The 140,151-nt window shown below is 46.0% G+C and overlaps 4 protein-coding genes across 6 annotated transcripts; 3 read left to right on the top strand and 1 right to left on the bottom strand.

Moving 5' to 3' along the window:
- Positions 1–32,412: 32,412 nt before the first annotated feature.
- Positions 32,413–90,836, top strand: slc1a6 (solute carrier family 1 member 6). Of its 2 annotated transcripts, none has more exons than XM_055658334.1 (10): positions 32,413–32,628; positions 65,321–65,583; positions 69,762–69,899; positions 78,603–78,807; positions 80,202–80,244; positions 80,651–80,955; positions 82,141–82,374; positions 83,279–83,473; positions 84,396–84,530; positions 87,251–90,836. In XM_055658334.1, the coding sequence occupies exons 2-10, from the start codon at positions 65,367–65,369 to the stop codon at positions 87,447–87,449; spliced, it is 1,671 nt and encodes a 556-aa protein (XP_055514309.1). In that variant the 5' UTR covers positions 32,413–32,628; positions 65,321–65,366; the 3' UTR covers positions 87,450–90,836. The 2 variants fall into 2 exon arrangements, with proteins under 2 accessions (XP_055514309.1, XP_055514308.1); XM_055658333.1 differs by lacking the exon at positions 32,413–32,628 and adding an exon at positions 51,050–51,573.
- Positions 90,837–92,730: 1,894 nt separating this feature from the next.
- Positions 92,731–93,857, bottom strand: LOC129710923 (uncharacterized). Its single transcript, XM_055658229.1, has 2 exons — positions 93,675–93,857; positions 92,731–93,624 (listed from the first exon to the last, which is right to left on the bottom strand). Exons 1-2 carry the CDS (start codon positions 93,855–93,857, stop codon positions 92,731–92,733), a joined length of 1,077 nt encoding a protein of 358 aa, XP_055514204.1.
- Positions 93,727–112,008, top strand: LOC129710996 (acidic leucine-rich nuclear phosphoprotein 32 family member A-like). The gene is made up of 7 exons (XM_055658332.1): positions 93,727–93,909; positions 101,777–101,926; positions 104,442–104,564; positions 105,783–105,999; positions 107,669–107,784; positions 108,667–108,709; positions 110,720–112,008. Exons 1-7 carry the CDS (start codon positions 93,856–93,858, stop codon positions 110,791–110,793), a joined length of 777 nt encoding a protein of 258 aa, XP_055514307.1. The 5' UTR covers positions 93,727–93,855; the 3' UTR covers positions 110,794–112,008.
- A 3,402-nt stretch (positions 112,009–115,410) lies between these two features.
- On the top strand, positions 115,411–138,817 carry acer1 (alkaline ceramidase 1). Of its 2 annotated transcripts, XM_055658330.1 has the most exons (7): positions 115,693–115,836; positions 115,958–116,075; positions 118,701–118,815; positions 122,550–122,688; positions 129,644–129,781; positions 131,163–131,300; positions 134,053–138,817. In XM_055658330.1, the coding sequence occupies exons 2-7, from the start codon at positions 115,983–115,985 to the stop codon at positions 134,228–134,230; spliced, it is 801 nt and encodes a 266-aa protein (XP_055514305.1). In that variant the 5' UTR covers positions 115,693–115,836; positions 115,958–115,982; the 3' UTR covers positions 134,231–138,817. The 2 variants fall into 2 exon arrangements, with proteins under 2 accessions (XP_055514306.1, XP_055514305.1); XM_055658331.1 differs by lacking the exon at positions 131,163–131,300 and having other exon boundaries at positions 115,411–115,836.
- Positions 138,818–140,151: the final 1,334 nt, after the last annotated feature.

Below are 140,151 nucleotides of genomic sequence, written 5' to 3'. Positions count from 1 at the left end.
CTCTTCAAAGGAGATGCTAAATGCATTTCGTTGTCTCTGTACTGTACACTGACAATGACAATTAAAATTGAATCTGAATCTGAATCTGAATCTATGCTGTCTACCCTATGCCTCTCATAAATGTTATGTACTTTATCGGCTCTCCAGCGTCACAAATCTGTCCAACCTCTCCAGTGTTCACCGTACCCCCACCCCCCCCCCCCTTAATCCCAGCATAATTCTGCTTCAAACCTCATCTACACCCTTTCCAACGCCTCCACATCCATCCTGTAGTGAAGTGAATGAGATGGCCAGTAACATAGACAATAGGTGCAGGAGTAAGGCCATTCGGCCCTTCCAGCCACCACCGCCATTCAATATGATCATGGCTGATCATCTAAACTCAACACCCCGTTCCTGCTTTCTCCCCATATCCCTTGCCTTACGTTAGCCCTAAGAGTTAAATGCTCAAAACAATACTCCAAATGCAACCTAACCAAAGTCCTGTGAAGTTCCATCATGACTTTTTAGTTCAGAGATTCAGCGTGGAAACAGGCCTTTTGGCCGACTGAACCCGCACTGGCCAGCGATCCCCGCACATTAACTATCCCACACACACTAGGGACAATTTACACTTGTACTAAGCCAATTAACCTACATGCCTGTACGTCTTTGGAATATGGGAGCAAACCAAAGATCTCGTAGAAAACCCAGGGAGTCACGGGGAGAATGTGCAAACTCCATACAACAGCACCCGTAGTCAGGATCGAACCCGGGTCTGCTGGGGCTGTGAGGCTGTAAGGCCTCTACCGCTGCGCCACCGTTTCTGACTCTTATTCTCAATGCCTAACCTATGAAAGCAAGTATACCATATACCTTCTTTACCACTGCTGTTTGGCATGTTCAGTATTATTATTTTTTTTAACTGGGATTCTGGAAATCTGAAATAAAAAGAAAAAATCAGCAGGTCAGCAAACACCTCAGGAACAGCTTGTTCCCCACAACCATCAGGCTATTAAACACTACAATCTCCAATAAGCTCTGAACTGCATAGACCATTATTGTTAATGCATTATTATTGTTTGTTTTATGTGTGTATTTGTGTGTGAGTATGTTTATATACACACATTGAACCTTTTTCTTGTTTATTATATTGTTTACAGTGCACTATGTTTACATATTGTGTTGTGCTGCTGCAAGTAAGAATTTATCGAAGTCGCTGCCTCAAAAAGGCTGGCAGTATCATCAAAGACCCACACCATCCTGGCCACACACTCATCTCCCTGCTACCTTCAGGTAGAAGGTACAGGAGCCTGAAGACTGCAACAACCAGGTTCAGGAATAGCTACTTCCCCACAGCCATCAGTCTATTAAACCTGGCTCGGCTAAAAAAACATTAATAACCCATTATTTGTTATTTGCACTTTATCAGTTTATTTATTCATGTGTTTTGTAGTCAATGCCTATTATGTTCTGTGTGCTGAAGCAAAGCAAGAATTTCATTGTCCTATCAGGGACACATGACAATAAACTTGAACTTGAACTTGAATTTCATTGTTCTATCTGGGACATGACAATAAAACACTCTTGATTCTCTTGACCTGCAGGAAGTGAAACAGTTAACATTTCTAGACATTGACCATTAATTAGATTCGAGAAAAAGATTACAGTAACTGCTTTTAGCATCTCTGAATTAGAGCAAATGTTTCGAGTATTGCCCATTGTGTGATCTGCTCGGACGCTGGGTCACCCGTCAGAATGGTTATTGGGTTTCAGCTTCCAATGTTTCAAAGCAAACAGTACTAGCTTATCCAATCTTTCCAAATAGCGAAAAGCTTCCACTCCTGACAACATCTTTGTAAATTTTCGCTCTAGAACATTCACATCTTTCATGTACTGTGGTCACATTAACTGCAGACAGAATTCAATCTATTGTCTAACAAATGCTCGTACAGTTAGAATATAACCTTCCTGTTCTTGTATTCTGTGCCTCAGCTATTAAGAAGAACAAAAACCTATGTGTTTTCTAATCACTATATTTACTTGAACTTTCTTCCTTTACACCACTCAATATCATGTAATTCATTATACACTACCTTGTGGCACTGGAATTAATGTCAGAGAGACAAAATCTTGAATTTTATCTGGAATATATGTTGCAGTTCAAAGATCCATTTAATTATTGTAAATATGTTTTGAATGAGTTGAGGACCAATATTATACACTGTCACCCTTTGTATTTGATGTTATCACCTTATTAATTTGTTTATAATGCAGAATATTGTATTTACATGTTTGGTCAAATTAAATTACTGTACATAGGACTGTACATACCCTTTGTATTCTTTCTCTGATGTTGCCTGTCCCACCTTATTAATTTTGTGTCTACCTTATACTATAGCAGAAATTGTATTTTACATTCGGCCCTTCGAGCCTCAATTCAATATGATCATGGCTGATCATTACTCAGTACATCCCGTACTGCCTTCTCTCCATACAGTCTGATCCCCTTGGCCAAGGCCACATCTAACTCCCTCTTAAACTAGCCAAAAACTGGCCTCAACCCCTCTGTGGCTCTCCAGAGATGTTGTTCTCCTCATCTCGGTTCTAAAGGTCCCCCTTATCCTTAAGCTGACCCCTTGTCCTGGACTTACTCCAGCATTTTGTGTCCTACCTTAAGAATTTTGTACTATAAGACATCTCTGATTCTTTGTGCACTTGAAGCACTTGAAGCACCAGAAGTAAACTGGCAAATTCTTCGGCTGGTCATGCGCCCTTAATGACAAAGCATGGACATTTTGGAGATCCTCCGTTTCTCTCTGCACGAAGACCCCGTTGATTTTGCGTAGATGCACAAAGTCTCTTGTACAGAGATCAGCCATGATCATATTGAATAGCGGTGCTGGCTCGAAGGGCCGAATGGCCTACTCCTGCAACTATATTTCTATGTTTCTAGTAAGGGAATCGAAGACCAAAGAGGACATTGGTTTAAGTTGAAGGGGAAAAGATTTAAGAGGGATCTGAGGGGTAACTCTTTCACGCAAAGGGTGGTGGGTGTATGGAACAAAGCTGCCAGTGGAGGTAGTTGAGGCAGCGATTATCCCAGCGTTTAAGAAATAGTTAGACAGGTACATGGACAGTGCAGGTTTGGAGGGATATGGACCAAACATAGGCAGGTGGGACTAGTGTAGATGGGTTGGTGTGGGCAAGTAGGGCCAAAGGGCCTGTTTCCACATTGTATCATTCTATGATTCTGTGCCTGAGGGGTTGTGGTATAAGAGAAGCAATGATGAACATGGAATCCACTATCATGGACAAATATTGTTTCCACACAGCAGTCAGCTGTAAAAAGATCATTTACTCCAAGGGTTAGTCGCCTTTTCCTTCTCTCCATAGATGCTGCCTCACCCGCTGAGTTTCTCCACCATTTTCTGTCTACCTTCGATTTTTCCAGCATCTGCAGTTCTTAATCATTTACTCCAAGCGAGTGCTTCACAATGTTTTGCTGCCTCCTAATTCAAAAATTTAAATCTTTTTGCCACTCCCATTATCCTAATCTCCATGCTTATTAAATTTACAACTTATAGACAGTCCTACATGTGAGTGAGCTCCTATATTATTATTGATTCAAAAGTATGAAGTAGTATAAACATTTGTTTCTTTGAATGATGGAACTAGTTTCCTCTCTCTTTCCACTTTTAGTGATTGTTCTTTCATATCGCCCTTACATGGGCGCAGAGTGGTGGCACAGTAGCGCAGCTGTAAAGTTGCTGCTTTACTGTGCCAGAGACCCGGGTTGGATCCTGACTACGGTCGCTATCTGTACAGAGTTGGTACTTTTCCCCTGTGAACGTGTGGGTTTTCTCCGAATGCTTCGGTTTCCTCCCATATTCCATAGACGTGCAGGGTTGTAGGTTAAATGGGGTTCCGTAAATTGCCCCTAGTATGTAGGACGTGAAACTGGAGAAACATGGAACTAGTGTACGGGTGATTGATGGTCGGCGCGGACTCGATGGGCTGAAGGGCCTGTTTCCAAGCAAAATCTCTAAACTAAACTAAATTCTGCATTTTTTATGCCATTTGTTACAACTCTGGAGGTATGCTAACCACATCAAGTAAATGTTTGTACATGGACAAAATCAACTTATGGACATCAGTAAAGATGGAGCCTGTTCAATACCCAGGGACAGCCTGTATTTGTTCATTTTATCCAGTATTTCCTTCTAATGTATTAACATTTGCATGGGGGCTCGTGCTGCAGTTTGCGAACCAGTGCTCTGGTGAAAAAAAATATTTTAAGAAAGAACCCATGCTTATGAAAGCAAGGTAGACACAAAATGCTGGAGTATCTCAGCGGGACAGGCAGCATCTTTGGAGAGAAGGAATGTGTGACATTTCAGGTCGAGACACTTCTTCAGATCCGAAATGTCACCCATTCCTTCTCTCCAGAGATGCTGCCTGGCCCGCTAACTTACTCCAGCATTTTGTGTCTACCTTCGATTTGAACCAGCATCTGCAGTCCTTTCCTTCACAAATAGGAAAGCAAGCCCATCGTCACTTTCTGCTATCTTAGTCCGAAGCAGCAGTCTTTCCCCAATGGGTGATATAACTTTGCTTGTGCATTTTATTGATGTTATCTTACCCAAAGCACCAGTTATGTTATTGGTAAGGTGTGAAAAAGCTATCCTGTAACATTGTTCAGATTACATTTTTTCAGCTACGAAAATTTACTCTAATCTCTACTTCACCCTACATATATCGCGACAATTTAGTGCTAAAGCATAATTATAAATCCACCATTCAAATGTGAAATTGTTAAATTATACTAAACAACATGTGAGTCTTCTAAAACATTATTAAACTAGCAGGTATGGATTAGTACAACAGCATCTATGGAGCGAAGGATTTGCTCCATAGATGCTGCCTCACCCGCTGAGTTTCTCCAGCATTTTTGTCTACCTTCGATTTTCCAGCATCTGCAGTTCCTTGTTGGAATGGCTGTCATTTGAGTGAGTCAATAAACTATGGTCTGTTTGCCTTGTCACTTAATGTGAATGATGCTGTGACCTTATTGTGTAGGAGAGTTCTTCCCCAGTGCCCTGGGTAATATCCTTCAGGCACCATCACTAAAAGCAGATTAGTTGGTCTACTGGTTTGCTGCTGTGAGAGCTTGCTACAGAGATGTTGGCTGCTATAACAGTGACCACTGCTTTAAAAGAGATTCATTGACCATTGAACACAATGAGAGGGTCCTGAGGTTGAAAATTTACCTTGTCCACGCAAGGTATCTTATTTTTGAAGTCTCGTTTTGAACCCATTTCTGGATCTTCTTCCAAAAGGAAAAGAGTTGAGGGAACTATCCTTTCCTCTACCAAAATAGCTGTACTTGTTTATTTAATTCCTCCCCCCCCCCCCCCCAACCATTTTTGTTGTGTCACAGATAGATGTTCAGTAGACCACATAGATCTTTATTAATCTTTCCAACAGGACAGATGGTGGTGAATGTGTGAATTCATTGCCACAGAGGGCGGTGAAGGCCAAATCATTAGGTATTTTTGAGGGGGAGATTGACTGATTCTTGGTTAGGATCTCATGGGTTATGGGGAGAAGGCAGGAGACTGAGATTGAGAGGGAATGATAGATCAGCCATCATTGAATGGCAGAGTAGGCTCAGTGGGCTGAAATGCCTACAGCTGCTCCTGTGACTCATTAACATATGTCACATACTTTCTCTGTCAGATGAGATATTCAAACTCTAGATATAAGATATTTAAACCTTTGTTTCAGATACTTCCATTGGATCATAGCAAAAGGATTTGAGTATAGGAGCAGGGAGGTTCTACTGCAGTTGTACAGGGTCTTGGTGAGACCACAAGTCTTGCGTACAGTTTTGGTCTCCAAATCTGATGAAGGACATTATTGCCATAGAGGGAGTGCAGAGAAGGTTTACCAGACTGATTCCTGGGATGTCAGGACTGACTTATGAAGAAAGACTGGATAGTCTTGGTTTATACTCTCTAGAATTTAGGAGATCGAGAGGGGATCTTATAGAAACTTACAAAATTCTTAAGGGGTTGGACAGGCTAGATGCAGGAAGATTGCTCCCGATGTTGGGGAAGTCCAGGACAAGGGGTCACAGCTTAAGGATAAGGGGGAAATCCTTTAAAACCGAGATGAGAAGAACTTTTTTCACACAGAGAGTGGTGAATCTCTGGAATCTGTGCCGCAGAGGGTAGTCGAGGCCAGTTCATTGGCTAAATTTAAGAGGGAGTTAGATGTGGCCCTTGTGGCTAAGGGGATCAGAGGGTATGGAGAGAAGGCAGGTACGGGATACTGAGTTGGATGATCAGCCATGATCATATTGTATGGCGGTGCAGGCTCGAAGGGCCGAATGGCCTACTCCTGCACCTAATTTCTATGTTTCTATGTTTCTATCATTTCATGATTAAAATAATCAGTCTGAACTTTGGAAACTATGTACGAGCAGATTATCACTATAAAAACCATCAAGGAATTTTAACATGCGGAGCAATACATTTTATTTTCCAGCAGGGAGTGCCAAAGCATAGAGCATTTTTTCTCCAATGTCCAAAAGCAGTGGGGGAACAATAGGATTATTTCAAATAAAATGCAATAGTAATTTTGAAAAAAAGCTATGTTTGCAAACTTGTAGACATTGTTTATTATCACTTTGACCAACTGCAAGATGTATGCCCAAAGAGAAATTCTATGTTGGCAAAATGGAAAGAATCTTTTTAAGTGCATGGAGAGCTTTTGAAGTGTAATTAGCGTTGCTGCATAAGTGAAGAGAATTATTTGTTTTTAGCTGGGAAACTGTGTGCAAGTGTGGGACAACCAGAGAACTCATGGCAGAGTTTCAACAAAGCATGACTAATGAGGAAGGGCTATGATTTTTGGATCTTATTGCCAAAGCCGTCTCTTTTTTTCCCCCACTCACAAATAGATCATTTATTATTTGAAGACCCCCTACAGCGTCTGCTTCCTAATCCTGAGTCCCTGTATCAAAGCCTGCATTGCAAGCTTTGAAGATTTAAGCACTTAGTGTATTGAATCTACTTTCTCTGATATTCTGTGGCTGCTTTTTCTCTCTGGAATTAAAACAATTCACAAGGAGGCTTTAAGTTGCAACAGGCGTTTCCCACACTCTTCTCTGAAAAATCCACAATCAAAAGCAACCACATTTCCGGGAGATTGCTTCAAACGTTTAAATGAAACTGACCCTGGAAAATTAATCAGGGTCAGCATTATGTCAATCAGGTGGATGGAAGCCTAGCATAGCCATTCCTCCACTGGTAGCCATTTGTGCATAGTACAAATTTAGCACAGTAAATGTGCCAGAAGCAGAATGTATATAGTCAGAGTTGTACATCGTGGAAACAAACCCTTTGGCCCAACGTGTCCACACCGACCAACATGTCCCACCAACACTGGTCCCACCTTCCCGCATTTGGCCCATATCCCTCTAAACCTGCCTTATCCATGTATCTGTCTAATTGTTTCTTAAAGGTTGCAAAAGTCCCAGCCTCAACTACCCCCTCTGGCAGCTCATTCTATACACCCACCACCCTCTGTGTGAAAAAGTTACCCATCAGATTCCTATTAAATCTTTCCCCCTTCAAACCTTAAACCTATGTCCTCTGGTCCTCGATTCCCTTACTCTAGGCAAGAGCCTCTGTACATCTACTTGATTTATTCCTCTCACGATTCTATATACCTCAATAAGATCATCCCTCATCCTCCTGTGCCCCAAGGAATAAAATCCCAGCCTGCTCAACCTCTCCCTATAGCTCGAGTCCTAGCAACATCCTCGTAAATCTTCTCTGTACCCTTTCCAACTTGACAACATCTTTCCTATAACATTATGCCCAGAACTGAACACACACTCTAAATGCGGCCTCACCAACGTCTTATACAACTGCAACATGTATTCTAGTCTAAGAAAGAAAAGTGGCCTCCAGATATTTCATATTTCCAATGATGTTATGTGCAAACTTCAGCAACCTACAAATAGTTCCTGAAAATGTTGGGGGGGTGATATTAGACACTCTGATATTAGACCATGTATTTTCTCTTGCTTGATATTCTTTCAGTAGTAAACTTGTTAGTGGTTTCGCAGCATCTCTGGCGAAAAAGGTTTGGTGACATTTTGGGTCAGGACCCTTCTTCAGAATCTTCTCACCCCGAAATGTCACCTAGCCCTTTTCTCCAGAGATGCTGCCTGACCCGCTGAGCACATTGTGTCTATCTTTGGTGTGAACCAGCATCTGGAGTTCCTTGTTACTACATTTTGTTCGAGGTTTGGTTGTTTGTCCTTTGACAAATATGCAGCGTTGTCACTAAGTAGGTACCAACTCTTTAGCACCTGTAAGTCTGCAAAATGGATGAAGAAGGGAGAGCCTTTGCATTTATCACTTTGCTGGGACAATGCATTCCCAACTGTGAACCAAAGCTGCTGGCAATAAAACTTCATACCTACCCGCTCACTCTGCTTCCACTGCATCAACCTGACTGAATCCACGGTGGAAGTACTGCATACACATCATAGGATCAGTGAATTAGCTTGGAAAGATCTTTCATGTATGCTACAACCGTGAGCAGCTCACACTTGGCTTTTGAATTGCTGCTGTAGAATTGCCCCAATAAAATTGTTTCTTCAGACTTTGAAATGATTGTTTGTTTTCATCCTCAGACACCCGAGGTAATACTAACATTATATTTATTAGATCTCTTGCCCAAAGAAAATAAATGAAGAACGAGACTCCAAGAACCAATGCATCCTGTTTCCACGCGGTATCTCTAAAGTTTAAAGTCTAAAAGGCTCTCATCAACTCCCCATGATACAACAATCTTATGCTCTGCATTTGCTTCAATGCTTTAACCTCACTCTCCCTCCCCAACCCCAGCACTGCTACGCCATTCATTTTTTCTCAATGTTGTGCTCCCCAACTCAGCTGCACCTACGCTATTCCCTTCCCCATCTTTATTTCTTCCCCAAGTTATAACTTCCCCAAATTAGCACTGACCACCCACTGCTTAACAGAGCAGGAGAACTTGAAAGACTTGGTGCTAAACTGGGAGGTTAATTAAACATCCTTGTTCCTTTCCCTGAAGCAGTTGTTCACTCTGGCCAACCTTAAAATCCCAATTATAATCGTGTTTTTTTGCAGATCGGTTTTTAATGCACTTCCACATGAGCAGAGGAAGGCAGAGATAGATCGATTCTTCATTAGTACGGGTGTCAAGGGTTATGGGGAGACGGCAGGAGACTGGGGTTAGGAAGGAGAGATAGGTTACGTTCACAAGTTGTAGTAGAATTAAGCCATTTGGCCCATCAAGTATACTCCCCCATTCAACCTGCTGATTTCTGCCTCCTAATCCCATTTTCCTGCCTTACCCCCATAACCCTTAACACCCGTTTTAATCAAGTATTTGTCTATCTCTGCCTTAAAAATATCCACTGAATTGGCCTCTACAGGTTTCTGTGGCAATGTGTTCTGCAGATTAACTACCCTCTGACAAAATAATTTCCTCCTCACCTCCTTTCTAAAAGAGCGCCTTTTAATTTTGAGGCTGTGACCTCTCATCCTAGACTCTCCCACCAGTGGAAACATCCTTTCCACATCCACTCTATCTGCCCTTCATTGTCCTGTAATAATCATTATCGGCCATGATTGAATGGTGGAATGGACTCAGAAACATAGACATTGAAACATAGACAATAGGTGCAGGAGTAGGCCATTCGGCCCTTCGAGCCAGCACCGCCATTCAACATGATCATGGCTGATCATCCAAAATCAGTACCCCGATCCTGCTTTCTCCCCATATCCCTTGATTCCGTTAGCGCTAAGAGCTAAATCTAACTCTCTCTTGAAAACATGTAGTGAATTGGCCTCCACTGCCTTCTGTGGCAGATTATTCCACAGATTCACAACTCTCTGGGTGAAAAGGTTTTCCTCATCTCAGTCCTAAATGGCCTACTACCCCTTATTCTTAAACTGATGGGCCGAATGGCCTAATTCTGCTCCTATCACATGATCATGTGCAATTTGTGTGATTAAATTACAATGCACGTTTCAAATTGCTTCAAGTTGGTAACTCATTTTTACAGCTGCTTAAATAGCAGGCACTATGTTTCTGCAAATCACACATACGCTTCTCCTGATCATAGCTCCAGCACTTCCACTTAACACTTTAGCCGAGATGCGGATTCTTTAATTGGTGTTGACACACAATTATTTAAAACTAAAGTCTTCATTGAGAATTGGCATGTTTGAGGGATACATTTTTCATCGCATGACCAAATCAAAGGCAAGTCACCAAACTGTGCAGGGAAAACTCTGAATAGAAAAACAATGAGGCCATTTCCACTCAGAATCTGTGTTTGGAATGATTGACTGCACATTCAGATTATGTAACCCTCTATGAATGGAGGGAATTGAGAGTGAATTCAAATTAAAACCACATGATCTTTCTGCTGGATTCAATTCAATTTCAGCTTGGAATAAATTAACATTAAGTTTCTGAATTTGCTTTTTCCTTGTATATTTTTGAGAAGTGCTCTGAACAAAATGTATGTGTTGTGATAAGATGCGGAGCCTTAGTCAGATAGCTCTCTCAAAGGTCTAGGTATTTCCTGTGATGGTCCATGTTGTGTAAGCATTAGCAGAAGTCGAATGATGGATAATTAGGCATTTAGGCACAATCGAGTAGCGCAGTACCAAACTCTGGGGGATTTCGTGATGGGTGGCAGTGTCCCAAATGGAGAGCCAGGATCAGAACGACTTGGCCACTTAAGCAATGATGCCATAGAGATAGTTTGTGTTGCTTTGGTTATCTGTACGGATAGTAGAGGAATAATTGGTGCTTTTCTCACACTTGTTTTCATTGCCAGGCAGAAACCATATGCCACTTGTTTAGACTGGCGTGCATCCCAGGGATGTCTTTGATGCACGATCGTACTGCAAAGCTTCAAAGTTCTGTAACACTTGGAAAATGTACCTTCTTGCTGGGATTGGATACAATGAAGATATTCTGTTCATCAGATAAATGTGAATCCAGGAGTTAAAGAGATGTGATGACTGTGACTTCTTTGATGGTCGGCAAGTCCATCCTCTCCAGGGCTGCAGAGATAATGGTGAGAAGTTTCAGGATTATCATAAGGTACATGATGATTAGGTGATGACCATACCTCCATTATCAAGGCATAGATGTTATTGCCTTGATCCTGTATCAGTACACTGTGGACGGCTTAATTGTAATCATATATAGTCATTCCATTGACTGGATAACATTCAATAAAAAAGCTTTTCACTGTACCTCGGTACACATTACAGTAAACTAAACCCTTGATGGCCCCATTGAAATGTCTTCTAACAGTGCTTACCTAGATTTACAAAAATATATATTTTTGGAACAAAAGGAACTGATTATTTCTTTATCCCTACCTCTTGATTCCTTTAGCATTCAGAAATGTATCTAGTTCCATTTGGAATTAACTCTGTGACAGAGTATCGTTGGCCACCATGGTAAAGAGTTCCAAAGGTTCACCATCCTGTGCATGAAACGTCCCCCCATCTCAATGCTAAATGGTGTTTTCTTTACTATGAGACTGTGACTACAGGCCTCTGGTGCAAAGTTGTGCTCTTATTTCTCGCCTGTCCTTTACATTTCGGGCAGATGGATCGGTACTCCAACCATTGGACATGCCTCAATGCTGGCTGTCTGATCCAAATTCTCATGCTGGTGCAGATGACCTCAGTGACCTGTGACACCATGCTGGCCAACACTGTATTAAGGAAGTGTCAAAGATTGTGTATTCAAAGTGAGGTGGATTCTTCTCGCTCAGTCCGCCTGAACCTACCAGATCTCCGGTTGCCAAACACTTTAATTCTCCTTCCCATTCCCACACTGACCTCTCTGTCCTAGGTCTCCTCCATTGTCAGAGTGAAGCTAAACGCAAATTGGAGGAACAGCCTCTGTGTATTCTGTGTATGACTGCAGGCAACATAGTTTCGTTCAGACCGTAAGGTCTGAATGACAATAAAGGATCTATCTATCTATCTATCTATCTAGCCTCCCATATTTCACTTGGGCAGCTTACAGCCCAGTGGAATGAATATTGATTTCTCTAACTTCAAGTAACCCCGGCATTCCCTCTCTCTCCATCCCTCCCCCACCCAAGTCATGCCAAGTTCCTGTTCTCACCTGGCAAACAGGTAACAACAAAGCAAACAGAGATAAAATGTACCATGCCCCCTGACCTCCCCCTTTCTGATTAACCTCCGACCCCAACCCTCACCCTATTCAAGTCTTCACCATCCCCCCTGACCTCCCCCTTTCAGATTAAACCACATTCATTATATCTCTCTACATCATCGTCTATATCTCTCGCTTCCCTTTTCCCTAACTAGTCTGAAGAAAGGTCTTGACCCGAAACGTCACCCATTCCTTCTCTCCAGAGATGCTGCCTGTCCCACAGAGTTACTCCAGCGTTTTGTGTCTATCATTCAATTCGTGTTTACCTGTTTCAACCCACAAAAAGAGAACGCAAATGGGCGTGGGAGAATTCCCCAACGCTGTAAACTTTGTCTGGCTGATGTCGGGAATGTTAGATTGGGTCCACAATGTTCTGAGGTCTTCCCCCTTGGAAATGCAATGGAACAATTGCCTCTTTTCTACACATATAAGCTACACTTCAGTTGACCTTCCACAAGGCATTAATGCCAACCACGGGCATGAGAAAGAAGGCAGTAATTTGAAAAGCAAAGTTACCCAGATACACAGTGGCAGACTCTTCAACTGCCCCTGTGTTCTTCCAAAATTAACATGAATTCCAGCCAACATCTTATCTGACCTTGGCTATAATTTATCAAATGATTAAAAGTTTTGGGTATGAGAAACTCCTTCTGAACTTCAATTTTTTTCTAATTTTTCCTCCTTTACAGATGTTGGGATTCACACTACAGCTCACGCCTGTCATACTTCATTGCACATCCAGAAGGAGCGTATTTTTATTAGCTGCTGTGTCAGAGGAAAGTTCGCAAGTTGCTATTAATGGAAGTTTGAATTTAATATCTGCGATATGACCAATCCTCTCGAATTTAACAGTTGCTGAAGTGTTGATGGAAGATGCTACGTAAGATTGTTTCTGCTTCATATTTATTTAATAAAAAACAATGTGTGTTAATTTATGTTAAATGTAATAGATCTGGACAAAATGAATACTGATAATTATTCTATCTAGGTTACCACACCGTCTCTGAGGTAGACAAAAATGCTGGAGAAACTCAGCGGGTGAAGCAGCATCTATGGAGCGAAGGAATAGGTGGCGTTTCGGGTCGAGACCCTTCCGGAAACTCAGCGGGAACATGTTTTTGCCTCTAGCGTGTCCAAGCCCTTAACAATCTTATATGTTTCAATGAGATTCCTTCTCATCCTTCTAAACTCCAGAGTGTACAAGCCCAGCTGCTCCATTCTCTCAGCATATGAAAAGCAATTTTGCAGGTAGACAAAAATGCTGGAGAAACTCAGCGGGTGAGGCAGCATTTATGGAGCGAAGGAATAGGCGACGTTTCGGGTCGAGACCCGGAAGGGTCTCGACACGAAACGTCGCCTATTTCCTTCACTCCATAAATGTTGCCTCACCCGCTGAGTTTCTCCAGCATTTTTGTTTACCTTCAATTTTTCCAGCATCTGCAGTTCTTTCTTAAACACACCATCTGTGACGTGCTTTTAAACTTTTCAGATTCAGATTCAGATTCAATTTTAATTGTCATTGTCAGTGTACAGTACAGAGACAACAAAATGCATTTAGCATCTCCCTGGAAGAGCGACATAGCAAACGATTTGAATAAATAATAATAAGTGTCCGTGGGGGGGGGGTGGTGATTGGCAGTCACCGAGGTACGTTGTTGAGTAGAGTGACAGCCGCCGGAAATAAGCTGTTCCTCGACCTGCTGGTTCGGCAACGGAGAGACCTGTAGCGCCTCCCGGATGGTAGGAGGGTAAACAGTCCATGGTTGGGGTGAGAGCGATGCTGAGCGCCCTCCGCCGACAGCGCTTGCTTTGGTTTTTCATCAATCTTGTCTATTAATTAGCAATCTTGTCTATTAATTAGCCTTCTTTCCATAAAACTATGAATATGAGTGGTCATAATCCTAGTCATACAGTGTGGAAACAGGCCTTTTCGCACAAAGTCCGCACACCGACCAACATTCCCCATCTATACCAGTCCCACCTGCCAGCGGTTGGCTCATATTCCCGCTAAATCTATCCCATCCATGTACCTGTCTAAAGGTTTCGTAAAAGTTGTGTTAGTACCTGCCACAACAACCCCCTCCGGCAGTTCGTTCCACACACCCACCACACTTTGTGTGTAAAAAAAGTTGCCCCTCAGGTTCCTATTAAATCTTTCCCCCCTCACCCTAAACCTATGCCCTCTGGTTCTCGATTCCCTTACTCCAGGTAAAAGGTTCCCTGCATCTACCCAATCTATTCCATTCTTGATCTTGTACACCTCTATGAGATCACCCCTCATCCTCATGTGCTCCAACGAATAAAGTCCTAGCCTGCTCAACCTCTCCATATAGCTCAGGCCCGCCAGTCCTGGCAACATCCTGGTAAATCTTCTTTCCATAGAAACATGGAACATAGAAAAAGATGCCATTCCAGGAGTAGGCCATTCGGCCCTTCAAGCCAGCAACACCATTCAATATGATCATGGCTGATCATCTAAAGTCAGTACCCCGTTCTTGCTTTTCCCTCATATCCCTTGATTCTTTTAACCCCAAGAGCTAAATCTAACTCTCTCTTGAAAACATCCAGTGAATTGACCTCCACTGCCTTCTGTGGCAGAGAATTCCACATATTCACAGCTCTCTGGGTGAAAACGTTTTTCCTCACCTCCTAAATGGCCGACCCCTTATTATTAAACTGTGACCCCCTGGTTCCTGCATCTAGCCTGTCCAATCCTTTAAGAATTTTAGCTTAATTAGCTTAATTCCAGCTTAACAATGTCTTTCCAATAACAAGGTGAACAAAACATAACAGAGTGACCAAACGTTCAGCCATGCAAATGAATGACTCTTGAGTTTGATATGTTGTCACTTAGAGTCTTCATTGTGACACCTATCACTCTCCTTGTAACAACATTGAGAGGGGAGTAGACAAAAATGCTGGAGAAACTCAGCGGGTGTAGACTTCAGGAAGTCCAGGGGCGGCACGCACACCCCCATCCACATTAACGGGACGGAGGTGGAACATGTTTCTAGCTTCAGGTTCCTGGGTGTTAACATCTCCGATGACCTCTCTTGGACCCACAATACCTCAACTCTGATCAAGAAGCCTCACCAGCGTCTCTTCTTCCTGAGGAAACTGAAGAAGGTCCATCTGTCTCCTCAGATCCTGGTGAACTTCTACCGCTGCACCATCGAGAGCATCCTTACCAACTGCATCACAGTATGGTATGGCAACTGCTCTGTCTCCGACCGGAAGGCATTGCAGAGGGTGGTGAAAATTGCCCAACGCATCACCGGTTCCTCGCTCCCCTCCATTGAGTCTGTCCAAAGCAAGCGCTATCTGCGGAGGGCGCTCAGCATCGCCAAGGGCTGCTCTCACCCCAACCATGGACTGTTTACCCTCCTACCATCCGGGAGGCGCTACAGGTCTCTCTGCTGCCAGACCAGCAGGTCGAGGAACAGCTTCTTCCCGGCGGCTGTCACTCTACTCAACAACGTACCTCGGTGACTGCCAATCACCCCCCCCCCCCCCGGACACTCCTCCCACAGGAAAAACACTATGTCTGTATACATGCTAATGTAAATATTTATTCAAATCATATGCTATGTCACTCTTCCAGGGAGATGCTAAATGCATTTTATTGTCTCTGTACTGTACACTGACAATGATAATTAAAGTTGAATCTGAATATGAATCAATGGGTGGAAGGAATAGGTGACGTTTCCAGCATCTGCAGTTCTTTAATAAACATTGGAAGGACGCGTAGTTCTTCAATGTAAACGATAGTTGCATTTCGTAGAAACCTCACATATAGAAAATCATGTTACAAAAACCATTGTGTTAATAAAGTAAAGGGTGTTAGGGACACGAGAGGTTCAGCAATAAGGGAGTGATTTTTCCCTCAGGATTTTCGGAAAATAGATGTCTCATTAATAGCTATAAGATTAATTCTGTTACCTCAAGCTAAAAATACTAAGGGCTGCTTATTTAATAGGAGATTAACACACCAATGTTAATGGAAGCAACTGCTTGTCTATTTCTGTCTGTCTGTCTGTCTGTCTGTCTGTCTGTCTGTCTGATCATCAGTCTGAAGAAGGGTTTTGACCCAAAACGCCGCCCATTCCTTCTCTCCAGAGATGCTGCCTGACCCGCTGAGTTACTCCAGCATTTTGTGTCTATTTCAATGGTCACTTGCCATCAAAGTGGCAGCTGTGTTCTTAAGAGACAATTTGTTACAAGAAGACACAAGTACATGCAGCTGCTGGTTTACAAAAATGGACACATAGAGTTACTCAGTGGGCCATGCAACATCTCCGGAGAACATGGATAGGTAACGTTTCGGGTCACTATCTTTCAACAGTCTTCCGTCATTCATCGATTGCATTATATCCAATTAGCTTTGGGGAAGCATGTAATAGTAAAAACCTTTAGTGTTGTATATGGTGTTGTATATCTACCTATTGACCTGCATTCTGGTTCAGGCACAGTTAAAGTATTCTGTGTCCGTGTGGTCGCAAGGGGTAAAGATGATTAAACGCGGGGACCAAGATTTATGAATATCTGCCAAGAGGAAACTTGGGGAAATAATGTAAGATCCTCAGTGCTCTGCATGGCACTGCAATTACAGTCATAGAGTGATACAGCGTGGAAACAGGCTCTTCGGCCCAACTTGCCCACACCGACCAACATGCCCCATCTACGCTAGTGCCAACTGCCTGCATTTGGTCCATATCCCTCCAAACCTGTGCTATCCATGTACCTGCTGTAGTCAAAGGGATGGTGAATCTATGGAATTCATTGCCACAAGTGGCTGTGGAGGCCGTCATTGGGAATTTTTAAGACGGAGATTCACAGACACTAGATTAGTACAGGTGCCATGGGTTATGGGGAGAAGGCAGGAGAATGGGGTTGAGAGGAAAAGATAGATCAACCATGATCTAATGACAGAGTAGACCAGATGGCCTGAATGGCTTGATTCTGCTCCTGTGATTATTTAAAGACCTGCACATTGGCCTTTGTAAATTGTCCCTAATGTGTAGGATAGAACTAGTGTTCAGGTGATCACTGGTCAGTGCAGACTCGGTGGATGGAAGGGCCTGTTTCTACTTTGTATCTCTAAAGTAAACTAAACTAAATCAATTTGCAAAATCCCAGTTCTGGAAGGATGATACTTGGCACATATGAGGGTTATTTGGGATACAATGGGCATATATTAACATTTAATTTACTGCATTGTGTTTATAGGTGAGAACTAAATATGAACTGCAGAGTTAGAGAGATCATGCTGTGGTCAACCTTCCATAAACACCTCCACCAATATGAGTCTGCAACATCTCCTGTGTCCAGCGAAGAATTTGTCAGAGAAATTGGGGACAGTTTCTTCCCGGCTGTAATCAGGCAAGTGAATCATCCTATCACTACTAGAGAGCAGTGCTGAACTACTATCGACCTTTGATCAAACTTCTGGCTTTACCTTGCACTAAACATGATTCCCTTATCATGTATCTGTACACTGTAAATGGCTCGATTGTAATCATGTATTGTCTTTCCGCTGACTGGTTAGCACGCAACAAAAGCTATTCACTGTATCTTGGTATGTAAGTGACAATAAACTAAGCTAAACTAAACTTCTTATTCCTTATTAAGGTGCCAAAATGTAATATGATGATCTCAGTTTGCTTCTCGAATTATAATGGGAAACCATTGGAAAACTGAGAGAAATTGCATTAAGCAACCCATTTTCACATGCTTCTATAATTTATATGCGGCCTTGATAACTGAAGAAAGTAAGGAATGTGCTTTATGAGTCTCTGACAATCCTGATTCCTTGTCCATATCAGTAGGTTGGAAAGACACTTTAAGGGGCTGTCCCACTTGCCCGTTTTTTTTTCGGCGACTGCCGGCATCATTGATTGACCGTATCAGGTAACCGAAAAATACGCGGCGAGACGCGGCTTGATGGCGTATGACGCGCGGTGTTTTTTGAAGCGTCGCAACATTTTTTTAGTCGCCGCTGGATTTTGAAATGTTCAACATCTTTTGGCAATGTTGATATGACGCCGGCAGTCGCCGAAAAAGATCGCCAGGTGGGACAGGCCCTTCTGACTTTACTTTGGACTTTAGAGATACAGCGGGGAAATAAAACCTTCGGCCGAACAAGTCCGTGCCGACCAGCGATCACCCCGTACACTGGCACTACACTACACATGGGAAATATTTACAATCTTACCGAAGCCAATTAACCTGCAAATCTGTCTGTCGTTGGAGTGTGGGAGGAAACTAGAGCACCTGGAGAAAACCCACGTGGTCACAGGGAGAACGTGCAAACTCCGTGCAGACAGTAGCCGTAGTCAGGATCGAACCGGGGTCTCTGGCGCCAGACTTGGAGAACTAATTGATTCCTTGTCCATATCAATAGGTTGGAAACACAGTGGTGTGTAAAAAAAACGAAAAGCTCTTTGATTTAGCCATGTTGGGGTGCTTCTAATTTCTAATTATAAGCTGTTATAAATTGAAAATGAGCAAAGTGAGAATCCTACCCTCAATGTGAATTATGCAAGTTTTACAAGATCACAAATTCATTAACAATAAGGAAAACCATTCAACCAAATTTTGTTCACCCATTAATAATCGCCCCACAGACTTTCCTTTGTAGCACCCAATTATTTATTAAATCCATCCAATTTGTTGCCGTTACCACATCTTTTGCATGTGTTGATTATGCTCCATGTTTCTGATTATTAATCTTAAAAAGCAGCACGGTGGGGTAGCGGTAGAGCCATCTACTGCCTTACATCGCCATCGTGTTCACTAATGTCTCCGGGATCTTCGATTGGCTCCCACACTCCAAAGACAGTTAATTGGCTTGGTATATATGTAACATGTTCCCTAGTGTGTGTAGGGCAGTGTTAATGTGCGGAGATCGCTGGTCGGCACGGACTCAGTGGGCCGAAGGGCCTGTTTCCGCACTGTATCTCTAAACTAAAGTTAACTATCTTATAAGGTACACAAAAATGCTGGAGAAACTCAGCGGGTGCAGCAGCATCTATGGAGCGAAGGAAATAGGTAACGTTTCGGGCCAAAACCCTTCTTCAGACTGATAAGGGGTGGGGGGGATAACTATCTTATACTTGTTGGAACAACCACCAACTTTTCTACTTTCACAATGCAATTAAAAAATTGTTTTTTTTAAACAATTATAGCTTATCGCACTTCTGTACAACACTTTTTTTAAATAGAAGGGTCTTGACCCGAAACATCACCCATTCCTTCTATCCAGAGATGCTGCCTGTCACGTTGAGTTACTCCAGCATTTTGTGTCTATATTTAGTGTAAACCAGCATCTGCAGTTCCTATCAAGACTTTTTTTTAAATGCCAGTAGTCTAGTCAAGGATTATAGTCATAATGTGGAATTAGTGTACGTGAACTAAAAAGATCAGAAAGATCTTGGTGGGTTGAGGGGATAGTTTCTGTGGTCGATAGATCCTTTAGGCTAAGTTTTAAAAGAAGCCGAATCTTACCAAAGAAGGACACAAAATACTAGAGTAAATCAGCGGGTCAGGTAGCATCCCTGGAGAATATAGATAGGCGATGTTTCGGGTCAGAACCCTTCTTCAGACTCACCAAATCTCACCATCCTTTTCTTCATAACTCAGAATTTAGAGGCTCCTCTCTGGTTCCAGTGACTGGAGATATTCCTTATGGTTGATGTCAATGACGATCTGATCAATTTAAACATCAATCACATGTTTACTTTAGACATTAGAGATAACAGCGCGGAAACAGGCCCTTCGGCCCACCGAATCCGTGCCAACCAGCAATCACCCTGCACACTAACACTATCCTACACACTAGAGACTATTTAGAATTTACAGAGGCCAATTAACCTACAATCTTGCACGTCTTTGGGATGTGGGAGGAAACCGGAGCACCCGGAGAAAATCCACGCGGTCACGGGGAGATCGTACAAACTCCGTACAGACAGCACCCGTAGTTTGGATGGAACCCGGGTCTCTGGCGTTGTGAAGCAGCAACTCTACCGCTGCCCCACTCTGCCGCCCCTAATTTTACTTTCCCTCATTCTACATTTTCTGAGCTGTTTCCAGTGATTCCATTGCTCTTCACTGCTTAGTGTAATCAGTAGTGTTTGGTAAAGGGCCTGTGCCTCTTGCCGATTTTTATCGGCGACTGCCGGCGTCATATCAGTGTTGCCAAAAGAATTTGAACATTTCAAAATCCAGCGGCGACAAAAAAAATGTTGCGACACTTGAAAAAACACCGCGCGTCAATACGTCATCACGCTGCAAATTGTTCGGTGACCTGATACTTTAGTCAATGACACCGGCAGTTGCCGAAAAAATCCTCGTGGGTCAGGCCCTTAAAGGTGGTGGTTTTGATGGTGTTTCTGGATCCTAATCATCGTGTAAATGAGAAACAGCAGGAATATTTATAGTGAGCCACAGTGCACCTCATGCAGTACACTCCAACATAATGGTTTCTATCCTTTGGCCTGTTTCTTATCCACTCTGTGAGTTCACATTTAACCATCCACATTCCAGGACCAGAGGACATTGGTTTAAGGCGAAGGGAAAAGATGTAATCGGGATCTGAGGGGTAACATTTTCACACAAAGATTGGTTGGTGTTAGGAACGAGCTGCCAGTGGAGGTAGTTGAGGCCGGGACTATCCCAACGTTTAAGAAGCAGTTAGACGGGTACATGGATAGGACAGGTTTGGAGGGATATGGTCCAAGCGCAGGCAAGTGGGACTAATGTAGCTGGGACTTGTTGGCCGGTGTGGGCAAGTTGGGGCAAAGAGCCTGTTTCTGCGCTCTAAACTCTATGACAGAGATTAACAAATTTGCCACTAGTTTTGCTTCTTTTTGAAAAACAATTTACCCTCATCGGAATTAGTGCAAGTAGAGAAAGGGCAGAGTGCCAATTGTTTTTCATTAATTGATGACAAATAATGTTGTAGAATTTTCCATAGTGCCCTGGGCTTTCACTAAATACATTAGCAGACTATTCAGGTACATGCTTGCTGTACAGTTATTTATTTCATTTACCCAATTTACCAGTATAAAGATGAATTGGTATGGAATTGTCTGTATATCATTAAAACCCTGATTTAAATCTGGGCTCCACATTGACCAGTTTCCAGTCTATTCCGAAGCACAAATCTCTGAATCATCGAAGAAATTAAATACAATTTTGACTAATTTCTTATTTATATATATATATATACGATGAAGAAAAGCAGCTGGTTCTAATAATTTTACTCAATCCTGGGGTAATATAGTGCGACAGGATTAGTGCCTCACATCCCCAGCGACCCGGGTTTGATCCTGACTACGGGTGCTATCTGTGAGGAGTTTGCACGTTCTCCCTGTGACTGCCTGGGTTTTCTCTGGGTGCTCCGGTTTCCTCCCACACTCAATAAACGTGCAGTTTGTAGATTAATTGGCTTGGTATAATTGTAAATTGTCCCTAGTGTGTGTCGGATAGTGTTCATTTGCGGGGGTCGCTGGTCGGCACGGACTCGGTGGGCCGAAGCGCCTGTTTCCGCGCTGTATCTCTAAACTAAACTAACCTATCAATTAATTTGCAAACTCCTCGTTGTGGAAGGACGATATTTGGAGCACATGGAGGTTATTTGGAATACATGGACATCTATTTTAATGCATTGTATTCATAGGTGAGAGCTAAAGCACAGTGAGAGGTCTACCCATGTGGTCAACCCATCCTTAAACACCTCAACCAAATGTTCTTTTATAACCATTTATTAGGGACTGGGTTAGGAACTGCATTTAAAAGCTGCCAACGTTTTATAGTCATAAGTGATAGGAGCAGAATTAGGACATTCGGCCCATCAAGTTTACTGGTGGTGCTGGCTCGAAGGGCCGAATGGCCTACTCCTGCACCTATTGTCTACTTTCTATTGTCTACTCTGCCATTCAATCATAGCTGATCTATCTCTCCCTCCTAACCCCATTCTCCTGCCTTCTCCCCATAACCCCTGACACCCGTACTAATATTGGTTCCCATATCTCTCTCTTAGTTCCATGTGGCGTTTGGAGTAGAAGGTGGACACAAAAAGCTGGAGTAACTCAGCGGGTCAGACAGCATCTCTGAGGAAAAGGAACATTTTGGGTCGAGACCCTTCTTCAGTCTGAGAGTCAGGGCAAAGGGGAAAATATAGACGGTGATGTGGAGAGATATAGAACAAAGGAATGAAAGATATGCAAAAAAGTAACGATGATAAAGACCATTGCCAGCTGCCTGCTAGATGAAAATTAGTTACTGACAATGAGACTCAACAAGACAAATTATTCATAGCTTTAACTGGTGCCCCTTCCTGCAGTGTCCACACGGAGACACAACATTCTCTTAGACTTTAGAGATACAGCGCGGAAACAGGCCCTTCAGCCCACCGAGTCCGTGCCGACCAGCGATCACCCCGTACACCAGCACTATCCTACACACTAGGGACAATTTACAATTTGACCAAAGCCGATTAACCTACAAACCCGTGTAGGGAGGAACTGCAGACGCTGGTTTAAACCGAAGCCAGCCACAAAATGCTGGAGTAACTCAGCGGGACAGGCAGCATCTCTGGAGAAAAGGAACAGGTAACGTTTTGGGTTGAGACCCCTCATCAGACTTGTTTAAATAAAAGTGCTGCAGCTTCCCGAACAGGAGTTGCCTATTTCCTTCGCTCCATAAATGCTGCCTCACCCGCTGAGTTTCTCCAGCATTTTTGTCCACCTAGGAGTTTAGGTATCATCGGCTGGAACAGGCAGCCATTGTTAAGAGAGATAATTAATTTTGTCCTTTTGAATTAAAAACTGGCTATCTACCTTAAAGGTATTCAATGCAGAGCGATGAAAGCGCTTCTGTGTGGGGCCCCACCTGCTTTTGTTCTGTGTTTTATTCGGAGGCCAAGGAAATTGATGCCTTTCTCCAGAATCATTGAAAGATTCAACTCTCCAAGGCTTTCCAGCAACTCCATAACTTCAAAGAAAAAGAGAAGAATCGAGGCCACTTGCCCCCCCCCCCCCCCCCCCCCCATCATTCCCAAACTTTACTTTAGACATTAGAGACATAGGTCGTAAACAGGCCCTTCGGCCCACTGAGTCTATGCTGACCAGCGATCACCTCATACACTTGCACCATCCCTACACACACTAGGGACAATTCACAATTTTACCGAAGCCAATTAACCTGCAAACTTGCACATCTTTGGAGTGTGGGGCGACCAGGGGGAAACCTGCGCATGTCACGGGGAGAACGTGCAAACTCCATACGGACAGCACCCGTAGTCAGGATCGAACCCGGGTCTCTGGCGCTGTGAGGCAGCGACTCTACCGCTGCGCCACCGTGCCGCCACTTATTTCCTCCGTTTCTCTACCCTGTTATTTGAAGCAATGTTGCTCGCTTCTGTTGCATTCTTGCTTCGAACGTATAACCTGGAACATCTAGTACAGCACAGGCTTCCTGCTTGGAATACTTCCAACCACGGCGCACCAGGCAAAATCCATTCAAAGGAAATGATGCTTATGGAGAAATGTAAAGCTCATTTTTTTAAAAAGTATACATTAAATCAAACTGTCGTCATTGTGCACGTGAGGAGGTGCTGGCGACCTTGGGCTTATCCTCGCAGCTCACTTTTGCTGCATGAGCGAATACTGGTGGTCTCAGGTGTGGCCTGGCAGCTCAGTCGTGGCCTCAGGAGACTCTGGATGATCTCGGACAGTCCCGTCGTCCCAGTTTTTGTCTCAAAGAGGAGGCCTTGAAACATAGAAAATAGGTGCATGAGTAGGCCATTCTGCCCCTCGAGCCAGTACCGGCATTCAATGTGATCATGGCTGATCATCCAAAATCAATACCCCATTCCTGCTTTCTCTCCATATCCCTTGAATCCGTTAGCCGTAAGAGCTAAATCTAACTCTCTCTTGAAACCATCCAGTGAATTGTCCTCCAGTGCCTTCTGTGGCAGAGAATTCCACAGATTCACAACTCTCTGGGTGAAAACGTTTTTCCTCATCTCGGTCCTAAATGGCCGACCCCTTATTCTTAAACTGTTTGACCTCTGTTCCCAACATCGGGAACGTTTTTCCTGCAGGCAGAGAAGGTGCTGGTGATATTGGGCTGTCCCTGCAGTTCATTCTTGCCTTGAGAGGAGATGCTGACAATCGGTCTCAGGCTTGTCCCAGCGGCTCAGTCTTGAAGGAGAAGGCGCTGATGATATTGAGTTGTCCCCACAGTTCAGTATTGGCCTCAAAGGTGGAGGCATTGGTGGTCCCGGACTTGTCTGACGGCTCACGTTTTATGCTCCAGGTAGGGCCACAGCCCCTCGTTGTCTGTGGGCAGGTGAGGAGGGTGAAGGAAGAAGGTTGTTTTCTCACATTGGAGACTTGAACCAAGTGGTGTGCCTCAGGGATCGGTGCTGGGCCCATTACTGTGTGGGTTTTATCAATGATTTGGATGAGAATGTACAAAGGATGATTAGTAAGTTTGTGGATGACATTAATGTGAGTGTGTCATGGATAGTGAAGATGGTTATCAAAAATTACAGCAGGAATGTGATCATTTTGCATTTTGGGAAGTCAATAGACAACAGACAATATGTGCAGGAGTAGGCCATTCGGCCCTTCAAACCAGCATTGCCATTCAATGTGATCATGGCTGATCATCTCCAATCAGTACCCCGTTCCTGCCTTCTCCCCATACCCCCTGACTCCGCTATCTTCAAGAGCCCTATCTAGCTCTCTTGAAAGTATCCAGAGAACCAGCCTCCACCGCCCTCTGAGGCAAAGAATTCACAACTCTCTGTGTGAAAAAGTGTTTCCTCATCTCTGTTGTAAATGGCTTACCCCTTATTCTTAAACAGTGGACCCATTGTTCTGGACTCCCCCAACATCGGGAACATGTCAAACTGGGGCAAGACTTTCACAGTGAATGGCAGGAACCTGGGGAATGTTGTAGAGCAGAGGGATCTAGGAGTACATCATTGAAAGTGGCATCACAGGTAGGGTGATTAAGTACGTTGCCCTTCATCAGTTAGGGAAAGGATTAAAGAAGCTGGGATAGATAATATGTTACAGTTATACAAGACATTGGTGAGGCCGTATTTGTAGTATTGTGGATGCATTGGTGATAATTTTCCAAAACTCCCTGGAGGCAGGAACGGTCCCAGTGGATTGGAAAATGGCCAATGTAACACCTATATTTAAAAAAGGAAGTAAACAGAAGGCGGGTAACTATAGACCGGTTAGTCTAACATCGGTGGTGGGTAAAATGTTAGAGACAATTATTAAAGAAACACTAACGGGGCACTTGGATAAACATGACTTCATCGGACAGAACCAGCATGGTTTTGTGAAGGGGAAGTCCTGTTTAACGAATCTGCTCGAATTCTTTGAGGAAGTAACAACCCGGGTGGATAAAGGGGAACCGGTGGATGTGGTATACTTGGACTTCCAAAAGGCTTTTGACAAGGTGCCACATAAGAGACTATTGCTAAAAATAAAAAATTATGGGATTGGGGGTAATATATTAGCATGGGTAGAGGATTGGCTAACAAATAGGAAGCAGAGAGTGGGGATAAATGGTTCATACTCGGGATGGCAACCGGTAACTAGCGGGGTTCCGCAAGGGTCGGTGCTGGGACCCCAGTTGTTCACAATTTATATAAATGATTTGGAGGAGGGAACCAAGTGTAATATATCAAAATTTGCGGACGATACAAAAATGGGAGGAAAAGTAGGGGATGAGGAGGATAGGAAGAGTCTGCAAAAGGATATAGATAAGCTAGGTGAGTGGGCAACAACTTGGCAGATTAAATTTAATACTAATAAATGTGAAGTCATTCACTTTGGGAAAAAAAATGATAGGGCAAGTTATTTTCTAAATGAGGAGGAGCTGCGTTGTAATGCAACGCAAAGGGATCTAGGGGTATTAGTACATGAATCACTGAAAGTTAGTATGCAGGTGCAGCAAGCAATCAGGAAGGCCAATGGAGTTTTGGCCTTTATTGCTAGGGGGATTGAGTATAAAAACACGGAGGTCTTGCTGCAGCTGTACACAGTATTAGTGAGACCACATTTGGAATACTGTGTACAGTTCTGGGGTCCATACTTAAGAAAGGATGTACTAGCCCTGGAGGCAGTGCAGCGAAGGTTTACAAGATTAATTCCTGCAATGAGGGGATTGACATATGAGGAAAGGTTAAGTAGGCTGGAACTCTACTCTTTGGAGTTTAGAAGAATGAGAGGCGATCTCATTGAAACATATAAGATCGTGAGGGGCCTTGATCGGGTGGATGCCCCGAGGATGTTCCCAATGATGGGGGAAACTAGAACTAGGGGACATAGTTGCAGAATAAGGGGGGGCTCTTTTAAAACTGAGATGAGGAAGAACTTCTTCACCCAGAGGGTGGTTAATTTATGGAATTCACTGCCCCAGGGAGCAGTGGAAGCAGAAACTTTAAATATATTTAAGACTAAAATAGATGGTTTTTTAGCTGCCAAGGGGATAAGGGGCTACGGGGAGAGGGCAGGGATATGGACCTAGGTATGGTTAGTATAGTAAGACCTGAGTGATCTCCTGGACAAGTGTCGATCGCCTAGATTGGGGTCGGAGAGGAATTTCCCGGATTTTTTTCCCGAATTGGACCTGGGTTTTTATCCGGTTTTTTGCCTCCCCCAGGAGATCACGAGGTTCTTGGGGTGGAGAGGGGTGATAGCGGTATAAAGGGGAGGGTAGTGTCTTGTGTTCTGTGTCTTGTGTCTACTGTTTGTGGGGTGTGTCTGTTTAGTGTTCAGCCATGAGCGGGTGGCGGTGCGGGCTCGATGGACCTGGTGGTCTGCTCTCGCACCTACTTTCTATGTTTCTATGTTTCTATGTGTTCAGGTTTGTTCACCCTACCATAGGAATGATGTGGTTAAGCTGGAAAGAATGCTGTACAGATGTATGTTGTCGGCATTTGAGGACCCAAGCTACAGGGCGAGGTTGAGTGGACTAGGACATTATTCCTTGGAGCACAGGAGGATGAGGGGTGTTCTTCGAATAGTGTCTAAAGTCACTAAGGGGAGCTACAGGGTAAATGCACAGAATGTTTGTACCCAGAGTAGGGGAATCAAGAGGACATAAGTTTAAGGTGAGAGGGGAAAGATTTGATAAGAACCTGAGGGGCAATTTGTTCACACACAGAGCGGTGGATATATGGAAGGAGGTGGTTGTTGGAGGAACTACGCCGACATTTAGAAGACATTTGGAGAGGTACATGGATAGGAAAGGTTTAGAGGGATATGGGCCAAATGCTGACAGGTGGGACTAGCGTAGATGGGGCATTTTGGTTGGCGTGGGCAAGTTGGCTGCAAGGACCTTTTCCCATGTTGTATCAAGTCAAGTCAAGTTTATTCGTCACATACACATACGAGATGTGCAGGGAAATGAAAAGTGGCAAATGCTCGCGAACTTTGTGCAAAAAGACAAACAAACAAACAATCAAACAGAATCACACATTCTTTTACATATTAAATATTGTGGGCGGAAGGAAAAAGGTTCAGTAGAGTTAGTCCCTGGTGAGATAGGAGTTCACAGTCCGAATGGCCTCTGGGAAGAAACTCCTTCTCAACCTCTCCGTTCTCACAGCATGGCCACGGAGGCGTTTGCCTGACCGTAGCAGCTGGAACAGTCCGTTGCAGGGGTGGAAGGGGTCTCCCATGATTTTATTGGCTCTAGAGTTGCACCTCCTGATGTATAGTTCCTGCAGGGGGGCGAGTGAAGTTCCCGTAGTGCGTTCGGCCGAACGCACTACTCTCTGCAGAGCCTTCTTGTCCTGGGCTGAGCAATTCCAAAACCAGATGGTAATATTTCCGGACAAGATGCTTTCCACAGCCGCTGCGTAGAAGCGCTGGAGGATCCTCGGAGACACTCTGAATTTCCTCAATTGCCTGAGGTGGTAAAGGCGCTGCCTTGCCTTACTCACGAGTGCTGCGGTGCGTGATGCCCATGTCATATCCTCAGCTCGCCCTATCCACAGGTATGACTATGACTCTGAGGGCTCTGACCCAAAGCATCACCTATTCCTTTTCTCTAGGGATGCTGCCTGAACTGCTGAGTTACTCCAGCACTTTGTGTCTGCTTTTAGTATAAACCAGCATCTGAATTCTGAGGGTTAACAGAAGGTCACTTGAGCACATGTGGAGGAAGGAACTGCAGATGCTGGTTTAAATTAAGGTAGACCCAAAATGCTGGAGCAACTGAACAGGACAGGCAGCATCTCTGGAGAGAAGGAATTGGCGACGTTTCGGGCCGAAGAAGGGTCTGAAGAAGGGCCTCGACTTCGACCCGAAACGTCACCCATTCCTTCTCTCCAGAGATGTTGCCTGACGTGCTGAGTTATGCCCCTGTCCCACTTAGGAAACCCGAACGGAAACCTCTGGAGAGTTTGCGCCCCACCCAAGGTTTCCGTGCGGTTCCCGGGGTTTTTTTGTCAGTCTCCCAACCTGCTTCCACTACCTGCAACCTCCGGCAACCACCTGCAACCTCCGGGAACCGCACGGAAACCTTGGGTGGGGCGCAAAGTCTCCAGAGGTTTCCTAAGTGGGACAAGGGGCATAATGCCAGCATTTTGTGTCCACCCACTCGGGTGCATGTTTGGCACATGGCTTTCGGCATTTTTCTGAAGGGAGGTGTTATTGCTCGGGTTAAGTCGAAGGGACTTGACGCACATGATGCTGCAAATTTCTCACTGGTGATAGAATATATAACGTAATTAGAAAATGTGCTGCTGAGGAGAATAAAAGGCAGGTAGACAAAAGTGCTGGAGAAACTCAGCGGGTGCAGCAGCATCTACGGAGCGATGGAAATAGGCAACGTGATAGACTCGACTTGGCTTGACTTGACTTTGTGGGTTGGCGGCCTCTTGATGGGTGGTCAAAAAGTGAAGTTAGAAAAATGTATCATTAGGAATGGAGAATTCAATGATACGGTAATAGTGTTTCATCTTGCAGGCCCCTTTGTATTCAACCTCGTAACTTCCTCTTCAAACTGCCCTGTCGCCCCTTCTTCTTTTGTCTGGGCTGTCTATTTTTTCCTATATGCAGCAATAGATATGTTTTCAGTTGTTTTTTCACTGTTGGACAATAGACAATAGACGGTAGTCAAAAGTGCTGGAGAAACTCAGCGGGTGCAGCAGCATCTATGGAGCGAAGGAAATAGGAAACGTTGCCTATTTCCTTCAGGGTTTCGGGACGAAACGTTGCCTATTTCGTTGTCTAATGCATTTCGTTGTCTCTGTACTGTACACTGACAATGACAATTAAAATTGAATCTGAATCTGAATCTGAATCTATTTCCTTCAGGATTTCGGACGAAACGTTGCCTATTTCCTTCGCTCCATAGATGCTGCTGCACCCGCTGAGTTTCGGGCCGAAACATTGCCTATTTCCTTTGCTCTAACCCTAAATCTAACCCTAACCCTAACCTAACCCTAACCCTAACCCTAACCCTAACCCTAACCCTAACCCTAACTCGCTGAATTTCTCCAGCACTTTTGTCTACCTTCGATTTTCCAGCATCTGCAGTTCCTTCTTAAACAGAATAAAAGGCAGAGTTGGTGAACTTGCTAAAGGTGTGATTGTTCTTTTTCTTTCACAAACCACAGAAGGTAATTTTAACAAATGAGACTTTGAATAGCTGTTTTTATTTTTCTCTTCCCCACCCCCCCTGTTATGTACTGTTTACATATTCACATATTCTGTTGTGCTGCAGCGAGTAAGAATGTCATTGTCCCGTCCGTGCCATATGACAATAAAACACTCTTGACCCGAAACATCCCAGCGATCATTTGAACTGGGGGGGGGGCAGTGGAGAGATAAGTTTTTTTGGCCTTCCATCACAGCGATGTGATGGATGTTTATGTAAATTATGTTGTGTCTTGGGTCTATTTGTTTGTTTGTAATGTATGGCTGCAGAAACGGCATTTCGTTTGGACCTCAAGGGGTCCAAATGACAATTCAATTGAATCTTGAATCTTGAATCTTGAATCTTGAACTCCACTTGTGAGATCCCCTCTCCAATAAAATCTGCCCTGAGGCAAAACTTTTTCTCTTGCTGGATGCCGCGTGGAGTCTGCTTTTGGAAATATTCCCTGGATTCTAGGAAATGTTTTCCAAACTACCTTGGGGAGTCTATTCCGATCTTCTGAGTCACTCATGATGGAGTTATCCAGAGAAGCAAAAACCCAGCACTGCGGCTTCATTCGAGTTGTGCAGGATGGAGCTGCAGGTGCTGGTGCCAAAGTTAGACACAAAATGTGGGTGTAAGGTCATAAGCCATAAGGTCATTATCTCATTGAAACGTATAAGATCGTTAAGGGTTTGGACACGCTAGAGGCAGGAAACATGTTCCCGATGTTGGGGGAGTCCAGAACCAGGGGCCACACACAGTTTAAGAATAAGGGGTAAGCCATTTAGAACGGAGACGAGGAAACACTTTTTCTCTCAGAGAGTGGTGAGTCTAGGGAATTCTCTGCCTCAGAGGGCAGTGGAGGCCGGTTCTCTAGATGCTTTCAAGAGAGAGCTAGATAGGGCTCTTAAAATTAGTGGAGTCAGGGGATATGGGGAGAAGGCCTGATTGGGGATGATCAGCCATGATCACATTGAATGGCAGTGCCGGCTCGAAGGGCCGAATGGCCTACTCCTGCACCTATTGTCTATTGTCGATTGTCTATTGTTATAAGTGATAGGAGTAGCATTAGGCCATTCAGCCCATCAAGTCTACTCCACCATTCAATCACGGCTGATCTATCTCTCCCTCTTAACCCCATTCTCCTGCCTTATCCCTATAACCCCTGACACCCGTGCTAAGCAAGAATCTATCCATCTCTGCCTTAAAAATATCCACTGATTTGGCCTCCACAGCCTTTTGCTGCACTGAATTCCACAGATTCACCACCCTCTGACTAAAGACTAGTCCCACTGTACTCAGCGGGACAGGCAGCATCGCTGGAGAGGAGGAATGGGTGATGTTTCTGGTCGAGACCCTTCAGACTGAGAGTCAGAACTACCCTCTCTCCTGACTCTCGGTCCGCAGAAGGGTCTCGATCTGAAACATCACCCCAGTCCCTCCCCATTAGGTTTGTGCAAGGTTCTGGGATATGTGCAGATCAGTGCAAGCAGACATGGCGATCCTTGCCACAAACCGTCACTGCCTGGGAAATATCCTCATCATTTCGTTTGAGGATAGTTTCATAAGATCATTTTCCCTTCTGGGATAAATAAAGTTCTATGGTATCATATCGTAACTGAACGCTCACCCACATTTTTCCCAAATATTTCCCAAATGGATCGGGTAGATGTTACTTGGCAGAAAGCCAAGTTTGAGGAAGGGTCTCAACCCGAAACATCACCCATTCCTTCTCTCCAGAGATGCTGCCTGTCCCGCTGAGTTATTCCAACCTTTTGTATCTATCTTCGGGAAGATGCACAGAGTCTCTTGCCCAGACTAGGGGAATCGAGGACCAGAGGACACAGGTTCAAGGTGAAGGGGCAAAGATTAAAATAAGAATCTGAGGGGTGACTTTTTCACACAAAGGGTGGTGGGTGTATGGAACAAGCTGCCAGATGAGGTACAGTAGTTGATGCTGGGACTATCCCAACGTTTATTAAACAGTTAGACAGGTACGTGGATAGGACAGGTTTGGAGGGATATGGACCAAGCGCAGGCTGCTGGGTCTAGTGTAGCTGGGACATGTTGGCCGGTGTGGCCAAGTTGGGCCAAAGGGCCTGTTTCCACACTGTATTGATCTGTGACTATGAGTCTATTTATATTTTACCCAGCCCTCCGTTGAGCAGCTTAAATAATTAAATAATTACTAAGGCAGTTTGAATTAAAGGTTTAAAGTAGACAAAAATGCTGGAGAAACTCAGCGGGTGAGGCAGCATCTATGGAGCAAAGGTTTTGTGACTGACTGGATCTTCTGACGGGCTTCTGACTTGTAGCTGGGGTCTTCATTTCCGTACTTTCCTTCTCAGTTTAGGAGCGTGTGATGTTATTGTTGGCACAGCTCCATTCAGTACAGAACTGTGTGAGACGTGGCAGAGTGTGTGTGTAAAATAACCACATGGGATGGTTTTTTCAGTTAGGTTGGGGTCCGTTCCAAGAAGCTGACCTCTCTCTCTATCATCTGATCAAATTTGGTGCTTTACCTTACCGTTTTGCTTTGAATAGCCTGATAGAACCGGGAATGCTAAAGGACTAGTGTTCCACCCGTTCTCCCAGCCGACCCATCCGCTGATGTTGTGTGTTGCCTGTGCAGCCCGGCGCAGTGTCATATTTCCCAGTCGTTTTGGAAAGTGAGGCTGAGGGGCAGGTCCCAGATCCGTAAGTGTAACTTTATCAACTCAGTGTGTGTGTGTGTCGTGACTGTGAGTGAGCCGGCTGAAGGAATGAATCGTTTTGTGCTTGTGCCTCTTGTGATTCACTCAAACCACAGCTTCTGGAGATGTCGGGGACCTTTAAAAGCCCTGTCCCACGGTGCGAATTCATTCCAAGAGCTCTCCCGAGTTTGCCCTGATTCGATCTCGGAGATTTACGGTAATGGCCACTCGTCGGTACTCGGGGCTCTCGTGGACATTTTTCAACCTGTTGAAAAATCTTCACGAGTCTTCCCGTGCTTACCTGCTGTTAGCGAGTCTTCCCGAGCACCTGCCGTTTAGCGTTACGAGCCACCAAGAGACGTCCCCGAGTTCCGACGTACCCGCGACGTTCATTCTCTGTGCTTACCACGAGTTTGAATTTTTTAAAACTCGGGAGAGCTCTTGGAATGAACTCGTACCGTGGGACAGGGCTTTTACCCTGCGGATGACTTCAACAGCAAATCAGTTACGTCAAAACCAAACAGTAAAAGTGACCAACTTTGCAAAAGCACAACTCTTTCCCATTGATGCAAAGCAAAAATAATCCCACAGTGAACTTATCTCTGATGAGCCATTGTTTAAGAAGGAACTGCAGATGCTGGAAAATCGAAGGTAGACAAAAATGCTGGAGAAACTCAGCGGGTGAGGCAGCATCTATGGAGAGAAGGAATAGGTGACGTTTTGGGTCGAGACCCGGAAGGGTCTCGACCCGAAACGTCACCTATTCCTTCGCTCCATAGATGCTGCCTCACCCTTAAGGGTCTCGACCCGAAACGTCACCTATTTCCTTCGCTCCATAAATGCTGCCTCACCCGCTGAGTTTCTCCAGCTTTTTTGTCTACCTCTGATGACCCATTGGTAATTAACAACTTCCAAAGAGAAGAAAATGCTGCTGCTGTTCCATTTATTGCAACAACAAAAAATGACCTTCTTTTAACAGTATTTAAGTATTTTAATTAAATTGTGTCTGCGCAGGACCTGACAGTGCCGGATGAAGGCTGAGAAACGTTTCTTCTAGCCCTGGCATGCATGCTGTCCCATGTTCAGTTCAGTTTAGTTTATTGTCACGTGTGGCGAGGTACAATGAAAAGCCTTTATTGCGCGCTATCCAATCATGGATGATCTATCTCTCCCTCCCAACCCCATTCTCCTGCCTTCTCCCCATAATCCCTGACACCCGTACTAATCAAGAATCTATCTATCTCTGCCTTAAAAATATCCACTGACTTGGCCTCCACAGCCTCCCGTGGCAAAGAAGGGTCTCGACCAGAATGTCACACATTCCTTCTCTCCAGAGATGCTGCCTGTCCCGCTGAGTTATTCCAGCATTTTGTGTCCTCCTTTGATTTAAACCAGCACCTGCAGTTCTTTCCTACACATAATTAATTACTAGTTCATTCAAGGAATTGTCCGCCACTCCTGTGACATTTCATAGATAACGCCTAGATTTAGGATCTAAGTTGGATTCCCAGCGCGAGCAAGCAACCGACATGATCCCTATTCATTATCCACGGTCATGGTGCCAGGCTGCTAATGGGATTGTTTCTACCGACATGGTAACAGAATGCAAAGAGGCTTGTAATGGCTTTGTGTCTTTCTAACACAACGCAGTATTGTATCTTCGCCCGCCACAAAGACTCGGAAATATCAAACTCTGCTCTTTCAAACGCGGATCAAGTTCCATTGATTCCCTTTGGTCTCATCCAGTTCCAGGGGTGCCCGTCTCTGCACAAACGAGAAGTTGAACCTGTACTGTGCCACAAAAGAGGCGAAATATGACTCTCCATATGTATGAGTCAACCCATTCTTTGACCACATTGATGAAGTTCTCACCAGCAATTTGCTTCCTAGATTCTGACATTCACTGGCTTGTCTCTCTCTCTCTCTCTCTGCTCTTGCCCGCAAAAGTTAAAACAGTTCACAAATACAGGTGGAACACCACGACTAATCAAGAAAGCCAAAGTGGACCAGTGAATTGGAGCATTGCAAACCCCACTTATTGGAATGTTGGCATTTATCAATAAACAATAGACAATAGGTGCAGGAGGTTCCAGCCAGCACCGCCATTCAATGTAATCATGGCTGATCATCCACAATCAGTACCCCGTAGAGTATAGGATACTGAGTTGGATGATCAGCCATGATCATATTGAATGGTGGTGCAGGCTCGAGGGGCCGAATGGCCTACTCCTGCACCTATTTTCTATGTTTCTATGTTCCTGCCTTCTCCCCGTATCCCCTGACTCCGTGATCTTTAAGAGCCCTATCTAGCTCTCTCTTGAATGTATCTAGAGAACCGGCCTCCACCGCCCTCTGAGGCAGAGTATTTCACAGACTCACAACTCTCTGTGTGAAAAAGTGTTTCCCCATCTCCATTCTAAATGGCTTATCCCTTACTCTTAAGCAGTGGCCCCTGGTTCTGGACTCCCCCATCTCCCCCTGGAATCGCCAATCATGCCTCAATCCAAACCACACTGAGGGAGTATAGATTACTACAAAGGGTGGCGAGTGTAAACTGGTTACACAACGCCAAGTTTACAGGCTAAAAGAGAGCCAACAGTGAGTGAGTCTGTGGAATTCTCTGCCTCAGACGGCGGTGGAGGCGAGTTTCTCTGGATGTTTTCAAGAGAGAGCTAGATAGGGCTCTTAGCGGAGTCAGGGGATATGGGGGGAAGGCAGGAACGGGGGGTACTGATTGGGGATGATCAGCCATGATCACATTGAATGGCGGTGCTGGCTCGAAGGGCCGAATGGCCTACTCCTGCACCTATTGTCTATTGTTTAAGAAGGAGCTGCAGATGCTGGAAAATCGAAGGTAGGCAAAAGTGCTGGAGAAACTCAGCGGGTGCAGCAGCATCTATGGAGCGAAGGAAATAGGCAACGTTTCGGCTCGAAACTCAGCGGGTGCAGCAGCATCTATGGAGCAAAGGAAATAGGCAACGTTTCGGCCCGAAACTCAGCGGGTGCAGCAGCATCTATGGAACTAAGGAAATAGGCAACGTTTTGGCTCGAAACTCAGCGGGTGCAGCAGCATCTATGGAACTAAGGAAATAGGCAACGTTTCGGCCCGAAACTCAGCGGGTGCAGCAGCATCTATGGAACTAAGGAAATAGGCAACGTTTTGGCTCGAAACTCAGCGGGTGCAGCAGCATCTATGGAACTAAGGAAATAGGCAACGTTTTGGCTCGAAACTCAGCGGGTGCAGCAGCATCTATGGAGCAAAGGAAATAGGCAACGTTTCGGCCCGAAACTCAGCGGGTGCAGCAGCATCTATGGAGCGAAGGAAATAGGCAATGTTTAGGCAACGTTGCCTATTTCCTTCGCTCCATAGATGCTGCTGCACCCGCTGAGTTTCTCCAGCACTTTTGTCTACCGTCTATTGTCTATTGTCCAACAGTGAAATAAAACAGCTAAAAACATATCTATTGCTGCACTTTGGATAAAATAGACAGCCCAGACAAAAGGGGAAGGAGCGACAGGGCAGTTTGAAGAGGAAGTTAAGAGGTTGAATACAAAGGGGCCTGCAAGATGAAACACTATTACGGTGTCATTGAATTCTCCACTCCTAATTATAAACTTTGCTAACTTCACTTTTTGACAACCCATCAAGAGGCCGCAAACCCAGAAAGTAAGTCGATTCGTCACACACACATATGAGATGTGCAGTGAAATGAAAGATTTTAGTGATTATAGATATAAAGATTATAGATATATATATTAGAGGGATAGACAGAGTTGACGTGGATAAGCTTTTCCCACTGAGAGTAGGGAAGATTCAAACAAGGGGACAACACTTGAGAATTAAGGGACAGAAGTTTAGGGGTAACATGAGGGGGAACTTCTTTACTCAGAGAGTGGTAGCTGTGTGGAATGAGCTTCCAGTGAAGGTGGTGGAGGCAGGTTCGTTTTTATCATTTAAAAATAAATTGTATAGCTATATGGACGGGAAAGGTATGGAGGGTTATGGTCTGAACGCAGGTGTATGGGACTAGGGGAGAATACGTGTTCGGCACGGACTAGAAGGGTCGAGATGGCCTGTTTCCGTGCTGTAATTGTTATATGGTTATAGTGAAATGCTAAAGGGGCTGTCCCACTTGGCCGATTTATTTCGGCGGCTGCCGGCATCATTGACACGTATCAGGTCGCGGCGTGACGGCGTATTGACGCGCGGTGTCGCAACATTTCAAGTGTCGCAACATTTCAAGTGTCGCAACATTTTTTTTGTTTCGCCCCCCTGGAGTTTGAAATGTTCAAAATCTTCTGGCAATGTCGAAAAAATTGCCAAGTGGGACAGGCCCTATAAGCCTAATGCTCTAACACAGGGGTCAACGACCCACGGCCCACGGCCAAATCCGGTTAGGCCACTTGCTATGCGAGCCGGTAAAAAAAAACACGCCTGCGGGCCGAATGATTTCGGTTTACGGGCCGGATTCCATTTTCGTTTTAGCGATCATTGGTCAGCGCAGACTTGGTTGGCCGAAGGGCCTGGTTCCCACGCCGTGTCTATAAACTAAACTAACAATAAATACAGCAGTTCTGTGTTCTCTCCCAAGCCAACTTCCTGTAACAAAGCCCTCAGCACTTCACTCATTTTAATGGTCATAGAAACATAGAAATTAGGTGCAGGAGTAGGCCATTCGGCCCTTCGAGTCTGCACCGCCATTCAATATGATCATGGCTGATCATCCAACTCAGTATCCCGTACCTGCCTTCTCTCCATACCCTCTGATCCCCTTAGCCACAAGGGCCACATCTAACTCCCTCTTAAATATAGCCAATGAACTGGCCTCGACTACCCTCTGCGGCAGAGAGTTCCAGAGATTCACCAATCTCTGTGTGAAAAAAGTTCTTCTCATCTCGGTTTTAAAGGATTTCCCCCTTATCCTTAAGCTGTGACCCCTTGTCCTGGACTTCCCCAACATCGGGAACAATCTTCCTGCATCTAGCCTGTCCAACCCCTTAAGTCAGGCCATTTTGTTCACATCCTTGACACAAGACTATAAAAACTTGATTCCAAATACTGTCACAATGGAACATCCCCACTGTCTGGCCTGTGACTGTTCATAGTACAAATGGACCGTTTGAGCTGGGACTGAGAAGCTCGTGTCAATGTTGGGGGGGGACATGTAAATGGCAGAAGGAGCCCACAGCATCTCGGAAGCTATCTACCTGCCCGACCCACCCTGCCCCATTTGTACCGTGTGTTTACCCCTTCTACACTCGCCCCGCCAGCCAGCACAAAATCCACACACCTGCAATGACAGCAAACCTCCTCCAGCCTTTACTTGTCAGAGGTTACAGGGAGAAGGCAGGAGAATGGGGTTAGGAGGGAGAGATAGATCAGCCACGATTGAAATTCCGGAGCAGACTTGATGGGCCGAATGGCCTTACTATTATGCCCCTGTCCCCACTTAGGAAACCTGAACGGAAACCTCTGGAGACTTTGCACTCCCACCCAAGGTTTCCGTGCGGTTCCCGGAGGTTGCAGGCAGTTGTCGGAGGTTGCAGGTAGTGGAAGCAGGTAGGGAGACTGACAAAAACCTCCGGGAACCTCAGTGGGCCGAAGAACCTGTTTGCGCGCTGTATCACTAAAGTCTAATGCCCCTGTCCCACTTAGGAAACCTGAACGGAAACCTCTGGAGACTTTGCGCCCCACCCAAGGTTTCCGTGCGGTTCCCAAAGGGAACCGCAAGGAAACCTTGGGTGAGACGCAAAGTCTCCAGAGGTTTCCGTTCAGGTTTCCTAAGTGGGACAGGGGCATTTTAACTCTACTCCTATCACTCTCGATCTTTCGACCTTGCGCAAGCAAATTCCCAACATTTATTCGGGCAAGCTCTGAGGACAGGCGGCAATCATTGGATTTGGCCGTGCGGTATTAGACTTGGCAGTTGCACGGAAGAGGTGGTGGCAACAAAGTCATTGAACTTCACGCTCACGCTGGGAGGCAATTCAGAATTCAGCCCATACTGGGTGCACAGTGATGCAGTGGTAGTGTTGCTGCCGTACACTTACAGCGCTTGCAGCGCTGGAGGCCCGGGTTCGATCCCGACTGCGGGTGCTGTCTGTAAGGAGTTTCTACGTTCTGCCCCTGACCGCATGGGTTTTCTCCGAGATCTTCAGTTTCCTCCCACACTCCAAACACGTCCAGGCTTTGGTACAAATGCATAAAAAGGGTCCCTAGTGTGTGTAGGATAGTATTACTATGCAGGGATCGCCGGAGGGCCTGTTTTCGCGCTGTATCTTTAAACTAAACTAAAGCATACAACTATTTGTTCATTTCAGTTCAGTTTAGTTTATTGTCACGTGTGCCGAGGTGCAGTGAAAAGTTTTTGTTGCGTGCTGACCAGTCAGCGGGAAAGACAACACATGATTACAATCGTGTTTAAGAAGGAACTGCAGATGCTGGAGAATCGAAGGTTACACAAAAAAGCTGGAGAAACTCAGCGGGTGCAGCAGCATCTATGGAGCGAAGGAAATAGGCAACGTTTCGGGCCGAAACTCAGCGGGTGCAGCAGCATCTATGGAGCGAAGGAAATAGGCAACGTTTCGGCCCGAAACTCAGCGGGGGCAGCAGCATCTATGGAGCGAAGGAAATAGGCAACGTTTCGGGCCGAAACCCGGAAGGGTTTCGGCCCGAAACGTTGCCTATTTCCTTCGCTCCATAGATGCTGCTGCACCCGCTGAGTTTCTCCAGCTTTTTTTTGTAACATGATCACAATCGATCCATTTACAGTGTTTAGATGCATGATAAGGGAATAGCGTTTAGTGCAAAGAAAAGCCAGCAAAGGGTCAAGGATAGTCCGAGGGTCACCAATGAGGTAGGTGGTGTTTCATGCCTTGTACACATTGTCTACTCCTGTAGCTGGGGAGGGAAAAGTGTCGATTTCTAATAACAGGTTTTATTTAAGACGTGCGAAAATGTGAGCTGATGGTTGTATAAGATTGTTTGCTCCTGTGAAGGTAATGCAGAAACGTCCACTTCATTTACATCGCTCCCTGCCGTGAGCCAAGGCACATCAGGCCTCCAATTAATAATTAATTAATGAGCGGAGCAGTCTGCCGCTCCTGTGACATTTTACAGCGGATGCTCAGGTTTTGAAATCTCTGTCATAGAAACATAGAAAATAGGTGCAGGAGTTGGCCATTCGGCCCTTGGAGCCTGCACTGCCATTCAATGTGATCCAAAATCAGTACCCCGTTCCTGCTTTTTTTCCCATATCCCTTGATTCCGTTAGCCCTAAGAGCTAAATCTAACTCTCTCTTGAAAATATCCAGTGAATTGGCCTCCACTGCCTTCTGTGGCAGAGAATTCCACAGATTCACAACTCTCTGGGTGAAAACGTTTTTCCTCATCTCAGTCCTAAATGGCCTACCCCTTATTCTTAAACTGTGTGACCACTGGTTCTGGACTCCCCCAACATGGGGAACGTGTTTCCTACATCTAGCCTGACCAATCCCTTAAAAATGTTATATGTTTCTATAAGATCCCCTCTCATCCTCCAGTAAATACAAGCCCAGTCGACCCGTTCTTTCATCATCTGTCAGTCCCGACATCCCGGGAATTAACCTGGTGAACCTACGCTCAGTTCAGTTCAACTTTAATCCTCAGGTTGAGCAGGTACCTCCTCGGTCCCCCTCCCCTCCTTCATTATCCAAGTTCATGCTACCAGGGCTGCTAATGGGGTTGTAACTGCCTTCAGAGTAAGAAAATGCAGTGAGGCACCTAATGGGTTTGTTGCTTTTCTTCACAGCAACACAATGCGGCATTGTAAGCCCCGCAGCTCACAAACGCTCACAGATATCAAACTATGCAGCTTATGCAGATCAATTTTCAATTGATTCACTTTGGTCTCATTTAGTTGCGGAGGTGACCATCTCTTGAACAAATGTGAAGTTAAATCAAACCCGTATCACAATGGGCTGAAACGTGATTCTCTCTGTTCATCTATTCTTCAGCCATGGTGATGAGGTTCTCACCAGCAATTCACCTTCCAGCTTCTGACATGTTCACAGGCTTCTCCTTTCTCTCACCTGCAAGATTAAAACTGTAACAAATACAGGTGGAATGGGGAACATTACAGCATTTGACTGTTATAAAATGACATCCGAGCAGCTCGCATGTTGGAATCTGTCATCGACCCTTGCCTCCATCTGGAGGTCCCCGAGGGAGCACATGTGACCCATGAAACAACAAACAGATAGATACTTACCAGAGACAAGGTGGAGAACCAAAGGGCATCAAGTCAAGAGTGTTTTATTGACAGACCTCCCGAAACAGAACAATGAAATTCTTACTTGCAGCAGCACAACAGAATATGTGGACAGAGTGGTCTGTGAAAACCATAAAATAAACAACCAAAAACCACATCATATTTATTACGGGGTACATATATGTATATACACACATATACATATATGTACTGTGTATATATGTGTAAGAAGGAATTGCAGGTGCAGGTTTAAACCAAAGATAGGCACAAAGTGCCGGAGTAATTCAGCAGGACAGGCAGCATCTCTGGAGAGAAGGAATGGGTGATATTTCGGGTCGAGACCCTTGGGCAGGTTTTCTGCGGGTGCTCCGTTTCCTTCCCACATTCCAAAGGCGTGTACGGGGTGAGTGGTGGTCAGTGAGGACTCCCTGTTTCCATGCTGTATCTCTAAGGTCTAAAGTAAAGTTTATTTTGCCTCAAAACAGATTCACCGAGGATCAGGAAGTTGGGGGGCCATTAAGAAAAAGGAACCATGATATAATTTATAAATTCTATCAAAGGGCAGCACGGTGGCGCAGCGGTAGAGTTGCTGCCTTACGGCGCTTGTAGCGCCAGAGATCCAGGTTCAATCCTGACCACGGGTGCTGTATGTACGGAGTTTGTACGTTCTCACCGTGACCTGCGTGGGTTTCCTCCGAGATCATCGGTTTCCTCCCACACTCCAAAGACATACATAGAAACATAGAAATTAGGTGCAGGAGTAGGCCATTCGGCCCTTCGAGCCTGCACCATTCAATATGATGTTAAAGAGGGAACTGCAGATGCTGGAGAATCGAAGGTTACACAGAAAAGCTGGAGAAACTCAGCGGGTGCAGCAGCATCTATGGAGCGAAGGAAATAGGCAACGTTTCGGGCCGAAACCCTTCTTCAGATGATTCAATATGATCATGGCTGATCATCCAACTCAGTATCTCGTACCTGCCTTCTCTCCATACCCTCTGATCCCCTTAGCCACAAGGGCCACATCTAACTCCCTCTTAAATATAGCCAATGAACTGGCCTCGACTACCCTCTGTGGCAGAGAGTTCCAGAGATTCACCACTCTCTGTGTGAAAAAAGTTCTTCTCATCTCGGTTTTAAAGGATTTTTCCCCCTTATCCTTAAGCTGTGACCCCTTGTCCTGGACTTCCCCAACATCGGGAGCAATCTTCCTGCATCTAGCCTGTCCAACCCCTTAAGAATTTTGTAAGTTTCTATAAGATCCCCTCTCAATCTCCTAAATTCTAGAGAGTATAAACCAAGTCAATCCAGTCTTTCTTCATAAGACAGTCCTGACATCCCAGGAATCAGCCTGGTGAACCTTCTCTGCACTCCCTCTATGGCAATAATGTCCTTCCTCAGATTTGGAGACCAAAACTGTACGCAATACTCCAGGTGTGGTCTCACCAAGACCCTGTACAACTGCAGTAGAACCTCCCTGCTCCTATACTCAAATCCTTTTGCAATGAAAGCTAACATACCATTCGCTTTCTTTACTGCCTGCTGCACCTGCATGCCTACCTTCAATGACTGGTGTACCATGACACCCAGGTCTCGCTGCATCTCCCCCTTTCCCAATCGGCCACCATTTAGATAATAGTCTGCTTTCCCGTTTTTGCCGGGAAAATTAAGAAAAAGGAACCATGATATAATTTATAAATTCTATCAAAGGGCAGCACGGTGGCGCAGCGGTAGAGTTGCTGCCTTACGGCGCTTGTAGCGCCAGAGATCCAGGGTCAATCCTGACCACGGGTGCTGTATGTACGGAGTTTGTACCTTCTCACCGTGACCTGTGTGGGTTTCCTCCGAGATCATCGGTTTCCTCCCACACTCCAAAGACGTACAGGTTTGTAGGTTAATTGGCTTGGTATCATTCTAAATTGTCCCTGGTGTGTGTAGGGTAGTGTGAAGGGCACTGTACCTCGAAACCAAACTACGCTAAAAAAAATAAAAACATTTCATGCAAAAATTTTAAGTGAATCAGTTCAATCTGAAACCAGGATTTTAAATATGAGTAAAATCTCGTCTCAAAAGCATGAGATGTGATTTGGCTCTCGCCGTTGGAGAAACTACTTTAAAAGATATGACGAATGCTTAAGGAATTGATGCATAGTTCGTAGTTAAGTTTTGGTCCCTCTTAGAAACATAGAAACATAGAAATTAGATGCAGGAGTAGGTCATTCGGCCCTTCGAGCCTGCACCGCCATTCAATATGATCATGGCTGATCATCCAACTCAGTATCCCGTACCTGCCTTCTCTCCATACCCCCTGATCCCCTTAGCCACAAGGGCCACATCTAACTCCCTCTTAAATATAGCCAATGAACTGGCCTCAACTACCCTCTGTGGCAGAGAGTTCCAGAGATTCACCACTCTCTGTGTGAAAAAAGTTCTTCTCATCTCGGTTTTAAAGGATTTCCCCGACCACAGGTGAATAAAGAGTAGAAGACGATTGGACTTTACTGCCTTCCATCACAGTGAGGAAAGTGGGGAATCCACTGTGGTGGATGTTTATGTCATCTTTCATGTAGTTGTCTATCTTGTTGCTTTCTTTTTTAGGATGGCCATATGGTAATTCGAATATCACTGTACCTTAATTGGTACAGGTGACAATAAAAGACCACCTTTGAACAGGTTGCCAGAGGAGGTAGTTGAGGCTGGGACTATTGCAATGTTTATGAAACATTTGGACAGGTACATGGATAGGACAGGTTAAGAGGGATATGGGCCAAGCACAGGCAGGTGGGACTAGTGTAGACGGGACATGTTGGTCGGTGTGGGCAAGTCGGGCCGAAGGGCCTGATTACACACTGTGTAACTCTTTATGACTGAGGGCTCTGGGGGTCTGGCATAGTGGAGAGGTTGAACCCTGGGTAAGACGAGATTGAACGGCAGAACTGGTGGCTTCTTGGCATTTTTTGGCGTTTTGTGTAATAAGAATTTGCTTCTCTGCCAGAGAGAAATGTACTATTGCAAATTCAAATGACGGGTTTAAAAAATATATATTTGTATGTTCACGAGGTTAATCCCCGGGATGGCGGGACTGTCATATGAGGAAAGATTGGACAGACCGGGCTTGTATTCACTGGAATTTCGAAGGATGAGGGGATATCTTATAGAAACGTATAAAATTATAAAAGGACTGGACAAGCTAGATGCAGGAACATTTTTCCCAATGTTGGGGGAGACCAGAACCAGGGGCCACAGTCTAAGAATAAAGGGGAGGCCATATAAAACTGAGATGAGAAAAAAACTTTTTGACCCAGAGAGTTGAGAATCTGTGGAATTCTCTGCCACAGAGGGCAGTGGAGGCCAATTCACCGGATGAATTTAAAAGAGAATTACATAGAGCTCAAGGGGCTGGTGGAATCAAGGGATATGTGGAGAAGGCAGGCACGGGTTACTGAGTTGGATGATCAGCCATGATTGAATGGTGGTGCAGGCTCGATGGGCCGAATGGCCTACTCCTGCACCTATTGTCTATGTTTCTATTTGACAATCCCTCGTGAAGAAGAAAATGAGGCCATTTCTGTGAATGCGTGTGCTGCCAGAGAATGTGTAGGAAGGAACAGCAGATGCTGGTTTAAACCGAAGATAGACATCTGTTAAGCAGACCTTCCTGGCAGCACGAACATGCTGGAGTGACTCAGGCAGCATCTCTGGAGAGAAGGAGTGGGTGGACCCAGTCTGAAGATAGGTCTCACCCATTCCTTCTCTCCAGGCAGGCAGGCAGTGACTAGTGGGGTACTGCAAGGCTCAGTACTGGGACCCCAGCTATTTACAATATATATTAATGATTTGGACGAGGGAATTGAATGCAACATCTCCAAGTTTGCGGATGACACGAAGCTGGGGGGCAGTGCTAGCTGTGAGGAGGATGCTAGGAGGCTGCAAGGTGACTTGGATAGGCTGGGTGAGTGGGCAAATGCATGGCAGATGCAGTTTAATGTGGATAAATGTGAGGTTATCCACTTTGGTGGCAAAAACAGGAAAGTAGACTATTATCTGAATGGTGGCCGATTGGGAAAAGGGGAGATGCAACGAGACCTGGGTGTCATGGTACACCAGTCATTGAAAGTAGGCATGCAGGTGCAGCAGGCAGTGAAGAAAGCGTATGGTATGTTAGCATTCATAGCAAAAGGATTTGAGTATAGGAGCCGGGAGTTTCCCCAGCATTTTTATCTACCATCAGTGACATCAATATACTCACCATATATGCTCGCTCCACCGGTGAAGAATTTACAAGTGGTGATCACAGAGGACAACAGGTGGATATACGCAGGCAAGTTTTGACATAGAACGTGAATAAGCGACATATCAGGTTACTGGTGGGGTTAGGGACAGAAAAGATTCAATGAAGTATCTGATCCGTGGTTGAAGAGTTGTTTACCTGGGGAAGATAATATTTGTGTAGATGAGAGATTTCATCCAGAGTTGGTTAGATGAATGTGTAGGAAGGAAGAGCAAATGCTGGTTTATACCGAAGATAGACGCAAAACGCTGGGGTAACTCAGCGGGTCAGGAATGGGTGACGTTTCGGGACAGAAGCTTGCTTCAGATAGTCTGAATAATAATAATAATAATAATAACTTTATTTGTTAAGCACCTTAAAAACAACCAAAGCTGACCAAAGTGCTGTACAGAAAAAAGAAAACAAGCAAGACATCATAAAACAGGCAGAACAACAGAACATACAACTAACACGAGGCGCATAAATTACATACAAAAATCCAAACAATAAATTAAAAAACATAAAACACAAGTACAAACAACGCAGCAAAACCAAGCAAATAAAGTTAATAAACAATTCGACACCTCACTGGTCTACAAAGGCCATGGAGAATAGATATGTCAGATACACAAATATTATCTTCCCCAGGTAAACAACTCTTCAACCACGGATCAGATACTTCATTGAATCTTTTCTGTCCCTAACCCCACCAGTAACCTGATATGTCGCTTATTCACGTTCTATGTCAAAACTTGCCTGCGTATATCCACCTGTTGTCCTCTGTGATCACCACTTGTAAATTCTTCACCGGTGGAGCGAGCATATATGGTAAGGAGTACATTGATGTTACTGATGGTAGATAAAAATGCTGGGGAAACTCCCGGCTCCTATACTCAAATCCTTTTGCTATGAATGCTAACATACCATACGCTTTCTTCACTGCCTGCTGCACCTGCATGCCTTCTTTCAATGACTGGTGTACCATGACACCCAGGTCTCGTTGCATCTCCCCTTTTCCCAATCGGCCACCATTCAGATAATAGTCTACTTTCCTGACATAATAGATATGAAGAAGGTTCCCGACCCGAAATGTCACCTATTTCTCTTCTCCAGAGATGCTGCCTGACCCGCTGAGTTACTCCAGCGTTTTGTGTCTATCTTCGGTTAGATAGATAGATAGATAGATAGATAGATAGATAGATAGATAGATAGATAGATAGATAGATAGATAGATAGATAGATAGATAGATAGATAGATAGATAGATAGCCTTTTATTGTCATTCAGACAGAAGTCTGAACGAAATTGCAGCAGTCATACATATAATACAATACAATAAAACAACAATAAACACACATTAACATCCACCACAGTGAGGCCACCCAGCATCTCCTCACTGTGATGGAGGCAAAAGTCTTAGATCTGCAGTCTCTTCCCTCCTCTTCTCCCTCTGCGCTGGGGCGATACCCCCCCCGGGCGATGTTAAAATCAGTCCCGCGGCTCAAACACGGGGTGGTTGAAGCTGCCGCCCACCAGTCCTGCAGATGCAGCCACTGGCCCGCGGCCGAACCCCGGACTCAGGCCACCGCCGCCAGAACACCGTCCCAGCCACCCTCACGTGAGCACTGTGCCGTCTTCAGCCTCGGGCTGGGCTGCCCCGGACATGGGCGTCGCTTGTCAGGCCCTCTGCAACCATCACTGGCAGCAAGGCAGCATTGTCCTTTTTCTGTTTGTCGGGACTGCAGTAACAGGCTGTCCAGTGACCTGCACTTGGTGTTTGATTTCTATTTATATAAATAAGGTAAGGGGAATGAAGGTGCAGATATCGGATGATGTCAAATTATGGAAATAGCAAACGATGGAGAAAAAATGCAGAAGATTGAAGGATTTACCAAATGTAATTAAACCCGAAGAGCTGAAAGGTTTTGAATCAAAGGATAAGAGAATAAAAGGACTTACCTTTAGAATGGAGATGAGGAGGAATTTATTTACCCAGACGTCAGTCAATCTGTGGATTTCATTGGCACAGACAGTGCTGGAAGCCAAGTCATTGGGTATTTTTAAAGCAGAGATTTGGCGCCAAATTTTAAGGGGAGTAGGCAGGAGAATGGGGTTGAGAGGGAAAGATAGATCAGTCATAATCGACTTGGCCAAATGGTATTTTAAATGTCTTATGATCTTATGAATAACTGGCTGGGTATTTTATTCAATTTCTTCCCATTTCTGTCATCCCAGGAATGAGGTGGTCGATGGCAAAACCGGCTGACGTTTCTCAGCGGGACAGGCAGCATCTCTGGAGAGAAGGAATGGGTGACGTTTCAGGTCGAGACCCTTCTTCAGACTGGAGCATGAAGAGACTCGATCCAACTCGTCATCCATTCCTTCTCTCAGGAGATGCTGCCTGTCCCTCTGAGTTACTCCAGCATTTTGTGCCTATCTTCGGGTTAAACCAGCAGCTGCAGTTCCTTCCAGCACAATGAGGTGGTAGAAACATAGAAAATACGTACAGGAGGAGGCCATTTGGCCCTTCGAGCCAGCACCGCAGGAGCCAGGGGAAGAGCAAGCTCTGGTGATCAGATCCAGATCAGCACTGGTTAGTGCCATGGTGCTATTAATGTTATTAATGCCTGCCCAACCTCTCCCTATAATTCAGGCCCTCATGAATCTTCTCCGCACCCTTTCCAGCTTGACAATATCCTTCCTACTATCGACTCAACAAGCTGAATTAACTCGGTGGGTCGGACTGTATCTCTGGAGAAAATGCCGTGTGCGACAGCGATCGCAACTTCTACTGAAGTGTGGATGGCCGTTGGTTCGCTAGAAGCTCATCCGTCTTGTTTTTTGGTCCCACTGGGGGTCCACAACCCCCCTCCTCACCTGGCAAACCAGGTGGGGGAAGATGGTTTAGTAGCCGACTATCTGGCCATAGAGCAGGTAGCACGGGATTACATGGTACCCGTGGCAGGGGGAACTCCCCCGACCCGACCTTAAACAAAACCACTGATGTAAAAATGTTACGGAATTGAATAAAGTTGCTGAGAGCCTTGTCACAGTAGGCCAGGCAGGGCACAAACCAGTTTCCTGACTCATTCAATTCAGCAGTCATAAGGTCAGGTCAGAAGTGATAGGAGCAGAATTAGGCCATTTGGCCCATCGAGTGGGTTAACCTATGATGAGTGTTTGACGGCACTGGGCCTGTACTCACTGGAGTTTAGAAGAATGAGGGGGGGACCTCATTGAAACGTACAGAATAGTGAAAGGCCTGGAGAGAGTGGATGTGCAGAGGATGTTTCCACTAGTGGGAGAGTCTAGGACTAGAGGCCGCAGCCTCAGACTTAAAGGACGTTCTTTTAGGATGGAGATGAGGAGAAATTTCTTTAGTCAGTGGGTGGTGAATCTGTGGAATTCTTTGCCGCAGAAGGATGTGGAGGACAAGACAGTGGGTATTTTTAAGGCAGAGATCGATAGATCCTTGATTAGTACGAGTGTCAGGGGTTATGGAGAGAAGGCAGGAGAATGGAGTGAGGAGGGAGAGATAGACTGGCGGAGTAAACTTGATGGGCCGAATGGCCTTATTCAGAGTACAAATACATGATAAAGGGAATAATGTGAAAACGTTTAGTGCAAGATAAGGTCAGTAAAGTCCGATCGAAGATAGTCCGAGTGGGCTCCAATGAGGGAGATGGTTGGCCAGGACTGCTCTGTGGAGTAGGACTCCTACAGTGTTTACCCATTTGGTCAAGGTCAAAGGTCAAAGGTCAAAATCTTTATTTGCCATTTGTGCTTACACACGTAGGAACTCTTGTGCGGTTGTTCAGAGAGTCAAGTCAAGTCAAGTTAAAAAGACACACAGAAGACACATAATCTGTAAAAACATATCCTTCTCTAGAACTAAAAAAGAAAGAAAATGCCTAAAACCCTATATAAAGGGGAAAGTGAGAGCATTGTCAATTACACAAACCCTATATAAAAAGTGTCGATTGCATTGTAAATTGCACAGGCCCAGGAGACAATATAATATAATATGATGTGCTATGAGGTAGGTCGGTCAGGACATCAGTTCATTTTGTTTTGGCCAAGAGTCTCACTATGGCAGGGAAGAAGCTCTTAAAAAAGCGTGTTCTGTTTGTGACAATGCTGTCCGCTCGTCTGTGCCTGAGGTTGTATGTGCAGTTTTTGTGTTTAAGCATTTGTCACTGGATCCACTGTTACTGTTCACTTAAACGCTACCAAACACGGCCGCCAATGCTAAAAGCTAGTTCGTCAGCATTTGGAACTGGGTTTATGCAGGTCAAAATTTGCCACCTGCTAACCCTGTGAACATTTTATAAGAAAGAGCTGCAGATGCTGGAAAAATCGAAGGTAGACAAAAATGCTGGAGAAACTCAGCTGGTGAGGCAGCATCTATGGAGTGAAGGAATAGGTGACGTTTCAGGTCGAGACCCTTCCGGAAACTCAGCGGGTGAGGCAGCATCTATGGAGCAAAGGAATAGGTGACGTTTCAGGTCGAGACCCGGAAGGGTCTCGACCCGAAACGTCACCTATTCCTTCGCTCCATAGATGCTGCCTCACCCACTGAGTTTCTCCAGCATTTTTGTCTAACCCCGTAGAAAAAAATGCTTTTACATAGAAACATAGAAATTAGGTGCAGGAGTAGGCCATTCGGCCCTTCGAGCCTGCACCGCCATTCAATATGAGCATGGCTGATCATCCAACTCAGTATCCCGTACCTGCCTTCTCTCCATACCCCCTGATCCCCTTAGCCACAAGGGCCACATCTAACTCCCTCTTAAATATAGCCAATGAACTGGCCTCAACTACCCTCTGTGGCAGAGAGTTCCAGAGATTCACCACTCTCTGCGTGAAAAAAGTTCTTCTCATATCGGTTTTAAAGGATTTCCCCTTTACCCTCATGTTATTTGAAAAAAAGATCTTGAGAATTATTCATTTCTCACGCCCGATCATACCAAATTGGTTTTTTTTACGGGGCTGGGTTAAGATGAGTCTGAAGAAGGATCTCGACCCGAAACGTCACCTATTCCTTCGCTCCATAGATGCTGCCTCACCTGCTGAGTTTCTCCAGCATTTTGATCTACTTTATATACCAAGTAGAGATGACTTAGAAACGTTGCCTATTTCCTTCGCTCCATAGATGCTGCTGCACCCACTGAGTTTCTCCAGCACTTTTGTCCACCTTCGATTTTCCAGCATCTGCAGTTCCTTCTTAAACAGAGATGACTTATTGCCTGGTACACAAAAATGCCGGAGGAACATAGAAACATAGAAATTAGGTGCAGGAGTAGGCCATTCGGCCCTTCGAGCCTGCACCGCCATTCAATATGATCATGGCTGATCATCCAACTCAGTATCCCGTACCTGCCTTCTCTCCATACCCCCTGATCCCCTTAGCCACGGGTGCAGCAGCATCTATGGAGCGAAGGAAATAGGCAACGTTTCGGGCAGAAACCCTTCTTCAGACCAGACTTATTGCCTGGTTTTGTCACAGAATAACTGCAGCTTTGTTAAAATCACATAAAAAAAAAAAATCTACACATATTGCATTCTAAATAGCAGCAGAGCTTAAATGTCCATTTTATATTTGAGTCTTGAAATGTTCCCATGTTCCCCCACCCCCTATTCCTGTGTTCAAATGTATGTTTTAAATAGGGCTTTGGGTATGAAAGCTTTGAATGGAGGGAAGTGTGCACTTGTTTCATAAATAGAAGCTCACAGTAACATTCTGTTTGCTTCACACTGGTATTGTGTCTTCATTAACGCCCCTTCTTTGAGGTACCTCCAGTGCTGAGAGAGAGAGGGGATAATGAGTATTGTCGCAGTTGTTAATGCATGAGTTTTCTCATTGGCTGCTGATAAGCATCAACAGCTAGTGGCCTTCCCACTTCAGGCACAGAAAGGGTGGGCTCGGTTTTTGCTGAGGCTTTCCATGTGTAGTGAATGTCATCTGTGGACCCATTCTGAGTGAGAGAGGCTGGGCAAAAGGGATGGATAGAGACTGTGCATCTCTGTACTAGTTCCTGCTCTAACTTACTGTGCTGGAACGCTGTGAGTGTGTGATTATTATTCTCTTTCTCTCTCTCACTCTCTCTCTCTCTCTCTCACTCTCTCTCTCTCTCTCTCTCTCTCTCTCTCTCTCTCTCTCTCTCTCCCTCCCTAACGCAATTCAGTGCCAACTGACAACCAAACATTCTGAAGCCGTGCTGAAGAGATTCCCAAAACCAGCTCAATCTATCTCTCTCTCTCTCTCTCCCTCTCTATCTCTCTCTCCCTATCTCTCTCTCTCTCCGTGTGTTAGCACACCAGCTGAAAAAGTTCAACACCAGAGATCAACAAGTGAATGCTCAGCTAACGCAACAGTTGTTCACTGTTCATTGAGAGAGAAAAAAAGATCCAATACCAGGGTGACTATTCATGTAAGTACGAACCAACAAAAAAAATTGTTGAAATTTGTGGGACTGATTGTACTTGTTCTGAATAGTGAAATATAACAAAATGAATTTTGGAAAAGGCACTTTGCAATTCCATATGATTTAATTTTTATACAGTCATCGGAGTATGATGTTATGCAGGTATCTCTGCCGATGTGTGGTACTCAGTGAAACCTTCTCAAACACCTTTATCTCTGTGTGACGTGCATGACTTTCGGTACAATGTTGATCACTGTGTTTGGTGCAGATGCTGATGTATGGAGCATTATGTATGTTGGATATAGAAATTAGTTCAAGATCTCCAAGGTATTTTGAAATATTGGGACCAAATCATAGAGTTATAGAGGTCATGAAATCTATGAGCAACTGAGGTGCAGCTGATGATGGTTCCAGAGGCATGGAAACACAACGACGGCTAAGAATTAGACTTACTCGGCCTAGACCAACAAGAGTGTCAGAGGTTATGGGGAGAGGGCAGGAGAATGGGGTTAGGAGGGAGAGATAGATCAAACATGATTGAGTGGTGGAGTAGACTTGATGGGCCGAATGGCCCAATTCTGCTCCCATCACTTATGATCTTGTGACCTTATCAATCACTTGGCACCCAAATCCAAGAGAGATGAAGGTCAAAAATCAAAAAATCAAAAATCAAAAAATCAAAAATCAAAAAATCAAAATCAAAAAATCAAAATCAAAAATCAAAAAAATCAAAAAATCAAATTCAAAAATCAAAAAATTACAAATAAATAGAACGTCTGAGAGAATTGTGAAGAGGGGTGATAACACTGACTGTGTGTTCTACAGTTTCACCCATATTCATTATTCATAGATCAAATTAACAAAATATACATGAATAGGAATGCTTGAAATGCTAAGGCTTAAGTTATTCAATCGAGCATTGATTGAGAGGCACAGTCACCTACGTCTATGAGAGATATTCTCGAGATCTTGGTCACGGCTCAAGGATTGAGAGACGAAGCGCAGAAAACGGACTCGAGGAACTAAGAAACAGCTCATGAAATCTAAGAAACTGAAAGGTGCAGGTCACAAATATAAGAGAATTGAAGAGAGGCAAGCCAGTGACAAATGCCAAATCACTTGTCAAATATCACCTAACAAATCAAATAGATTTATATATTGTTAAGTTAAGACATCCAAGTGGATTGCCAGCTCAATGATCAAGAGAGGCAGACTTAGAGATGTATCAAATCGAGATAATATCTGAGGGACTGAAGGATTTAGGAACAAAAATCATCGAAGGAAATTCCAAGTCAGGGCACATAGAAACATAGAAATTAGGTGCAGGAGTAGGCCATTCGGCCCTTCGAGCCTGCACCGCCATTCAATATGATCATGGCTGATCATCCAACTCAGTATCCTGTACCACCTGCTTTTTCATCCTGTACCCCCTGATCCCTTTAGCCACAAGGGCCACATCTAACTCCCTCTTAAATATAGCCAATGAACTGTGGCCTCAACTACCTACTGTGGCAGAGAGTTCCAGAGATTCGCCACTCTCTGTGTGACGAACCAAAAATCTATTAGGCTCGTGGAATTCTCAGTGGAATTACTGTTCGTCTGCGCAGTGTACAAGGGTGAAACTACACAATGAAAGGTAAGGGCCACCAAATCTCAAAGATGGAGGGACGAAGGTTAGCAAATTTAAGGGTGACCAAAAATAAAGACACTCTCCTTCCCATTCCCACACTAATCGTTCTACCCTGACCCCTCCTCCATTGCCAGAGTGAGGCCACACGCAAACTGGAGGAACTGCAACTCATTCTCCACTTGTGCAGCGTATAACCCAACAGTATGAACATTGAATCCTCCAATTTTAGGTCAACTCCAACTAACCCCCCACTCCCCCGCCTCTCGCCTCCGTTATTCTCCCCCATAAACCCCCCTTCCCTCTCTTCCCACACCCCCTTCCCCTCCGTGGGCCCCACCTAGACTCCCACCTGTGTCCCACTTCCACTCCCCCTCCCTCCCTCTCCCTCCCACTTCCCCATCCATCCCTGCCACTTCCCTCTCCCTGGCTTCACAATCCAAAACTCTTTAAACCCGTCTCACACCTATCGTTCTTATCTCTGACCTTTGTTCCAACCAACGGCCTGTCACCCCCCCCCCCCCCCAACCATTGCCTTTCACCTATTACCTGCCATGTCCGGCCTCCCCCCTTTTCCGGCTCTCTGTTCCTCCCCCCCCTAAATCATCAGTCTGAAGGAGGTTCCCCACCCAAATCGTCACCTATCCATGTTCTCCACAGATGCTGCCTGACCCGCTGAGTTACTCCAACGCTTTGCGTCCTCTTGCACACCATGCTTGAGATAGACTGAAAGAAAGAGGCAGCAATCGTGATACAGACTCATTATTTGGGCAATTCCGCTGAGAATTCCACCTGCCGAATAGATTTTTGGTTCGTCTGCAATGAGAACATTGAATGCATTTCTGGCACCCTGGTTTACAGGGAACATCAAGGCTGAGATTTAATTTGATAGTATCTTGGAACATAATATTTTCTTTTTGAGAGGAGACGAAAGAAAGTTAAACGTTTCCCGTGAAAATAGAAAGGATTAAAAGATTAAATGATGGTATTACATTCATAAACTTGGCTCATGTGGCAAATTGGAAGGTTAAGATGATCTGATTAAACTTTTTAAAATGATGATAGACACAAAGAAGCTGGAGTAACTCAGCGGATCAGGCAGCATCTCTGAAAAAAAGGAATAGGTGACGTTTCGGGTTGAGAGCCTTCGTCAGGGGTCTGATGAAGGGTCTCGACCCGAAATATCATCCATTCCTTTTCTCCAGAGATGCTGCGTGTCCCGCTGAGTTACTCCAGCATTTTGTGTCTACCTTGGATCGTCTGCAGTTCCTTCCTACACAATGTTACCCAAGGTCTTGCCATTATTGGTGCCCAAGAAGAGCAAGGTGATGTTCCTCAATGACTATTGACCAGTGACAATAGACAATAGACAATAGGTGCAGGAGTAAGCCATTCAGCCCTTCGAACCAGCACCGCCATTCAATGTGATCATGGCTGATCATCCCCAATCTGTACCCCGTTCCTGCCTTCACCCCATATCCCCTGATTCCGCTATTTTTAAGAGCCCGATCTAGCTATCAATGACACTAACGTCGGTGGTGATGAAGTGCTTTGAGAGGTTGATCATGGCGCAAATCAACTCTTACCTCGACAAAAACCCGGACCCATTGCAGTTCAATAGGGAAAATACAGTGAAGCTATTTAGTCCAGTAGAGGGAATCCCCAGGAGAAGAAATCTGAGTCTTGGTTTCAAAGAATAATTCCAAAGAGGGTTTTCATGCAGGCGGCTGGTAATTAATGTACTCGACCAAAATGCTTGAAATGGGGATGGTGGATTATAAATGAAGCTAATTAGATTTGAACTGTGAATGTACAGTACAGTAGCTGAGCCGGCAGCACGGTGGCGCAGCGGTAGAGTTGCTGCCTCACAGCACTAGAGACCCAGGTTCGATCCCCACTACGGGCACTGTCTGTACGGAGTTTGTACGTTCTCCCCGTGACCTGCGTGGATTTTCTCCGAGATCTTTGGTTTCCTCCCACAGTCCAAAGACACACATGTTTGTAGGCTAATTGGCTTGGTGTATGTGTAAATTGTCCCTGGTGTGTGTAGGATAGTGTTAGTTCGCGGGGATCGCCAGTCGGTGCGGACTCGGTGGACCAAAGGGCCTGTTTCCGCGCTGTATCTCTAAACTAAACTAAACTAAGTGCTGGAGTAACACAGTGGATCAGGCAGCATCTCTGCAGGACATGGACTGGATCTGAGAGAGGGTCCCAACCTGAAGCATCACCCATTCCTTTTTCTCCAGAGATGTTGCCTGGCCCGTTGAGTTCACTCCAGCATTTTGTGTCTCTCTTTGGTATAAACCAACATCAGCAGTTCCTTGTTTCTAATGAGGAAACGTTTATCCCATGGGCTGGTCAGGCTGTTTCTGTACAGGACATCAGTCTCCCAAAACAGGCACATTATTCATTGTTGTCTATATCATTACCATGTATACTGTGAGGAGCTTCAGCGAACAAGGGATCTCATTGTAACCTACAGTATATAGTAATAAACTAATCTGATCTTCATCTGAATTCATTCTAAGAAAATATTACACTGGACAATTGACGTGGCCTGTCCATTGTGCAATTAAACCGCGTTGAAGAGTGGACCACCATGCAGGTTTAACGTCTTCATCTTCAAATACTTCCCTTTCATTTGAGTTTTGGTTTCAAAGATACAGCCTGGCAACAGACCCTTTGGCCCACCGAGTCTGCGCCGACCAGCGATCACCCCGTACACTAGCACTATCCCGCACACACTCGGGACAATTTACATGAAGCCAATTAACCCGCTAGCCTGCACGTCTTTGAAGTGTGGGAGGGAACCGGAGCACCCGGAGAAAACCCACGCGATCACGGGGAGAACGTGCAAACTCCACACAGACAGACAGACAGTAGCCGAGGTCAGGGTCGAGCTTGGGCCTCTGGCTCTGTGAGGCAGCAACTCTACCACTGCACGATAAAGGCTATGTAGACATACTGTACCTAATGGTGAATTTCATTGTCAGTACCCACCTTCTCCCATGAGGCTCAATCCAGAATTATGGGAAATTGTTCATATTTTCCAAGATTTTATTGTGGACTTTTACTGTGGAGACTGGGGAGTGTACAGCGATGCTGACAGAAATAGGTTGGTAGTCACCCTGTTGTGTAGATGTTAAGTGTAAAGGGCCTGTCCCACATGGGTGTCATTTGCGTGTCATTTACACGACATCCTAAAAATTGGTTGGCCCATCGTGGCGCGTAGTGAGGCGTGGTGGCTTACGCAGTGATGCGCAGTAACGCGCGGCGCCCAATGCTCAAAATCCTCGCGTGACGCATCCCTTGCGCACGCTGACGTACTGACAACGTACATGGTGATGCATGGTTACGCACAGTGACGCACGAACATTGCCCGTGCTAATTTATTATGCCTCACCGTGCGTCAACGTCCATGACCATGCGCCGCCCGTATGCCGTCGGCGCGCCATTTGCACGTCATCTGAGCGCCGCACCACATGACCACCGGGGTATAAAGCGCGCGTAGTCTTGAAAATTTTTCACTGGGTAAATCCTTGCCACGGAGATCAGACTAAGTATGAACGACATCGCAAATAGCTCCCAAAAGAAGGAGGGCCCACAAGAGCACTTGGCGTGCAACTGTCGTACTGCTAGACGATTTTTCCGCAACAGTCCCGCATCAGTCACTACCGGCCTGTCGCGTAAATGACGCGCAAATGGCGCCCAAGGACTGGCCCTTAAGGGCATATTGTGCATTGAAAGTTGACAATACATAGATACATAGACAATAGGTGCAGGAGTAGGCTATTCAGGCCCTTCGAGCCAGCACCGCCATTCACTATGATCATGGCTCATCATCCACAATCAGTACCCCGTTCCTGCCTCCTCCCTTGATTCTGCTCGCCCTAAGAGCTCTATCTAACTCTCTTTTGAAAACATCCAGTGAATTGGCCTCCACTGCCTTCTGATGCCGAGAATTCCTCAAATTCACAAACCTCTGGGAGAAATTTATTTTCCTCATCTAAGTTCTAAACGGCCTACCCCTTCAAACTACTTTCATCAGCACGTCTTTGAAAGTTCGAGAGGGTTCTCACAGGCATGTCAAATCTTCTCAAACATCAACAAAATTCAACGCACTTATGTGCAGCATATCAGTGTGAAGGGACCAGGCCAAGTTGCTCGTGATATCCATGCCTCTGGTAGAGTTGCTGCCTCACAGAAACCCGGGGTTAAATCCAGACTATGGGTGCTGTCTGTACGGAGTTTGTACCTTCTTCCTGTGACCTGCGTGGGTTTTCTCTGGGTGCTCCGGTTTCCTCCCACACACCAAAGACATGCAGGTTTGTAGGTTAATTGGCTTTGGCAAAATGGACTCTGTTAACCAAGGGCCTGTTTCCACGCTGCACCTCTAAATTCATTCATTCATCATCGTTGAAAACATTAGCGACGCAGTGGCGCTGGTTTCCAACGAGAACGGTGACGGACGCACCACGCATCTCTGTCCTCCAGTTCCTGCCGACTTCCGCCGCTGGAAGTATAGGGCTTTGGTGTGAGTGTGTGTGTGTGTGTGTGTGTGCTTCATCATAATTCCTTACAATGCCATGTACGACAGTGATCGCAACTTCTACTGAAGGTCGACAAAAGTGCTGGAGAAACTCAACGGGTGAGGCAGCATCTATGGAGCGAAGGAATAGGCAACGTTTCGGTTTCCGAAACGTTGCCTATTTCCTTCGCTCCATAGATGCTGCCTCACCCGCTGAGTTTCTCCAGCACTTTTGTCTACCTTTGATTTTTCCAACAACTTCTTAAGCGCAACTTCTACTGAAGTGTGGATGGCCGTTGGCTCGCTAGAAGATCATCCGTCTTGTTTTTGGTCCTGCTGGGGGTCCACAGCCCCCCCTCCTCACCCGGCAAACCAGGTGGGGGGGAGGTGGTTTAGTCACCGACTATCCGACCATGGAGCAGGTAGCACGGGATTACATGGTACCCGTGACGGGGGGGAACTCCCCCCGACCTGACCTCAGTATCTCTGAATCTAAACTAAGCCTGAGGCAGTAATACACCGATGTACTTTCCCGAGCAGCACATCAGTCCGAAGGGAAGACTGTCTGAAGAAGGGTCTGGATCGAAAAACGTCGCCCATTCCTTTTCTCCAGAGATGCTGCCTGTCCCACTGAGTTACACCAGCATTTTGTGTCTATATAGAAACATAGAAACATAGAAAATACGTGGAGTAGTAGGCCATTCGGCCCTTCGAGCCTGCACCGCCATTCAATATGATCATGGCTGATCATCCAACTCAGTATCCTGTACCTGCCTTCTCTCCATACCCCCTGATCCCCTTAGCCACAAGGGCCACATCTAACTCCCTCTTAAATATAGCCAATGAACTGGCCTCAACTACCTTCTGTGGCAGAGAGTTCCAGAGATTCACCACTCTCTGTGTGAAAAAAATGTTTTTCTCATCTCGGTCCTAAAGGATTTCCCCTTTATCCTTAAACTGTGTGACCCCTTGTTCTGGACTTCCCCAACATCGGGAACAATCTTCCAGCATCTAGCCTGTCCAACCCCTTAAGAATTTTGTAAGTCTTTGGTTTAAACCAGCATCTGCAGTTCCTTCCTACACGTGTAATATTCCCGGTGACTTTGAAGTGCACATCCAGCGCAGTAATATCATTTTCAAGCAATTAGGCAGCGTTGTAAAGGTGTCATCACAAAACTGAAATAAATGTTGTTTTACTTGTTAATTAGAACTAAGTAGTCTGTGACATGTGGCATGTGGCACGGGGGTGTGTGTGTGTGTGTGTGTCACAGTCACTTGGTGTCCAAGTGCCAAACGGATGGAAACAAGAACCATCTCATAAACTCCGTAAGATTCTTGTCACAAGTGCAGACTTTGTTGCTTCCCATGGCAAATGTTGAGAAACTGGACATTTGCAAATTTGATTGAATATAGATTGTTCAAGCATTTGTGGTAATTGGACGTTAGACTAATAGATAGGAGAGGATGTTTCCACTGGTGGGAGAGTCGAGGACCAAACGTCGTACACTCAGAATTAAAGGGCGCGCTTTTGGAAAGGAGGTGAGGAGGAACTTCATTAGTCAGACGGTGGTGAATCTGTGGAATTCTTTGTCGCAGAGGGATGTGGAGGCCAAGTCAGTGGATGTTTTTAAGGCAGAGATGGATAAATTCTTGATTAGAACATGTGTCAAGGGTTATAGGGAGAAGGCAGGAAAATGGGATTAGAAGGCAGAGATCAGCCACGATTGAATGGCGGAGTACACTCAATGGGCCGAATTCTCCTCCTATAACTTGTGAACTTGTGATAGAAATGTGGACAGTGAAGGACAGATAACTGCACTGATGCACAGAGGGATCTTGGGGTCCAGGCCCATAGTCTCGTTAGAGGAGCAACACAAGTAAATAGAGTGGTAAAGAAAGCAGAAGATATGTTGCATTCAACATTCAGGGCATTGAGTATAAGAGACAAGAAGTCATCTTGCAGCTTTATTAAGCTTTGATTAAGCCACGTTTTGGTGCAGTTCTGGTCGCCCCATTACAATACGGTTGTGGAGGCTTTGGAGCAATTTTAATGTTAAAATTGTACAAGGCATTGGTGAGACCAAATCTGGAGTATGGTGTACAATTTTGGTCGCCCAATTATAGGAAGGATGTCAACAAAATAGAGAGAGTACAGAGGAGATTTACTAGAATGTTGCCTGGGTTTCAACAACTAAGTTACAGAGAAAGGTTGAATAAGTTAGGTCTTTATTCTCTGGAGCGCAGAAGGTTAAGGGGGGACTTAATAGAGGTCTTTAAAATGATGAGAGGGATAGACAGAGTTGATGTGGACAAGCTTTTCCCTTTGAGAATAGGGAAGATTCAAACAAGAGGACATGACTTCAGAATTAAGGGACAGAAGTTTAGGGGTAACATGAGGGGGAACTTCTTTACTCAGAGAGTGGTAGCGGTGTGGAATGAGCTTCCAGTGGAAGTGGTGGAGGCAGGTTCGTTGGTATCATTTAAAAATAAATTGGATAGGCATATGGATGAGAAGGGAATGGAGGGTTATGGTATGAGTGCAGGCAGGTGGGACTAAGGGAAAAAAGTTGTTCGGCACGAACTTGTAGGGCCGAGATAGCCTGTTTCCGTGCTGTAATTGTTATATGGTTATATGGTTATATGGAGAGGGTGCAGAGGAGGTTTACCGGGAAACCACCTGGATTAGACGCCGTTCGCTACAACGAGGGGTGTGGACAAATTGAGATTGTTTTCTCTGGAGTGCCCTAGGCTGAGAGGAGTCGTGATTAAAGTTTATATGATTATGAGAGGCTTAGTTAAGGTAGACAGTCAGAAACATTTTCTAAGGGATTGGTTGGAACGGGTTATGGGGAGAAAGCAGGAGAATGGGGTTAGGAGAGAGAGATAGATCAGCCATGATTGAATGGCGGAGAGTCCCGCTGAGTTACTCCAGAATTTGATGTCTATCTTGAATTGATATGTAACCTCCACTTATTGTTTATGGTGGAGTTCTCCTAGTTTGTCGGCTGATATTGATGCAGTCAGTGTTTAGAAATACTATTTGCCAGGTAGATTAATTCCATCTTCAAACCACGATGTTTCGTGAGAGAAGGAATGGTTGATGTTTCAGATCGAGACCCTTCTTCAGACATTCCTTCCCTCCAGAGATGCTGCCTGTCCCGCTGAGTTCTTCCAGCATTTTGAGTTTATCTTTGGTTTAAACCAGCATCTGCAGTTCCTTCCTACACATCCCTTACATATAGATTCCATGCATTAAATCAACTCCAGTCACCAGGAGAATGGGGTTAGGAGGGAGAGATAGATCAGCCATGATTGAATGGCGGAGTAGACTTGATGGGCCGAATGGCCTAATTCTGCTCCTATCACTTATGACCTTATGAGGTGGACATTTGACAGATGTGTGCTAGTTATTATGACAGTTCTTCACCAACTTGAGATAATCTGTGTTGGTCACTATGTGATTCACTCAATATATATTCACTCAGAATATGCCGGTTTGTGAACCGTACAATGCTGTATTCACCAAAACATTTGAGGCAGTTACTTCTATGGACACAAACTATATGGCACCTGTACGGACGTGACTAGTCGCCCAAAGAGTCGTACCTGTTTCTGGTCGCCGATGGATTTTCGACATGTTGAAAGTTTACGGCCACTTGCTGCGACTATGACGGGTGCTGGCAGTCGCCGAAAAAAATCGCGTAAGTGGGACAGGCCCTTAAAATGCAAAAAAACTAAAAAAAACTTTACGGCTATAACAACTTGGACTTGAAAATGGCACCAAAACCTGGCGAGTCCTGTATACTGTCTCAGTCTACTGTTCTTGTACAGTTGTACTCAATCTAAGATGTGCTTATGTACAGTAATACTTCTCCTGAACTGTATGCAAAAAATAATAACTTTGTTATCCCTCAATACACATGACAATAACCATTGAACCATTTAGTTCCTCCAACAGCACGCTTTTTTTTGGTCCATTTTCAAGCACCTGCAGTTTTTTGTGTGTGCATATGTTGTCATACTATCAGCCTTTGTTGCAGGAAAACAGTAGTCGCATGCACGGATGTGAATTCCATATGTTTCTTCCCATTCCCACACTGACCTTTCTGTCCAAGGCCTCCTCCATTGTCAGATTGAGGCTAAACGCAAATTGGAGGAACAGCATCTCATATTTTGCATGGGCAGCTTGCAGCCCAGTGGCAATGAGCATTGATTTCTCTAACTTCAAGTAACCCTTGCATTCCCTCTCTCTCCACCGCTCCCCCACTCACGTCACACCAGCTTCTTGTTCTCACCTAGCAAACAGCTAACAATGGACAGCTTCCTTTATCATCATTCCTTTTTTGTAAATCTTTCATTCATTTGTTCTATATCTATCTACAACATCTATATCTCCCATTTTCCTCTCCCCTGAGTCTGAAGAAGGGCCTCGACACAAAACGTCATCCATTCCTTCTCTCCAGAGATGCTGCCTGTCCCGCTGAGTTACTCCCAGTGTCTATCTTCCTACCCATTCAGATTCCCCCCTTATCCTTAAACTGTGACCCCTTGTTCTGGACTTCCCCAACATCGGGAACAATCTTCCTGCATCTAGCCTGTCCAACCCCTTAAGAATTTTGTCACCCATTCCTTCTCTCCAGAGATGCTGCCTGTCCCGCTGAGTTACTCCAGCATTTTGCATCTATCTAAATTCTCTGGAAGTTGTGGTGGACATCAAATGTGTGTTTGTGATCATCACCTTCGTCGTGTATTAACTTATGTATTAATTTAATCGCTCACTAAAAATCAGCTCATGAATTGAATGAATGAATGAATGAATGAATGAATGTATGTATGTATGCATGAATGAATGAATGAATGAATGAATGAATGAATGAATGAATGATACTTTATTGTCATAGTGATAATCTTTGCTTTGCACGCCCAAGGTATGCAAAGTGTCACTACATAAAGGGCGCTGATGAAGTGACAAAGTGCCAGGTCCTCCGTTGTTCTCCCCCAATCCCCCCCCCCCCCCCCCCACAGCCTCTCACAGCTGCCACCCCCATGCAGGGTCCTCCTTTTCTGAATTCTGACACACAAGACTTGTTGCGTGACAAACTCTCATGATATAGTGGAGTTTTCACTCGTCTTGTATCCTTTCCCCATAACCCTCTTGCTCGGAGGGGGCAAGCTGCCACCACTGGCTTCACATCTGGCGATCTTCATGATGTTCTTCAATTGTTTTCCATTGATGCCTTTGAACAAAATGTTCCACTTGGTGTTTGCCTTCTCTTCGCAATAACTTTCCACCCCCGACCTCTGGTCTCCAACAGAAACAATGGCATTCGCTCAGAAAGTCTGATGTGTTTCCCCAAAGACCTTCCTTTGAAATTGCTTTGAAATCTATCGTTACTTTTTCCTTTCAACTCGTATTGAAGATCAGAAAATTCTTCTTTGGTAGAATGTTGACACAGACACATGCGATGATGATCAGTTGTTCCTACGTTTGCCTTCTGGTGGAGCATAATAGCCTCATGCAGGATATCCAGACTACAGGGGTGGCACAGTGGCGCAGGGGTAGAGTTGCTGCCATGAAAGGCCATCGACCCGAAACGTTAACATTTGCTTCATCTCTCCATCGATGGCGTCCAATCTGCCAACTACATTCGGAATTTCGTGTTTTTAATTTTCAATTAAATAAAATGTGATATTGCGAGATTATAGAACAAATGGAAGGGAGATACGCTAAAAGCAATGGTGATCAAGGAAAGGTGGAGCTCACAATGGTCCATTGTTGGCTGTGGGGGAGGTGATGACGAGTTATACAGACAGTGAAACTCAATAGTTTAGTTTAGTTTAGAGATACAGCGCAGACACAGGCCCTTCGGCCCACCGAGTCTGTACCCACCAGCGATCCCCGCACACTAACACCATCCCACACACACTAGGGACAATGTTACATTTATACCAAGCCAATTCATCTACAAACCTGTACGTCTTTGGAGTGTGGGAGGAAACCGGAGCACCCGGAGAAAACCCACGCTGTCACGGGGAGAACGTACAAACTCCATACAGACAACACCTGTAGTCAGGATAGAACCCGGGTCTCTGGCGCCGTGAGGCAGCAGCTCTACCCGCTGCGACACCGTGCTGCACATTTTATTTACACAGGATAACAGTGAAACTTGTACGATGTCTAGGGTGGGAGAGGGGGTTGGGACGCAGAGGGAAGGGATGCAGGGGTTACTTGAGGTTAGACAAGTCAACATTCACACCTCTGGGTTAGACAATAGACAATAGGTGCAGGAGTAGGCCATTCGGCCCTTCGAGCCAGCACCGCCATTCAATGTGATCATGGCTGATCATCCCCAATCAGTACCCGGTTCCTGCCTTCTCCCCATGTCCCCCTGACTCCGCTATCTTTAAGAGCCCTATCTAGCTCTCTCTTGAAAGTATCCAGAGAACCGGCCTCCACCGCCACTTGTAACTATCTTCGGTTTAAACCCGCATCTGCAGTTCCTTTCTCCATCAGGGCTGCTCGTGTCAGTTGGACCCGCTTGCCATAACAGGCTCAGCGGTCATCGTTGGAAGTGCTGGGATGGAGCACCTATTACCTATTGTCTATTGTCCATTGCATAGAATATGTTTTGCATTTAAAAAAAATAGACAATTAGTATGTTAATTCTGGGCAAGAAGAAAATCAACTTGGGAAAAGATTGGGCAATATTTTATTGGGAGTGAAAGCAAGTCGTGCCGATGTTGTAGTCTTGCAAATGTCCAGGGATCGTTAAAAGTCTCGCTGCAGACCGGAACGCCCTGCCTTGTGTAATTTCTACAAGGAACAGGGGTGGTCAGGAATTTCATTGCAGCTGGCTGCAACTTGATCTCAAAGACCCCTCTAATCGTTGCGTTGAGACCCTGGTGAATATTAGATTACACTAACAAGTTGAGGGGGAAGAACAAAGGTGGAACGGTGTGGGGGGGGGGGGGGGGTGGGGGGGGGGGGGCACTGTGGGGGTGGGAGGAGGGGGGGGAGAACAATGGACAATGGGGACCCGGTGTGTGGGGGGGGGGGGGCACTGGTGGGTGGGGGGGGGGGGGGGAGAGAACAAAGTTGCTGGCATACTTTGTAACTTTGTTGGTGGCCATTATTAGTATACATTGGGTCTGCAAGCAAAGGATCTCACGGTGACAAGGACAAGGGGTCACAGCTTAAGGATAAAGGGGAAATCCTTTAAAACCGAGATGAGAAGAACTTTTTTCACACAGAGAGTGGTGAATCTCTGGAACTCTCTGCCACAGAGGGTAGTTGAGGCCAGTTCATTGGCTATATTTAAGAGGGAGTTAGATGTGGCCCTTGTGGCTAAGGGGATCAGGGGGTATGGAGAGAAGGCAGGTACGGGATACGGAGTTGGATGATCAGCCATGATCATATTGAATGGCGGTGCAGGCTCGAAGGGCCGAATGGCCTACTCCTGCACCTAATTTCTATGTTTCTATGTTTCTATGTGACAATAAAGTAATCTATTCCATAAGATATCCCCTTCCATTCCATCCTGCTTTCTCCAGCATACTTGATTTCACCTCCCCCTCTCTCCCTTCTCTTCTCTCCACAGCTTCCTCCCAGCCGGAGTCCTGGCGGAGCGGGCGCTGGATTCGAACATGAGCGAGCGGCAGACCAACGTCAACAGCCTCTTCCTCAACGAAGACTCGGGCAACAGGAGCCCTGCGGACAGCAGGGTCCAACGGTTGCAGAAGGCCCTCAGGAAACGGGCTGGCCGGGCCAAGAAAAGCCTCAGCGACATCAGCGGGCGGGACATCCTGGGCTTCTTCAAGAGAAACGCCTTTGTCCTTCTCACCATCTTTGCGGTCATTCTGGGTGAGAGCCTCTTGCACCGGGGGAACCGACAGAAACATCCTTAAGTGAAAATTGGAGCCTGTGTCCATGGGTGCACTCCATTTAACTAAACTGTCTCAACCAATGTTTATTATGGTCAACTCAAAAATAAACTAAGGGTTAGATTTGTGTACAAAATCATGAGAGGTGTAGATTGGGTAGATGCACATAGTCACCTGCCCAGAGTAGGGGAATCGAGAACCAGAGGACTATAGACAATAGACAATAGGTGCAGTAGAGGCCATTCGGCCCTTCGAGCCAACACCGCCATTCAATGTGATCATGGCTGGTCATCCCCAATCACTACCCCATTCCTGCCTTCTCCTCATATTCCCTGACTCCGCTATTTTTAAGAGCCCTATCTAGCTCTCTGTTCAAAGTATCCAGAGAGCCGGCCTCCACCGCCCTCTGAGGCAGAGAATTCCACAGACTCACCACTCTCTGTGAGAAAAAGTGTTTCCTCGTCTCCGTTCTAAATGGCTTACTCCTTATTCTTAAACTGTGTGGCCCCTGGTTCTGGACACCCCAAACATCGGGAACATATTTCCTGCCTTTAGCGTGTCCAAACCCTTAACAATCTTATAAGTTTCAATGAGATGCCCTCTCATCCTTTTAAACTCTAGAATGTACAAGCCCAGCTGCTCCATTCTCTCAGCTGAGTCCCGCTGAGTTACTCCAGCATTTTGTGTCCAGCTGCTTATTGTTTATTGCCGTTCCTTAAGTGCATTCCTTGAAAGCCCACACTCTTTCAAAACTCATTATTACGATTGTTCCAGACCTGTAACCCCGTGAACTGATACTGCCTTCTGGCTTGTAATTTTTTAAAAAGTGTCAAATTACAGCAAGTATTTCCCAGTTGTAGTAATGATGGAATAACTTCCTCATTCCTACTCGAAACCCTTTTCGCAAAAGGGCCATATTTCAAAATCTGTAACAAAGTTAAACAAACCAAGTATAGCTTACATAATTCAAAGCAAGCTGTGTGAAAAGGAGAGAAGGGATGGGTGACGTTTCAGGCCGAGACAGGGTCTCGACACAAAACGTCAGCCATTCCTTCTCTCCAGAGATTCTGCCTGTCCTGCTGAGTTACTCCAGCATTTTGTGTCTATCTTTCAAGTGGTTATCTCTCTTAAAACACTCATCGATTATGTTTCCACCATTCCCACAGTTAGGAAATTCTAAACATAACAATTCCCTGCACGGAAAAACTATCCCCTTTTGCCACCTTCGTTTCTCTTGCCTAAAATTCCAAATCTGTGTCGTCTGGCCCTCGAGCCATCTCCTAATAGAAGGCTGGAGTAACTCAGCGGGACAGGCAGTATCTCTGGAGGAAAAGGATGGTTGACGTTTTGGAATCCAGGTCGGAAAGGATTCCGACCCAAAACATCTGTGTGTTTACCAGCATCTGCAATTCCTTCCTACACTACCCACCCCTAATAGAAGGGGTTTAGTCTGCATGAGCCATCTCCTAATGGAAACAACTTTTCCCCGTCATCATCTGACATTTCTACAGAAGCTCCTCTCTGCCTTCTTTAGTCCCCCACTGGGACTACATAGATCTAGTGTCCTGGCAATGTGATTCTCGGTGGCCTGAAGGGCCTGTTTCCATGCTGCATCTGTAAACTAAATGTGCCAGTCGCTCCTTCTCCAGTTGAACCATTTGGCTGAAGTTCCCCATCATTTGAAACGTTCTAGTAAACCTTTAGTAACAAATGATGAGCGTTTAATGCCAATGGGCCTGTATTCGCTGGAGTTTAGAAGAATGAGGGGAGACCTCAGTGAAATGTAAGGAATAGTGAAAGGCTTGGACAGAGTGGATGTGGAGAGGATGTTTCCACCAGTAGGAGAATCTAGGACTAGAGGTCATAGCCTCAGAATTAAAGGGTGTTCTTTCAGGAAGGAGATGAGGAGGAATTTATTTACAGAGAGTGGTGAATCTGTGGAACTCTTTGCCACGGATGGCTGTGGTTATTGGTGAGTGGATATTTTTAAGGTAGAGATAGATTCTTGATTAGTACGGGTGTCAGGGGTCATGGGGTGAAGGCAGGAGAATGGGGTTAGGAGGGAGAGCTAGATCAGCCATGATAGAATGGCGGAGTAGACTTGATGGGGCGAATGGCCTAATTCTGCTCCTATGACGATCTTTCCACCACCTTCCCTCGGATATTCATGTTGTTCCTAATGTTATGTGGCTGGACTTGGATGCAATACTTGGACTTCAGCTGAACATGACTTAGCTGCTTTTGAATACTGCGAGTCTATGTATGAGTTCCTGGTTTACACATAGTTGATTTGCTCACCATTCTATCGCCACACCTGCGCATTCCTGCACCCTCTGTGAAACTGGCCTGCGATTCCACCACAGTCCACCTGCCAGGCTTTCAGTTGGAAAAGAAATAGGGTGCCAATGGCGATTTGATGTGAATATTGATTTCTGTAAGTAATCCTTGCATCCCCTCTCTCTCCATCCATCCCACACCCAAGTCATGCCAACTTCAAAGTTTGTCTCAGATACAAAATGTTGGAGTGGGACAGGCCGCATCTCTGAAGAGAAGGAATATCTCGACCCGAAACATTACCCATTCCTTCTCTCCAGAGAATTATGCTTCTTATTTCACCCGTGTTTATTGAATACAACTATTAAATCGTCTTGGTAGAAAATCACCCACAATAACGTATAAGAAGGAACTGCAGATGCTAGTTTACACCTAAGACAGACTCAGAATGCTGGAGTAACTCAGCGGGACAGGCAGCATCTCTGGAGAGAAAGAATGGGTGACATTTCGGGACCCTTCTGTCAGACGGACGCGAAACGTCACCCATTCCTTCCCTCCAGAGATGCTGCCTGACCCACTGAGTTACTCCAGCATTTTGTGTATTCCCGTAAACTCAGTTTCAGTTTCAAGTTTATTTGTCACATACACATACCGAGGTGCAGTGGAATGAAAGTTTTGATGCTCGCGGACTTTTGTGCAAAAGACAAACAACAAAACAACCAAACAAATTATAAACACAATCATAACACACATATTCTTTTACATAATAAATAATGGAAGGAAAAACGTTCAGTAGAGTTAGTCCCTGGTGAGATAGGCATTTACAGTCCGAATTGCCTCTGGGGAAGAAACTCTTTCTCAACCTCTCCGTTCTCACCGCAGCTGGAACAGTCCATTGTAGGGGTGGAAGGGGTCTCAGTTCAGTAACAGTTTCAGTTTAGTTTATTGTCACGTGTACCGAGGTACAGTGAAAAGCTTTTGTTGCGTGCTAACCAGTCAGCGGAAAGACAATACATGTGATTACAATCGAGCCATTCACAGTGTACAGATACGGGATAAGGGAATCATAGATAAAGTAAGAGATGTTTTGTGTAGGAATAGAGAGTTAAGGGTGTGGAGTGACTGTAATCCGTAATCGTGGATCTGCTTGTGTGGGCTAGCACACAAATACTCACCTGGGTTGGGTTCCATCTTGGAATCAATTGTGTTTGAAATTACCGATGTTCTGGGCACCATGTTATCGGAAAGATTGTCACCAAGCTTGAAAGGGTATAGAGAAGATTTACGAGGATGTTGCAAGGACAAGAGAGCCTGAGCTATAGGGAGACGTTGAGTAGGCTGGGTCTCTACTCCTGGGAGCGCAGGAGGATGAGGGGTGATCTTGTAGAGGTGTATCAAATCATGAGGGGAATAGATTGAGTATTCTTCTTATTTGATTGTGCACACCAGGTTGATTGCATTCGTCGAAACAGGGCGGACCACGTGAAGGTTGCAATCTCCCCACCCCAATAGATGCACAGAATCTCTTGCCCAGAGTAGGGGAATCGAGGACCAGAGGACATAGGTTTAAGATGAAGGGGAAAAAATTTAATTGGAATTTGAGGGGTAACTTTTTCACACAAAAAGGGTGGTGGGTGTATGGAACAAGCTGCCAGAGGAGGTAGCTGAGGCTGGGACTGTCCCAACATTTAAGAACCAGTTAGACAGGAACATGAATAGGACAGGTTTGGAGGGATATGGACCAAGCGCAGGCAGGTGGGACTAGTTTAGGTGGGACATGTTGGGCCGAAGGGCCTGTTTCCACGCTGTATCACTCTATGACCATAGCTTCATTGAATGTCAATGTACTGGATTGAAACTGAAGTTACCTCTGCTCTTTGACAGGTATCATTCTAGGCTTCATCCTGCGCCCCTACAAGTTCACCTACCGTGAGATCAAGTATTTCTCCTTCCCGGGCGAGCTCCTGATGCGAATGCTGCAGATGCTGGTGCTGCCACTCATCGTGTCCAGTCTAGTCTCCGGTAAGAGGTTAAATGGATCATCGGCTTCGATGACAAGGCGCGCGCCCACCCGCCCAGGGCATTTCCTCGTCTTCACCGTCTCCAATCGTGGAATTTATTGTCACAGTTTAGAAGGAAGAGCGGTGGGGGACCTCATTGAAACATCACCGAATAGTGGAAGGACTGGATAGAGTAGATGTGGAGAGGATGTTTCCACTAGTGGGAGAGTCTCAGACCAGAGGGCACAGCATCAGAATAAAAGGACATCCTTCGGAAGATGTGAAGGAATTTCTTTAGTCAGCGGGTGGTGAATCTGTGGAATTCATTGCCACAGGGGAGGCCAAGTGGATGGATATTTTTAAGGCGGAGATTGACAGTTTCATGATTAGGGGTTATAGGGAGAAGGCAGGAGAATGAGGTTGAGAGGGAAAGATAGATCAGCCATGATTGAATGGCGGAGAAGACCTGATGGGCTAATTCTGCTCCTAGAACTTACGAATTTAGACTGAAGAAGGGTCTTGACCCGAAATGTTGCCTATTCCTTCGCTCCATAGTTGCTGCCTCACCCGCTTGCAGCGCCGGAGACCCGGGTTCAATCCTGACTGTATGGAGTTTGCACGTTCTCCCCGTGACCTGCGTGGGTTTACTCCGAGATCTTCCGTTTCTTCCCACACTCCAAAGACATGCGGGTTTGTAGGTTAATTGGCCTGGTGTAATTGTAAATTATCCCTAGTGTGTGTCGGCGATAAGCAAAGGTCCGAAGGTCAGACAGGTGGCCGGGCTGCCGACCGACCGACCGACCGACCGACGGGGTCACGGGCGATGCGCTGCTGCTGCACTCCATGGGCTGCACTACGTCGGGACGGGTGAGGCGAGACCGGGCGCGGCGCTCCAACCCGACACTCCCCTCCACCCGAGCAGTAGCAGTCAAATACTTCCATAGATGCTGCCTCACCCGCTGAGTTTCTCCAGCATTTTCTGTCCACACCCAAAGCAAATTCTTTCTTTGCTTAGCCGTACAGACTTTCGAAGAAGAAAGTAATTCTCACAGCTCATAGGGTCAGTCATAGAAACAGACCCTTCGGCCCAACCTGCCCATGCCGACCAACATGTCCCATCTACACTAGTCCCATCTGCCTGCATTTGGCCCATATCCCTCTAAACCTGTCCTGTCCATGTACCTGTCTAAATCTTTTCTAATAGATTTGTTCTCCCCGTGACCTGCGTGGGACGACAGATGGCGCAATGGGCTAAGTGTTCGGCTGGCGACCGGAAGGTAGCCGGTTCGAATCCCGCTTGGAGTGCATACTGTCGTTGTGTCCTTGGGGCAAGACACTTCACCCACCTTTGCCTCTGTGTGTAATGTAACGTAATTATGTGAAACTTTGGGGTCAATGCAAGTTGACTAAAAATGTGCTATATAAATAAGATCATTATTATTATTATTAATAGTCCCAGCCTCAACTACTTCCTCTGGCAGCTCGTTCCATACCACCACCACCCATTGTGTGAAAATGTTACCCCTCAGGTTCTTATTAAATAGTTTCCCCCTCACCTTAAACCTACATCCTCTGGTTCTTGGTGCCCCTACTCTGGGTAACTTGGCAAACCTAACTGTTTTTGGCCATGACCTGCGTGGGTTTTCTCCAGGTGCTCCGGTTTCCTCCCACACTCCAAAGACGTACAGGTTTGTAGGTTAATTGGCTTGGTATGATTGTAAATGGTCCCTAGTGTGTGTAGGATAGTGTTGGTGTGCGGGGATCGCTGGTCGGTGCGGGCTCAGCGGGCCGAAGGGCTGTGTCTCTAAACTAAACTAAAGTAAAACGTTGGGAAGCACCAGCTGTTCTAAGACAGCGTTAGGAAGGAACTGCGGATGTTGGTTTTCACCGAAGACAGACACAAAAAGCTGGAGGAAGTCAGCGGGTCAGGCAGCATCCCTGGAGAAAAGGAATAGTTGACGTTTCGGGTCGAGACCCTTCTTCAGACACTTCACCACATTGCCCTGGTTTGTTGTCACAAGAGTCTAAATCCAATTGATAAATTTCAGGCATTTCCCCAACATTCTGAGTTCAAATGAAAACTATTTCTATCACCACATCAATCTCTCCTTTGAACTAAGACTTAGCAAATCAACTCAGATATAACTGGAAGAACAAATAGCCTTTAGTTCTTTACGGCAGGAACTACACAGGACGTTTGCTCTATGCTGATCTCTTTTAAAAACAGTAAATTATCATCGGCGGTCACGGTGGCGCGTACAGCGGTAGAGTTGCTGCCTTACAGAGAATGCAGCGCCGGAGATCCGGGTTCGATCCCGACTACGGGTGCTGTCTGTACGGAGTTTGCACGTTCTCCCCGTGACCTGCGTGGCTTTTTCTCCGAGATCTTCGGTTTCCTCCCACACTCCAAAGACGTGCATGTTTGTGGGTTAATTGGCTTGGTGAATGTAAAAATCGTCTCTCGTGTGTGTGTAGGATCGTGTTAATGTGCGGGGATCGCTGGTCGGCGCGGACCCAGTGGGCTGAAGGGCCTGTTTCCGCGCTGTATCTCTCAACTAAACTAAACCATCATGCTAACTTTCTCAATGGGCTTATTTCAAATGAAATAACTTCATAGAAACTAAAGAAACACAGTAAATTATCAGTCCGAAGAAGGGTCTCGACCCGAAACGTCGCCAATTCCTTCTCTCTGAGGGTGAGGCAGCATCTATGGAGCGAAGGAATAGGTGACGTTTCGGGTCGAGACCCGGAAGGGTCTCGACCCAAAACGTCACCTATTCCTTCGCTCCATAGATGCTGTCTCACCCGCTGACTTTCTCCAGCATTTTTTGTCTACAACAAATAATAAACAATGTAAGTGTAGAAAGCTTTTTTGTTACGTGCTATCCAGTCAGCGGAAAGACAATACATGATTACAATCAAGCCGTCCACTGTGTACAGATACAGGGTTAAGGGAATAATATTTAGTGCAAGTAAGGTCAGGTAAAGCCCAATTAAAGATAGTCCCGAGAGTCTCCAATGAGGTGGATGAGCGGTCAAGATCGCCCTCTAGTTGGTAATAGGATGGTTCAGTCGTCTGATAACAGTTGGGAAGAAACTGTCCCTGAATGTGGAGGTGTGCCTTTTCACACTTCTGTACCTCGTGCCTGGTTGTAGAGGAGACGAGAGGGGGTGGCCGGGGTGAAACTGGTCCTTGATTGTGCTGCTGGCCTTGCTGAGGAGTACATGGAGTCAATGGAAGGGAGGTTGGTTTGTGTGATGATCTGGGCTGCGTCCTCAACTCTCTGCAATTTCTTGCGGTCTTGGATGGAGCTGTTCCCACTCCGTGCTGTGGCGCTTCCCAGTAAAATGTTTTCTACGGAGCCTCCGTTGAAGCTGGTGAGAATTGTTGAGGACATGCCGAACTTCCTAAGCACCAAACTTCCTTGGCCTTCTGAGGAAGCTCAGAATATTCTATCCTATCCTGAACTGTGAGTCTTTCTAATGTGAGGCTCCTATATTGTGGGATTGTCTCCATTTGCAGGTTTCCCTCCAGGTTTAGTTTAGATTAGTTTAGTTTAGAGACACAGCATGTAAACAGGCCCTTCGGCCCACCGGGTCCGCGCCGACCAGCGATCCCCACACACTTACACTATCCTACACACACTTGGGGCAATTTACAATTTTACCCAAGCCAATTAACCTACAAACCTGCACGTCTTTGGAGTGTGGGAGGAAAGCGGAGCTCTCGGAGAAAACTCACACAGGTCACGGGGAGAACGTACAAACTCCGTACAGACAGCGCCCGTAGTCGGGATCGATCCCGGGTGTGTGCCGCTGTGAGGTAGCATCTCTACCGCTGCGCCACTGTGCCGCATGTTGGTCTCCACCAACACTGGGAATATGTTGCCGTTCCTTCAGCATCACTGAAGCTCCCATGTCCAACAACAAGGTGGGTGTACCTTCATCAGGAGAACCCATCACCAACTTCTCCATGGCAACAAGGGAGGAACATACACTGCCGCCACACAAGCCCACACCCCGTACAACACAGCCCGAAAAATCCTTTCCACTTGTCTATAGTTATTAGTTTTAGTTCAGTTTAGTTTGGAGATACAGCGCGATAAACAGGCCCTTCAGCCCACCGGGTCCGCGCCGACCAGCGATCCCCGCGTATTAACGCTATCCTACTAAGGACAATTTTTACATTTACACCAAGCCAATTAACCTACAAACCTGCACGTCTTTGGAATGTTGGAGGAAACCGGAGCTCCCGGAGAAAACCCACGCAGGTCACGGGGAGAACGTGCAAACCCCGTACAGACAGCACCCGTAGTCGGGATCGAACTGTAAGCTGCAGCAAGCGCTGCAAGGCAGCAACGCCACCGTGACCACACTGTAGCATCTTGCATCTTGTTTTGTGCATTTTCCTTTCAAGTTTTGTTGGTTTAAAATCTTTCTCGTCGGATCAATTTTTCGTGTGTCGAAGGACTCTGGCACCAATTCAAGTGCAGTCACCCGCTTCCTGTGCCCCCCAGCATTCTTACCCATACAATGCTCTGATATATGGGGCGGGCGAGGTTTATTGATGCATGTAATCTGTCTCTTGGTCACCAGCTCAGCTCATGAAAAACACTTGTAGTTCAGGCAAGCCGTCAGATCCCACTACAAAAATGTTTATTTACATTTGTATGTGGCTGTCACTCGCTGCTTTACTTGAAGTGTTTACTTTGTACTATGCAGCAGTTTAGTTTAGATATACAGCGTGTACAAGGCAGTGGTGAGTCCAACGCTCCTGTGTGCGTCACTAACATGGACAACATACCAACGCCATCTGAAAACACTTGAAAAGTTCCATCAACTATGTCTTGGAAGCAGCTTAAATATCAGCTGGGAAGACAGACTCTCCATAGATGCTGCCTCACCCGCTGAGTTTCTCCAGCATTTTGTGCCTACCTTAAACTCTGAATCAATTCACTGGTGTATAACGGTAAACTTTCAGATAATTTGGCACAACAAAAACAAGATGGGAATGTGAATTGCTTCTCCATCTCAGTTTATTTCCATCGCCCTTCGTCACTGGATTAATGCAGGATTCAGATGGCGGTGGCGCCCAAGTCAATGGATATTTACTAAGTGGAGATTGATAGCTTCCTGATTAGTGCGGGTGTCAGCGGTTACGGGGAGAAGGCAGGAGAATGGGGCTGAGAGGGAGAGATAGATCAGCCATGATTGAATGGCAGAGTAGACTCGATGGGCCGAATGGCCTGATTCTGCTTATAGCACTGATGAAGTTCTGAACTTATGAACAGACACAAGATGTGATCAGAGCAAAACATTTTCCGACATTTTAAGTCGTTTTGGTTTTCATTTTGGAGTCTAGGATATTGAAGACAAAATACAAATCTTGCTCACCTTCATTCACTCTCCCTCGCACACACACACACACTCATGTACACACACATACACACACACGCGCACACACACGCACACACACACACACGCACACAGACACACACGCACACACACACAGACACACACCCACACACCCACACACACGCACACATGCACACACACACACACACACACACACACACACACACACGCACACACATACACACATACACACACATGCACGTACATACACAAGCACACACACACATGCACACACGGACACATGCACACACGGACACATGCACACGGACACATGCACACGCACACACACATGCACGCACACACACACACACCACACACGCGCACACGCACACACACGCGCGCACACACGCACCCGCGCGCATGCACACACACAGGCACGCACACACTCGCACAAACACACACGCACGCACACACACATGTACACATACAGATACACAGACACACACTCAGACTCACACTCGCTCACATACACACACAACATTCCTTCTCTCCAGAGAGGCTGTCTGTCCCGCTGAGTTACTCCAGCACTCTGTGCCTTTCTTCGGTGTAAACCAGCATCTGCAGTTCCTCCCTGCACACACTTTCATCTCCTCTCTCACTCTCTCCGTTCCCCCCCTTTTTTTTTAACCCTGAGGAATGCTAATAACATCCTCTGTTGTTTCTGCTTGGGCAACAGCAAGTTGTCAGTGTGGTTGGGGCGGCTGCCAATTCTCTTCTTCACCATCCGCTGGGAATGTTTACTGAGGGACGCGGCAGTGTGGAAATGTTACCCTGGCAAGAACCCCAGAACCACACAAAACAATTAGTCTTTTGTCCAAGAGCTTTTCGCAGCCCGAAACCTTGCCTGTCCTCAGTCAGATGTACAGAATCCTTTGTTCAAAGGGATGATTAACATTCAGAGAGTCAGCAGCAATTGCACTAATCAGGGCTGGACTGATAAATATTTTATTCATAAGCCTCAGGTTTAATTTGAATCATACATGGCTGTGATCTGGTAGCCATGCTAACCTACTGATGTGGAGCCATCTTCATTTGACTGTTCTGACATTAAGAGATAAACACCATTTTATTTTTAAGGCCAAGTGGATTCCAATACCGACAATATTCCTGGTAACAGGCCACTTACGAGGGATTACCTCATGTAATTACAGATACATTCAATGGCTGTGAGTTCTGGGGGCGTTCTTATCAGTTTGACCATCAGATGTACAATGCACTGACTTAAGGGCCTGTCCTACTTGCCGATTTTTTCGGCGACTTCAGGCATCATTGACTGGCGTATCAGGTCACCGGATAATTCGCGGCGTGATGACATATTGCGCACGGTGTTTTTGCAAGTGCCGCAACATTTATTTTTGTCGTCGCTGGATTTTGAAATGTTCAAAATCTTTTGGCGACCCTGATATGGCGCCGGCAGTCGCCGAAATAAATCGCCACGTGGGACAGGCTCTTTGCAGAGGAGCCCGTGAATGGTGGGACTCTGGGCAGTGTTGTCAGGCGGAGAGATCTGGGAGTGTAGACACAAAATGCTGGACTAACTCAGCGGGACAGGCAGCATCTCTGGAGAGAAGGAATGGGCGACGTTTCGGGTCGAGACCCTTCTTCAGACTGATGTCAGGGGAGGGGACGGGACAAAGATAGAATGTAGGCGGAGACAGTGAGACTGGCGGGAGAACCTGGAAGGGGAGGGGATGGAGAGAGAGGGAAAGCAAGGGCTATTTGAAGTTAGAGAAGTCAATGTTCATAGAAGTCAACTACCCAAGCAAAATATGAGGTGCTGCTCCTCCAATTTGCACTGGGCCTCACTCTGACAATGGAGGAGGCCCAGGACAGAAAGGTCAGATTGGGAATGGGAGGGGGAGTTGAAGTGCTGGGCCACCAGGAGATCAGGCAGGTTAAGACGGACGAAAGAGTCACTGGAAATAGAAGCAACTTAGAAACGGTATCATGTGTTAGATAAAACTTACACGTTGCCGAATAATGACAGATTAAATTAATTATGGAGAATGGCTGTATATAAGGTACAATAATCGGCACGTGAAGTGCAATAATGGTGTTAAAATCACTAAAAATAAATCTGAAGAAAACATGAGGTGTGGAATTTTCACTTGTTAATGTGAGTGAAATTTGAATTGAAATTGAAGACAGACACAGTGCTGGAGTAACTCAGTGGGACAGGCAGCATCTCTGGAGAGAAGGGGTGGGTGAAGTTTCAGGTCGAGACCCTTCTTCAGTCATTTGCTGGAGTGTAGGCAGGTAGTTGAGCGGTGAATTCTTGTTTTCTGTGCAGAGGTCAACGTGAGAAATCACCGTTTGGAGTCTTTGAGGAATCTGTGTTGAGCCGAGTGGGGACTCCAGAAGTCACCCTTCATCGTGGCGTGCAGAAAGCCATCTCCCCGTGATCCTAAACTCATGATGTAGTCTCTGAAGAAGGGTCACGACCCGAAACGTCACCCATTCCTTCTCTCTAGAGATGCTGCCTGTCCCGCTGAGTTATGACAATAGACAACAGACAAATATGCAGGAGTAGGCCATTCGGCCCTTCGAGCCAGCCTATTCAATGTGATCATGGCTGATCATCCCCAATCAGTACCCCATTCCTGCCTTCTCCCCATAACCCCTGATTCTGCTATTTCTAAGAGCCCCATTTAGCTCTCTCTAGAACGCATCCAGAGAACCTGCCTCCACCGCCCTCAGAGGCAGAGAATTCCACACACTCACCACTCTCTGTGAGAAAAAGTGTTTCCTCGTCTCCGTTCTAAATGGCTTACCCCTTATTCTTAAACTGTGTGGCCCCTGGTTCTGGACTCCCCCAACATCAGGAACATGTTTCCTTGCCTCTAGCGTGTCCAAGCCCTTAACAATCTTATATGTTTCAATGAGATTCCCTCTCATCCTTCTAAACTCCAATGTGTACAAGCCCAGCTGCTCCATTCTCTCAGCATATGACAGTCCCGCCATCCCGGGAAATAACCTTGTAAATCCTAGTTAGAAACATAGAAACATAGAAATTAGGTACAGGAGTAGGCCATTCGGCCCTTCGAGCCTGCACCGCCATTCAATATGATCATGGCTGATCATCCTACTCAGTATCCCGTACCTGCCTTCTCTCCATACCCTCTGATCCCTTTAGCCACAAGGGCCACATCTAACTCCCTCTTAAATATAGCCAATGAACTGGCTATATTGGCATAAAGCCAATGAAAAGTTACTCCAGCATTTTTGTGTCTATCTTCGGTGTAAACCAACATCTGCAGTTCCTCCCCTCAGTTCCGTGACCTTCCTTTGCTTTTGTTTTGTTGTGGGTTAGGAATGGCGGCTCTGGACAGCACGGCGTCTGGGAAGATGGGGATGCGAGCGGTGGTCTACTACATGACCACCACCATCATCGCGGTCTTTGTCGGCATCATCATGGTGATGATCATCCACCCTGGCAAAGGGTCAAAGGTCGACCTGCACCGGGAGGGGAAGATCGAGCGGGTGCAGGCCGCAGATGCCTTCATGGATCTCATCAGGTCAGTCAGCGTCTACATGAGAAGTCACCCTATGGAGTCACAGAGGGGTGGGGAGATTGCAACCTTCACGTGGTCCGCTCTGTTTCGACCAATGCAGTCAACCCGGCGTGCACAATCAAGTAAGATCAAATAGTTGTCCGAGTTGTCCTAAATAGGCAAGAAGAATAAGAAGACACAGAGTCACAGACAGACACAAAATACTGGAGTAACTCAGCGGGACAGGCAGCATCTCTGGAGAGCAGGAATGGGTGACGTTTCAGGTCAAGACCCCTTTTTCATTGTTCTATCTGGGACATGGGGCAGCAAAACACTCTCGACCCGAAACGTCACCCATTCTTCTCTCCATAGATGCTGCCTGTCCCGCTGAGTTACTCCAGCATTTTGTGTCTATCTTCCTGTGTTTTAGTTTGCATGTTATCCTAACAGATCAGATAGTACTCTACGTAAATTATTTTTCACACAGAGAGTGGTGAGTCTGTGGAATTCTCTGCCTCAGAGGGCAGTGGAGGCCAGTTTTCTGGATACTTTCAAGAGAGAGCTAGATAGAGCTATTAAATATAGCGGAGTTAGGGGATATGGGGAGAAGGCAGGAACGGGCTACTGATTGGAGATGATCAGCCATGATCACATTGAATAGCGGTTCTGGCTCGAAGGGCCGAATGGCCTACTCCTGCACCTATTGTCTATTGACCACATGGGTTTTCTCCGGGTGCTCCGGTTTTCGCCCACACTCTAAAGACGTGCAGGTTTGCAGGTTAATTGGCTTCTGTAAATTGTCCCTGGTGCGTGAAGGGTAGAACTAGTGCTGGTCGGTGTGGACTCGATGGGCCGAAGGGCCTGCTTCCACTCTGTATCTCTAAACCAGGGCGACCCTGCTACACCACCAGGCCAACGGGACTTCATGGTCAGGTCAAGAACAACTGGGATCTGGAGATAGCGCCAAACAGGCGACTCTGGACCCTGAAGATAGACACAAAAAGCTGGAGTAACTCAGCGGGTCAGACAACATCTCTGGGGAAAGGGAATGGATGACGTTTCAGGTCCAGACCTTTCTTCAGACTGGTCCAACTTTTTGTGTCTATCTTCGGTTTAAACCAGCATCTGCGGTTCCTTCCTCTAGACTCTGTATACTGTCTCTGTGTTATTACTGCTACACACACATCCTGTATCTGAGACACAGACTTAAGATGTATCGATGCATGTTATAATGTGACAAGGAGAGACCACTGAACGAAACTAAACTAAACTAAACTGCCCAAAGTAGCAATAAAATGTTTATTCTCTTCTCATTCCTTTAACGCCTGGGGCATGAAGCGTTCGTACACAACCTAAGTCCAACTAAAGTAGACAAATTATTATCACTGTTTTAATTGTCTCCCTTTTCTGTTCTGCAGGAATATGTTCCCCCCCAATCTAGTGGAGGCTTGTTTCAAGCAGGTGAGTAGATAGGAGTTGAATTAGGCCATTCGACCCATCAATTCTACTCCGCCATTCAATCATGGCTGATCTATCTTTCCCCCTCAACCCCATTCTCCTGCCTTCTCCCCGTAACCCTGACACCCGAACTAATCAAGAAACTATCGATTTCTCTGCCATTGAAATATCCACTGACTTGGCCTCCACAGCCGTCTGTGGCAAAGAATTCCACAGATTCACCCCCCTCTGACTAAAGAAATTCCTCCTCATCTCCTTTCTAAAAGATCGTCCTTTAATTGTGAGGCTGTGACCTCTGGTCCTAGACTCTCCCACAAGTGGAAACATCCTCTCCACATCCACCCGATCCAGGCCATTCGCTGGGCGGTAAGTTTCAACGTAACAATGAGTTTGACTTTATTTATTTCAGTACAAAACAAATTACATCACGCGACCGATCCTGAGGCCGACATCGATCAACCTCACAACAGCAACGGAGCCGTCCATCGTTGACAATGTAACGAATGCGGTCAGAAAGCTGCAGGAGCTGATGCTGTCCGAGGAGATCATTCCAGTTGCGGGCTCGTCCAACGCGGTGAATGCCCTGGGTCTCGTGGTCTTTGCGATTGCCTTTGGCCTGGTCATCGGCAACATGAAGCAACACGGCCGGCCATTGAAGGAATTCTTCGACAGTCTTAACGAAGCCATCATGAGGCTGGTCGCAATTATAATCTGGTATGTCTCAAGGAAGATATCGCTCCCCTCTATCTCGTTCTGCCTGTCAGACCACAGGACACCCTCGAAACATTGAATCCTCTTTAAATGTCTCAGATGGGCAGAAACGCAGAAATAACACAAAATGCTTCTGATTTTCCAGAAACCAAAGTAAAGGGCCTGTCCCACTTTCACGACCTAATTCACCACCTTTATTACTCGTGGACATTTTTCATCAGGCTAGATAAAACGCCCCGACCTACTTGATGCCACGAGTACCTACGACTAGCATCACGACCTACCTACGACCTCCATCGACCTCCTACGACCTCGTGACGACCATGCTGCGAGTATGAGTCAAGGGCAAACTCGGCAGAGGTCGTGAATTAGATCGTGAAAGTGGGACAGGGCCTTTATTCTCCCAGTTTTACGCAGTGTTTCTATGCTTGGTCCTTGCAGGCTCTTTGTCCGACATAATTAGGCTGTTCACACTTCATTGGCGTGCAGGTTTGTGGGTTAATTGGCTTGGTGTCATTGTAAAATTGTCCCTAGTGTGTGTAGGATAGCGTTAATGTGCGGGGATCGCTGGTCGGCACGGACTCAGTGGGCCGAAGGGCCTGTTTCCATGCTGTATCACTAAACTAAACTAAACTAAACTAAAAATGCAATTCTTACATTTCTACCAAACCAATTAACCTACAAAACCTGCACGTCTTTGGAGTGTGGGAGGAAACTGATGATCGCGGAGAAAACCCACGCACGTCTGATGATCGCGGAGAAAACCCACGCACGTCACGGGGAGAACGTACAAACTCCGTACAGACAGCACCCGTAGATAGGATGGAACCCGGGTCTCTGGCGCTGTGAGGCAGCAACTCTACCGCTGCGCCACCGTGCCACCGTATTGTTGGTGAATAGCTCCAGCAATAGACAATAGACAATAGGTGCTGGAGTAGGCCATTCGGCCCTTCGAGCCAGCACCGCCATTCACTATGATCATGGTTGATCAACCACACTCAGTACCCTGGTCCTTCCTTCTCCCAATATGCCCTGACTCCACTATCTTCAAGAGCTCTATCGAACTCTCTCTTGAATGCATCTAGTGAATCGGCCTCCACCGCCTCCTGAGGCAGAGAATTCTTCGGTAAAAATTAATTGAAGTGAGGAGTTATTGCCGGATTGAAGGGAACGTGTTCTCTGTTTCAGGTACGCGCCGATAGGCATCCTCTTCCTGATCGCGGGCAAGATCGTGGAGATGCAGGACCTGAGCGTGATGGGTGGGCAGCTGGGGATGTACACGGTGACGGTTGTCGTTGGGCTGCTCATCCACGCGCTGGTCGTCCTGCCCCTGCTTTACTTTGCCGTCACTCGCAAGAACCCCTGGGTCTTCATCGGTGGCATCCTGCAGGCCCTGATTACAGCCCTCGGCACTTCATCCAGGTGAGACAGTCCGGGGCGACGTTGGTCTTAGAGTCACAATCTTAAGGGCCTGTCCCACTTACGCGATTTTTTCGGCGCCTTGCCGCCACCCGTCATAGTCGCAGCAGGTGGCCGAAAATTTTCAACATGTTGAAAACCCAGCGGCGACCAGAAAAAAGTTACGACTCTTGGGCGACTACTCACGACCGCAGAGGCGTCACTACTCGACATGTCGCACGCACAGCACGTATGGCCGAAGGGCCTGTCTCCGTGCTGTATCTCTAAACTAAACTAAACTAAACTTGCTCATAGAAACATAGAAATTAGGTGCATTCGGCCCTTCGAGCCTGCACCGCCATTCAATATGATCATGGCTGATCATCCAACTCAGTATCCCGTACCTGCCTTCTCTCCATACCCTCTGATCCCCTTAGCCACAAGGGCCACATCTAACTCCCTCTTAAATATAGCCAATGAACTGTGGCCTCAACTACCCTCTGTGGCAGAGAGTTCCAGAGATTCACCACTCTCTGTGTGAAAAAAGTTCTTCTCATCTCGGTTTTAAAGGATTTCCCCCTTATCTTTAAGCTGTGACCCCTTGTTCTGGACTTCCCCAACATCGGGAACAATCTTCCTGCATCTAACCTGTCCAACCCCTTAAGAATTTTGTAAGTTTCTATAAGATCCCCTCTCAATCTCCTCAATTCTACAGAGTATAAACCAAGTCTATCCAGTCTTTCTTCATAAGACAGTCCTGACATCCCAGGAATCAGTCTGGTGAACCTTCTCTGCACTCCCTCTAGATTCAGATTCAATTTTAATTGTCATTGTCAGTGTACAGTACAGAGACAACGAAATGCATTCATGGCAATAATGTCCTTCCTCAGATAATGGATTAAGTCGTCCAATCTGTTTGTTGTTCTAGCTCAGCCACTCTCCCAATCACCTTTAAATGCCTGGAAGAAAACAATGGTGTGGATAAACGTGTCACCCGCTTTGTCTTGCCTGTTGGAGCCACCATTAACATGGACGGCACGGCGCTCTATGAAGCCCTGGCTGCCATCTTTATTGCCCAGGTCAATAACTACGACCTCAACTTTGGGCAGATCATGACCATCAGGTAAGCGGAGAATTCACCCGAACTCACATGGTCCAAAGTTGCATGGTGTTAGCAGGACTGGCAGCATCTCTGGAGAGAAGGAATGTTTCTTGACCCGAAATGTCACCCATTCCTTCTCTCCAGAGATGCTGCCTGTCCTGCTGAGTTACTCCAGCATTTTTGAGTTAGATCCTTGTTCAACTACAGGTCCATCAACGATTTTCCGGTAATAGAAATATTATCTATCAGTTCATTAGTCTTAAAATATGCAGAATACGTGGTGTTGTGGATGTCCCAATACAGGAAGGAAGGATGCAGAGGAGTTTTGGCAGATTCAAGGGCATTAGTCACAAGGAGATATTGTTTTCTGAAACCTGATTCCTTTCACTGGAGCTCCAGACTATACAAAGTTATAAAAAGTACAGATGAAGGGACAGTCAGGACGTTTCTACCCAGGATGTAAAAAAATTTGCGAGGGGGAGAATTCACCCAAACTCAAATGGTCCAAAGCTGCACGTTCTTTGTGTGAAATCCTTGTTCAATTACAGGTTCCATCAACGATTTACCGGCAACTGACTGGTTAACGCTCAGCAAAGGTTTTTCACTCCGACTCGGTACACGTGACAATGAACTAAACCGACCTGGCGAACTTACGAACGTGAACTTGGGAAAAATTGTGCAGGAAGGAACTGCAGATGCTGGTTTAAACCGAAGATAGACACAAAAATGCTGGAGTAACTCAGCAGGACAAGAGAGAAGGAATGAGTGACGTTTCAGGTCGAGAACCATTCCTTCTCTCCAGAGATGCTGCCTGTCCCGCTGAGTTACTCCAGCTTTTTGTGTCTCTCTTGGGAAAAGTTGGAATGATTTCAGTTGTGTGACATGTAAATCTTTGTTCTAATGGAATGGATTGACATTCTGTGCTTTGTTTTTGCCGTTGCAGTATCACGGCGACTGCAGCCAGCATCGGGGCGGCGGGCATTCCTCAGGCAGGCCTCGTTACCATGGTGATCGTTTTAACATCAGTCGGACTTCCCACTGAGGACATCACCCTCATTATCGCCGTGGACTGGTTCCTGTACGCACACTCAGTATTTTACTTTGCTTTTAGTTTTTAGTTCTGAGATACAGCACGGAAACAGGCCCTTCGGCCCACTGAGTCCGTGCTGACCAGCGATCCCCGCACATTAAAACTATCACACACACACACACACACACACACACACACACACACACACACACACACACACACACACACACACACACACACACACACACACACACACACACACACACACACACACACACACACACACACACACACACACACACACACACTAGGGACAATTGTTTACATTTATACCAAGCCAATTAACCTACAAGCCTGGTAGACAAAAGTGCTGGAGAAACTCAGCGGGTGCAGCAGCATCTATGGAGCGAAGGAAATAGGCAACGTTTCGTCCCGAAACCCTTCTTCACGATGTGGAGAGGATGTTTCTACTAGTGGGAGAGTCTAGGACCAAAGGCCATAGCCTCAGTATTAAAGGAGATGAGGAGGAATTTCTTTACTCAGAGGGTGGTGAATCTGTAGAATTCATTGCCTAGTCAATGAAGGCCAAGTCAGTGGATATTTTTAAGACGCAAATTGACAGAGTCTTGATTAGTACGGGTGTCACGAGTTATGGGGCGAAGGCAGGGGAATGGGGTTTGGAGGGAGAGATAGATCAGCCATGATTGAGTGGCGGAGTAGACTCGATGGGCCGAATGGCCTAATTCTGCTCCTAGAACTGCTGAACCTATGAACCCTAAGGGCTATTTACAGAAGCCAATTAACCAAGAAACCTGAATGTCTTTGGAGTGTGGGAGGAAACTGGAGCACCTGGAGAAAACCCATGCAGGTCACGGGGAGAACGTTTAAAACTCCGTACAGACAAGCACCCGTGGTCAGGATCGAACTTGGCGCTGTGAGGCTGCAGCTCCATTAAACTAAATTAAATTATAGAGTCATAGAGCGATACAGTGTGGAAACAGGCCCTTCGGCCCAACTTGCCCACGCCGGCCAACAGCTACACTAGTCCCACCTGCCCGCATCCAAACCTGTCCTATCTATGTACCTGTCTAACTGTTTCTTAAACGATGGGATAGTCCCAGCCTCATCTATCTCCACTGGCACCTTGAGTGTGAGGCCCTTGAGGGTGAGGCAGCATCTATGGAGCGAAGGAATAGGTGACGTTTCGGGTCGAGACCCTTCCGGGTCTCGACCCGAAACGTCACCTATTCCTTCGCTCCATAGATGCTGCCTCACCCGCTGATTTTCACCAGCATTTTTGTCTACCTCAGATTCCTATTGGATCTTTTCCCCTTCACCTTGAACCTGTGTCCTCTGTTCCTCGATTCTCCTATTTTGGGCAAGAAATGAAATATTATTATTCTTATTTTTTTAATATGACAAGAAGACAGGATAAAGGGGAAATCCTTTAAAACCGAGATGAGAAGAACTTTTTTCACGCAGAGAGTGGTGAATCTCTGGAACTCTCTGCCACAGAGGGTAGTTGAGGCCAGTTCATTGGCTATATTTAAGAGGGAGTTAGATGTGGCCCTTGTGGCTAAGGGGATCAGGGGGTATGGAGAGAAGGCAGGTACGGGATACTGAGTTGGATGATCAGCCATGATCATATTGAATGGCGGTGCAGGCTCGAAGGGCCGAATGGCCTACTCCTGCACCTAATTTCTATGTTTCTGTGTTTATTAGAAGCACATACATATAATAGCAAAACACGATTTGTCTTCCAATTACATACATACAAAGCTTCTATTTTTCATTTAAACATTTTGAAAGATAGAGCTGTAGAGATGTTGGGGAAGTCCAGAACAAGGGGTCACAGTTTAAGGATAAGGGGGAAGTCTTTTAGGACTGAGATGAGAAAAACATTTTTTACACAGAGAGTGGTGAATCTGTGGATTTCTCTGCCACAGAATGTAGTTGAGGCCACAGTTCATTGGCTATATTTAAGAGGGAGTTAGATGTGGCCCTTGTGGCTAAAGGGATCAGGGGGGTATGGAGAGAAGGCAGGTATGGGATACTGAGTTGGATGATCAGCCATGATAATATTGAATGGCGGTGCAGGCTCGAAGGGCCGAATGGCCTACTCCTGCACCTAATTTCTATGTTTCTATGTCTCAGACATTTCCATAATCCACATTTTTAATTGTCGGGGTTGTTGGGATTTTCCAAAATTTTAGTATTAATTTTTTTCCCAATACTATAATCAAGAAAAAATGTATTTGATTTATTGTGAGTTTTATACTTTGTTCTGATATTCCTGATATTATTATTATATTATATTTGGTTCAGGATCCAATTGAATGGTAACAACTTCAGAGATAATTTTTTTAAATATCCGTCCAAAATTTTTTGATTTTTACGCAGTTTTCAAAGGTATGAGTTAAGTTAGCTTCTAGGCGTTGACATTTATCACAGATAGGAGAAGATATTTGGAAATGTCCAAATATTCTAAACTATGAGATATTCGGTGAGATACTCTAAAGCGGGTGTTGCTTTGATAGATAGATAGATCCTTTATTGTCATTCAGACCTTTCGGTCTGAACGAAATTATGTTGCCTGCAGTCATACTGTCTGTTATGTTGCCTGCAGAAATTATGTTGCCTGCAGAAATTATGTTGCCTGCAGAATCAATAAAAACAAACCAGACAATAAACACAAATTAAACATCCACCACAGTGAGTTCACCAAGCACATCCTTGTCTTAGTCTCCGTCTATTCCCTCCTTGTTTAGGGACCGTCTGCGGACCACCACCAACGTGCTGGGGGACTCGCTAGGGGCCGGCATCGTGGAGCACCTCTCCAGACACGAGCTTCACACCAACGACACGGAAGTGGGGAACTCCGTCATTGAAGAGAAGGAGAAAGCCTATCAGCTGATCTGTCAGGAACACGAAAACCAGAAGCATGTGGACAGTGAGACAATAATGTGACTGGGACCGTTACAGGCCCAACCCAAGACATCAACACACAAACAACAACCATGTCAATTGTGCGCCCGTCCGCACGTTCCTAATCTAACTAGCCAGCAACGAAAAAAATCTAAACTAGCTAATTACTTCAGCAAGTATCCCTGCAAAATTAGGGGCAGACCTGTACGCATGTGTTTGTCACGTGTGCTGTCCGTGTTAGTGCGTGTGCGTGTGTGCGTGTACACATGGCGCCCATGTTTGTGCGTGTAACACACTGCCATTGTTCACTGCTAGCTGCGTTTATGTGTGTTTATATAATCATTTCTGTGCAGGTGGACACCTCATCAGAGCTGCAGTTCATCAGTTCATGTGTAGAGTCATAGACTCATAGCCATAGAGGGCGTGGCAACAGGCCCAGCAGCCTGACTTGCCCCATCAATATACAGTATGTATCCCTGACACTGATGGACTCAACACATGACTTCACCAACAGCTCCTCATACACGAGCCTTGCGTATATTCACACGACAACGAATGCAGTCCTTTGACCACGGTTCCAGACACAGAGCGATACAGAGTAGAAACATGCCTATTTCGCCCCAACTTGCCCATGCTGACCAACATGCCCCATCCACACTAGTCCCAACATCGGTTCATATATGTGTGTGTGTGTGTGTGTGCGTTACATGCATCAACCGTGTTCATGCGTGTGTACAAGTCTCTCCGCCTTTGCGTGTCTTTGTACATGCGTGTGTGTGTGTGTGGGGGGTTTTTAAACTGGAAAGGGTCACTTTTTAAACCGGTAACCCCCCCCAGGAGCTCGTTCTCTCGTAGCTGGGAGAGGAGTCCTCTTGCACGCGCTGGGCGTAAAATCATAAATATGTTCCTGGCTCTGCTCTCCACGGCGTACCATAGAACTCGGATCCCTGAGCCAGAACGGGAGTCGACTTTCACTAGAAACACTTGAAGAAGACACACATGAAATGGACAGTGAGAGGGCAGGGGGTGGGGGTGAGAGTCGATTGCCATTCAGTGCGCATGGCGGGCTGGACAGACTCCAGCTGTACTGGCATTTCTGTGGTCGCCCTGTGATATTTCCTGGTTGTAAACTGGTCAGATCGCTCTGTGTCGGCAGATATCTAACCGGGAGTTTCCTTCACCCATTGCAAGTCACGTGGGGACTGTTGCTGGATGGTGCTGTGCAAAGGTCCTACAGCGAGCAAGATAGGCCACTCGACGAAAAAGACATAGTACGGTCATGGGCAGATTCATGGGTAATTAAAGGCCCCATTTCCGTAACCGGCTTCCGTCTCCGCACCAAAGATCCCGTAGCGGAGCAAAGATACTAGTGCGGAGACGGAAGCCGGTTACGGAAACATCCTCGTAAAAATAAAAGTTATTTGGTAAAAATCTTCTCCTCATTCTCAGAATTTTAATTTATTAACACAATCTGTTCCCCCGCAACGTTGATTACACTGCGAGTCGGGTCGGGTCGGGTTCGGTTACGGAAATGGATGAAAAAAATGCCCACGTTCCGCTCCATTGCGTACTACACGTCAGCCCATTGCGTTTAGCAGGAGTGGACTATCTTGCTCCACTATAGGATCTTTGGTGCAGTGACCGTTCGAATGTTAGGAGTGGGGTTTGGCTTGGTGTGGGAGTGTAATGCATGTGATGGTGGAACAGCAGCCCCCACTTCGAACGCCATTCTGGTTTTAGATCCATCAGACACCCCCCCCCTCTCCCCAAGACAATGGTGACCATCAAGCTAGCCAGCGCAACGATTCCTGCCTTCCACAGCTCGAGAGGCCGATGGAAGAGGGGGGTATTATTAAGGCAGAAGTTGATAGATTGTTGATTTGTACGGGTGTCACAGTTATGGGGAGAAGGCAGGAGAACGCGGTTGAGAGGGAGAGATAGCCCACCGAGACCACTCTAACCAGCGACTCCCACACACACTAACACTATCCTACACACACTAGGGACAATTTTTACATTTGCACCAAGCCAATGAACCTACAAACCCTGTACGTCTTTGGAGTGTGGGAGGAAACTTAGAAACATAGAAAATAGGTGCAGGAGTAGGCCATTCGGCCCTTCGAGCCAGCGCCGCCATGCAACATCATCATGGCTGATCATCCAAAATCAGTACCCCGTTCCTGCTTTTCTCCCCATATCCCTTGATTCCGTCAGCCCGAGGAGCTAAATCTAACTCTCCCTTGAGATCAGCCACCATTGATTGAATGGCGGAGTAGACTCAATGGGCCGAATGTCCTAATTCTGTTCCCATCATGTACTTATGAACGGGACGTATATAAGGCTCCAGAACCAGTGCGATGAAATTTCTGATTTTTTTAATGTTGGGAACTCCGGTGTAACAAAGTTGAAACTGTTTAAGAAAGAACTGCAGATGCTGGAAAAATCGAAGGTAGATAAAAATGCTGGAGAAACTCAGCGGGTGAGGCAGCGTCTATGGAGCGAAGGAATAGGTGACGTTTCGGGTCGAGACACTTCCGGGTGAGGCAACATCGATGGAGTGAAGGAATAGGTAACGTTTCGGGTCGAGACCCTTCTGGGTGAGGCAGCATCTATGGAGCGAAGGAATAGGTGACGTTTCGGGTCGAGACACTTCCGGGTGAGGCAACATCGATGGAGTGAAGGAATAGGTAACGTTTCGGGTCGAGACCCTTCTGGGTGAGGCAGCATCTATGGAGCGAAGGAATAGGTGACGTTTCGGGTCGAGACCCTTCCGGGTCTCGACCCGAAACGTCACCTATTCCTTCGCTCCATAGATGCTGCCTCACCCGCTGAGTTCCTCCAGCATTTTTGTCTACCTTTAAGCTGAAAGTGCGGCAAGATTGGGAGATGTATTCTACCCGCCCTGTCTCCATTAACCCCTCTCACATTTCCAAATCATCTCGACCTCCGAGCAAGGAGCCCACAATATTCCCCTCCTTCATTACATATGTCCTGTCTTATTTATCATGCTTTCTGATCATCGGGCCAGACATGGGGCTACGCTCAATGTAATTCATTAGTTCTCGGAACCAACAAACCCTGGCTCACTAATCAGCCAGGGTTAGGCAGACACAGAGTCGGGGGCAGGTTGAACGATCTTAATTCTGCCCCCGATTCATTGTGTTAAGACAGCTCCTTAACCTCTGCACACGAACATTCGTGGAGACACTTTATGCAAAAGGCAAGTAAAATCTTTAGGTATTACAAAAATAACGTTTGCTAATCTACAGACAGTGTCGTTGTCAGATGGTGTAAAATGTACGATATGTGTGATGTATTTCTAATCTCTAAGTGATATTGGCATAAGATCCGAAACATGTACTCAAATCCAATCAAAACGTTGTACTCCCATAATGTTTTGTAAGTAAAGTCTTCTCTGTTCCTCCATGACAGTGGCTACGAGTCTGCTACGAATCTACGACTTCCAGAACAAGGGGTCACACAGTTTAAGGATAAGGGGGAAGTCTTTTCGGACCGAGATGAGAAAAACATTTTTCACACAGAGAGTGGTGAATCTCTGGAATTCTCTGCCACAGAAGGTAGTTGAGGCCACAGTTCATTGGCTATATTTAAGAGGGAGTTAGATGCGGCCCTTGTGGCTAAAGGGATCAGGGGGTCTGGAGAGAAGGCAGGTACAGGATACTGAGTTGGATGATCAGCCATGATCATATTGAATGGCGGTGCAGGCTCGAAGGGCCGAATGGCCTCCTCCTGCACATAATTTCTATGTTTCTAATGTAGAGTTACACCGAACTCTCAGCTTTACCCTCTCTTCAAACGGCACAGAAACAGGCCCTTCGGCCCACCGAGTCCGTGCCGACCAGCGATCACCCCGCACACTAGCACACTAGGGACAATTTTACAACTTACGCCACCCATCTAACCCACAAATCTGTACATCTAACAGAGGCAGAGACTCCACAAGGCAGGAGTTTGGTTTAGATTAGTTTAGTTTAGTTAATTGTCAAGTCTACCAAGGTACAGTGAAAAGCCTGCTGTCCATTCTAGGCATGGTGCTGACAGAAGCAATATGAAGGGGGATCACGGCATGGTTTGGGAACAGCTCCACCCAAGACCACAACAAATTGTCGAGACAGCCCAGCCATCACACAAACCAACCTCCCTTCCACTGACTCCATCTACACCTCACGCTGCCTCGGCAAGGACAGCAACATCATCAAGGACCAGTCTCACCCCGGTCACTCCCTCTTCTCCCCGCTCCCATCAGGCAAGAGGTACAGAAGTGTGAAAACGAACGCACACACCTCCAAATTCAGGGGCAGCTTCTTCCCAGCAGTCATCAGGCAACTGAACCATTCTCTCACCAACTAGAGAGCGGTCCTGACCTCCCAACCACCACATTGGAGACTCTCGGACTATCTTTAATCGGACTTTACTGGACTTTATCTTTCTATGTTTCTATGTTTATCTTGCACTAAACACTATTCATGTTATCCAGTATCTGTACACTGCATGCATAGTTCACATGTTCACCAGTTATAGGAGTAGAATTAGGCCATTTGGCCCATCGAGTCTATTCCACCATTCAATCGTGGCTGATCTTTGCCTCCTAATCCCATTTTCCTGCCTTCTCCCCATAACCCTTGACACCCGTTCTAATCAAAAATGTATCTATCTCTGACTTAAAAATATCCACTGACTTGGCCTCCACAGCCCTCTGTGGCAATGAGTTCCACAGATTAACTACCCTCTGACTAAAGAAGTTCCTCCTCACCTCCTTTCTAAAAGAGCGCCCTTTAATTCTGAGGCTGTGACCTCTGGTCCTAGACTCTCCCACCAGTGGAAACATCCTCTCCACAACCACTCTATCCATGCCTTTCATTATTCTGTAAGTTTCAATGAGATCCCCCTCAACCGTCTAAACTCCAGCACGTGACAATAAAGAACCAATGCACCATAATAAACTAAATTGTAACTCATTTTGTGTTCCACGACATAGCTTCACAATTTTCACATTAGTCTAAAATGCTAATTTCCAGCATTCAAGTATGTTTTTGCACAATTTCACAAGATTGCTCAGAGTGGAGGAACAAGGGACAATATTTGGGACAATGTGAGCTGCAGCCTGGTTGATGCTCTGGTTGTAGCTCCATGAAGGACAAGGCATGGAAGATGGGGGGCGCTGATGAGCTACTGGGACTCAACTTCACTGTGGCTCTTGCAATCCCGCACGGAGCCCGGTGGGCGGCGCTGGCGGGCGGCTCCAGGCTGCACTAACACGACTGGCCCGGTGGGCGGCGCTGGCGGGCGGCTCCAGGCTGCACTAACACGACTGGCCCGGTGGGCGGCGCTGGCGGGCGGCTCCAGGCTGCACTAACACGACTGGCCCGGTGGGCGGCGCTGGCGGGCGGCTCCAGGCTGCAGTAACACTAGCAGCCCGGGGGACGGCGCTGGTTTCGGACTCCCCACCTCGGGGCTGCAGTGGCGCTGTGAGCCCGCTGGGGCGGTGCCAGCGCTGGCGGGCTGCTCCCGGCTGCAGTGCCAGCAGGAGCCCAGTGGGGGAGCGCTGTCGGGCTGCAGTAACCAGCGGACGGCTCCAGGCTGCAGCAACACTGGGAGCCCGTGAGGGCGGCGCTGGTTTCGGCGTCCAGGCTGTCGCCGCAGTGATGCTCGGAGCCGAGCGGCGGCGCTGGTTTTGGCGTCTCTCATCGGGGCTGCAGTGCCTCTGGGAGCCGGCGGAGGAGGGCGGCGCTGGCGAGCGGCCCCGCACTAGGAACCCAGGGGTGCAGCGCTGGTTTGGGAGTCTCTCCGGGGCTGCAGTACCATGAGGAGCCCAGTGGGGCGGCGCTGGTTTGGGAGTCTCCCCGGGGCTGCAGTACCGGTGGGAGCCCAGTGGGGCGGCGCCGGCGGGGCTGCAGTACCAGTGGGAGCCCATGGGGCGGCGCTGGTTTGGGAGTCTCCCCGGGGCTGCAGTACCGGTGGGAGCCCCGTGGGGCGGCGCCGGCGGGGCTGCAGTACCGGTGGGAGCCCAGTGGGGCGGCGCCGGCGGGGCTGCAGTACCGGTGGGAGCCCAGTGGGGCGGCGCTGGTTTCGGAGTCTCCCCGGGGCTGCAGTACCAGTGGGAGCCCGTGGGGCGGCGCTGGTTTCGGAGTCTCCCCGGGGCTGCAGTACCAGTGGGAGCCCGTGGGGCGGCGCTGGTTTCGGAGTCTCCCCGGGGCTGCAGTACCAGTGGGAGCCCGTGGGGCGGCGCCGGCGGGGCTGCAGTACCAGTGGGAGCCCGTGGAGGAGCGCGGCGCCGGCGGCAACAGCAGCAGCAGCGCGGGTCGGAGGCGGCGGCATTTGGCGCGGGCGCACGGACGGGTGGTTGGCGCGGGCGGGCGAGGCGAGGCCGGGCTTTCCGATCCTTCCTTCCTTCCTCAATTCGGAGACAGCGATCCCCCTCGGCGCCATGGACATGAAGAAGAGGATTAACCTGGAGCTGAGAAACAGGACTCCAGCGGATGTGAGGCGGGGACGGGGGGGGACGGCGTGGCCGGGCCGGGCCGCCCTCAAACCTCCCGCCACCCGCGGGCAGCGACGGGCCCGCAACCCCCCCTTCCCCTTCCTCCCTCACCGCCCCCCCCACCCCCTCCCCCCCTCACCCCCCCCCTACCCACTTACACCCCCCCCTCCCTCACTCCCACCTTCCTTCCCCCTCCCTCACTCTCCATCACCCCCCTCCCTCACCTCTCATTCATCCGCGCACTCCCTCATCCTTCACCCCCCCCCTCATTCCTTCTCTCCCTCGTTTCCATCCCTCCCTCGTTTCTTTTCCCCCCCCCCCTCCCTCCCTCGTTCTTCCCCCCCCCTCCCTCGTTCTTTCCCCCCCCCCCTCCCTCGTTTCTTTCCCCCCCCCTCCCTCGTTCTTTCCCCCCCTCCCTCGTCTCCCCCCCCCCCCCCCCCCCCCCCCCCCCCCCCCCTATCCCCCCCCCTCCCTCCCCCTCCCCCCCCCCCCCTCCCCCCCCCCCCCCTCCCTCGTTCTTCCCCCCCCCTCCCTCGTTCTCCCCCCCCCCTCCCTCGTTCTTCTCTCCCCCCCCCTCCCTCGTTCTTCTTCCCCCCCCCCTCGTTCTCCCCCCCCCCCCCCCTTCCCCCCCTTCTTCTTCCCCCCCCCTCCCTCGTTCTTTCCCCCCCCCCCCTCCCTCGTTCTTTCTTCTTCCCCCCCCTCCCTCGTTCTTCTTCCTCCCCCCCTCCCCTCGTTCTTCCCCCCCCCCCCTCTTCTTCGTTCTTCCCCCCCCCTCCCTCGTTCTTCTCCCCCCCTCCCTCGTTCTTCCCCCCCCCCTCCCTCGTTCTCCCTCTTCTTCCCCCCCCCCCTCGTTCTTTCCCCCCCCTCCCTCCCTCGTTTCTTTCCCCCCCCCCCCCCCCCCCCCCTCCTCGTTCTTCCCCCCCCCCCCCCCCCTCGTTCTTCCCCCCCCCCCCCCCCCCCTCTCCCTCGTTCTTCCCCCCCCCCCCTCCCTCTCTTTCTTCCCCTCCCTCCCCTACCTGTCACATGTGTTGGCCGGCAGTGGGGTGGGGGTGGGGGGTGTTTGTGTGTCCTCCCTCCAGCCATTTATCTCCAGAGAGAGACGGGGAACTGCAAGTGCTGCTTCACCAAAAAAAGTCACAAACTGCTGTAGTTGCTCGGAGAGTTAGGCGGCTTCTTTGGAGGAGGGAATAGAGGGCAGATAGACCGGCGACCTATTGGGGTCCAGACCCTTCTTCACGCTGATGTCAAACTCCAGCGCACGCTGTGTAGGAAGGAACTGCAGATGATGGTTTACACTGAGAATACACAAAGTGCTGGAGTAACTCAGCGGGGTCAGACAGCATCTCTGAAGAAATGGATGGATGACATTGCAGGTCGAGAGAAGGGATCTGAAGAAGAGTCCCAACCTAAAACATCAGTTGGTGTACAAAATCATGAGAGGGATAGATCGAGTAGATGCACAGAGTCTCTTGCCCAGAGTAGGTGAATCGAGGACCAGAAGACATAAGTTCAACGTGAAGAAGAAAGATTTAATAGGATTCTGAGGAGTAACTTATTCACACAAAGGGTAGTGGGTGTATGGAACAAGATGCCAGAGGAGGTAGTTGAAGCTGGGACTATCCCAACCTTTAAGAAACAGTTAGGCAGGTACATGGATAGGACAGGTTTAGAGGGATATGGTCCAAGCGCAGGCACGAGGGACTAGTGTAGCTGGGACATGTTGGCCGGTGTGGGCAAGTTGGTCTGAAGGGCCTGTATCGTTCTACCCTTTTTTCTCCCAAGATGCTTCCTGACCCAATGAGTTTCTCCAGCACTTTGTGTCTATTCCTCCTGAACCTGCAGTTCCCTGTCTCTGTACAGTTTGGTTTATTATCATGTGTACCGAGCTACAGTGAAAAGCTTTTACTCTCCAGCACTTACTTCACTGGCAAGCCATTGCAAGTTTAAACTACAAGATTCCTGCATTCTCCGTCTCCAGTGCACCTAATCAATTAGATATAACTTTGCTCAATTATTTGTTTAGCTCGCTTTAGTTTTTTCCCCCCTGTATTACTATGGATTTTTATTGAATTCTGTTGTTTCTTTTTTTTTTGCCCTAACTGTTTTTAAATACACCTGTTGGAAATCTATTATTTTAACATTCTCAAATTTCTAATTCTGCCTGACCCGCTTAGTTACTCCAGCACTTTGCATTTTGTTTTTAATTAACTTATTGCATTTAAAATGCCCTCGAGTCACAGGAAGATCGAACCTGTTAATTTGTGTGGTTTAGGAGGCATTCATAAATTCATTAGTTTAAAGAGCTGAATTAAGCCATTCGGCCCATCAAGTCTACTCCACCATTCAATCGTGGCTGGTCTATCTTTCCCTCTCAACCACATTCTCCTACCTTCTCCCTATAATCCCTGATATACCAAGATTCACAGTCTTTTGCATCAGGCTTAAAGGGAAGATAGATACAAAATGCTGGAGTGACTGTAGGACAGACAGCATCTCTGGAGAGAAGGAATGGGTGACATTTTGGGCCCTGTCTGAAGAATGGTCTCAACCCAAACCGTCACCCATTCCTTCTGTCCAGAGATGCTGCCAGTCCCACTGAGTTACTCCAGCATTTAGTGTCTATCTTTGGTGTAATCCAGCATCTTCAGTTCCTCCTACATATCAGGATTAAAGTGGGTGGGTTTGGGATTGTCGCTAAGTGTATGTATAAAGTAATGTAAAATGTAAAACGCTTGTCGTATAAAGATGCAGAAGTTGTATTTGTTGCTCTTTTAAAACTCGTTAAGATGATGTAAACCAACAAAACTGCCACCTTGTATATTAACTGCAATATTTCCCATATATTAAGATTATATTTTGTGATTATCTCAATGTATGGTGAAGCTGGTTCAGGAGATAAAATGGCTTTTGCTTGTGATGAAAGTACTTGTTGTTCCCCATAGAGATTCATCAAACATGATATAAGTACATGAGACAGTGGGAGCACTGGGTGACCATTCAGTCCCCCCCCCCCCCCCCCCCCCCCCCCCCCCCCCCCTTGGACATATCTACCCCGTAGCCCTGTTTTAAACTCTTTCCTTTAAATATCCGCAGCGAATTAGCCTCCACGCTCCTCTGTGTTGCCCTCTGTAAAGAGTTGTTCCTACACACCTGATTTTTAAATGGCCGTCCCATAATCTTGCAACTGTCCCCTCGTTCAAGGTGCTCCAGTGAGTGAAAACCTCTCATTGTGTACTCTGTCATGCACCTTTAGTGTTTTACATGTTCAAAAAAAATCACCTCTCGTCTTATTCCAAAGAATATAATTTAATTTATTTAGCTGTGTCTGATAGGACCACCCTCTCCTCCCTGGTATTAATCTAGCCAGTCTCTTTCAGACTCTCACCTATCCCTTCTTAAATGAACGGATCAAAATTGGGCATAGTAATGTGCAGGAAGTAGCTGCAGATGCTGGTGAAAGTCAGCGGGACAGGCAGCATCTCTGGAGAAAAAGAATGGGAGACTTCTTCAGGGTCTGAAGGAGGGTCGCGCCCCAAAATGTCACCCACTCCTTCTCTGCAGAGATGCTGCCTGTCTTGCTAAGTTACTCCAGCATTTTGTGTCTAAAATGGAGCAGTGTGGCCTTGCCTCTCTCCCTTACATAATTGAAGTTTCTAAACTCCAACCCATCACCTGATAAGACAGCCACAATAGGACATTTTCTTTTCTAACCATTTGCTGCACCTGATTGATTGATTAATCCCGTATTTTGCTAATCTTCAATGGGAGATAATATTCCACTGTTATATTATACTTACTGAAAATACATAATCACATACTTTCCCACATCAAGCTGCATTTGCTGAAATGTTAAAGAGGGAACTGCAGATGCTGGAGAATCGAAGGTTACACAGAAAAGCTGGAGAAACTCAGCGGGTGCAGCAGCATCTATGGAGCGAAGGAAATAGGCAACGTTTCGGGCCGAAACCCTTCTTCAGACAAATGTTGCCCACTTGTTTAACCCATCTCTATCCAGTTGCAAAGTCCTGACATCTTCTACATTTTTAATCTGCCCTCTTACTTGTTTTCATGTCATTTGCAAACTTGGATGCCCTGCACCCCACCCCCTCCTCCCCCCACCAACATTAATATAAATGATAAAGAATTGAGGGCCAAGAACTGAACCTTGGAACAGTCGCAACAGTTGCATGCTTCCAGTCTGAAAGAGGCCTGTTTATTCAAATTATTTTCTACGGGAAAAACCAGTTTGTTTACTATTCAAAAAGGAGAGAGTGCTTGAGTAACTTCGCGGGCAGGCAGCATGAGAACATGGGTGGATGAAGTTTTGGGTCGAGACTCTTCTTCAGACCAATTGTGAAGGGGAACAAAGCTGGGAGGAGAGGCAGGGCAGTGTTTAGATGCGCACACAAGTGGGGTGGGGGGGGGGGGGGGGGATGTTGATAAGCAGATGGATGAAATACTAACCTATTATCATGATTCAGAGTAAGATCAAGGCTGGGACATCCTCTGGTTTGCTGAGGATTTGTGCAGACACTCGAAGAATCTTTACTTGGAAACCTAAACTCTGGGAACATGGGTTTGTACAGTACCTGATAGTCTGTGCTTCAGGACGCATGAAAGTTACTGAAGTAGCTTTAAGGTGTGGCCACTGTATAAATGCATAATCACAGCAACTAATTTACAAACATGCAGCTTCCAGACGCTAAAGTGGCAATGATAAAATAATCAGTTTTAATTATGCTGATTAAGGGATTAACATTGGCAAGGATGTTGAGGATAATTCCTTCAAAAGCATTGAGACACAAGGAATTGCAGATTCTGGAATCATGAGCAAAAAACAAAGTGCTGGAGGAACTCAGCAGGTCAGGCAGCATCTGTGGGGGGAAATGGACAGAAGACATTTTGGTTTGATTCTGGCTTGTTGGAATAGAGGAAGAGCCTGGCAAGTGATAGGTGGATCTTGGTGAAGGGGTCGATTAAGAGATGGGTAGAGTGTGTGACAAAAGCTAGAGGTTAAAAGGAAACAAATGGGCATCAGATGAGGAAAGGAGTGAAATGTAAAGCTGGGGGGGGGGGGGGATACAGTCACCCTGCTCCTTTCTCCTCTTTCACACACATCTCCTATTTTGCCCTCTTATCTCCCATACTAAATTGCACATTTTCCTTTTATTCCCCCTCTTTCCTATAACAAACCCCTTTGTCTCCTTTTCACCTCACTTACTCCACTGATTAGCCAATCACCTCCCCAAAGAACTTAATCTCTGGAGTGCTTGCATCAACCTCGCCTATCTCTTCTGCACACTATGGAAGTGAGCTTCTATCAGTAAAGCAGTCCAGGTGCGCTGTTAACATCAATGAAAATACTTTGGCTCAATGCTGCCTTGGAACTGTTGATAACAGACAGGAGATATTTAAACAGCCGGCCGGCTCTTTAAAAACTTGCTCAAACTGGTGCTTTATTGTCAGGTGTTACCAAGTACAGTGAAATTCTATTTTTGCAAATCGGTTCTTTGAGTTTATAATTACTTGTGTGAACTTGGAGTAAGAATAGGTCACTGAGTGCTATTCTGGCATTTGCCTATAACCTCAAACATGGGCTCCAGTCCACACATGGTCACCTTTTGCCTCGTGTCTGTCACTACAGGTTGTAAAAGTGCTTCGTTGTCAGGGGCACCTTAATGCAAGTGAAGCTTCTTTTCACTTGGAAGAAGATCAAAGATCCTATCCTATTATTCCAAGAACGCACAGTTCTGTCCTGAGCAATGTATTCCCCACAAACAACTAGGATCATCGTTGGGTGTGAAGCTGCTCTCATTTTCATTTCTTGGCGGTACGGTAAATGGCGCGAAATCTGAGGGCGCATTCATTATCACATCTGACCACATTACAGATGGGTTTGCCTTCTTCTTCTATGTAGTGTTTTTTTGCGGTTGGCAAACAACTTTTTTGGTGCATTACCGCCGCCAACTGGCATGGAGATGGGTTTGCCATCTTATCTGACTCCAGTTACACCAGTGGAAGCCTTTGCAGCTCAGTGCTATTGAGCCAGGGTCAATGATCAAGTATTGCGGCAATCATCGTATTGGGTTTGACCCCTCAAAGTCAAAAGTACTTTTGCAGGATAGCTTGCAAGATTATGACTATTTTGTTGCAATTGCCCTGTGTTTACAGCTCCATGAAAACTGTTTAACCATATAACAATTACAGCACGGAAACAGGCCATCTCGGCCCTACAAGTCCATGCCGAACAAATATATTTGTTTATATCATTTAAAATGTCAGAATGACCGGTTCATAGAACATAGCTCAGATGTCTCAGATATGCAAAGTAGATGATGGACCGAATGGCTTGATTCCTCGTATAACTTATGAGATATCATGGGACTTGTCTCTAAGACTTCAGTCTTAATCCAGGCTGAGCTGCTGTTGCCAATAATGTTGCTCTGCCTTAGTTGTACATTTGTCCCCATTTCCAATTTATAACTAAAACCTCCTCCTCCTCACATTACTGAAAACATGCTTTATTCTCAATAGTGGCCACTACAGACCACAACATATTTTAAATTTGAAAATGTTAAGCTTTTGCATCTTTGAGGCCACAATTACCAGCAGGAGTCAATAGTGCAAAACCTAAAAGAAGTGGCCAATGATAAAGCTGGGTACAAAATGTTAAAATAAAATCAAAGATTTGGAGACCACAGCAGTGCAATCTTGAGCAGGAGTATTTTGTATAATTTGTATATTTTGTATAATCTGCAGAGATTAAGGTAAATGCATGAATGGGGTTGTCATGGTCAGATGCAGAATATGCATATGAAAATGTAACGGCCCCAAAGCAGCTACTTCAATTTAGCCTCCAAACCTGAAACTAAGAGATGTGATTCCTATTTATAGTGGAGTAGAAAAAGTAATGCCCTGTGATTTAGCATATGGTAGACATAAAATGTAGAGTGACTCAGCGGGTAAAGCAGCATCTATGGAGAGAAGGAATGGGCGACATTTCGGCTCGAGACCCTTCTTCATCTGAAGAACAGTCTCGACCCGAAACGTCGCCCACTCCTTCTCTCCATAGACACTGACTCACCCGCTGAGTTACTCCAGCATTTTGTGTCTACCTTGGATTTTACCAGCATCTGCAGTTCTTCCTTACACATTTAGCATAGTGTGATCTGCATTGATTAATGTCACTCTCTGTGACCCGCTTCCACAATGAGAATAAATACCTGTCCCCACAGACCAGAAGACCCAGTGTGCTGTGAACAATTTACCATCTGCCATTGGTAGCTCGCTTTGGTACTGTTGCCCCAAGCCAGGGACGTCTACCCTCAAACTTAAATCAGTTCACTTTAGTTTATTGTCACATGTACCGAGGTACCATGAACAGCTTTTGTTGTGTACCAGCTAGCCAGCAGAAAGACAATGCATGATTACAATCTAGCCATTCACAGTGTATAGATACATGATAAAGGAATAACATTTGGTGCAAGGTAAAGCCAGTAAATCCCAATCAAAGATAGTCCTCGATGAGGTAGATAATAGTTCAGGACTGCTCTCTGGTTCCGGTGGGTTGGTAATTCATAGTCATACATGGTGGAAACAGGCCCAACTTGCCCACACCGACCAACATGCTCCATCTACACTAATCCCACCTGCCTGCGTTTGGCCCATATCCTTCTAACCCTATCCATGTACCTGTCTACATGTTTCTTAAACATTGCGATATTACCTGCAAAATGGCCTAATTCTCAATTTTATTTTCAATTCTCAAGTATTTTCATCTTGTATGCCATACACACAGGTTAATTTGAGCATCGTGTGATTCTGCAATTCCTATAAATAATGTGTTACTTATGTTTTTGTTTTGCAGGTTAAAGAACTTGTTCTTGACAATTGCCGATCAAATGACAGCAAGTTTGAAGGACTGTCGGCAGCATTTGAGAGTTTAGAATTTCTCAGCATGATCAATGTAATGCTGACATCTGTATCAAACCTCCCAAGGTTGATTAAACTAAGAAAGGTAAGATTCTCAACTCTTCTTGGTTGCAGGTGATTATACCACAAAAAGTCAAAGTAGACAAAGCCAAAAATCCCTAAAATTGTGCCATGTTGTAAACGTGGTCCACAATCTGCGTGTACAGAAAACTTAGAATAAACCTACCTTATAGAAAACATGCCAGTGATAATAAATGTATGGAGTTAGGTTGTATTGCTGTTTTTCTGATTCTCAGCATTTACTATCATTAAAAGTTCAAGTTCGCATTTGTTGTCACTTAACCAATTAAGGTACAGTGAAATTTGAGTTACCATTGCCATACTAAGTGAAAAGAACACAATACACACATAAAATAAAGTTTAACATAAACATCCACCAGAACATTCCTCACTGTCATGGAAGGCAATAAAGTTCAGTCATCTTCCTCCCTTGTTCACCCGTGGTCATGGCCTTTGAACCCTCCGCAGTTCGCCGCTGCCGACGGTCCGATATTCAGACCCTCGCGTCGGGATGATCGAAAGTCCGACGTTGGGACAGATTGCAACACTCCGCGGCATGGAGTACCTGGGTCGGCCGCTTCTAACGGGAGACCGCGGATTCACGGTGTTAAAAGTCCACAAACCTCGCGATCCTCGGCAAAGGATCGCAGCTCCACGATGTTAAAGTTTGCGCCTGTGGCTTGAAGCTTCGGGTCATCTCCAGGAAAGGCCGCACCAATCAATTTGTTAGGCGTGCAGGGTTTGTAGGTTAATTGGGGGGGGGGGGGGGGGGACTGAAAAAAAGTTTGTCCCTATTCCCTCCCCTCGCATAAACTAACCTAGCAACATTGAAACGCACATTTAAAGCATACTTAGAATAATAAAAAAACAGAGAAGGGACGTGACAGACTGCTGTCAGCAACTTGGTTGAGATCTAAGTGCGACACAGTAGCGCAACGGTAGTGTTGCTGCCTCAGCGCCAGAGACCTGGGTTCAATCCTGACTCCGGGAGCTCCAGTTTCCTCCCACATTTCAAAGGCGTGCAGGTTTGTAGGTTAATTGGCTTCTGTAAATTGTCCCTAGTGTGCAGGATAGAACTAGTTTACAGGGAGATCACTGGTTAGTGCGGACTCGTTGGGGCCAAAGGGCCTGTTTCCACTCTGTATCTCTAAACTCAGCTATCGTAATATCCTGCAACATCTGTAACAATTCAAGCTAATTGGTCCAGACATTCACAATGCTAGACTATTTTGGAAGAAACTGTTCAATAATGTTTTTCCTCATACTAAAGTACCAGCCTGTTTGACCCACTGCGTCTATGCTGGGTCTCCAAACCGTTCATCTCTCCCTACTTATTTCCTGTAACCTAATTTCTCTTAAATATCCATTAATTCGCCATTTATCCTATCTTCTAATAATACCAGGGCAAATTACTGAGTCAATTAACCTAGTAATCATTGGCAATTGAGGGGGGAAACAAACACTTTTTGGTGGAAGGGAGGGTTGGATATATTCAAACGCAAGAAGAAGATGTTGCAGTGTGAACGTCACACAGACAACAACAGAAGTCAGGGTCTAACCCATGTGACAGTCTGGTGTACGACCCTGCAATATTTGTACAGTAGTTGGTGGTATTAACATGCTGTGTGATTTCATCTTTGACAACCAGTAATTACTGTGTCCTTTGTGATGTGTATAAGTATAAAAATTAATGACTTGGAGCTTTGGAAGACGATTAAAATGAATTTGAGCACCACTGTTTACAGCCATACACGATAATCTGTGAATTGTAAATTTCCCTTTCTGTTGTAAATTTTTTGTAAAATGGTAGTCAATTCATCTGCTACTTTAGAGCTGACATAGTTTAGTTTAGAGATACAGCGCGGAAACAGCGATCCTCACACAATAACACTAATCCGATATACACTAGGGACAATTTACAATTTTACCTAAGCTAATTAACCTACGAATGTGTACGTCTTTGAGTGAAGGAGGAACCGGAGATCCCAGAGAAAGTCCACGCAGGTTGCGGGGAGAACGTACAAACTCCGTACAGACTGAAGCCATAGTCAGGATGGATCCCAGGTCTCTGGCACTGTATGGCAGCAACTCTTATCATACTATCCTGTTATTATTTTACTCACATGGCAAAGATTTTCCATGTGGTCGTCACTATAATATGACTTTTCAAGCAAAACTCAAGTTAGCTTTTTGGTAAATTTGCTCTTCGTAGTGATTTCTAAATTCCTCAAACACATGGCAGTTATACCGTTAATTTGACACAACAGTTTCTAAATAGAATTGGCTATAGCCTTCATTTCTGCCCCAACTATATAAGGTACATATTTTCATTGTATTTTTGTTGGCTGCAATTATTTGGAGGTTCAAACGTCACGAGTACGCACCATCTACCCGTGGGCAGTATAAAAAAAATTCTTAATGTGGAGGTTTTCGTGAAACATGACTAATAATTTTGGCTTGCTGAATTGAAATGTGTAACAAAATAGTTTGACATAGAGTCACACTTGTCATTTGTAAAAGTGGGGTTTTTAATTTTTCAGCTTGAACTAAGCGATAACAGAATATCTGGAGGCCTTGACGTTCTGGCGGAAAGAACCCCAAGTCTTACACATTTAAACCTCAGTGGAAATAAAATCAAAGACATCAACACTTTGGAGCCCCTGGTAAGGAATTGGCAAATGATGAAGATTGAAGGGCAGAAACCCAGAGCAAGGTGTCATTTGGATGGCGATTATAGCTAATACTGTTCAGCACTTTGTATGTAGTTGCCACCGTCATTATAACAAAGCCTTGCCTCCGAGAAATAAGTGGATGATTTTTCCCAATAATGATCTGCTTCCTTGGAGAGTTGACATGGCAGGATGATTTAATTGTGCAAGAGTGATGGTTTTGAAGGTGCTGTCAATGTACAGTGTCTAATGCCTTGGAAATGTGCATCAACACTGCACCAGAATAATGGGCATCAATAACTATGCTCTTCAGGAGAGATTATGGCCATTAGAACGGCTAATGAAGATGATTAAATGAAAGTGTCTGAGATTTATGAAATCCCTCCTGTTTTGTTCAGTATTTGTTGCTATCATCCTCCAATTTGAGTGTATGTTGTGCCACATGGCACTTTATTAAGGTAGACAAAATACTGAAGTAACTCGACGTTTCGGTTCGAGACCCTTCCTCAGACTATCCCTTGCACTTTATTAATGTCTGTAGAACTCTACTTCTCTGGTTAGATGCTTTTGATAGTATATTGCTTTTAATATTATATATTTTTTTGCTTAGTTTAGAGATTCAGCGTAGAAACAGGCCCTTTGGCTCACTGAATCAGCTAGCAACCACACATACGCTAATTCTATCCTACACACTAGGGACAATTTACAGAAGTCAATTCATCTACAAACCTGCACATCTTAGGAGTGTGGGAGGAAACCAGAGACCCTGGAGGAAACCCACGTAGGTCACGGGGAAAACAGACAAACTCCACATGGACAGCACCTGTAGTGAGGATCGAACCCGGGTCCCTGGCGCTGTAAGGCAGCAACTCTATCGCTGCACCACCGTGCTGCCCAAAGGTTTTTAACTTTGAGCTTAGACGTCTTTTTAATTTGAGTTTTATTGGCATTTTTTTAAATATAGTATATAATAGTTGTGTTAAAGAAAAATCAAACCCATTTTCTGTCCATTTTCATTCAAATTTAAGATGTTTTTTGCAAAGTATTGTTTCTTCCAACACTTCTGAGAAATGTAATGAATCTAAAGAGGTTCAGCATTTTTAATGTACTTCTTTATCCCTGAGACATGCGTCAGAACAGCTAGGGGGAATATCTAGCATTGAATTGTAAAGGCATGACATGTTTCTCTGGAATTACTTTTCTTTCCGACAGAAGAAACTTCTGAATTTGAGGAGTCTCGACTTATTTAATTGTGAAGTGACCAATTTAAACGACTACCGAGACAGCATGTTCACGCTGCTGCCCCAGCTCACATACCTCGATGGGTACGACCAGGATGATCAGGAGGCACCTGATTCCGACGTAGAGGGTGATGGGGATGGTCTTGATGACGAGGAGGAGGAAGATGATGATGAGGAAAACGAGGAAGGTAGGTGTTTAGGAAAGAGCTGCAGATGCTGGTTTATACCGATGATAGACACAAAGTTCTAGTGTAAGTCAGCGGGTCAGGCGGCATCTCTGGAGAAAAGGGATGGGTGGCGTTATGGGTCAGATCTCTGTTTACACAGGAACTAATCAGGGAATGAGCAAAACTGCCTCAGAGGGCGGTGGAGGCCAGTTCTCTAGATACTTTCAAGAGAGAGCTAGATAGGGCTCTTAAAGATAACGGAGTCAGGAGATATGGGGAGAAGGCAGGAACGGGGTACTGATTGGGGATGATCACATTGATTGGTGGCGCTGGCTCGAAGGACCGAATGGCCTACTCCTGCACCTATTGTCTATTGTCCAAAACTCGTGACTCTTGGGGATTATAAATCGAGGCATAGAGTGAGAGGGCAAGAAAATTCTGACAAACCTTTGTAATATACTATTTTTATACTAAAATTGGAGTTGTATCTACCTGGTCACTTTGTGTTGGGACATTGTGTTGGTGAGGGTGATATAGATTGAGGAATTAGATTCCAGGAATGAGATTTTAATCATGGATTGTCTGGAGAAGTTGCCTATGTTCTAGTTGGAAAAATAAATTCAGTGAGGATCTGATAGAGGTACTGAAAATCCAAACGATAACTCGGTATTTTAATTTAGAGATATAGCGAGGAAACAGGCCCTTCGGCCCACTGAGCCCACGCCGACCAGCGGACCCCGCACACTAACACTATCCCACACGCTAAGGACAATTTACAATTTTACTGAAGCCAATTACCATACAAACCTGCACGTCTTTGGAGTGTGGGTGGAAAGCAAAGATTCTGGAGGGAAATCCACACAAGTCACGGGGAGAACGTACAAACTCCATACAGACAGCACCCACAGTCGGGATCAAACCCGGGTCTCTGGTGCTGTGAGGCAACAACTCTACCGCTGTGTTGCCCGACACAGAGAGACACTGTTCCCATGGGTAGCATGGTTAGGAAAGAGGGCGTGGACTCGTTATATTTGGCAAAGAACCAAAGTGACTGAAGCAAGAACTAGATTTACAGGCTAGCTAGCTCGGACCTGGAATGCACTTCCAGGTGTGTAGATTGAATTAAGACATTCAGAATGGAATTGAATGCTGCTCGCTTTAGACCAAGCAAATTGTAAATTGTCCCTAGTGTTTGCAGGATAGTGTTAGTATGCGGGGATCACTGGTCGGCACGGACTACGTGGGCCGAAGGGCCTGTTTCCGCAATGTATCTCTAAACTGAACTAAAATACGTCCCACTAACAAACATATTCTCAATTTGTTCAAGAAAATGTGACTTGTTTAGTTTCATTTGCCATCAGGATGCACACAGATACTTCAATATTTTTCTTTTTTGAACTATTTAATGCTAAAATTAGCATCATTGTAAAATCGGTTTTATTGGCTTTTTGATTTTTGTCTATTATCCTTCTGTTGGCCTTTCGCCTGTTTTTTTTTAAGCACACATTTGGATTCTAAATTAAATGCAGTTGTTTTTGCTTTTTTCCGCTTCATTTTCTAGGAGCCAGTACTTGGCCGTTTTTCCAGGTAAGTACTGGCTTTGCCTGTGATTTTTCGTACAATCACTGGTATTATCAATAGTAGTTAATGATCTGCCCTGATTTAATTTGCTAACATTGAAACCTTGCAGTGGAAGAGGAGGATGAGGATGATGATGAAGAGGGGGAGTTTGATGCCTTGGACGAGGAGGACGAAGATGAACTAGATGGTGAAGATGATGACGAGGATGAGGACGACAGTGAGGATGTAAGTACAGTTTAGTTTAGTTTAGTTTAGAGATATAGCGCAGAAACAGGCCCGACCAGCGATACCCGCACATATACACTACCTCACACTCACTACATTTATACCAAGCCAACTAACCTGCAAACCTGAGGTTTTGGAAAAAAGCTGGAGAAACTCAGCGGGTGCAGCAGCATCTATGGAGCGAAGGTACAAAATAGGCACGTTTCGGGCCAAAACCCTTCTTCAGACCGGGTTGATCCATATTGGGGGGCTTCGGGGACAAGGAAATCGTCATTGTTTTAAGGAGATGGAAATAAAGCTGTTTGGGGGATGGGAGGAGACTGAAGCGGGACTGAGTTTTTTTTGAGGAGACAGGAGGACTAGGATGACAAAATTGAAGGAGAGATTCGATGTTCATGCCCCCACGATGCAGACTCCCCAAACGGAATATGAGGTGCTGTTCCTCCAATTTCCGGTGCTGCTCGCTGTGGCCATGGAGGAGACCCAGGACAGAGAGGTCGGAGACGGAGTGGGAGGGGGAGTTGAAGTGCTGAGCCACCGGGAGGTCAGCTTGGTTATTGCGGACCGAGCGGGGGTGTTCGGCGAAACGATCGCCCAACCTCTGCTTGGTCTCACCGATATAGATCTGTTAACCTGCAAACCTGTACGCCTTTGGAGTGTGGGAGGAAACTGGAGCTCACGGAGCAGGTCAACATGGAGAAGGTACAAAGTCCACACGGATTTTAGTTGGGTGGAAGTCCATTGACATTCTGACCGGGTTGTCATCCCATATTGGGTAGCTTCGGCAAAGGAAATCGTCATTGTTTTAATTCCTTGATGGAAATATATGCTGCTTTTTGTTATAATTGACCCTGAAGAGTAAAATGTTTTTTTTTTCTCTAGGAGGATGAGGATGAAAAATCTGAAGATGAAGAAGAATCCAAACGTAAGCTACACAACATGTTTGGTTTAGACTTAATCAATGAACAATGTGCCTCTGCCTGCAGCTTAAGTTGTCTATCCTAAACTTTGATGGCCATATTGAACGTGGGCTGGTCTTAATGTCTAGGTTTATCATTGTCACGTGTAGTGAGGTACAGTGCAAAGCTTTGTTTTACGTGCTATCACATGAGATAACACTCTACATAAACACAATCAAGTCAATCTCAAGTACAATAGATAGAGCAAAGGGGAAGATACAGAGTGCAGAATGTAGTTCTCAGCATTGTAGCGCATCAGTGGCATGGACAAAGTCCCATGTCCGCAGTAGGGTAAAGATGAATTGGACGATACCCTAGCTTATGGACGGACCGTTCAGAAACTAGTTAACAGCTAGAGGGGAAGAAGCTGTTCCTGAGCCAGTCAATCTGTGCTTTCAAGCGACTGTATCTCATGCTCGATGGGAGTGGGTTGAAAAAAGGATGCTGTAAGCAGTACATTTTTGGCTGCAGTGTGGTTGCCGTGTTACTACTTTAAACCCTGATCCCACACTCTGCCACCAACCTTTTAAGACAAGCATTACTCTCCTGGGCTTGTTCATTTTTTCTTCCTATTTTCTTGAGACAGAATTAGGTCTTTCAACACATTGAATCTATACCAATTCTTAGACCATTCCTATCACTTCCATTTAGTGCCTGAATACCATTTTTGCTCACCTCCTCCCCCCCCCGCATAATTCCACTATCTGTCGCTCTATGTTGCCTGCCACCATCACCACGTTTTTGGAGATGATTGTCAGATTTCCCACTCGTTCTTTCCTTTAGAATTTAGAGATATAGACAGTGGGAACAGGCCCTTCGGCCCACCGAGTCCGCGCCAACCAGCGATTACACATACATTAGCACTATCCTACACACTGGGGATAGTTTGCAGGAGCCAATTAGCCTACAAACCTGTATGTCTTTGGAATGTGGGAGGAAACCGGAGCACCCGGAGAAAACCCACGAGGTCACGTGGAGAACGTACAAACTCCATACTGACAGCACCCGTAGCCAGGCTCGAGCCCGTGTCTCTGGCGCTGTGGGGCAACAACTCTACCACTGCGCCACCGTGCCCCTCTTGTGCTGTCATCATTTAAAAAGGAGCATATCGCCTTATATGCAGGTTTCCAATATCATCTCCAAATGTGACCATAGAGGGAGTACAGAGAAGGTTCACCAGGCTGATTCCTGGGATGTCAGGACTTTCATATGACGAAAGACTGGATAGACTCGGCTTGTACTCGCTAGAATTTAGAAGATTGAGGGGAGATGTTATAGAAACTTACAAAATTCTTAAGGGATTGGACAGGCTCGATGCAGGAAGATTGTTCCCGATGTTGGGGAAGTCCAGAACAAGGGGTCACAGTTTAAGGATAAAGGGGAAATCCTTTAGGACCGAGATGAGATAAAAAAATTTCACACACAGAGTGGTGAATCTCTTGAACTCTCTGCCACAGAAGGTAGTTGAGGCCAGTTCATTGGCTATATTAAGAGGGAGTTAGATGTGGCCCTTGTGGCTAAAGGGATCAGGGGGTATGGAGAGAAGGCAGGTACAGGATACTGAGTTGGATGATCAGCCACGATCATATTGAATGGCGGTGCAGGCTCGAAGGGCCGAATGGCCTACTCCTGCACCTATTTTCTATGTAAGTATTTAAAGATAATTTTCCTCATTCATATCTGCTATTCTAACCATGTCTGTGAAGCCAATGTTTTGTGCATTGCAAGACGGCAATTGTTTAACCCAAGCTATCGTCTCAATATGTTTGGAGAAAAAGAATATGTGATGTTTCAGGTCGAGACCCTTCTTCAGTTCAGAAGAAGGGTCTCGACTCAAAATGTCACCGATTCCTTTTCTCCAGTGATCCTGCCTGACCTGCTGAGTTACTCCAGCTTTTAGTGCCTATCTTTGGTTTAAATTAGCATCTGCAGTTCCTTCCCACACGTCCTAATATGTTTGAATGTTGCCTTCACAGAGGCAGTCCAAGGCCAGAAACGGAAGAGGACCCCAGAGGATGACGGAGAAGAAGATACTGAGGATGATGAATGAACTCAGTAGACGTATAGACTGTGACTGTGGTTGATATTCACATCAAGTGACATTCCTCTGAGACAGTATCTGTAGCTATGGTGATGTGTACAAATGAAATATACATTTCATAAGTTATTCTGTTTAAAAAGTGCATTTATAACTAATGATCACATTTCTGACAAGTTGGATACACTATCTGGATTGCTGGAAGTCTGGAATGTTGCCTTAGGCTGGTCAGAGTTGCCACTGTGGAACCAAAGTTATACAACAAAAACTTAGGTAGTCGTCAATTCCCCCTTTGTAGTAAGAATCACGTTTCAATCCCAGATGACAAGCCAATGTTTATAGCTGTGGAGTCCTCCACCAACTCGCCCCCCTCCCCTCCCCTCCCCGGTTGCACTTTCTTTGAATATTTTTTTCCGCCCCCACCCATGGATTGATATTCCAAAGAGTGACAGTGACGATCGAGTCGCTGGCAATGTCGCACATCGTCATTAAGTGCAAGTGCTTCCATTCCTTTGCCATAGCAGAATGCGGTGACGTCAACATTAGAACAAGCAGGCTGATTCGCCCGAATGATTCTTGTGGTTACTCTCACAAAGGCCTGTCTTGAGCCCTTTGCATTCAAATTAGAATTTGCCTCTACTGTGCCTTATAGTGTCGTTGATAGAACGGACAGTTTTTTTTTTGTTATATGTGATTAGGATTACCGAGCTGATGCTGTACTAACGTCTTAGGAAGTACGATAGGACAGACTGAGCAATCTGTCAGAAATGTCTTTTTTTTTTTTAAATGCCAGTGTCCACTATTGACTACTTATTGTTTTAGCATTTCCATAGCAACAGAACTGACACAAGAACTGAGAGCAGAACTCTCTTTTAGGAAGCTGTCTTTTTTTTTTCAGAAATCTTGAGTATACGAAACAAGATTCACAATTGAGGTATATTTTCTAGTTGAGGCTATGGGAGACTTGGTGACGCCCTAACCTTTGAGGCAGAGTTCTAGCCACTTCTGTTGGCGTTCTACTGCTGGACGGAGGTCAAACCCGATCCATTAGAAACGTCAACATGATTGTCTAGAACCAGAGACACCTTGCAATAGTTTACCAGTTTTTCTGAAAAAAGGTTGTTCAGTTTTGAAGTACAAATGCAAAAAAAAAAACCTTATAAAGAGGAAAGTAAATGGCTTTCAAATATTTGTATAAACTCGGTCAACAGTCTCTTTGTATTATAACAGTATATTATGGAATTAGTTCTAGATACCCATTACAAAATGGATATTTATAAACTCTGGGACTTTTTTAAAGAAAACTAAATGTTGAGATTAGAAACTAGGTAATTTGTTACTTTTTATTTTTAGTGTGGTGTGAATTTTTTAGAGCCAAAATAAATTTGAATATAAATTTTCAGTGTAGTAACTTTACAAATGTATTAAACTTTCAAATGTTGCTGTTCAGGTTATTTCTGTACAGAAAATAAGTTCAGAAGACCTATTTCATGTTAATGTATCTAGTTTTGTTATAAATTTTCAAAATAAATGGGTTTTTAATAAAAAATAGTTTTTAGTTGTGGCTGTCTTCTGAAGGAGGCACGAGCAACAAGTTACGTTCAACATATTCGAAGATAGACAACGATGCTGGAGAAACTCAGCGGGTGAGGCAGCATCTGGAAGGGTCTCGACCCGAAACGTCACCTATTCCTACGCTCCATAGATGCTGCCTCACCCGCTGAGTTCCTCCAGCATTTTTGCCTACCTTCGATTGTTCCAGCATCTGCAGTTCCTTCTTAAACATTTCAACATGTTCAATATATGTACAACCTAATCAATGTAAGGTACTCTGCCCCTGCCCCACCCCAGTCATCCTGCCAGTTCAATATATCTCTTCGTTACCACCTCTTCGACAGCCAACAATGGTCCATTGTGGGCTCGACCTTTCCTTGGTCGTGGGTGCAGGCTCTGATTTGTTCTGAACATTTTCTCCCCCGACTCTCAGTCTGAAGAGGGGGTTTCGATCCGAAAAGTCACCCCATTCCTTGTCTCCGGAAATGATGCCAGTCCCCGCTGAGTTATCCCAGCATTTTGTGTCTTCTAGTCAATGCAGGTACTGGAAATGCAATGAACATTTCAGAAATCGGACTTTGGCCTTTTAATTCGACCCGGGTCTCTGGCACTGTGAAGCAGCAGCTCTGCCACCGTGCTGCTCCAAGTTCTAATTTGGGTGTGAACCATACCACTGTTGTTGGCGAAATTACGGATGGTTAGGGATTAGCGTGCAGGAGAGATGTAGAACATCTGGTTAAGTGGTGCCACAACCACCATTTCCTGCTCACCATTAACAAAACCACGGAACTGAATGGTGATTTCAGGTAGGGGATGTCACGGGTCCAGGTGTCAGTTTTCATTGGTTCAGCAGTGCAGAGAGTAACAAATTTCAAGTTGCCTGGAGTTAAAATTTTGGATGATCTGTCCTGGTCCCAGCACCCAGGTGTCGTGACGGTAGTGACCTTACTTAGAAGTTTTCAGAGATTCGGTGCGTCATTGAACACTCCCAACAAATATCCGCAGATGCATCGTAGTAACTATCCTGGCACTTTGCATCATGGCCTGGTACGGCAATTCCAATACGCAACCACGTAGGAGGCTGCAGAGAATGGTGGACTCGACCAAGTCGATCACAGGCATAGACACACCACCATTGAGTGGCTTCAGCCTGAAGAAAGGTTCCGACCCGAAACGTTACAAACGAAACAATGTATTCAAGAGAGAGTTAGAGACAGCTCTTGGGACTAACTGAGTCGAGGGATATGGGGAGAAAGCAGGAACGGGGCACTGATTTTGGATTGATGATCAGCCATAATCGGTGCTGGCTTGAATGGCATACATCTGCACCTATTTTCTATGTTGCTTATTCCTTTTCTCCAGAGATACTGCCTGGCCCACTGAGTTACTCCAGCATTTTCTGTCTATGGCATAAACTAGTTCCTGCCAAACTTTTCACTGTATTCCGTACATGTGACTTAGCTAAACTAACACTGCTTGTTGCAATCTCAGTAGGTCTGGTAGAGCCTCTTTCACACGTCCCTGTCCAGTTCCCCAGGCACCTCCACGTCAAGCAACAACTGTTTACTATTGTATGTTGACTGGGTGATTACTTTGTGGAGTCCTTCTGCTAAATCATAGATACATAGACTATAGGTGCAGGAGTAGGCCATTCGGCCCTTCGAGCCAGCCGCCATTCAATGTGATCATGGCTGATCATCCAAAATCAGTACCCCGTTCCTGCCTTCTCCCCATATCCCTTGATTCCGCTAGCCCAAAGAGCTCTATCTTACTCTTTTGAATGCATCCAGTGAATCGACCACCACTGCCTTCTGAGGCAAAGAATTCCACAGATTCACAACTCTCTGGGTGAAAGTGTTTATCCTCATCTCAGTTCAAAATGGCCGACCCCTTATTCTTAAACTGTGTGGCCCCTGGTTCTGGACTCCCCCAACATGGGGAACATGTTTCCTGCAACTAGTGTGTTCAATCCCTTAATCATTTTACATGTTTCTATAAGATCCCTTCAAATCCTTCTAATATCCAGTGAATACAAGCCCACTCGCTCCATTCTTTCATCATATGACAGTCCCGCCATCCCAGAAATTAACCTGGTGCACCTGCGCTTCACCCCCTCAATAACAAGAATGTTCTTCCTCAAATTTGAGATTGAGTCACCTGTCACTGATCCCACTCTGCCTTCTTTCACCTCCAATCATGATAACCTTGTCATCAATTCCAAATGTCCTCAACTCTAATTCCTTCCTCGAATCCCCTAACATTTGTCCTTCATGACACTTCTTCAAACCACCTAAGAGAGACACAAAATGCTGGAGTAACTCAGTGGGCCAGGCAGCATCTCTGGAGAGAAGGAAGGGGTGCACCACCTTCTGATCCAGCTTTTGACCATATCTCCATACATAGCGTAGTGTCAAATGTTACCTGTCTGAAGCCCTTTGGGGCATTTTGCTGCATTATATGCATTCTATAACCATGTTTTTGCTGCCACCTGTACATAGCAGTAACTGACAAGATTTTGTTTCAGAGATATATATTCTTAACAAATATCAAATCAAAGCACCTACCCATTCGTCTATGTGAATATATAGCTAATGGGATTAATTTTGTGTACAAAGTTCCTGATGGCACATTTATCTTGCATCTCTATTTGATATCATAGAGTCTTACAGTATGGAAACAGGCCCTGCGGCCTAACTTGCCCACATCGGCCAACAAGTCCCATCTACACTAGTCCCGCGTGCCTGCGTTTGGCCCATATCCCTCTAAACCTGTCCTATCCATGTATCTGTCTAAATTTTCTTAAACGTTGCGATAGTCCCTGCCTCAACTACCACCCATGGCAACTTGTTCCATACACCCGCCCACTCTGCGTGAAAATGTTATCCCTGGGATTCCTATTAAACCTTTCCCCCCCCTCACCTTAAACCTATGCCCTCTGGTTCTCGATTCCCCAACTCTGGGCAAGAGACTCTGTGCCTCCACCCGATCTATTCCTCTTGTGATTTTATACACGTTTTGTGTCAATATAATTTCTTAATCAGCAAGATAGAGATAGAGGGAACAAAAAAAAACAGGTTTGGCAAGACCAAGATTCCAAACAAAGTATTTTTACACCCACATGGTACGGTAAAATTGTTTCCGCTTTATACCCAGAAGAAAAATCAGTCAAATATGATTTTGGATATTGCAGATTATTGGTGGCCTGAGAAATCTAAAATGTGTCTTCCACACCTTGGGTTAGAATGAAATATATTCAGGTTCAATTAACAATGGGAGTGTCCATCTTTGGTAATTTTAGGAATGATGTGAGGATATGGGGGCTAAGAGGTGGGTCAGATAATTATTTAGGAATGTGGCAGTACACCTCCCTAGTTCAAGTTTTACCTGATTTCTGTTTCGCTACATCCGTATCTGTTTACTTGCAATTTTTCTGTTTGTGAGCAAGTGCTGGAACTCCAGGGACAGGTTGAAACTGAAAACACCTGCTGATAGTTCTACCAGGTTGGATTTAAACCATTCATTGCATTTGCTTCTCTCGCTCCGGACACAAGATGCTTTGAATTTGCTGCAGATTCATTGTTACGATTTATTCAGATAAACTCTTTGTTTTAAATCTTTTCAGGGTGGGGAGGGAAAAACCTCTCAGGATGGTCGACGTCTTTGCTTATCAGAGTTCACAGGTAGACTGGTGTGAAGACAATTTTCAGTATTCAGAGAATGTTGCCGAGTTTTACAACATGGTGAGTGCCAACAAGTGTGTGTGTGTGTGTGTCGTTCTGCAATTGTGCCGAAGAATTTGAGGTATAAAGCAAGCTGTGGTATTTCAAACTATTTCACAGCCCTGAATTTAGAGGCACAGATTAGAATTTTCATTGAGTGAAAGAGAAGATGGCAGCACGGTGGCGCAGCGGTAGAGTTGATGCCTTACAGCTCCAGAGACCTGGGTCCCAGGTTCGATCCTGACTACGGGCGCTGTCTGTACAGAGTTTGTACGCACGTGCTCCCCATGACCTGCGTGGGTTTTCCCCGAGATCTTCAGTTTCGTCCCACACTCCAAAGACGTGCAGGTTTGTAGGTTAATTGGCTCGGTACACATATAAATTGTCCCTGGTGTGTAGGAGGATAGTGTTAATGTGCGGACTTGGTGGGTCGAAGGCCCTGTTTCCGCGCTGTATCTCTAAACTAAACTAAACTGGACAGAGTCAGAATTGAGCATTTTAAACTTGATGAACAAGACAGACACAAAATGCTGGAGTAACTCAGTGGGACAGGCAGCATCTCTGGGGAGAAGGAATGTTTCGGGACGAGACCCTTCTTCAGACTGAATTTGAATTTCCTAGAATTTGAACAAACTGCTTTATTTTAAGCTGTATTACAATCTCAAACCAGAGCAGGTATTGACATTTTAGATATCACAGTGTAACATTAGTAGAACAAGGAGGAGCATTTTAAATTGCACTGTACATTTGAATTGAAACATTCTGCTAAGTTTAGTTTAGAGATACAGCGCAGAAACAGGCCCTTCGGCCCACCGAGTCCGCGCCGACCAGCGATCCCCGAACACTGGCCCTATCCTACACACACACAAGGTATGATTTACAATTTTTTACCGAAGCCAATTAACCGACAAACCTGTATGTCCTTTTGAGTGTGGGAGGAAACCGGGGCATGGGGAGAACGCAGGTCGCGTGGTGAACGTATAAACTCCGTACGGACAGCACTCGTAGTCAGGATCGAACCCAGATCTCTGGCGCTGTGAGGCAGCAACTCTACCGCTGCCTTAAGGTAGTCAACAAACTAAGTGATGGACCTGTCCTCAAAACAAATGCAGGAGATACTGTACAAACGAGGCATCTGCAGAGAGAGAAACAATGAATGTCTCTAGAGATGATCTTCCAGCTATGTGACTGTTCATAGATTTATGCCACATAAATTTCCACATCTCAACCTGACTTCCGAGATAACCATGGAAAATATATACTTGAAACCTATTGAAAACAAGTTTAAGGTCCACACTGGCTCGGGTGGCTTCATAGTGGCTATTTGGCCATTAATATCTTGTTTACAGATTGAGAGTGGGATCTGAACATACAGGGCGAAATTAGCAAGTTTGCTGATGATACAAAAGTTAGTGGTTTTGCAGATAGTGAAGATGGTTGTGAACGATTGCAGCAGGATCTGGATGATTGGCCAGGTGGGCAGAGGAATGGTGGATAGAATTTAATAGAGAGAAGTGTGAGGTGTTGCATTTTGGGACGTCGAACAAGGGCACAGTAAATTGTCGGCCTCTGGGGAGTGTTGTGGAGTGGAGGGATCTCGGAGTACAAGTGCATGGTTCCTTGAAGGTCGAGTCGCAGGTAGATAAGGTGGTCAAAGAATCTTTTGGCATCTTGACCAGAAATGTCGCCCATTCCTTCTCTCCAGAGATGCTGCCTGTCCCGCTGAGTTACTCCAGCATTTTGTGTCTATCTTTGGTGTAAACCAGCATCTGCAGTTCCTTCCCACTCACTTCAGTATCATGTTGCTACAGTATATGGGATGAAAGATGGCATTTGGTGCAATGTTCCATACCAATGCCACCTTGAGGGCATTGCCGCATGCGGAACTATCCAGCTCGGGCAAACTCTGACGTCAATCTGCAATAAACGTGGCGACCAGCATCTTATCTCGGTCTTCAGGGTTCCAGTGGGCATCCTGAAGCTGGTCAGGAGGCTGGTGTCACTAGCGGCTGGAAGTATCTCCAGCCCTCCAGCCTCACTTCCCCAAAGCCCCATCTCTCATCTGCCTTCCTCTCCAGAGCCCTGGCACCTGGGCCCAGCCTCACCTTGCCTTCCCTGCAGGTCCCCAGCATCAGGACTCCACGGGGAAGGTCCATAGTAACAAGGATTTCTCAGCTGTTGCCTGCGCAACATGTTGGCACAGCTAAACTCATCACTAGATGCCGTGCCTTCTTGTATCGAGCTGAGATTCACACACTTTGTTAGTTAAACTTGGTTCAAGGAGATTGAGTCATAAGGTCAGAAGTGATAGGAGCAGAATTAGGCCATTCGGTCCATCAAGCTGATCGGCCGATCTATCTCTTCCTCCTAACCCCCTGATCTCCTGCCTTCTCCCCATAAGCCTTGACCCCCTTGGAGTGATACAGCGTGGAATCAGGCCCTTCGGCCCAACTTTCCCACTCCAACCAACATGTCCCATCTACACTAGTCCCACCTGCCCGCGTTTGGCCCATATCCCTCCAAATCTGTCCTATCCATGTACCTGTTGTGATAGTCCCAGCCTCAACCACCTCCTCTGGCAGCTCGCCCCAAGTGAAGTTGGATCCATCCATTGTTATAAGTTGTTATTATTGCTTTACTTTACAGGCCAGCAATGTGAGTTTCTTTATATCTGTGCCTATAATGATGTATCTGTGGCATCCTTATGCACAAAAGAGGAACAAAGCTGTGTATCTCCTCTGGGTCATGGTAATGTTAGTCGGTAAGTATACAACAGTTGTCAAAGTGGGATCTGTTACTGAATGACATGATATCTTATATATATATATTACTAAAAGTCTGATCTTGACCGCTTCCTGTTATTCTGTATATTGATTTTAGAAAAAAACGCTGCCACTTACGGCTGTGATTTTTGGCCATCTTACTCAGAGTCCCCGTCCGCTGCGCAGGACAAGAGGATTTTTCCCATCGATAAAAAAATAAAAGAGTTATTAGTGTTTAAAAAATGTTGAGATTCTCTCTCCTGATGGCCACGCCCCTTCCGGAGGGACTATAAAACCCAGAAGTGTTGAGTGCCTCAGTCAGTCTCTGCCAGATGGGGGAGCGAGAGGGTCATGTCTCTCAGTCTGAGCTGCGAATAACACTGAACACATGTCTACTAAACTGTGGGTGGTTTTACTGACCTGTCAGTGCCCTTAATGTGGTTTGAGAATATAGTTTGGAAATGCTAAAGCTGTATTGCCTTTGGTTTGGAAATGCTAAAGCTGTGTTGCCTTTGGTTTGGAAATGCTAAAGCTGTGTTGCCTGTGTTGCCTAATTAAAGTTGCCTTGCCCAATTAAAGTTGCCTTGCCTAATTAAAGTTGCCTTGCCCAATTAAAGTTGCCATGCCTAATTAAAGTTGCCTTGCCCAATTAAAGTTGCCATGCCTAATTAAAGTTGCCTTGCCCAATTAAAGTTGCCATGCCTAATTAAAGTTGCCATGCCTAATTAAAGTTGCCTTGCCCAATTAAAGTTGCCTTGCCCAATTAAAGTTACCTTGCCTTCTATATAATTAAAAGTCTAATCTTGACCACTTCCTGTTTGCGCTTTATATTGATTTTAGAAACAACGCTACCACATATGGCTGTGATTTTTGGCCATCTTACTCAGAGTCCCCCTCCGCTCATCAGGCGCCGAGGAATTTTCCCATTGATGAAAAGTAAAAGAGTTATTAGTGTTTTAAAAATGTTGAGATTCTCTGTCCTGTCAATCATGCCATGAAGGCCACGCCCCTTCTGGTGGGAGGGGGAGGAACTATAAAACCCAGAAGTGTGGGTGTGGCTCAGTCTCTGCAAGATGGAGCAGGGAGAGGTCGCGACTGGCTGTCTTTAATGGTCTTGCACCCTGCTTGAAATGATATGAAACTGCACGTGAATTTGATGGTCTTGCACCCTGCTTGAAGTGGTAAGAAACTGCACTTGAATTTGGTGGCCTTGCACCCTGCTTGAAATGGAATTTCAAGGAATAGCAGTGAGTCAACTGCCAGCCCACCAGCCGTGAGTGAGTGAGCTGCCAGCACAACTGGCTTGAGTGACTGAGCCGCCAGCCCAAGAATCTATTCGGCCCACAATGTCTATACTAGCCCTCTGGAAACCAGTCACTTCAGCCCACAACACCCATACTAGTGCTCCAGAAAGCTCCCCCACACCCCCCAGCCACCAATATTGGAATTGGTGGAGAGGTAGAATATTGCGTTGGGGACAAGCCCTCCCGTGTGATGCTGAGACCCAATAGGTCCCACTTAGTCTAGTATATTACTAAATGTAAGAAAAGAGTGTATCAAATAAAGTGTTTAAGAAAGAACTGCAGATGCTGGAAAAACCAAAGGTAGACAAAAATGCTGGAGCAGCAACTCATATTTCGCTTGGGCAGTTTACACCCCAGTGGTATGAACATTGACTTCTCCAATTTCAGGTAGTCCCTGCTTTCCCCCTCCTTCCCCTCCCCTTCCCAGCTGTCCCACAGCCCATTGTCTCCGCCTCTTCCTTTCTTTTTCCCGCCCCGCCCCCCCCCCACATCAGTCTGAAGAAGGGTCTCGACCTGAAACGTCGCCTATTCCTTCGCTCCATAGATGCTGCCTCACCCGCTGAGTTCCTCCAGCATTTTTGTATAAAATAAAGTGGTAATTTTCCACAGGAGAAGGAGGAATTAATGTTCTAATCCATAAGGTGTCCAGTCAGTATATCCCGCCCGGCTCATTGCTAGTACAGCCAGGAGTTAATCATCAACGGCTAAACAAAAAGCCGCATGGGTCCCAGCGGTAGAGTTGCTGCCTCACAACGCCAGAGACCCGGGTTCGATCCTGACTATGGGTGCTGGTTTTACGGAGTTTGTACGTTCTCCCCGTGACCTGCGTGGGTTTTCACCGGTTTCCTCCCACATCCCAAAGATGTGCAGGCTTGTAGGTGACTTGGCTTGGGTAAAATTGTAAATTGTCCCTAGTGTGTGGAGGATATTGTTACAATGCAGGGATCGCTGGTCGGCACGGACTCGGTGGGCTGAAGGGCCTGTTCCGCGCTGGATCTCCAGAGTAAACAAAACCAAACTAAAATGGTGGTGCAAGGGATGTCCTTACTCCAATAGGCATTACATTTTCTCTGCAAATGGTTGAATGATTTTGACGTTTGCACCATTTACATATCTTGCACTGCCAAATGTTAGAACATTGACTGATCCAGCAGTCTCGTGTTTTGAAGAGTTAATCATGGTAAACTCCACTTTATTCCTTGAGTAGCGCAGCGTGATTGTTCCATTTAACACAACCAGTTTTGGAAACCTCTTTGAAACACAAAGTGCTGGAGGAACTCAGCTGGACTAGTCCCTGCCTAGACTTCCACTTGCCTGCATTTGCGTTACCTGCCACTAAGTGGCAGTCAAGTCAACATGTGCAGGGAGGAACTGCAAATGCTGCTTTAGAAACATAGACAATAGGTGCAGGAGTAGAGGCCATTCGGCCCTTCGAGCCTGCACCACCATTCAATATGATCATGGCTGATCATCCAACTCAGTATCCCGTACCTGCCTTCTCTCCATACCCCCTGATCCCCTTAGCCACAAGTTCCACATCTAACTCCCTCTTAAATATAGCCAATGAACTGTGGCCTCAACTACCCTCTGTGGCAGAGAATTCCAGAGATTCACCACTCTCTGTGTGAAACCGAAGGTGGACACAGAAGGCTGGAGTAACTCAGCGGGTCAGGCAGCATAGAAGGAGTGGGTGACATTTCGGGACCAGTCTGAAGAAGGGTCTCGACCCGAAACATCACCCATTCCTTCTCTCCAGAGAGGCTGCCTGTCCCCGCTGAGTTACTCCAGCATTTTGTGACTATCCCTGGAAAAAGAAGTACCTGTATTGCAAAACGTTTATAAGGCTAAAACTTAAATCTAGTGTGCGGGGGGGGGGCATCTGCAGTTCCTTCCTGCACTACACAAAACTACCCTAAACTAAACGACACAACGTTGAAACTAAAACAAACGACATCTCGTGCAAGGAATAGTGAAGTAATTGAGAACAAACAACCACAAACTAAAGTGATTAAGAACGAACAGCAGATGCTGGAAAAATCGAAGGTGGACAAAAATGCTGGAGAAACTCAGCGGGTGAAGCAGCGTCTATGGAGCGAAGGAATGGGTGACATTTCCGAAACGTCACCTCTTCCTTCCCTCCATAGATGCTGCCTCACCCTTACGGGTCTCGACCCGAAACGTCACCTCTTCCTTCCCTCCATAGATGCTGCCTCACCCGCTGAGTTTCTCCAGAAACTGTACAGTAATTCAGCCCACACAAAAATCTAATTCAGCTCACACCTTTAGCGAGTCCTTTTTTTACCTAAAGATTTTGAACCATTTTAAGAGATGATTTTACATGAGTATTTTTTGAAGACCATATGTCGGAAAATGAGACAATAAGCAGCTACAACCACTGGTTTAATCTATATTTTTCTCAACAACAATAGGCTCTTTCTCCGCTTACTACCACATGACCCTGAGCTACTTTGGTCAGCTACTCGATGAATTATCCATCTTGTGGGTTTTGGCCTTTGCCTACATGCTATGGTTTCCCAAAAGACATTTGCCCAAGCCCATTAAAAACAGGTAATTTCATTTTAACTTTTTTATCTCAATATTAGTTGGTTCAGAATGCTTTTATAGAACGGATGTGGAGAGGATGATTCCACTCGTGGGAGATTCTAGGACCAGAGGTCACAGCCTCAGAATTAAAGGACGTTCTTTTAGGAAGGAGATGAGGAGGAACTTCTTTACTCAGAGGGTGGTGAATCTGTGGAATTCTTTGCCGCAGACGGCTGTGGAGGCCAAATCCATGTATATATGTTTATGGCAGAGATAGATAGATTCTTGATTAGTATGGGTGTCGGGAGTTACGGGGAGAATGGGGTTAGGAGGGAGAGATAGATCAGCCATGATTGAATGGCGGAGTAGACTTGATGGGGCGAATGGCCTAATTCTGCTCCCATCACTTTTGACCTGATGATAGACAATAGATGCAGGAGTAGACCATTTGGCCCTTCGAGCCGGCACTGTCTATGATTCAATGTGATCATGGCTGATCATCCCCAATCTTCCCCAATGATCTTATGAGAATGTATAGACTGGGAATTCAGGTGATACATAACATACGATGTTCAAATGGTCTTGCAAAGAAGAGTATTAAAGTCACAAAGTGCCTAAGCTATTGTAGTCATAGAGTTATACAGCGTGGAAACAGGCCCTTGGGCCAACTTGCCCAAAGTGACAAACATGCCCCATCTACACTAGTCCCACCTGGCTGCATTTGGCCCATATCCCTCCAAACCTGTCCTATCCATGTACCTGTCTAACTGTATCTTCAGAAACCTTGACCTGGAGGTACGAGTTCTGATTCCAACCCAAAACGCTGGAGAATTTAACTTCAAGCAATTGAATACATTTGGCACCAAATGCTAGTGTTGGTGATGGTGGCCACAAATCTACTGGCCTGTTGCCCACAGCCACCTGCTGCATTAACTTTCTATTGTGAAGAACGTTGGCCTGGCCAGAGTTTGTGAGCGGACATTGGTCAGCGCTGGTTTCCCCCGTGTAGACATCCTTGAGATCTTCTCTGACAAGGAGGTGAGTTGCAGCAACAGGGGCTGTGCAGTTTTCTCCATGTGGCTCCTCTACACATCCCTTCATTCACCTCACACACCATGGGCAAGGCCCAGAGCAGTACTTGCTTGGATACCATTCAGCATCTCGGATGGGTCCCAAATGCAACAGTATTTGGGGAAAATCAATTGCCTCTTAGAATCAAGGGGAGGTCATTTAAGACTGAGGTGAGAAAAAAACGTTTTCACCCAGAGAGTTGTGAATTTATGGAACTCCCTGCCACAGAGGGCAGTGGAGGCCAAGTCACTGGATGGATTTAAGAGAGAGTTAGATAGAGCTCTAGGGGCTAGTGGAGTCAAGGGATATGGGGAGAAGGCAGGCACGGGTTAGTGATGGGGGACGATCAGCCATGATCACAATGAATGGCGGTGCTGGCTCAAAGGGCCGAATGGCCTCCTCCTCCACCTATTTTCTATGTCTATGTCCAGTAGATCTAATACTGAATCAATGTGTGGGAAAGAACTGTAGGTGCTGGCTCAGTTTGAAGAAGGGTCTCGACCCGAAATGTCTCCCATTCCTACTCTCCAGAGATGCTGCTTCACCCGCTGAGACTCCAGCGTTTTGTGTCTACCTTAACACTAATTCAATGTCCACCTTATACTATAGCTGTACAGCAGATTAGGGGCAGCACGGTGGCGCAGCGGTAGAGTTGCTGTCTCACAGCGCCACAGACCCGGGTTCCATCCTGTCTACGGATGCTGTCTGTACGGAGTTTGCACGTTCTCCCCGTGACCTGCGTGGGTTTTCTCCAGGTGCTCCAACACTCCATAAACGTGCGGGTTTGTGGGTTAATTGGCTTCAGCGACATTGTAAAGTGTTCCCAGTGTGTGTGGGACAGAGTTAGTGTGCAGGGTGATCGCTGGATGGTGCGGACTTGCCGAGCCTTAGGTCCTGTCCTCGTGCTGTATCTCTGAAGTCTAGAGTAATGTCTAAAGCATGGCAATGACTCACAATAGGCTCGTGGTTCAAGGCATGGAGAACAGAAAAACACCAAAGATCCTGACTCCGCGCTATCTGTAAACCCTAAAGGATTTAGGTGACATTTTGACCTGAAACGTCACCTATCCATTTTTTCCAGCGATGCTGCCTGACCCGCTGAGTTACTCCAGCATCTTGTGTCAATCTATCGTGCCAAGATAAACCGTTCTCATCTACCTGCACATGGTCCGTATATCCCCATCCCCTGCAGCAACTGTCCAAGGTTAACTCATGGTTATGTGTTCAGGCCCTTCATTGATAGCAGATGCTGCCCTTGTGGTAGTTACTGCCTGCATGTAAGTCCAGAGGCCTGCAGTCCAGTGTCACATTCCTATACTGAACTTCAGGTCAGAAATACATTGCACTCTGAGAAGCTCAAATACTAATGTATATCGGTCAGTGACTCCAGTGGGGTTTATGTGGCACGGTGGCACAGCGGTAGAGTCGCTGCCTCACAGCGCCAGAGACCCGGGATCGATCCTGACGACGGGCGCTGTCTGTACGGAGTTTGCACGTTCTCCCCGTGACCTGCATGGGTTTTCTCCATGATCTTCGGTTTCCTCCCACACTACAAAGACGGACGCACAGGTTAGTGGGTTAGTTGGCCTGGTATAAATGTAAATTGTCCCTAGTGTGTGCAGGATAGTGTTAATGTTGCAGGAATCGCTGGTCGGCGCAGACTGAAGGGCCTGTTTCTGCGCTGTATTTCTAAACTAAACTACTGAAGAATGCTTTTATGTTTTATAGATTCATTAAACGCAGCTCTTGAAAAATTGCCAGCCTTTAATTTGATTGCCCAACCTCAAATTGTAACAATGGGCAACATTTTTGTGTTAAAGGAGATGTAATGTAAAAGTCTTGCCACGCAAAATAAATTGCGAGCGGCACGGTGGCGCAGCGGTAGAGTTGCTGCCTCACAGCGCCAGAGGCCCCGGTTCAATCCCGACTACGGGCGCTGTCTGTACGGAGTTTGTACGCTCTCCCCGTGACCACGTTATCTAGTTTGGTCCCAGACTCCGAAGGTTTTCAGGTTAATTGACTTCTGTAAATTGTCCCCAGTGTGTACGATAGTGTTCACGTACGGGGTGATCGCTGGTCGGCGCGGACTCGGTGGGCCGCTGGTCCTGTTTCCACGCTGTTTCTTTAAACTAAACTAAACTAAATTCTTGTGGCTGAGCTGGTGGGATGAAGTGAGGCCTCTGGTGCGGAGCCAGCATGCATCAGCCCAGGAAAACTTGGACAAACAGTGAACAAACTGCTGGATGGCTTTTAGATTATTCTCACCAACAACGTCAAATCATGAGAGGAATAGATCGGGTAGACGCATAGGGAGGGTCTCTTGCCCAGAGTAGCGGACTTGAAAGACTAGGGTGCATAGTTTAGTTTAGTTTAGAGATACAGCACGGAAACAGGCCCTTCGGCCCACCAGGTCCGCCTGCACAAGCAATCCCCGCTCATTAACACTATCCTACACACACTAGGGACAATTTACACTTATACCGATCCGATTAACCTACAAACCTGTACGCCTTTGGAGTGTGGGAGGAAATCGAAGATCTCGGAGAAAACCCACGCAAGTCACGGGGAGAACGACGGCCATCCACACTTCAGTAGAAGCTGCGTTTAAGAAAGAGCTGCAGATGCTGGAAAAATCAAACGGTAGACAAAAATGCCTATTCCTTCGCTCCATAGATGATGCCTCACCCGCTGAGTTTCTCCTGCATTTTTTGTCTACCTTCAATAGAAGTTGCGATCACTGTCGTACAGGGCATTGTAAGGAATGATGATAAAGCACGCACACACACACACACACACACACACACACACACACACACACACACACACACACACACACACACACACACACACACACACACACACACACACACACACACACACACACACACACACACATCGTATACTTCCAGCAGGTCCAGAAGGTCGGCAGGAATTGGAGGACAGAGATGTGTGGTGCATCCTTAACCGTTCCCGTCGGAAACCAGCGCCACTGCGTCACTAATGTTTTCAACGATGATGAATGAATGATAATGATGGGCAGAAGGGCCAGTACCTGTTCTACCTTCTATTATTGCCACTAATAATATTAATTACTTTCTCACCATCAACATTTTCCACACTTCAAGTCAAGTCAAGTTTACGAGATGTGCAGTGAAATGAAAAGTGGCGATGCTCGCAAACTTGGTGCAAAAAACACAAACAAACAAACTACAAACAGAATGGAACAGAATCACATATTCTTTTATATATTTACATATTGTGGGAGGAAGGAAAAAGGAAAAAAAAACAGCAATTTAAAAAAAATACAGTAGAATGGTTCAGTAAAGTGAGATTGGAGTTTACAGTCCGAATGGCCTCTGGGAAGAAACTCCTTCTCAACCTCTCCGTTCTCACAGCATAGCAACGGAGGCGTTTGCCTGACCGTAGCAGCTGGAACAGTCCGTTGCAGGGGTGGAAGGGGTCTCCCATGATCTTATGGAGTTGCACCTTCTGATGTGTAGTTCCTGCAGAGGGGCGAATGATTGCAAGAGTGTGCCTTGCACCAAAATTCACTGTTTGACAGTCATTTTTCATTTACGCCTGTACTTATCGTTCAGTTCTCTGGATTGTTATTTCGAATGAGATTTTTTTCCAAAATTTGCAACAGTAATTATGCCCCCAAGAATTTGGAGCGGGAATTATGTGTTCAAACCGTCTATCTATAATATTGTTGTTTTTCATGTTGAACTTTCAGCCTTCCGTCCTTGCGGCTGCTTTTTGTGACGGTCTGTCTGTCTTCTATACAACGTCTACACTTTCTTCCTGCACCCAGTCCCCGTTTCCTTCCCGTCCTGGCCCTGTGGGTCACCCCCACCCACTCCTGTCACAATTCCCGGCCTTTTCTCTCCCACATGTACCCGTGACCTCTGACCCAAGAGGCCTACTTCCTGAGGAGTTTGTCTCCTCACTACCCTGCAGGTTTGGCTTCGGCCCAGTCCAGGGGCAACGTTTTGTCGACCTTTGGCCGTTTCCCCTCTTGGTGTCATCTGGTTTCTATTCCACCCTCCGACGTTTCGGCTCTCTGCTCCAAACCCCGTCGTAGCTCCTGAACTCTTGACTCCGCTTCTGTCCCCTGCGTGTGTTCTGAATCATTTGAGAGCTTGCTGCACAGAAAATAGATGGAACCAAAATGGATGTAAGCAGGATTGCAAGCATCGCAGCCAGCAAACCCGCTGCCTTGCAGTGTGAGAGAGAAAAATGCTGGAGAAACTCAGCGGGTGCAGCAGCATCTATGGATCGAAGGAAATAGGCAACGTTTCGGGCCGAAACCCTTCGGGTTTCGACCCGAAACGTTGCCTATTTCCTTTGGGTTTCGGCCCGAAACGTTGCCTATTTCCTTCGCTCCATAGATGCTGCTGAGCACCTGCTGAGTTTCTCCAGCATTTTTGTCTACCTTCGATTTTCCAGCATCTGCAGTTCCTTCTTAAACATTTACAGTGTGAGAGATCTGGATTCAATCCTGGCCTTGGGGGCTGCATTTGTGCAGTTTTGTACATTTTCTCTATGATCCCGATGTTAGGGAAGTCCAGGACAAGGGGTCACAGCTTAAGGATAAGGGGGAAATCCTTTAAAACCGAGATGAGAAGAACTTTTTTCACACAGAGAGTGGTGAATCTCTGGAACTTTCTGCCACAGAGGGTAGTTGAGGCCACAGTTCATTGGCTATATTTAAGAGGGAGTTAGATGTGGCCCTTGTGGCTAAGGGGATCAGGGGCTATGGAGAGAAGGCAGGTACGGGATACTGAGTTGGATGATCAGCCATGATCATTTTGAATGGCGGTGCAGGCTCGAAGGGCCGAATGGCCTACTCCTGCACCTAATTTCTATGTTTCTATGACTGCGTGGGTCTTCTTTGGGTGCTCCCGTTTCCTTCCAACTTTCCAAAGAACTGAGTATAGAGGTTGGGAGGTACACAAAATTGCTGGAGAAACTCAGCGGGTGCAGCAGCATCTATGGAGCGAAGGTTGGGAGGTCATGTTACAGTTAAACGAGACGTTGGCGAGACCGCAGTTTGAGTATTGTGAGCTGTTTTGGTCACCATGTTACAGGAGAGATGTTGTCATATATAGTCTTTCTGCTGAAGACAGACACAAAATGCTGGAGTAACTTAGCGGGTCAGGCAGCATCTCTGGAGAAAAAGGAAACGGTGACGTTTCGGGTCGAGACCCTTCTTCAGACTGAGAGTCAGGGGAGAGGGAGACACAGAGATATGAAAAAGTTCAGAACAAATCAGAGCCACACAGTTAGCAATCTTCCATCAAAATAGCTTTTCACTCTAGCTCAGTGCACGTGACAATAAACTAAACTAATATAATTGTATACAAAGGAACTGCAGATGCAGGTTTACACTGAAGATAGACACAAAATGCTGGAGTAACTCAGCGGGACAGGCAGCATCTCTAGAGAGAAGGAACGGGTGACGTTTCGGGTCGAGACCCTTCTTCAGAATGAGCGTCAGCAGAGAGGGAAACACAGAGATAAGAAAGGGCACGGTGTGAAAACGTGGCATCAAAGGGGACGAAATGCAAGGAAAATGTAGAATAGATGGTTGTTAGCTAGGAAAAGGTGACAACGAGGCGTACAGAGATAAAATATAATGAGGAAGACAGTCAGACTGGGCGGAGAACTAGGATGGGGAGGGGCAGAGAGAGAGGGGAAACCAAGGGTTATTTGAAGTTGGGGAAGTTGATGTTCACACCGCTGGGGTGTAAGCTGCCCAAGCGAAATAGAATAGAATAGAATAGAATAGCCTTTTATTTGTCATTCAGACCGAAGTCTGAACGAAATTTATGAAAAAATATGAGCATTGTTGTCGTGAAGCAATCACTCTCGGTCCCAAATTTACTAAAGTGTGTTTTGCTTTCTCCAGGAAGGTGTTTTCATTGGTGGTCTGTCTTGTTGCGCTGATCAGCACAGTCCTGTCGTTTCTTAAGCCCGTGGTGAATGCGTACGCTCTGAACAGCATTGCCTTGCACATTCTTTACCAGATCACACTCGAACTGAAAAGGTAAACGCTCTTCAGGAAAACATTATTAAACATGGTGGTATGATTTGCATTGAAACCAATTAAAAATATTCACTGCCACGGTGTAGGATGGAACTGCAGCCGCTGGTTTATATCGAAGATAGACACAAAATGCTGGAGTAACTCAGCAGGACAGGAGCATCTCTGGAGGGAAGGTGTTTTTTCAAGTGTTGCAACATTTTTTTTGTCGCCGCTGGATTTTCAAATGTTCAAAATCTTTTGGTGACCTTGATATGATGCCGACAGTCGCTGAAAAAATCGCCAAGTGGAACAGGCCCTTAAGACGTTGGTGAGGCGTCATTTAGAGTATTGTGTTCAATTCTAGGCATTGTAGAGGTCCACGCGTTGTGTACTGACCAATGTGTAGTTGTGTTTGGTGGCATCGGCAGTGATCTGGCGAATGTGGAACTGGGCTTCAGCCTGTTCAAACTACACGCGGGGCTGTGAGGTCCAGTAAGCGGGCAGTTTGATCCAAACTGCATTCTGCTGGTCTGACTTGTTGGCTGCAGACATGATAAAATCCAAAATAGGCCGTCGGGGTCACCACTGTAGAGGTCCACGTGTTGTGTAAACACTGCGTTTAATAACTAACCGATACAGCCCTGTCGCTCATGCGCGCATCAAGTTAATATTTATCTACCGTCGTTCGTGAGCACGCCCCAGTTTAAACTCCAACCACCAGGCGGCCCGCCCCTCCTGACCACGTGATTGGTCGGCCCAGATCACCCCCGGTCCACGCGGGAGTTCGAGTCCGACCAATGACGGTTCGATACCAAAATGGCTCCGCCCGCCACAGCACCATGTTATAGGAAAGATGTTGTCAAGCTGGAAAGGGTACAGAGAAGATTTATGAGGATTTTGCCAGGACTAGAGGGTGTGAGCTACAGGGAGAGGTTGAGTAGGCTGGGTCTCTATTCCTTGGAGCGCAAGAGGATGAGGGGCGATCTTATAGAAGTGTATAAAATCATGAGAGGAATAGATCGGGTAGATGCACAGAGTATTTGGCCCAGAGTAGGTGAATCGAGGACCAGAGGCCATAGGTTTAAGGTGAAGGGGAAAAGATTTAAATAGGAATCTGAGGGATAACTTTTTCACACAAAGGGTGGTGGGTGTATGGAATGAGCTGCCAGAGGAGGTAGTTGAGGCTGGGACTATCCCAACGTTTAAGAAACAGTTAGACAGGTACATGGATAGGACAGGACTGGAGGGACACGGGCCAAACACGGATAGGTGGGACTAGTGTCGCTAGTCGGTGTGGGCAGGTTGGGCCGAAGGGCCTGTTCCACGCTGTATCATTCTATGACTCTAATTGTAAGACAGCCTACCGCATGCATATACCCACCTATATCCTCATTGTTTTCAGGTGTACAGATCAAAGAATAATTCACCTTGCCTTTGCCACTGTGGCCTGGTGGCTCATAGCGATCTCCTGCTGGCTGAGCGATCGTTTACTCTGTGCTTTCTGGAGACAGATCAACTTTTACTACCTCCATAGCTTCTGGTAAAAAAACAGCTTCTAAACGTATAAAATCTATTTAGCAGCTTTATTACAGATTTGTCTCGAGTACCTTCGAGCCGGCACGGTGGTGCAATGGGTAGAGCTGCTGCCTCACAGTGCCAGAGATCCGGGTTCGATCCTGAACACGGGTGCTGTCTGTGCAGGTACACAAAATTGCTGGAGAAACTCAGTGGGTGCAGCAGCATCTATGGAGCGAAGAAAATAGGCGACGTTTCGGGCCGAAACCCTTCTTCAGACTGACGGGGGGTGGGAGGGGAGAAGGAAGGAAAATGGGGAGGAGGAGGAGGAGCCCGAGGACGGGGGGATGGGAGGAGACAGCTCGAGGGTTGAGGAAGGGGAGGAGACAGCAAGGGCTAGCAAAATTGGGAGAATTCAACATTCATGCCATCAGGATGCAAGCTGCCCAAGCGGAATATGAGGTGCTGTTTCTCCAATTTACGGTGTTGCTCACTCTGGCAATGGAGGAGACCCAGGACAGAGAGGTCGGATTGGGAATGGGAGGGGGAGTTGAAGTGCTGAGCCACCGGGAGTTCAGGTTGGTTATTGCGGACTGAGCGGAGGTGTTCGGCGAAACGATCGCCCAACCGCCGCTTAGTCTCCCCGATGTAAATCAGCTGACACCTAGAGCAGCGGATGCAGTAGAGAGACATCGGCACGGACTCGGTGGGCTGAAGGACACGTTTCCACGCTGTATCTCTAAACTAAACTCTGCTAAACAAAATCAAAACCCAACGCCTTCCAGTGAAAACTGGACCCAATTATGAATTGTGTCGGAAGGAACTGCAGATGCTGGTTTAAACCGAAGGTAGACTCCAAAAAACTGGAGTAAACTCAGCGGGACAGGCGGCATCTCTGGAGAGAAGGAATGGGTGACGTTTCGGGTCTGAAGAAGAATTTTGTCACCAATTCCTTCTCTCCAGAGATGCTGCCTGTCCCGCTGAGTTTACTCCAGCATTCTGTGTGTGTGTGTGTCCAATGTGTGTCAGTTCTGATAGGGATGGACAGTAACATTAAACTTTAGTAAAACGTTTAGCTGATGCTCATTCCTATCGACAGTAGTTTGCGATCATTTTCCATGCTTGTGATCTTTGCTGCAAGGTATGACACTTGATCATTGCTCCACGTGGTGAATCTGTGGAATTCTCTGCCACAGAAGGTAGTTGAGGCCACAGTTCATTGGCTATATTTAAGAGGGAGTTAGATGTGGCCCTTGTGGCTAAAGGGATCAGGGGGTATGGAGAGAAGGCAGGTACAGGATACATAGAAACATAGAAACATAGAAAGTAGGTGCGAGAGCAGACCACCAGGTCCGTCGAGCCCGCACCGCCATTCGCTCATGGCTGAACACTAAACAGACACACTTACCCACAAACAGTAGACACAAGACACAGAACACAAGACACTACCCTCCCCCTTATACCGCTATCACCCCTCTCCACCCCAAGAACCTCGTGATCTCCTGGGGGAGGCAAAAAACCGGATAAAAACCCAGGTCCAATTTGGGAAAAAAATCCGGGAAATTCCTCTCCGACCCCAATCCAGGCGATCGACACTTGTCCAGGAGATCACTCCGGTCTTACTATACTAACCATACCTAGGTCCATATCCCTGCCCTCTCCCCGTAGCCCCTTATCCCCTTGGCAGCTAAAAAACCATCTATTTTAGTCTTAAATATATTTAAAGTTTCTGCTTCCACTGCTCGCTGGGGCAGTGAATTCCATAAATTAACCACCCTCTGGGTGAAGAAGTTCTACCTCATCTCAGTTTTAAAAGAGCCCCCTCTTATTCTGCAACTATGTCCCAATACTGAGTTGGATGATCAGCCATGATCATATTGAATGACGGTACAGGCTCGAAGGGCCGAATGGCTACTCCTGCACCTATTTTCTATGTTTCTATACGCAAGTCTCAATTCTTTGTCCTTCAACGCATGCTGCCATCTGCAGGGACACAATGCATTGCAGCCATCTCTCTCTCTCTCTCTCTCTCCCTCTCTCAACCAAGAGATATTTCATGACCAAGCTGGCCATCAACGAGTCACGGCGCCAGGCGGAAGAGGACTCTGCCCGTGCCGGCTGCCTGCCCCTTACCCGTGGTTATGTCCGTGCCCGGGTGGTTTTAGAAAGGGACTACGCGCTGTCCACGGGTGCTCTGCGGGACTTCCGGGACCGCGGTGGGTGGAAGTGGTGGATGGGGAAATAGTGATTTAATATTTAAGAATATTTGTATATTTTGTATTATGGTGGTGGGTTTATTTGTATTTTTTGTAAATAGTTAAATAGAGAAAAATTATTTTTGGTTAATAAAAAAGAGATATTTCATGAAAAATTACAAATGAATATCGTAAACTCTGGAGTTTGCTTGTCAGCTTACATGGCTGGGAAAGTTTGGTACAGAAGCTAGGCACAAAATGCTGGAGTAACTCAGTGGGACGGGCAGCATCACTGGAGAGAAGACGAAGGAAGAGGTGACGTTTCGGGTCGAGACCCCTCTTCAGACTGAAACGCTGCCTATTCCTGTCCCCCACAGATGCTGCCAGCCCCGCTGAGTTACTCCAGCACTTTGTGTCTATCTTCGACATAAACCAGCATCTGCAGTTCCTCTCTACAAATGTCGGTACGGAGTTTGATCTCGTGTTTTTGTCCGTGAAGAAGACTAGGGTTAGGCAATAAACAAACACAATCCACCGTTTCGACGCAGTTTATCTTATTTCAGCATACCTTTTTTTTTACAGGCACGTGCTAATTAACATGGCGGCTATCCATGGGATAACGCTCTTTGCGTATTTCGACGCGGTGTATGAAATACCTGAGACCAGCCCAGAGGTGAAGTATTGGCCAGAGCGGTGGGGATATCTTGGACTGCCATATCTTGCCATTAAATCCAAGGACTCTCTGAAAAAGACCTGTTGACGGGAATATGCGTATTGTCCAACCATAAAAAACACTTTATTAATCTATGCCTACAGTTATTATCTGTCAAGGGAATTTTAATTATGGCCAATGGGCACAAAATGCTGGAGTAACTCAGCGGGGCAGGCAGCATCTCTGGAGAGAAGGAATGGGTGACGTTTCGGGTCGTGACCCTTCTTCAGTCTGGGACTCGATCTGAAGAAGTGTCTCGACCCGAAACGTCACCGATCCCTTTATTACACATAGTCTGAGATCTGGTAACAGCAGATGACACAGGAGTCACGGTAGCAATTAACAGCTGCTGAACTCCATCATCTATGGGGTTAGGAGGAAGAAATAGATCAGCAATGATTGAATGACAGAGTAGACGATGGGTCGAATGACCTTATGATCTATCCAGTTCACTTGGGGAACAGAAATGTCGCACATTATGTTACTCCAGCATTTTGTGTCTCATACCTGCAGTTCTGCAGTTTTAATCTTTTTAAAGTTTTAATCTTTTGAATGCAGTTTAAAATCTGCAGTTTTAACCAGTTTCTGCCGTTCCTTTTCTACACTTTTAATTGTGGTTGTTGGAAAGACTCTAATCTGAAAATGATTTCTTTCTCTTTTACTTCCATTGTTTATTAGTAAGGGGATTTAGATCTTGCCAATTTTAAAATCCGACCCGGTTTATTTCTGTTTTAATTGCGTTCGAATGAGTGTGATTTTTGTGAATTTTCTCTTCATTGAGAACTTTAGAGATACTGTTATTAAAGCCTTTGTAACCCAATGTCAGTATAAAAAGCAGAAGTTTGTAGGAAACACTAAGGAGGTCGGGCATCACCTTTGGAAAAATAAACAGTGAAGGGCCTGTCCCACTTGCCGATTTTTTTCAGCGACTGCCGGCATCATTGACTGACTTATCAGGTCACCGAGAAATTCGTGGCGTGATGACGTATTGACGCGGTGTTTCTTCAAGTGTCGCAACATTTTTTTTGTCGCCGCTAGGTTTTGAAATGTTCAGAATCTTTTGGCGACACTGATATGATGCCGACATTCGCCGAAAAAAATCGCCAAGTGGAACAGGCCCTGGGTTTTCTCCGGGTGCTCCGGTTTCCGCCTACACTCCAAAGATGCGTAGGTTTGTAGGTTAATTGGCTTCGGTAAAAAATGTAAATTGCCCCTAGTTTGTGTTGGATAGTGTTAATGTGCGGGGATCGCTGGCCAGCGCGGACTCGGTGGGCACAATAGCTTGTTTCCGCACACTGCACCACTAAACTAAACTAAACTAAACTAAACCTGCCAAAATAATTTTAGAGGCACATCCCATGTAGAACTCGACCCAATATTCTATCCCTTTCTCTGTAGACAAGCAAAGCAAATTTCTTCATTTGCAGCAAGAGGCTTTACTGCAGATACGGATTCTAGGAGTACAACTTCTAGGTGCAACTGGCAGTTCAGTTCAGTTTAGTTTATTGTCACGTGTACCGAGGTGCAGTGAAAAGCTTTTGCTGCGTGCTATCCAGTCAGCAGAAAGACAATACATGAGTGCAATCATTTACAGCGTATAGATACATGCTAAGGGAATAACGTTTAGTGTCAGGTAAAGCCCAGTAAAGTCCAATCAAGGATAGTCCAAGGGTCACCAATGAGGTAGATAGTAGTTCAGGACTGCTGAGTATGCTCTTTCAGAAAATGTTTATCTTCGCCACTTCAGTTTGGGGATTACTGATTCTATATTTGAAGTTAGAAAATTGAAATCCCAAAACAGAACAGTACATTGGAATAGAGTGAGTAAATGCACAGTCTCTTGTCCAGAGTAGGGCAATCGAGGACCAGAGGACATGGGTTGAAGATGAGGGGGTAACATTTTAATGGGAACCTGAGGGGTAACTTTTTTCTGCACAAAGGGAGGAGGGTGCATGGAATGAGCTGCCGGAGGAGGTCGTTGAGGCAGGTACTATCGCAGCATTTAAGAGACACATTTGGACAGGTTCATGGATAGGATAGGTTTAGTGGAAAATGGGCCAAGTACAGGCAGGTGGGACAAGTGCAGATGGGACGTTGGTCGGCGTGGGCAAGTTGGGGGAGGGGGGGAGGGCCTGTTTCTACGCTCTATGACTCCATGGGTGTCGAGGTTTATGGGGAGAAGGCAGGAGAATGGGGTTAGGAGAAATAGAATAGATCAGCCTGATGGGCCGAATGGTATAATTCTGCACCTATCACTTATGACCTCATGACTCAATCCCCTGTAACAAAACTTGACTAAGAACGTGTGTAAATCTCTGCTCGATACGAGAAGGCGCAGTGTCGGGAATTTAATCTCCACTTGCTTACTTTGCTTGGGATCATTACCGGCCAGTTTGCACTCTCATCTCATTCATTTCCCCTTGGAAGTTACTGGTGACGGCCCCTTCTGAGTCCCTGCTGCTTCTTAATTGCTTTACAACTTCTAAGAGCTTTCTAAAGGAAGGCAAAAACTTCTGATAGACACAAAAAGCTGGAGAAACTCAGTGGGTCAGACAGCACCTCTGGAGAAAACGAATATCCCTACTCCTTCTCTCCAGAGATGCTGCCCGACCCGCTGAGTTACTCCAGCTTTATGTGTTTTATCTTCGGTTTGAACCAGCATCTGCAGTTCCTTCCCAAACAAAAACGAACCTGATTCTGGTCTGGTCTGGTCGACCCATTCATTTTCTCACCAAGTCTCTGCTTTCTGCCTCCTTACTTTTTAAACCCACCCACAGCCCCAGAGAGTCCATGAAAAGACAAAAAGCTGGAGCAATTCAGGTGCGGGACAAGCAGCATCTCTGGAGAGAAGGAATGGGTGATGTTTCGGGTCGGGACCCTTCTTCAGACTGTCTAATGTTCCATTTGGTTGCGTTCCCAAAACCCATAATTACACCTGTCACCCTTGCCGCTCATGTGGCCCACTGGCGTGATATCCCGCCCCTTGTTTGAGGGGCGTCTCCACCCCCCCCCCCCAATGTGCAGCAGCGGAAGAACCCTAGACTGTGGTCCTCCCCCACAGAGCCTTGCCTTTGGCTGCACTGAGCTTCAGTGCCTCCTTCACCACCTACTGTGACTCAGATCAATCAGCTACAGAGGGCCATAAAACAGCTCTGTTGTTTATCTCATGGCTAACTTCACAAACAATCGTGGGCCCATCAATCTGTCTCATGGCCCGCTGTCGGTTTTACGACATGGACAGTTCCTGTGTCGGCCACTTGTTGCCACTCTCAAGTGTGATTTCCTGTATCTCACCTCCTTCAGACCTCGGCTTCCTTGGTCCTTTGCTATGAACTCTGCTGAATTTCCTGGAATTCACTACACGTGCTTCCACAATATCTCTTGCTATCCCTTCTGCAGGAGCTGTGATATCGCAGTTACTTTGGTATCTTTGCCATTCTCTCAGTCCCCACCACATTTGAGCCTTATCTCTGTCATGCCCTTCCCCGACTGATATTTAATATTTTGCCTGGATGACATTGTAGATTTTTTTCTGGCATTAGAATTTTGTTAGTTTAAAGTTTTTTCTTGCACATTAAATGTTAGATTCTAACTGGAGAATAAATCCAAGGGAATGAATGAATGAATGATACTTGATTGCCACATGTTCAGTTTCAGTTTAGTTTATTGTCACGTGTACCGAGGTACAGTGAAAAACCTTTGTTGCGTGCTATCCAGTCAGCAGAAAGACAATACATGATTACCATCGAGCCATTTACAGTGCATAAGAAATGTTGCTTTTTTAGTTTTATTTTTAGAGATACAGCGCAGAAACAGGCCCTTGTGGCCCACCGAGTCCGCGCCGACCAGCGATCCCCGCACATTAATACTATACTATACCCACTAGGGACAGTTTTTACATTTACCAAGCCAATTAACCTACATAGCTGTACGTCTTTGGAGTGTGGGATGAAATCGAAGATCTCGGAGAAATCCCACGCAGTTTACAGGTAGAACGTACAAACTCCAAACAGACAGCACCCGTAGTCAGGATCGAACCCGGGTCTCCGGCGCTGCATTGGCTGTAAGGCAGCAACTCTACCGCTGCACCACCGTGCCACTCGGAAACACCAATTTCTGTTGTCGGAGTAGAGATTTAAGAGTGTGGAGCGATTGTAATATGTGATTGTAGATACGCTTCCGTGGCCAGCACGCAAATAGTCGCCTGCGCTGGACGCCATCTTGGACGTTTTATGACGGCTCACAGTGAGATCCTTTGCCCAACATATGCAAAGAGTCGCTACATAAAGGGCGCCGACAATGTTACTAAGTATTTAATTTTACCCACAACCATTTCTAACACATTCCATTCATGGTTCCCCCTTGGTTGACGGAGCTCCCCCCATGCCGGGTCCTCCTTTGTTCTCACCCCAACCCAACTGTTTGGGATTTGGTTTAACGATGAGAGTCTGGACAATTAATGTAGGTGCATGATTACGGCTGGACCACCACAGATGTCACAGAGAGACCAGATACTCGCGAAGAACCAACTTGAATCATGAACATTGATCTATAGTGGCACAAGTGTATTATCATGTGTATGGTACCAATGGTAGGACATTGATGGCTTTCTAAATAAACCAGTTTTGTCTAAAATCATGCCTCATCTGAGTTCATGTTCACGTCATAGGAGCAGAATGAGGCCATTTGGCCCAACAAGTCTGCACTGCCATTCAATCATTAGTTTATTATTGTCATGTGTACCGAGGTACAGTGAAAAGCTTTTTTGTTGTATGATATCCAGTCAGCGAAAAGACTATAGATGATTACAATCAAGCCGTCCAAATATCCTTCTCCCTCAACCGCATTCTTCTGCCTTTCCCCGTAACCCTTACTAATCTGAGTTACTCCAGTATTTTGTGTCTATCTTCAGTTTAAACGAGCATCTGCAGTTCAAACCCGCACATTAACACTCTCCTACACACACTAGGGACAATTTGCACTTATACCACGCCAATTAATCTACAAAACTAAACGTCTTTCCACTCCATCTTGGTGCGTCATTTAATCTGAGCATCTATCTATATATTACTAAAACTCTTCTCTTGTTTGTTTGTGAGTCTGTGCATCTGTCTGCCTGTGTGTGTATGTGAGTCATGCCCTGAATTACACCGAAACGGTACAAAATAGCGCTACAATTTTTTGACCATGTTACTCACCAATGTGCTGTGGTATGGTGTATCAGATTTCGTTCAGATTGATGGTGTATTTTACGTTATTCACATTTTTAACTTTACAAAATCCCACTTTGAGAAAAATGTCTTCCATCTGCACTGGCAGTTAGCTGCTATGACGTCACAATAGGATCTCCTTTACATAAACTGCCCGTCAGCAGTGTTCCACTGACAGTTAGCAGCGGATGACGACACAATGCAATCTCATTTACATAAACTGCCTGTCAATGGTGAAATGAGAGATACGTTACATTGTTGTAAGGAGAGGGGTGGAGGGGAGGAGGAGAAATGTTATTTAAACATTGTGTTTAGTGGCGGAGTGGGATAGGGGAGAGGTGAGGAGTGGGGGAGCAGGGAGATAGAGGGAGGGTAGGGAGGGGAGAAGGGTTATGGTGGGAATGACCGGGGGTAGGGGAAATGAGAGGTGAGAGAAGAGGGAGGGTGAAGAGGAGGGGGAGGGAGTGTTGTGGGATGAGGGAAAATGAGACGCGCCTGCGCAGTTGGGGGCTATAAGTGAGTGGTGGAATATTGCGTTGGGGGAACAGGTTGCGTTGGGGGAATGTGTGAGTGGTGGAATATTGTGTTGGGGGAACAGGACCGAACGGGTCCCACGTGGTCTAATATATATTAGTAAAACTCTCATCTTGTTTGTGTGTTTGCGTGAGTCATGCCCTGAATTACACCAAAACGGAACGCGATAGCACTACAATATTTGGACATTACTCACCATTGTCCTGTGATGCGTTGTTGCTAGTT

Source organism: Leucoraja erinacea, chromosome 29 (genome assembly GCF_028641065.1).
Source record: "Leucoraja erinacea ecotype New England chromosome 29, Leri_hhj_1, whole genome shotgun sequence".
NCBI classification, from domain to species: domain Eukaryota; kingdom Metazoa; phylum Chordata; class Chondrichthyes; order Rajiformes; family Rajidae; genus Leucoraja; species Leucoraja erinaceus.
The sequence above is the reverse complement of the archived record's forward strand: the minus strand, read 5'-3'. Positions and strand labels throughout refer to the sequence as shown.

Bases quoted from the DNA above. Each gene is read 5' to 3' on its own strand.
- slc1a6 (XM_055658334.1), top strand. From the start codon at position 65,367: ATGAGCGAGCGGCAGACCAACGTCAACAGCCTCTTCCTCAACGAAGAC. The intron at 80,245-80,650 runs GTGAGTAGATAG...TATTTATTTCAG, and splicing joins TGGAGGCTTGTTTCAAGCAG to TACAAAACAAATTACATCAC. The intron at 80,956-82,140 runs GTATGTCTCAAG...TCTCTGTTTCAG, and splicing joins CTGGTCGCAATTATAATCTG to GTACGCGCCGATAGGCATCC.
- LOC129710996 (XM_055658332.1), top strand. From the start codon at position 93,856: ATGGACATGAAGAAGAGGATTAACCTGGAGCTGAGAAACAGGACTCCA. The intron at 106,000-107,668 runs GTAGGTGTTTAG...GAAACCTTGCAG, and splicing joins TGATGAGGAAAACGAGGAAG to TGGAAGAGGAGGATGAGGAT. The intron at 108,710-110,719 runs GTAAGCTACACA...TTGCCTTCACAG, and splicing joins AGATGAAGAAGAATCCAAAC to AGGCAGTCCAAGGCCAGAAA.
- LOC129710923 (XM_055658229.1), bottom strand. From the start codon at position 93,857: ATGGCGCCGAGGGGGATCGCTGTCTCCGAATTGAGGAAGGAAGGAAGG. The intron at 93,625-93,674 runs GTACTGCAGCCC...CTGGTACTGCAG, and splicing joins TCCTCCACGGGCTCCCACTG to CCCCGGGGAGACTCCGAAAC.
- acer1 (XM_055658330.1), top strand. From the start codon at position 115,983: ATGGTCGACGTCTTTGCTTATCAGAGTTCACAGGTAGACTGGTGTGAA. The intron at 122,689-129,643 runs GTAATTTCATTT...TGCTTTCTCCAG, and splicing joins CCCAAGCCCATTAAAAACAG to GAAGGTGTTTTCATTGGTGG. The intron at 129,782-131,162 runs GTAAACGCTCTT...CATTGTTTTCAG, and splicing joins ATCACACTCGAACTGAAAAG to GTGTACAGATCAAAGAATAA.